Source organism: Melopsittacus undulatus, chromosome 3 (genome assembly GCF_012275295.1).
Source record: "Melopsittacus undulatus isolate bMelUnd1 chromosome 3, bMelUnd1.mat.Z, whole genome shotgun sequence".
NCBI lineage: Eukaryota > Metazoa > Chordata > Aves > Psittaciformes > Psittaculidae > Melopsittacus > Melopsittacus undulatus.
Genome location: NC_047529.1, coordinates 70,501,096 through 70,645,274, shown reverse-complemented (window position 1 = coordinate 70,645,274; position 144,179 = coordinate 70,501,096). Strand labels below are relative to the sequence as shown.

At 40.5% G+C, this 144,179-nt stretch overlaps 2 protein-coding genes across 3 annotated transcripts; one reads left to right on the top strand and one right to left on the bottom strand.

Moving 5' to 3' along the window:
* The first annotated feature begins 54,838 nt into the window (after window positions 1-54,838).
* On the top strand, window positions 54,839-57,020 carry CCN2 (cellular communication network factor 2). The gene is made up of 5 exons (XM_034061053.1): window positions 54,839-55,160; window positions 55,269-55,491; window positions 55,614-55,865; window positions 56,078-56,289; window positions 56,608-57,020. Exons 1-5 carry the CDS (start codon window positions 55,110-55,112, stop codon window positions 56,902-56,904), a joined length of 1,035 nt encoding a protein of 344 aa, XP_033916944.1. The 5' UTR covers window positions 54,839-55,109; the 3' UTR covers window positions 56,905-57,020.
* A 14,335-nt stretch (window positions 57,021-71,355) lies between these two features.
* On the bottom strand, window positions 71,356-127,238 carry ENPP1 (ectonucleotide pyrophosphatase/phosphodiesterase 1). 2 transcript variants are annotated; one of them, XM_005154818.3, is made up of 25 exons: window positions 127,050-127,238; window positions 110,491-110,563; window positions 108,917-109,033; window positions 106,451-106,576; window positions 106,228-106,288; window positions 101,293-101,390; window positions 97,990-98,069; window positions 96,489-96,608; window positions 95,370-95,479; window positions 94,509-94,574; window positions 94,137-94,209; window positions 92,388-92,496; window positions 92,014-92,145; window positions 90,336-90,367; window positions 89,080-89,207; window positions 88,191-88,260; window positions 85,054-85,141; window positions 81,841-82,016; window positions 81,270-81,321; window positions 78,120-78,274; window positions 77,210-77,345; window positions 76,102-76,182; window positions 74,921-75,053; window positions 74,051-74,207; window positions 71,356-73,219 (listed from the first exon to the last, which is right to left on the bottom strand). In XM_005154818.3, exons 1-25 carry the CDS (start codon window positions 127,236-127,238, stop codon window positions 73,052-73,054), a joined length of 2,730 nt encoding a protein of 909 aa, XP_005154875.2. In that variant the 3' UTR covers window positions 71,356-73,051. The 2 variants fall into 2 exon arrangements, with proteins under 2 accessions (XP_005154875.2, XP_033916683.1); XM_034060792.1 differs by lacking the exon at window positions 71,356-73,219 and having other exon boundaries at window positions 74,066-74,207; window positions 74,929-75,053; window positions 127,050-127,221.
* Between the last annotated feature and the right edge of the window lie 16,941 nt (window positions 127,239-144,179).

Sequence of the window (144,179 nt, the reverse complement as noted above, 5' to 3'; positions counted from 1 at the left end):
AAAATTTGGTAACAGGCAGATGTGCCTGAGTTCATAGTCCTTGAGGTTCATTTGATATTTTCCTATGGAAATGTTTTTCTGGCCCACAGCCAACAATAAAACAAAGAGTGTACCACATGCCATTCCCCTTGGCCAACTATACTGATAATAGGGTCTTCTTATGACCTTTTCACAGGACATGTTTGAACACCATACTACATTAATATTGTGCCTGCACTGCTTTCAGAACAAAACTGGACAGGCAGCTTGGAGGTCAGAAACAGTTATTCAAATCTAACCTGTACCCATTTAGAAAAAGATGCCCTTGTAAGGTTTTTCATGTCTTTCCTGGATGTTTTATTCAGGCAACACCTGAAGTAATGTAGATTCAACTATGTGGAAAGAAAAGGGAGTTTCACTTTAGAGCTCATACTCTCGACCGCTGGGAATCGGTCCTTCGTCTCTTGTTTCTTTAATTCTTTTTTGAAAATGTAGTTATTGTCTGGGAAATCTGACTCCAGTCAACCACCTGCCAAGTACTGACTCACTTCTGTGTACAAGATGTTCCCAGTTCTTTGCATGTATTTGTATCTTTTTGCAGAAGGTATCAGATCAGCTGCTTTCTGCATGCTGGATGTGAAAGGGGAAAGGACCCCCAGTACAACCAAAGGGTCCTGTTCTGGGGTTTCTTTCCTTCTCACTTGTTTCTACTTGTATTTTTCCACTCTCTATGCCTTTTGACAGAACTGCTTCGTGTAGCTTGGAAGCATTGTCAGGGACTCCTGGGTCTGCAACTATTTTCTTGAATTTTCATTCTACAGAAAAAAGGAATGGAAGGGGAATGGACAGGGAATGGGAATGGGAATGGGAAAGGGAGGGAAAGGAAGGGAAGGGAAGAGAAAAAGTAGTTACTATGTATATAAGACTGAAGAATCCAGCCTTTGTTCCTGAATATCCCTGAAGTGCAGCTTCATTGAAGTGATACATTCCAAGGGGATGAACACAAGTGCTGTTGCAAGTAAGAGTCCCTTCTGCTAAACTGTTAAGACAGGTAAGTCCTATAGCTTTTTAGATAGCAGACGTAGAAACTGGAGCTGGAGACCAATGTTTGTGCAAGCATTTTGCTAGCCCTTTGAGCATCAGCATAGTGTGGAAACTGAGGTGATTGTGGGGGGGCCCAAAGGAGGTTACTTCAGAGTAATGCAGTATGGTAGCAGAGAAGGGTCAGACTCTAGTAGGTGTCCATGCACCTATCTCCCTAGCATTTTCTTGACCTGTGGCCAACTATGCCTGGGGAAAAGTACATGGATGAGACAAGTATAGAGTGATGAACCTGTCTGGGAGAAATGGACACAGTTTCCCAGCTATAAGCATAGCCTGAGTTTCTCAGTATTTGGTTTATGAATTTTGACTTCTTAAATAATTGAAAGGATGAAACACTGAAAGCAGAACAGAAAAAAACAGAGAAAACAAAGTCTGATGTCTCTTCAAGAGCAACATGAGCATCTGGCTATTACTTCATCCACTGATGCCATTTGGCACAAGTCAACCATATAGAATCATAGAATAGTTAGGGTTGGAAAGGACCTTAAGATCATCTAGTTCCAACCCCCCTGCCATGGGCAGGGACACCTCACACTAAAACATATCACCCAAGGCTTCATCCAACCTGGCCTTGAACACTGCCAGGGATGGAGCATTCACAGCCTCCCTGGGCAACCCATTCCAGTACCTCACCACCCTCACAGTAAAGAATTTCTTCCTTATATCCAATCTAAATCTCCCCTGTTTAAGTTTTAACCCGTTACCCCTTGTCCTATCACTACAGTCCCTAATGAATAGTCCCTCATCAGCATCCCTGTAGGCCCCCTTCAGATACTGGAAGGCTGCTATGAGGTCACCACACAGCCTTCTCTTCTCCAGGCTGAACAGCCCTAACCTTCTCAGCCTGTCTTCATACGGGAGGTGCTCCAATGACTCCGCAGCACACATAACTGCTTCAGAGCACCTTAGGATTGCTTTCATGGTGTGCTTCTCCTGAGTGCAGAGTGTATTCCTTGTTTTGTTCTACCACGATCACCTTTAGCCCTAGCTATTTCTTTGGCAGAGGTACAGAAAAAAAAAAAAACCAAATCCTTCCTGCCGAGGAAGAAAATCTATTCCCACTGTGTTAAAAGTAGATGTATGGCTTCCAAAAATCAAATAACACTTTTCTTAAGCAGCTATACCTGAAAATGTTGTATGCTAGAAGCAAACAAGAAACAAGAGTAAAATGGAAATTCTACACAGTAAATAATGTCACAGGTACAAAGCTTTAGAGAGGGAGACTTGGAATCACCACAAGACTGAAAAAGATCGTTTCAAGACAAACCTTATAAAATGACATAATGATGCCTGCAACTGTGTATCATTATAATGACAGCTATAGTACTATTTGTTGTTTTTTTCCCTTGAATCCTGAATGTGACCAACATGACCTCAAGGAAGTACTCCTGGATGTCAGCGATAGTATCATTACCTTCTGGGACAGCTTGCATTTACCATACAAGTCTTGCAGTACCACTGATCAGCAATCCCACTCTTATCACATTGGCTGCCCAGCTTTCGGCAGCAGCTGCAGTGGCGACATAGCTGAAGCTGCTGCTGTGTGGCTTGGAGATAAAAAAAGAACACCCTATCTGACTCACTGAATTAATATCTGTCAGCTCTGCCAACACTGTGTTCAGTGTCTGGGAAGCTGATATAGTAAATTTCTGCCCATATTGGTAATGGCAATGATTCACCGAAACACTTGGAAAGATGTTAGGATCATGTAACAGGATTAGGACTTCTCTACCTGGCAAAAGAAATAGGGATTTAAACTACCATAAATTATTTCTGAATCTTTCTTTTGTGTTGGCTTTCTTTTCCATATTTAGCTGGATTTCTGTTTTCAACTGCCTTTCTTGGTTTTCTTCATTCCTTCCTCTCCCTTTTCCCCCTTCTCTCTTTGTCCCTTTTCTCCTCTTTTCTCTCTTTTCTTTCTCTTTTCTTTCTCTTTTGCCTTCCTTCCTTCCCTCCTTCCTTCCTTCCTTCCTCCCTTCCTTCCTTCCTTCCTCCCTTCCTTCCTTCCTTCTCTCTTTCCTTCTCACCTTCCTTCCCACTTTCCCTTCCTTCCCTCCTTCCTTCTTCCTTCCTCCCTTTTTCCCTTTCTTCCTTCCCTCCTTCCTTCCTTCCCTCCTTCCTTTCCTTCCTTCCCTCCTTCCTTCCCACCTTCCTTCCCACTTTCCCTTCCTTCCCTCCTTCCTTCTTCCTTCCTCCCTTTTTCCCTTTCTTCCTTCCCTCCTTCCTTCCTTCCCTCCTTCCTTTCCTTCCTTCCTTCCTTCCTTCCTTCCTTCCTTCCTTCCTTCCTTCCTTCCTTCCTTCCTTCCTTCCTTCCTTCCTTCCTTCCTTCCTTCCTTCCTTCCTTCCTTCCTTCCTTTCCTCCTTCCTTCCTTCCTTCCTTCCTTCCTTCCTTCCTTCCTTCCCTCCTTTCCCTCTTCCTTCCTTCCTTTCCCTTCTTCCTTTCTTCCTTCCTTCCTCCCGTCCTCCCTTCCTTCCTTCCTTCCTCCCGTCCTCCCTTCCTCCCTCCCTCCCTCCCTCCCTCCTTTCCTTCCATCCTTCCCTTCCTTCCTCCTGTCCTTCCCTCCTTCCCTTCCTTCCTTCCTTCCTTGGAAGAAGAACCTAGGAATAACTGTTATGACCCCCTGATAAAATTCATGTTTATCTTCATAGTATTTTATAGATCAATATTTTCCCTTGTCCCAAGTGAAAGGATGTGTTTCAAAAGTCAATTTTAGAAGAACAGACTGAGGTACAGAAAACTTGTTGATAACACGAGAGTATATGTCTTTGGGTTTTAACCTGTTGATACTAACTACAGCTGGGAGACTGTAGTTTCACCAACATGACTATGCAGAAATTTTGGACCCTGCAGTTGTCATGGGACATACCTAAACCTACTTCTCTTCCCAAGAATTCATGTTAGTTTGCTAATGTCTGATTTAAGACACTGGAAAAAATAACTGGTATGTAGAAATTTGGTATTAGATGTGAGGGAGCTAGAAACTCAAAAGGATTAATGGTGAAGGGCAGGGAAAAGGAAGTTGCGGGGTTCAGGCATAACAAACAAATATGATGCTTTTCTTTTGGGTGGACCTGCAGGAAGAGAGTCTGAAGGACAGGAGACAATGTGGACATGCAGTTGAACTGAAATTGAATTTAAGTGTGCTAGTCATGTGGAAACAGCCACTGAGCAACTACCACAAGATCACTAGAAACTGAACTCCAAAGACTTTCCCTGGAAAAGCTGAACTTTCAAAGAGGGGAAAACTGTCATTCTTTGGTCATTTCACTCACTATGCCCCAGCAATAACTTTAGATATCAAGTATGATACAATACTGAAGTATGTGGAGGTCCAGGAGTGAGTCATCAGTAGAGTCTATGTAGTATTCATTAAATACCACTATATTTGTTAGTTCTATCTTAAGCAATACATCTGGAAATGAGTACTATAGTTGTCTGTGCAAAAAGAAACTCTTCGCTTATTGTGGTGGAAATCAGCACAGAGAAGATTCTGCTGGCTGAGGTGAGACTGGAGATCCAGACCTCTTCAAGTGAAGCTCCAAAATGTATGTTTATAAGTATCTGCTAATGTTTTGGGGTTTTTTGTAAAAATTAAGCAGAAAGAACCAAAACAAAGTGTACAGCTAGGTTCACTCAACGTGGCATAACAGAAACAGACAAGACCAATGTCTCAAAACAGCATACCATCTTGGACTGTACTTGGTACATAGCATTCTTCAAATATTGAAACAGGACTGTGTTTAGATCCAAAGTTTGCTCAGAAACACTGGAATGAGGAAAATACTAGAAGAAAATAGTTGGCTACCACTTACGTGGCTTCTGTTTGTTTGGAGTTGGGAGGAAAAAAGTTACTAGAAGCAGTAATTGGTGAGACTTCTGAAATTATACTGAAAGGGACAAATTGAGGCCTGGGTTGGTTAGATGTAACCATTGACCACTAGCTGTAAAACAAAAAAAAAGGTGTACTTTTGTGATACTTTTTTTGCAAAAAGTACCCTGTGGCTTCAGTGAGGAACTGGAAAACTTCCTCACCTTGGCACATCCATGATATATGGTGCTCGATGCCTTTTTTCCCATGTGTGTTATTTTCACTTTTGGCTATGTAATCAAAACCTGTAAACCTAAAGAAAACCCTAGAGATCTATCTGCAAGGAACATGCAGTACCAAATAACATCTGAGGACGATGTGGTAGAAGAAAACGGATCAGCAATTTATGAATTATAGGTTGGACACAAATGGGGGAAAATGCTGTAACACACTTTGCACCCTCAAATATTCACTGTTTCCCTGGTTTTGCAGGGAGCCAAATTCTTGAGCTCTTGAACGCATCTAGTCATTACAGCCCAACAGCCTCAAATGCCAGTGCAGAATGACATTGACCAGCTCCTTTTTAAGTATCTTTACCAGGAAGTGTGAATGTTTGCAGATTAACTGAAGGCTAATCACTGAACTTCCTCACTGAAGGAGACATAGTTCGGTCACATTGGTCACATTTTTCCTTTTTTTTTTTTCCTTTTACTTTTTACTTTTTTTTTTTTTTTGGGGGGAGGGATTGTGTGGGGGGAGATTAAAAACATTTGATTTGGCCTGAAGTAAAGGTGCATACTTCACACATATTTCTCACCAACCCCCCAAAACAGTCTCTGGCTTTGAACATGTTGAACAGGAAGCCATTTAGTGTTGGAATGCTTGCCTTGCTGATCCAAGAAATACACGTTCTTATTACTCCTGGGCTATCTAAAAAGGTTCAGGGTGAAAAAGTTTAATTTATATGTAGAACCTTGTTTCCTGTTTTATTTTTTCCTCTTGTATGCCAAGTCTGTTTTTTAAACTCAGTGATAGGAAACACATTTCCCTTTTTCTCCCTTTCGTCTCACTTTGTTTACCCAGCTGTATATTTCACTTCAATTTATAGCTCATACTCTTACCTGGCTTAAAGTCCAAAGACACAGTGAGAGAGAGGGAAAGATGGATGTTGTGTTTTCATGGTTACTGGGGAAAGGGAAGAATCTGGGTGGAGGTGAAGCTGCCTTTATATCAATATCAAAGGAGTAGTGGATGAAGACTTTTCTTTCAAGATGTGCCATCCTATATGTTGAAGAAAGGTAAGGAAGAGGGCACAAGGAAAGCAGTGGCATTGAAGAGCATCCCCTAAACATTATGCATGCTTTACTTTCTCAAAACTAGATATCCATCTCAGCAATTTTGCTTAGTTTGGAAATACTTGCATGTAGAAGCATGAGCAGCTAAGAGTAAAATTAAAATAAAGCGAATCACAGAATCATAGAATTATGGAATAACAGAATCATAGAATGGTTTGGGTTGGAAGGGGCATTAAAGATCATCTAGTTCCAGCCCCCTTGCTGTAGGCAGAGACATCTTCCACTAGACCAGGTTGCTCAAAGTTCCATCCGACCTGACCTTGAACATTGGTGGGGCAGCCTCAGCTACTCTGGGCAACCTGTTCCAGTGCCTCACCACTCTCACAGTAAATAATTTCTTCCTAATATTTAATCTAAATCTCTCCTCTGTCAGCTTAAAGCCACTCCCCCTTGCCCTATTACTACATGCATGACCCTGTAAAAAGTCACTCTCTGATATCAAGCTGATAGAATTGGTATGGATTGATGTTCGCCTCCTCCAACAACTTTACTTTAAAGCCTTCTTCACCAGTTTGGCAAGCCTATGATAGAAGGCTTCCCCTAGCCCCCCACAGACCAGGTTTCTCAAAACGAGTCCCATGGTACAAGTAGCTGAACCCCTGGCTGTGGCACAACTCTCATAGCAATTTGACTAGCCTTTTTCAGCCCCTTTCTCTTGGCCTTTTAAGTAAAATAAAGCAAAACAAAACAAAAGAAAACAAACTAAATAAGGCCAGTCACAGATCTTTGATATGTCTAATACATACATGTATTTATGTATGCACTCTGCAAGGGAGTTAGCACCCCAGAGGAAGAAAGGCCTTCTTGAACAAGGACTGTAGCTTTTTAAAATAAAATTGTGCATATAAACTATGATTTCTGCAATTAAACCCAAATGAGGGAGTGGCTGTAGAACTGGGGTTTTTTATTATCATTATTTAGGGCCACTGTTTAGAATAGATTTTGAGTAAATGTATGATATTTATTTCTTTGGAGGTAAAGTCATGGCTAATGAAATCCATTGTGTGCATAACTATACATGTCTATCACAGCTAAAGCGAACTACTAGGCATGGTATTCATTTCAATTTAGTACTCCAATTTTTAAGACTACAACAGACTTTGGAATAGTTTGAGGCTTCTCTTCTTCTGCTGTGTCAGCATTTTGTTATTGCTCAATATAAAAAAATCGAAGCTATTAAATGGAAGGGAATATGCCAAGAAGAAGCTTGAGGCTGTGGCTTTTTTCATGTGCTGTCTTGGGGGTAAAGTGATATAAAATACTACCGCTCTGTTTTGAATTGCTCTTCCTCTAGAGGTCAAAGTGTTTATCTTCATAGCCTTAGATTTAAAATTTAGTATAAATCATAGAATAGTTAGGGTTGGAATACATATGATTCCTTATGTATGTGCAACAGGCCCTTCACTTCTTTGTATCTCTATTGCTAAGAACATCCAAGAGGTCAATAAAATAGTCAGTGCACCCACAAAATCTGTCCAAACCAATCTATTACTTCAAAACTGCGTGGCTGGAACACACAGGCTGACAAGGACTCATGCCTCCAGAATAAATCACTGCTGCTGTGAGCTCTCATGGACCACCATGCAGCATCACTTCTGCACCTGTTGCTAGAAGGCCAGAGGACTGAAGAGCTTTTGCCTGCATTTCTGCCACCTGAGTGCCAGGCATGCAACAGCCGGTGCTGAGGCAGGACTGTCAAAGCTCACCAGAAAGAAGTTCTTGGAAAAGGCTGTTTCGTTTGTAGCACATTTTCCATTTTCCAATAGGCCTGCAAGCACCTCCTTCCTATAGCTGCTGGCCACAGTGGGTCTAGAGTTCAAGATCTTTCATACCCCAGGTCCTTGCGTTTTCTGAAGAGAAGGCTCGAGAACAGCAAGAAAAAGTGTTCCTTGTTTCCTGCTAGAATGGCACAATTCTAGAGTGTTTCTAGAGCAAAGCCTCATGCTGGTTTAAGGAACTGTTCTGCCTTTTCTCTCTCCAGAGATTTCAGATACAGGGAAGGAAGGAGGGCTCAGCCTTCAGTGTATATCCTGCCCCTCCACTCTGCTCTTGTGTGACCCCACTTGGAGTATTGTGTGCAGTTCTGGTGTCCTCAACTTAAAAAGGACATGGAACTGTTGGAACAAGTCCAGAGGAGGGCCACGAGGATGATCAGGGGACTGGAGCACCTCCTGTATGAAGACAGGCTGAGAAAGTTGGGGCTGTTCAGCCTGGAGAAGAGAAGGCTGCATGGAGACCTCATAGCAGCCTTCCAGTATCTGAAGGGGGCCTATAGGGATGCTGATGAGGGACTATTCATTAGGGACTGTAGTGATAGGACAAGGGATAACTGGTTAAAACTTAAACAACAGAGGTTTAGACTGGATATAAGGAAGAAATTCTTTACTGTTAGGGTGGTGAGGTACTGGAATGGGTTGCCCAGGGAGGTAGTGAATGCTCCATCCCTGGCAGTGTTCAAGACCAGGTTGGATGAAGCCTTGGGTGCTATGGTTTAGTGTGAGGTGTCCCTGCCCATGGCAGGGGGGTTGGAACTAGATGATCTTAAGGTCCTTTCCAACCCTAACTATTCTATGATCCTATGATTCTATATCACCCTGCTCAAGGAGATAAGATGCTGCATTTAACTCTTGGGTTTTGTATGCCAAAAATTATGCAAGGAACTCACCTGACCTCTAGACAGCAAAATAAAAAGTCTTCCTCTGTCTGTCAGAATACTTTCAAAACAAAGTTTAGTTCTAACTTTTTCTGACTAAATAATATAAAACCAAGGCACTTATTGCACCATTTCAAAGGCTGGATGCTAACCACCAGCAATAAATATGTTTCACTGGCAATTGAATGCAGGAATTATGGTAGAGCAAATCACTATTTAGGGCCTGGCTGAGGCATATTACAATGAACTATTGGCAGAAGTAGAATGAGCTTCTTTTATCCAGCTAGTGTGCTTTTCATCCATCATCCCTTTTATTGTCTGAATAGATTGTAAATATTTTTCTCCTTAGGTTTTCCTCATTCTTCTGAGAATCCTTAAAAATACCTGCATTTCTTCCATGTTTTAGGAACTCTTATCTCTTCAGCACCAGCTACACGAACATTTGACCCCAGGGAGTGGTCCTACACCAGATAGCACGGGATGATTTGCATCTATACTGCTCAGGGCTATACTATGAGCATCTCACCTTCTGTCTCCTCTGGAACCCACTGGAAGCCCCTGTAGCCCTAAGATATCATTATTTTACATTGTGACCTTTCAGAATATTTAAGTCTACTGCAGCAATGTTTTTACAGCATGACGTCAAATTAATGCACACCATGGAGCATGGTGTGAGTCTGTGTGACGGTACTCAAGAGCATGAGTTTGCTAGCATAACACAGAAAAACTGCATTGACATGAACAAGCCACACTAATGTTTTCTGGGTATAAATTATCTCCAGAATTATTTGTGGATTTTGCATGTAGAAGCATGCATGTCTCAGGGAAGACTGAATTTATGCACAGCCTCTGGCACTTCTAACTAACCCCTTATCTCTCAACTCTTCTTCCTAATTAGACATAAGTGGTAGTGCAAATGACATCTGAGCACATCCTTATCTGCTGAGAAGCTCTGCATGATTTCTGGAAGTTTACAGAGGTTAGATGGTTCAGAAGACAGAGCAGTTGCCTGTGCTTCTTTCCTTCTTATCAATGCAAAAATGAAAAGTAATGGGCTTTGCTACTATTTTTTACCATATCCTAAACGAAAGAGTTGATTAGAACTTGGTGTGACAAAGCCCTTCTCCTATTAGTTTTATCTCAGTAGGGTTATTTGAATCTTGTTCACTACTGCGCAAGCAAGTCTAGCTATCTGCTCTGGTGAGAGGGGATTGAGAGCCTGGGAGAGATACTCTGACAGGCCTTCTGCTGTCTCAACCACATTAGTTTTGGCCTGACAATTCCAAAAACTTTAGAGGCCTGACTGAGTGCTCAGCAAAGTTTGTGATAACAGCCCTGTTCATTTTCCACATTTGCTTGATCTGGCCCAAAGCAGACACTTCATAACAAAGTCACTGGGGGTTGTGCAAAAAAAATATTTGGAGAAACAATGATCAGAGGGTTCTGGAGGATCCTTAACTCAGCCTTGTATAGGGCCCATCGAAATTGATGGTAAATCTCCACTGACAGCAATGTAAATTGGAGCAGGGTGTCACATGGGGCTCTTGGAAGTCACTTATCACTAGCTAAGGTGTAAAGCCTAAACACTTACTCAAGAGCAGGTGTTTGCTGATAAGGCCTAGAAAACTAAAATCCTTATTCAATGCATAAGAGTTTTCCTTGCTGATATTGGAAAACTTACTGATAGGGATTTAAAATACCTGGCAAGCTCTTTGTAAGCTTCCTAGGCCAAGCTAATTAGAGAGCTTGTCATCATCTTCTGTTCTTCTCTGTTGGTATTAGCCTAAGAAAAGGTGGTTTTATTCCAATTCTAATGAAAGTCTGCAAATGCAATTCGTTTCATTTAACACTAGTCCTCTGACATCTTCCCTAATACTAAGTATCTTTCCAACACACATTGCATAGCAGTGCAACAAAGTTCTTGTTAACAGTTCAATATGCTCATCTGATGCCAGACTAAGGGGTTCCTACCCACCTTTTTCCATTATATGACCCCTCAAGCATAATTGTATCCCCACAATTACTACGTCAAAACTACATTGGCCTCTCTGCATCTGGAAACACTGTTCTCTGCCAGCCTGGAGAGGAGATGCATGCAGACATGTGCCAAGAGTGTTGAGGCAACATGTCCTGGAGTTTGTCACAGCATGAGGTGCCAGAAGTGTTCCGAAAGGGAAAAGCACTCAGGAACACTGCAGGAGAATGAGCTGGGATACCTGGTTAAGCAGTTCTTTAAAGGGCTTCACTATTTCATAGAATCATAGAATAGTTATGGTTGGAAAGGACCTCAAGGTCATCTAGTTCCAACCCCCCTGCCATGGGCAGGGACACCTCACACTAAACCATATCACCCAAGGCTTCATCCAACCTGGTCTTGAACACTGCCAGGGATGGAGCATTCACTACCTCCCTGGGCAACCCATTCCAGTACCTCACCACCCTAACAGTAAAGAATTTCTTCCTTATATCCAGTCTAAACCTCTGTTGTTTAAGTTTTAACCAGTTATCCCTTGTCCTATCACTACAGTCCCTAATGAATAGTCCCTCATCAGCATCCCTGTAGTATTTCTAACTCATCCACATCGCAATCTATTACAAATGGTTGCAAGAAGACAACGGCAGAAAGTCAGCAGCCACGGTTCTTATCTAATGTCAAGGTGAACAAAACCATAGTTACCCTGATATCAGTGACTGTATTCTGTTTAAAACAGGGGGAAATTACTCAGTGCAACTTAGTGTTAGCTCAGCAGTTCCCTGTGGTGTAAAACTGGGGGAACGGGATTGTGTGTGTAACTTTTTAAATGTATTTTGATTCTTCTCTGCCAACATTGTGGGAAGTGTAGGTAACTTCTCAAGATTCTAGATCATTAACTTCAGCTTCCTCAAATCCCAGAGCAGACTTTTTAAATTGTACTAGAATTACCTTCATTTTTCAAACCTTGCTTTATCTGTGTGGCTGGTTATTCCCTCACCAGTGTATTTCACCAAAAATAAGATTATTTTGTTATATCCTTAGTATAAAGATATTAGTATGTCTACAAGAAAAATAGACTTCAGTTAATAGTGTGCAATGGAAATAAGGCTAATGAAGCTTATTGCATTGCCTGTCCATCAGCTGTAATTTACTTCAAAGTAATGGAAATGTTGACTTTTCATAGGTAGTAGATTCTGAGGAAGAGGAAGTGACTTTTGCTTTGAACCCAAAGGAAGAAAAAATATTTCAATAAACTTTGGATGAACTGTCAAAAAAATAATCCCAAAGAAGGTTAAGAACCACAATATATTATTCCCTCTACCCCCTCAAACTCTTGAGATTGCTATTTTTCCTCTCCAATTTATCAAGAGTTATCTTTCTATGTATGATAATGAGGTCACTTTTTTTTTTAGAGAATATTTTACATTTGGGGTGAGTGAGCAAGCATGCACAGGTAGCTGTGGACAATTTCAGGCACATAGTGTCAGGCTGTGTTTCTGTCTGCATTAGGTGTATTTAATGATTAATTTTAGCTCTAGAAAATGTTATCTGAATGTCCTTAGTGTCTTTCTAGGATCTAACTCTCTTAAAAAACACTAGTTACAAATCCAAGAAACCAGTTGCTTTCTGTTAAACATATGACTGCTTCCTGTAAGTAGTATTTTGGGAAATGGGCCTTGACAAACATTTTTATTTTCTCTGAAAAGTTTTGCATGTTTATACATATCTGCAGATAGGTGTATATCAATGAATTCATTGCTTATCAAGGCAAAAAATCAATCCGTGTATTAATGACTTTGTTGATTCCTGCTCTTTTTTGACTTGTGAACCTGGTGGCACTTGGGTTTCTTTACTGTTTTATTTACAGATTATGTAAACATTACATTTTTCATTGTATTTGCATCAACTCCTGCAGAAGTCCCATAAGTCTCAAAATAAATAGTTTTCTGTGTGTTGTCAAAGCACTGTTTAAAGTCAGGTTGGCATTTAAGGGTGATTGATGTTTACTGTCATTCAGTGACTTCCCATCACTTTTCCTCAGTTTAAAAGCGAAAGAATGTTAGTGGTTTTAGCTATGAGGCCAATGCGCTGTTTCTTGGTTTGAAAACAAGGTGGCATCTTCCCAGGTCATGTACAGAATCACAGAATCAATTAGGCTGGAAAAGACCTTTAAGATCATCAAGTCCAACCATCACCCTAGGACTCACAAGACCACCACTAATCCATGTCACTGAGGGCCTCATCTACACAGCTTTTGAACACTTCCAATGACGGTGATTCCACAATGAATGTATCGTATCTATACCAGTCCCAGTTGCAGTAAGACATTAATGTCAAAAATGAGACCTTGAGAAACCCACATGCTGGGAAAGCACCATAGCATTCAAATCATTTATAACAAGTCACGTTGTTTGTGGTGGGGTAAGTGGCAGTGCACAAGGATAGGATTGCTAGCTTCTACTTATCAACCATACACCTGACCCATGGGATTGAAAGAAATATGGCATTTTACCTGTAAATGCATTTAAATTTTTTAAGCCACAAGGAAACAAAACCCCATGACCTATACCAGCATTTTTAGAGAAATATTTCAGAAGTTAGACTTCTAGTCAGTCTAGCCATAAATATATTGCTATGAGAGAAGGATTTCTCTCTCTCTTCATGAATATCTACTGTTATCTAGTAAATGCAATTAATCCATTCTTGATGGAGTTAATTATTTTCTTTCTGCTAATACGTATATCATTAGGCATCACTACATTTGTCTGTGTTTATGTAAGAGGTCTGCATTTTAGTATCTTGAGGTTTCCTGAGGAATGGTCCTGTGAAGATGGAAAAAGCGGTTCAAGAAAAATAAAAGAATTTTGTCTATTCTTAGAGTCACTACTGCCCAAGGTTTGCCTTGCTTCCTGAAATGTTAGGTTGATCATTTTTACAAATGTTTTTACTTCTGTGCTTCCAGATCTGGGATAGACATGGAAATAAATGTCCACAAAAGAAAGGCTGAAACTGTGGTAGCGCCAAGGAGGACTCGAGATATTGAAAATCTGTTGAGAAATTCTTCTACACAAATCACTTTCTTTTCAATTTTGCAATATCAAAACATGTGACTTATTCAGATAATCTTTGGATAAGAGTCTGGGTTCTCCAATATCTGTCCAAACTGAAAACAAACTAAAGTGAAGTCCCCAACCTTTGGGGACAAAAATATTTGGGCACTGGGTAAGTTTAAAAGTTATGGGAAGCATATTCTAAAAGCTCCAGTATCCATCTGCTGTAGAAAACTCTAATTGTTTGAAATTCTATTATCATTCATATTTTTGTTAAATGATGGATTAACACCTGAATTTGAGAAAAAAAAACTCATTAATTCAGTCCTTATACCTTCTCTGGGAGCAGTGACTGAAATCTAGGGAATATTTTAAGAGAAAAATTCCTGGTCAGATCTCCAGGACAATAGACTGATTCTTAGCTAGGAGTCTTTCTAGAGGCCTTACAGAATCTTAAATCAAACCCTAAGATGTCAGTTTATGTGTAGATTGGAAGACAAATGCTATATGAAAGCATGTGTACACTGTGCTTTTGGACCTGCAAAAGTACAGATCAAAAAATACATATCGGAGAGAAAGACAAATGTGATGGTAATTAAATCAGATGAAACTAATACATTTTCCAGCTGCAGTTAAGATCCGTTAAGCAAATGGCAGTTCCATATTTTCATCTTTCTAACACAGGAATGTAAGTATTTCATAGCTGTTGAAAGACAGACTTTATAAACTACATTTTCAAAGTATGAGCAATCAGTTCAGTTTTTACTTTAATTTTCTCAAGCTTCTGCCTTTTCATAGTAACAACATAACAGTTCTTGGGGAGGAAAAATAAAAAAAGAAAAAAAAAGAAATTGAAAGAGTCTAGACTGTGCAGCTAATAATGATAGCTTAGGCTTCAAATAATACCTTTTAATTGTAGATACCGAGTAGAGATCCCATGACACTCTGCTTTATGGAGTCAACAAAAATATCAACACAAAGTTCAGGAAGTCAACTAAAGACAGCATTTTAAACAGCTGGTTTTTATAACTCATTCCCCAGTTCTTAAGTTTTCTATTTCATAGATGAATGCAATACTGCTTCCTACTACTAATGTTGTGTGAAATACCACATTTCAAGAATTTATTTTCAGTTAGTTAAGAGTGTATGAAATTGAACTTTGGTGTATTGTATATCTTCTTGAAGATAAATGTTTCTGAAATGTTTCAGCCAAATCTATATGGATGTTCCTGAGAATACACAAGAACTGAAGAGACCCAGTGCTTTTGTCTTCCTGACCAGACTCTTTCACAACTTGGTTATGTTTCAGATGGAAGTGGCTTGGTCTGCTAAACCCAGTGCTGTGGGCATGTGCTAGGTACACTAAGTTATTTCTTACAACATCCATTCCCATTGGACTTAGGCACAGGGCAGCTTACCTTACAAAACAGCAGAAAGAGGCCACCATCTTCAGAGAAGCCCAGAGCTGAGGCAGTATAGAGATGCTTTGTGTTGGCTGTTCAGGTGCATGCAGACTCTGCCCCTAATGACAGGTAATTTCTTCCAGATTGTTCTGACAGCTACATGTCTCCATCCTACCGAAGTGAAATGTAAGTCCATTTGCACATTTGGGATGTGAGTAAAGAGCAAGATGTGCGATGAACAAATAGTAAATTGCTTCTTATTTAGTAAACCCAAGCCAATTTGTGTCTACAATGGAGGAGAACTTTTCTTTCGTAACAGCATATGAATGTGTGCTGCATCAAAATGTGGACATGACAAGGTGTTGAAATTAAAATAGTGTCTGGATACTTCCTAGCTTGCCCTTGACTTTGTATCTTTTGAATAATAACAAATTGTCACATGGGGTGGATGACATAACTAATTCATTTCCTTGTTTAATCTTCTTATGCTTTGAACCGTTAGAAAGTCCATACTTATCCCATAATTACTTTAGTCTGTAGAAAGTAAACAGAGAAGTGAATTGTTAGTGATGTCCTTTCTTTGAATGCAATCAGGACAGTATCCTTCCTGTCAGACTGAAAGTAGGCAAATCATTATCCCCCCCTGCACTGATAGCTCAAGAATGTGAAGTTTATTCCCAAAGTCTTGCTGAAATATGAGGCCTGTTTTGCACACCTGCATGTATGGCTAGGTAATCATAATAGACTGCCCCTCTTCAGAGTAAAATGTACTAATGTCAGTATTAAGTCTGTTGAGTAAGCTGTAAAAGGGTTCCAGGAGGCATCTCCCCTCACATGAGGAGCCCTAACACCTTTGTACAACTCCAGGAACCTCACCAGATGTTAAAAGACAACCAGCAGGTCCTGTATTACTTGGTTACAGTCCATGAATTGGCTCTTTATAACTGTCAAGAAATCGCAATAACTTCAGCCATTTATTAAAAAAAAATACAGAAAAATGCTTCTTTTGCTTTTCCACACATCCAGCAAATTGTATTGGTGTTAGAGTCATAGAAATGTCCTGCAGATGATATAGACAAGTTGTTTTCTGTATGCAGTGGCTCCCTGACACTCCAACATTAGCAGAAAGGTGATCTGGCTGTTGCAATTTACTTCTTGTTAGAACTCAGTTTTAAAAACAGCCTTCTGCTGTTTGTTTCTTCTCCTAATTAAAATCTTGCACTGGGAAAATGTGATGACTCACCTACTTCTCCCTTTTGCTACAGTAAGATGAAAGAGGTCGTTGGCAAGTGGCTGGAGAGCAAGATGAAGTCAAGTAGAGAAGCCTATTCTGTTCCATCACAAGCAGCATCTGGCATCTGGCAAGCACTGCCTCTGCAGACCTTTTCTTCAGGTGACTCAATCTTCCACATTGACTGTAATCCTGGAAAAAGGGCTCATGCCAAATAACCATCCAGATAATACTGCAAATTCCAAGCTAATAAGGGAAATTGCCTATTCACTTGAACAACAGTCACAGGCCTGGGAGACGCCAGCCTCCAACTGCAGTCATGCCTTGGCTCATTAGTCCTATGTGCCCCTGAAACTAAACTGTCAAAGGGGTGTTGAGTGCACAAAGCACTGGGCAGCATCTGAATTAAATTCCTGTGCAGAACCAAAAATAGAACACTTTGAGCCCCTTTTCTGTCGGGAAGAAAAAATGCCTGGACAAAAAAAAATGCTTTTCTTGGTATTATTTAATGTGTTTTTCTGTCTAAAAAGCTAAAGATTTTTGGCCTCAAGGGGTGCTAGCCTGTTACCTTAGAGACTGTTTCTTTTAGAGGCAGTGGAGTGGCAGAGGGCATGCCTTTGCTGCTTACCTTGGCAACCATGAATTGCTCAGTGCTGTTCCCATGAATGCAAGCCTTTCACTGCCATTAGTGCTTGCCCACAGGTATAAACATTCCTTCATGAAAAGGTCCAGGGGAATGTACACTACCTCGATAAAAATCAAGACGACAAACACAAGCATATTATATAACAGAGCAGTTATATAAAATTAGATTTTAAAACAAGACGTGTCTTTAATGACATTGATCCTGGACGTGGTCAAATTTCCTGTTCCATTTATATCCCCTACAGCCATACCAAGCAGTGGCAGTAGGGATGGAAGGAAAGTGAGGAAGCTCGACAGGATATTCTTGTTTCTGTAATTGCAAAATGGAAGACCACTGTGCCTGTACTCAGAATAAACGTGCTGGAGAGCTTCACAGGAATAGTATGACTCCAGAGGTCTCCCTCCCTGGCACTGAGGCAGATGGATGCAGATGGAGGCAGGAGGAAAGCAGAACTTGCTGGGGCTGTGCAATGGCACTAGCTCCCCCAGCTCATAGGAATTCTTTATGGTCTAGCTGGGCAAACACTACAGGCAACATTCTCAACATGTTTATCTGTATAAACCCTTGTGCTGCAAAAACAAGAGATTTGTTGTATTCTTCCTGTAAATGAGGCTGTTGATCATGGAGGAATTAAGTTCTAAACTTAATTCTCCCCTCCCCACCCCACCCCCGTCTCCATTTTGTAAACTGATTCTTTAAAAAGACACAAGATTTTCATGTTACTATCAAGTCAGTTCACTTTCTCTGGTCTCATCTGATAGTCAGTACTTCTAATAAAATCTTAGCTCATTTGGGTTTTGGGACTGTAGTGAGGCATATTTTAGAAAAAGAATAGCCTCTTGGGAAAATGGCTCCACTACAAGACATGTCTCTAAATGTCTGTCAAAGGAGAGCCAGAAAGCATCATATGGCTCTGACCTCAGCAGAGCACAAGAAGATTATGGTCTTGAGCTACATATACATGAGCAACTTTGTTCAGTATTAGGATATTATCCTAAGCAGGTTCTTGGGGCCATGAGAAGGTTCTTCTTGCCTTGAGAAAATCCATGTAGCAATAGAGCTTGACATCTTCCATGTGAGCAGAGTGGGCTGGCATTGTATTCCCCATGTGCCATGACACCTGGTAGACAAATGAGCTCTTGAAAACTGAGCCTAATGCAAAGGCAGCATTGTAGAGCTTCGGGATTGCCACTGAGCCAATGCCCATATAGCTGCACTCAGCCACATGTGTATACAGATAGCCCACTTCTTCTGAAAGATTCATGCTCATGCAGGAGATGTCAGTGGAACAGCAGCTCTTAGGATACCATCCTAAATGATTCTGTGATTCTATGCCCTGGCCAAATCCTAGCAGAGCTCTACTGATGCCAGAGAATGGCCAAGCTATCAGTTTTGCATGCAGTGCCCTGATGCACTGGGTGTCCCTAATCTGTTCAAAAGAGTTTAACTGCATTAAGAATCAGATCTACTATTTGGTTTTGATGTTACGTATATGAAGAATCTCCTTTATAATGTAGTAGCAGAAAAATCATGCCTTATTTTATGGGCTTTTTTTTCTTATCCCGTTTTGGTGAAGCACAGAGGATTTTTTTTCCTTTCTGGTATTAGCCAAGCTCACCCCATGCATACCCTTTTTCCTCCCTCCCCTGCAGGTGATTAAATGGTAGACTCAGCAGTCTGGGAGGGAGAATAACAGGGCAAGGGAACATCTCAGTCAGCTGAAGACCCCTAATGTATTAAATAAAACTGGGGGTTTTTTCCACATTTTCAAGTGAATTTTTCCCTTCTTTGTACAAAGGGGAAAAGCCCATTGCTACCAAACAAATGTCAGCAGGGCCAGCAGGCTGATGAAGGTGATCCTCCCCCTCTACTCTGCTCAGGTGAGACCCCACCTGGAGTACTGTATCCAGCTCTGAGGCCCTCAGCACAGGAAAGACAAGGAACTGTTGGAGAGGGTGCAGAGGAGGGCCGCAGAATGATCAGAGAGATGGAACATCTCACCTATGAGGAAAGGCAGAGACAGCTGGGATTGTTCAGTCTGGAGAATTTTCTTCTCTCAAAAGTGGTAATGTTATACTGACAAGAAAAACATTCACAGTCGTCACTTCTTATGATAATTCTCTCTCTTTTTCTCTCTCCACTTCCCTAAGCTCCAACCAAGTGGTTCTCAATTCTTTGCTGGTAAAGCAGAAGCAGTATAGGCTCTTGTCATGCTTTAAGCCCAGTCGGCAACTGAGCCATGCAGCCGCTCACTCACTTCACCCCCCACCCCCTCCTTCTCCTCCCCCACTCCCAGAGGGATGGGGAGGAGAATCAAAAGAATGTAACTCCCATGGGTTGAGATAAGAGCAGTCCAGTAACTAAAGTATAACACAAATCACTACTGCTACCACCAATAATAATAATGAGAAGGGAAATAACAAGGGAAGAGAATACAACCCACCAACCAATACCCGTAGACAAAGCCCAAACCCAACTCTGCTTAACTCTTGACATCAGACAAAATGGTCGTGGGTATAACACACTCAGTATGTGTGCCAACATGCTGATCCCCAACACAATCAGCAGGCAGGTCTCAGGGGTGCCTAAAGGCCATTCAAAACCTTCAGAATGTCTCCTTCAGCAGTTTCTGCAACTTGTCATCAAGGACTCCATACAGCTGCCTTCTGTCTTCGATGTTTTCCCACAATACAGCAGGAGCCATTGTACTGTTAGATTTTCCCAGAGGCCAGTGCCTGGTAGGGGATGTGATATACCCACTCAATGCCATGCTCTTTGGCCCAAATGTCTATAAGGTTATCCTGGAAATGAGTCCCAGATAGTGTTCCAGGCAGTGGTGTGGGGCACAGTGTACGTTTCTAGCCAGCTGGTGGTTGCTTCCACCATGGCAAACACATGGCACTTGCCTGGGAGGCTGATGGGAGTGTGATATAATCAATCTGCCAGGCCTCACCATATTCGTCCTTCAGCCATCATCCTCCATACCAAAGAGGCTTTAACCATTTGGCTTGCTTAACTGCAGCACATGTTTCACAGCCATGAACAACCTGGGCAATAGTGTCAATTGTTAAGTCCATTTGGCCAAATGACTCATAACATTGTCCTTGTATGGAAACCTTTCTTTCATGGCTGCCAAGAGCAGCTTCCAAAGGCTGAGGGACTGTTTCTCTCTTGCAACTGCTTTGTCAATTCCCCCTTCCCTAGCAAGTGATCCCAGCTGCTTGGCTTCCATACCTTCTAGTTCATGACCACTGGCCCCATTGTACCAGCATTGGAGCAGCCCAGCGACGATGTGCTCCTGTGGTTGACAGGTAAAATCTTTTATCATATTCTGTAGCAAAGTTGAGGTCCGAGGTTGAGAAGTCACCTATTTTTCTTCTTCCTCTGATTCATGTGGTGATGACTCTTGATCAGACGCTGTCCTGGGTAGTATATACATTGCCATTGCTTCTCCATCTTGTTTCTTCATCTTTCCTGTCTTTTTTTTTCTTTTCCCCTTACAGTAGCAACCAATATTGGCATGAATTGGTCCTCTGGTTTAGCTGCAGTGATTATCACTGTGGTTGGAGTGTCTGCAGTATCTGTTGGCAGGGTTTGGGTAGCTGCTGTACTTGTTACTGGGTTTGGCGCAGCTGCTGTGCTTGGAGCTGGAGTAGCTGCACTGTCTGTTGCACTAGAAGTTTGAGTAGCTGCTGTACTTGTCTTTGGGGCTGGTGTAGCTGCTGTGCTTGGGGCTGGAGTTGTTGTCTGTTGCTTTGTTGTCAGGTCCAGGGACATTTTTTCCCTTTTGGAGGTACTGGATAGTGTTGAACAGGGCTCTGTAAGCATAGGCCAAGACCCAGCACATTGCCATGATTTGTCCCTCTCTGGTATGATCAGGATGATAAGACACCTCATTTAAGTGTTTTACTAATTTTTCTGGATTTTGCACTTATTCAGTGGTGAAGTTCCAAAGCACTGGAGGGGCCCACTGACCTAGATATTTTCCCATACTATCCCACACACCCTGCCACTCATAACTGTCCAGCCTTGGGGGAAAAAACTTTGGTCCTCCTATATCATTGTCTAACCCTTATGGGTAACTGCCCCCAGTTTATATACTGGGCATGATGTGCTGTGGTATGGAATACCTCTTTGGCTAGTTTGGGTCAGGTGTCCTGTCTCTGCTTCCTCCTGGCTTCCCCTCCTCCCTGGAAGAGCGTGAGACTCACAAAGTCCTTGGTCAGAGTAAACATTACTGAGCAGTAACTAAAAACATCGGTGTTATCAGAGCTGTTCTCAGGCTGAAAGTCAAAAACACAGCACTGCACCAGCTACTAAGAAAGAGAAAAATGACTGCTACTGCTGAACCCAGGACAGCTCTTCTGCTGGTGCAGCTGGCCATCTGCCTCCAGAGGCCCTGCCTCAGCATCTCACCTCACTCTCCAACCTCCTCACTTCCCCTCACAAGGCCTGGTGTCAAGCACTGACAGCCACAACAGAGACTGGGATATTCCCAGCACCCTTGTGAGTGCTGGCCAGCAACCCAGTATCATCTCCCACTGCAGTGGCATGGGGTTCATGCATACTGACCAGCTACTGGTCTGACTCTGGGCTTCTGTGATGTCACTGGGGAAACAACTTTGTGCTTCTTTCTGCTACTCACACCAGTGGTCACAACACCACTGTCATCCATCTGTATGTATATAAACATACCACCAAGCCAACACAGGCCAAACCTGCCAGGAAAAAAATGCCATTACAAAGAACAGAGCAGCACTTACACTTTTTGTCTCTCAAAAGGGAATGCTCTTCTCAGCAGCGTTAAATACAAAACCAACAACAAAACATGAGAGCTACTCCTTGGCTTCTTGATTGAAACAACCTTCTTTCATGGAACAAAATATGTCACTTTCCAGTTGTTTGTCAAGTGAGAGACAATGGTAGTTACAGGACATTTCTATAATCCACAACTGAGGAAAATTGAAGAGGCATTTGATTTATGAGATATGAAGTAATTGTGAAGCAATGCAGTTATGAAATCCATTAGTACAAGTATCTTTCAAGGAATACTAAAAAACTGGGAACATGTAGATGAAGCTAAGCATTTTTACAAACTTAGAATGTTTGCTGCGTAGAAGTATTGGTGCAACAGAAGAAAGCAAACAAGCAGTCTTTATAATATTTTACCTTCTTTTCCTGCATTATCTAAGTACATGAAATTATTCCAAGTAACAGAACATTTGTTCTGCTCAAACTAGCAGAATAGGTAGCATGTGTAAATTGAATAAATTAAGCAAAAAAGGATAAACATTTCTAAATCATGAACTTGAGAAAAATATTCTGTCTCTGTTCTGTATTCAAAACCTGTTGCTGAGGTTGGTTTCTGAAGCCCTCAGTATACTAAGACCAGTATGAGCCCTGGCATCTTCTTCAGGAAAAAAGGGAAAGAAGAGAGGAAAACAACCAGGAGGACTGAAATATCTGTAAGCATCTACCATCTGGCAGCTGAGCTGGTAGCAAGCAGACTTTAACATTTAGAGGCAATTAATTTTTTTAGTCAAAACCATAAAAAATCTTTTTCCTTTTAAAAACATGGATAGTTCATAGAATCATAGAATCATAGAATAATTAGGGTTGGAAAGGACCTTAAGAACATCAAGTTCCAAACCCCTTGCCATGAGCAGGGACACCTCACACTGAACCATCAGACTTGGAGTACTTTTCTTCCTCTAGCTCAAAGGCACCCTCACCTTCCTCCCCTGCCCAGCTCCATTATGGGAGCATGGGCCAATGGCTGCCCCTGTTTCTTTCCTGGCTTGGAGCACCAGTAGCAGTTTACCTCAGTGCAACATAAACCTAGACACATAGTGGCATGAGATATCAAACAAAAAAACCCAGCTATTAAACAAACCTGAAGACTGGTGAGAGAATAAAGATAGGATAAAAGGCTACAGTTCTCACTCCAATGTGAGCTTTTCCATTGCTTCCCAGTCATGCCATTACTGCTCAACCAAGTGACAACAGCCCACTGTCTTTCAAAGCTACCAAGGAAATTTCCACAACTATAAACATACACAATAAGGTCAGATACTTCATTATTTTTGTTTTATAGCATCTGTGTCAGGTAACATTTAGATTTGTTTAGCTGAATTTCCTGTGTCTAGGCTGTAAATTCTTGACATATTCAGCTATTTTTACACTACAGCCCCCAGAACAAAATGTTCTTGCTGTGCCTTGCCTTGCTTTCTTTCCTGCAGAAACTTCCCACAAACACTCTCCACCTTCTCCAAGACAGGAATTTGGTGTGATTCAGTCACCAAGTTATGACATCTCAGGTTTTGGAGGGTGGCTTTCATTAGGTCCATGCTGATCTCAGCCCCACTGCAGCTAGCCAGCAGGTGGTCCTGGATGGTGGAAGGCAGCACAGCCCTAGCCTTGACACAGAAGCACTTCCATGATCACTGGGTCTGGCATCCTTCCCTGTGACATACAGAGCTAATTTACAAGGTAATAACAGTCTGTGTGGGTGCAATCAAATAAACGGGTAAAATTTCAGGGGAAGCAGGTAGCAAGTGGCTTTGGTTCACTACACTGAATATCTTAAAGGCTGAGAGTTACCAAGAATAAGGACCAGTCAAATTAAGGGATATTTTTTCTGTTACATGGTGAAATTAAAGAGAAGTTAAAATCAGCATTCTAACAAGAGCTTCACAGGTCCCAGTTCTGCTACTATTGAATGAATGAGCTGAAACATGAAGGGGAAAAAACACTTGCTTCTGGTAGGGAGCTGTGAAATGCTGTGATTATCAGAGAGTAGCAGAAAAGTTCCCTGTAATTAGCTAGCAATCATGTACAGGGCTTTTGCAATTAACACCTGAACTTCTCATACCTACTGTGAACACACCAAGGGAACAGCCGTCATCTTCCCCGCTCCAGATTTTTGCTGTGGGCCAGGTGGTCCTGACCATTTTCTTTCTCTACTTACAGAAACACGCTCTAGTTCACCCACCAGCATAACTTGTCAGCTTCTATTGTAAAACAATGATCACAGTTTGAAGGTATCAGTACAGGTGGCCTACTGTGATTCTCTTATATTGCTGTACCAAAGTCACCATCAAATATTCCTCATTTGAAAGCAAGCATAGTTAATTGTGTTACTGATTTAGGTCACAAGTTATTGTATTACCTACTCATGATTAAAAACATGTCTTACTCTGAAAGTTTTGGACTAACAAGAATTTTTGATGGTTAATACCACAAGAATATGCTACAATTTTTTACTGGTACAGTGGCTTATTTTAATCACTACCTCTGTAGTGAGGTCACTGTTGGAATGGTGGACAATAAATATTTAACAGTACTCAAGAATGCTGCGCAAAAGTGTAGGGCACAAACTGAGGAAGAACACCATACCCAATTGAAGTGGCAGAGGAATGCAATAGGAAGAATGTAATTACTTGCATGACAATTTCCCTAGAAAACTGAATCCAACACCCCTGTTCCTTTGAAAAATGTATTTTATCATATTATATGATAAAAAAAAATTATCATATAATCATCTCAGTTTCCTTGCTAGGTGAACATTGCGTTGTTAGAGTGTTGGCAGGGAAGTTAGGAGAAAAACAACACATACAACAGAATGAATGTTTCTTGAATGTCTACTAATTTCAAGCTGATATAAGTAAGAAAATGTCACAGCTGCCTAAGGAAAGCAAAATGGAAATCAAGAAAAAAGGAAAATAAGATCTGTTTTGAGCTTCACACATTTCTGAACTTCTGGAAGCCACGGTCAGAAGCAGAAAGAAGCCAGGATACTTCTGACCCAGGAAATGCTAAACTCCACACAAATGCCTTTTTTCCCAAAGGATTTAAGACGTGGGGCTAGACCTACATTTGGAAACTGTTAAAAACAGTTTGGCCATTTGTTACAGTTTTGATGAGGGCACTCAAATGTTTAAAAAAATGGCCTGGGATCTTTTGGATGCCCTTAAGACCTGGAAAGAAGACCTTACACTTAATTCTACACTCATTAGTAAGAGCAGAAGCCTTCATCCAGAAAGTGATTCAGAGGCAGCACTGTGGGGATGCCTCGTGTTTAGAAAGCCGGCACCCAGCCCTGCAATGCTGGGCTCCTACTACCAGGCACTGTGCAGGGGGTGGCTACAGAGAATGGTATTCACCCTGTGTGCTGCTAGACTTAAGTAGAGAGTTCCTCCAGCTAGCAAGCAGGGAAACCCTGAAGGAGAGGTGCAGATTTAATTGTGTCCTCTGTGGCCCATGTGTTGTACTCAGTTATTGCAAGGAAACTTCCCCTCTTCAAATTCACAGCCTGTAGGAAAACAGCCTAAATTACAACACAGGGCAGAGGTTTGCTTTGCAAAACTGACCTCAGGACAGTCTATAGTGGCCTGGCTGACATTTACTGCTGGATGGGAAGTGGCTGACTTTTACTCACCTTGGTCCTTCCAAATTGGGCTCAAAATTCAAAACGGACTCTGCCCTTTCCTATTTCTTTGCAAACCTCCCAATCCAGCCAGTAACAGGCACATGCCCTCCTGCCTGCTCAAACACCCTGTGCAACAGAAGGATAGATGCTCCCGAACAAAGGAAAAGCAAGTGGTAATCTATAAATTATGTATGGAGGATGAAGAGGGGTAGCTCTCCATGTTAACTTTAATCACTTGGGCCCTGGAAGCAGCAGAGGTAAAAAAAAGCTTATTAGCTGAAGCATAGCACCATGAAGCAATATTAACCTTTCATGCAGAAGCTAACTTGTGTGTACATGGCCTACATATGTGCCAGAGCCAAAGGAGAGAGGGGATAGGGATACCTGGCCTCAATCACTGCTCTGGTCAGCTGTTTGGTGTCTGGTTTTCCACAGTTTTATCACCTGTGGGTGATAAATGGGGTGGTCTGGCATCTGTACAGGCTGAAGACAAACATTATGCATTGAAATACAATGGTATACAGTTGCAGCAAGAAAGAAAACAGAAGAGACTGGGGAGACAAACTTGAAATATAATTCACTTTAATGGCATATCATATTTTAGGCCAGCCTCCCTTCACAATGGTACACAGAAGGAGCATGACGAGCAGGTTGAAGTAGGTGATCCTGCCCCTCTACTCTGCTCTTGTGAGACCTCACTTGGAGTATTGTGTGCAGTTCTGGTGTCTTCAGCATAAAAAGGACATGGAACTGTTGGAACAAGTCCTGAGGAAGGCCGCAAGGATGATCAGGGGACTGGAGCACCTCCCATATGGCTGAGACAGGCTGAGAAAGTTGGGGCTGTTCAGCCTGGAGAAGAGAAGGCTGCGTGGAGACCTCATAGCAGCCTTCCAGTATCTGAAGGAGGCCTACAGGGATGCTGGTGAGGGACTATTCATTAGGGACTGTAGTGACAGGACAAGGGGTAATGGGTTGAAATTTAAACAGCAGAGGTTTAGATTGGATATAAGGAAGAAATTCTTTACTGTAAGGGTGGTGAGGTACTGGAATGGGTTGCCCAGGGAGGCTGTGAATGCTCCATCCCTGGCAGTGTTCAAGGCCAGGTTGGATGAAGCCTTGGGTGGCAGGATTTAGTGTGAGGTGTCCCTGCTCATGGCAGGGGGGTTGGAACTGGATGATCTTAAGGTCCTTTCCAACCCTGACTATTCTATTATTCTATGATTCTATAAAACTATTCTTAATAGAGACATTTACAAGCCCAGAGTATAGAGTTGGATGAAGCAAAGACCCCTTTTATTCCAGGAAATACAGAGAAACTTTCCACGCACATATATGCACCCATGCACTCACAAAATCTCCTCAAATGTAACTTTAAGAGAAGCAGCAGCATTGATCAGCTTGGATCAGCCAGAACCACTTCATTTTGATTGAGGAGAGGAAAAACAACAGTAAAACTCAAACCACACAGTTCAGCAATTTGGGTCAAGTCCTAAAAATAGAATTGCTTTCTTATGGAAAGAAAAAAAAACAAACCAACAATCCAAAACAAACAAAAAAAAATATAATAAAACAACTGCCAGAAGATCTGAACTGTTCTCAAAATTGTCTGAATTTGGTGCCAAGCACACAGGGCAGCCTAATACCTAAGAGGCTACCTGTGCCAGCTCTGAATCCCTTCTGCAGCTAGAGACTGTGTATCCAAGACTGGGAAGTGACTATGGAAAAAAATCCTGTTTTCCAGTGGGAAGGTGTTCAGCCATTTTAACCCTTGCTTCCACACTTGCCTTGAGGCCTCATGATGCACAGTCTTTCCCTGGCAGACTGCCTCCAACTGTCAGCACTTGCAGCCCAGCAGGTCACCATGATGGGACCAGCCTCTGGCACCCACCCTATAGCAGCTTGTGGGGTGAAACAGCAGCTTTAGAGCTTGCTAGGAGAGGGTTTGGCCCTGCTGGCAAGGCCAGCATCTCCAGCCTTCCCTGCTGCCTTGGCTGGGCATCTTTAGTAGCACCCATCTGCAAGAAGGAAGACCAAAGGCTCCAGCTGGGGGGTGCTTGTGTGCGCTCACCCCCACCATGCCCACTGGGCACAGAACAACCTGCCATCTTCCTCCCAGCAGAGAACAGGACATTACTGGTGGACAATGGGCTTGCCTTTGCACAACAAATCACTAATGTGAATTATGTGCCTGAAATTATAGTCGTGGAGCAAGGCCTTTCTGTGCCTGGTGCTATGCAGAAGGAGATATGCTGTCAGTGGCCTGTGAAATAATTTAAGAAGAAAGGCAGTTTTCTGTTTCCCTGCCTGCACTGTTCAGAATGTGTGAAACACAAAAAATAATGTTAAGAAAGAAAGTAACAAAGCGGCTTACATTTATCCCCTGTGAGACTCCCTGTTATCTTACTTAGACACAGGCAGAAATACAGCTTCTCATTATTTTGCTTTTATGCTTTGCCCAATTTCGAAATGTATGGTAATAAGAGAACATATTTATTTCAGGAACAGAATATGGGAACAAATGGTTTCTGCACATAATACTGGAAGGAAATATGGGTCATTATCCATGCAGGAAGGCAGTACTCTGGATTTTCACAAATCACGTTACAGTTTCATGCTAAAATACCTGAAGTGTCACTACCAACATCTGGCAAAGGAGTTCTCAAGTGTTACCAAAACTGTACCGCCTTTTTCTCGCTATACTGATGGCCTAACACAAGTTTGTCCAAAACACCTGAAGATGCTGCCTGCAAAGAATCCAGGACAGCAGCTTCACCATCACCCTCTGAAATCCTTCCTAGACCCTGGAAATGCCTGTGAGGCATTTCACTTGTAGTGTCTGTAATACAGCAGTGTCTGTATTACTGATTTTTACTTTTGCCTTCAGTATAAAAAGGTATTAAAATAAGTATATTTAAAAAATCCTTAGTAGTACATTGTCAGTTAACTTCATCAGTTTTATTGCTGCTAACCAGGCTCCACCACTTTCCATATAAACTCCAGACCCAGTCCTAACTTCACTTTCCTGAAAACCTTTGTTAGGCTGGCAGGATAAGCTACTTTCTTCCACTCACATGACTGAAATTTGTATAAGGAAGAAGAGAGGCAGGACATTTAAGGAGGAAAGGTCACTTTTCATGCTAAAAGGATTTTTAAGAAGCCAGGATCCCAGCTGAATTTTTGTATGCCAAATACAAGAAATATAATATGAGAGAAACAGCAGTGCTATTTTGGGTCACATAAGTATCGTGTTCTGAATTACCCTTTTATTAGCAGGCAGTCCTTTCCTGACTCTTCTTTCCAGCATTTACAGACTCAGGTTCATACAGTTCCATTGCTGCTCTGAGGAAAGCATCAACTTTCCTTCCCTTAAAGGATATAAGTAAATCAGAACATGAACTTAGCAAGACGCCCATCACAAAGCACAGAACAGCAGCTCTCATGGTTTTTTAAAATGTGTTTTCAAGGAGAAAGTTAACATTTTTTAATATTAGATTTATCTTCTTCCTAAATGCCTGACCCAAATAAGCAATCAAAGAGACTGAAAGCCTAAAGCAATCAGTTCAAATTTCATCATGTGATTCTGGACTGGTGTAAGAAAACACTCAATTTAATAAGCAAAGTGTGCACTGGAAATATTGTTCTAAGCATTTAATGGAGTTGCATAACACTTGTGTGTTTACTAGAGACAGTAAAAACAGCCAAGGGAAACATTCATTTTTTCAGTTAATTAATGCCCTTTTATTAAGAAACAAAGTTTCTCATGCTTTTTACACATATTTAGCATCAAAGTGCTTTTAAAAAACATTATCAAGGCTCTTCAGGTACCATGTTTAATAAAAATAGTCTCTTTTGAACATAATAAAATAAGAATTGAAGCTTTTTTGTTTTCAGTTTTGCTTTCCAGACAGCTATCACGAATACTTGCACTTCAGAGAACAGAGTAGTTAATTTTGTTTATTCAAAAGTCTGAGTAAATAGGGCATTTTCTCCTACTCGTCATTTTAAGTTTAATCCTATCTATAAATTTTAAAGCTTTCATATGATTTGGACCAATTGCAGAAGCCCCTTGGAACTGAAGGGGCTTCTGTCAGAGCTGTACTAGGCACAGCTCTGAAACTGCGGCCAACTGAGTGAGTGCAGGAACATTTTTAATTACTGCACCACTCTATGCATTTGTGATTACTTAAGTGCTGTTGACCCCACAAGTTGTCTAATCCTTCCTTTTAACTTCTCCACGGTCTATTAAACATCCCCTTTTACAAGACTCTCTGCTGGAATCACACCCTTGGTGGCTGTCTTTCCCACTTACAATGTTCTGACAGCCCTTAACATATTCCAGTCCAGATCTGACCTCTCAACAGTTTGTGTCTAAATTGAGTCAATCTCACTGACAAAGATCAAACTGGTACTTAAAGTGTCTCGTGGCTGGATTTCCTTCCCAGCAGACCCACAACTCCAAGCCGAAGTAAATATGAAAGGCTGCATGCAGCCGCAAGTGGTATCAGAATGGAGAACAGTGGAAGCCTCATATGATCTCAGCAGCAAGTACAGGAAGAAGGGAGGGGAAATTAGGCGACAGGCTCCAAGCCCTAGAGTAAATCCATGCCTAGAAAGCATGATGGTGATATTACCTGTGCATGATCGGTGATACCTGCCACACAACTCATGCACAACTATGATACAGTCAGCACCAGATAAATAAGTTCTCTGCATAGAAATGGAAGTTTTTATGCTATTTCTGTTGTCTGCAGTATTGCTTGATTCACTTTTACTTATGGCTCAGAAGTTTTCACAAATACCATCCAGAAAATCAGCTTCCCTACAAATCCAGGAGATCCAACAGTGCAACATGCAGCATAGGTCTTCTGCATGGAAAAGAAGATTTGCTGCTTTCAAGTACATAAAGTAATTAATGAATCCTGTCCTGAAGGTGATTGCCAGCTGACATCAAAATAGAATAGAGAATCTAATTCCTACTCTTTTCCACAGAAAATTCACAAACAATGTAGACAAAATGACAGGTTTTGTAAGGAGATGAAGAGCCTAAGCAAAGAGCTACAGCATCTATAGTTCTATCTGTGAATTAATTATTTACTTAGAATCAGGCATTTCATTTTTCTTTGAAGTTACATCCTCTTCTTTAGGACGAATATTCTAGCAGGTAGCGAGGAGAAAGCTCTTGATTTCACTTTCTTGAAAAGGCTATTTTAGCATTGTATATTGGAAAACAGCTGACAACTATCTTCCTACAGGACCTACAGAAACAGAGCTAGTACAGAAAAAAAGTCTTTGAACTAATTCTTGCAATACCAATGTAAAAGAAAATTATCTGCTTGCCAGACAAGTTCTTTAGGTCTAAGGCAGCCAGAATGTGTACTTTGAAAAAGAGAACCTATTTCCCAGCTAAAAATGTTCTTTGGAAACCATTCCATGCTCCTAGAAATTAATCCGTGAAGTTTATTTTCTGGCTACGTGGGTGGGGGAACGCAGATCCAGGAAATACACTCATCATTCTCAGTGGATTAGAAAAGTGAACGTCTGTCTCGCACAGCTCTTTTAACATTCCTTGCTCCTCTCCTTACTTTCCTAGCTATTGTTTTTCCACTCAGTCTTGCACTGACTCTGATCTCATTGAATGCAAACTTGTCAATCCTGGATTTCTTTATCTATATCCCATTCTTGAAGAAATGCTGTTATTCAAAGACTCCCAGTAAGTCCAACCACCAAGGAAAACAAACTCAGAGCCTTGGTAAGACCTCACTGGGTGATTGTGAGGGGTTGGGACATCTAAGTTTTTCTCAGGTTCAAGTGTTAGAAAAATTATATTTCTTACCATCCTGGTAATGGAAGGGAGAAATCAGTTAAATTGGGGGTTTTAGAAAGCATGCAAACCAATTACCTTAAATTTTGTTCATATAAACCAAAAACAAAACAAAGACCCAATCACCCCGAGATAAATAGGTGAATAATTCTTCTGTATTATACCCTAGCAGTGAGAAAACCACTATGTCATTTCAAGATATATGTATGTAGGTAAATATAGCAACCACTAACATGACATATCCGCTAAGAAATGTTCCCTTCTTCACATATTACAGAATGAACTGAAGAGTTCTCGTTATCCTCTCACAGCTTTGTACTAGCTCTCCTCCTTGCCAGGGTGAAAAACACTGTGGCATTTCAATTCCACTCTGCAGCTAAGCATCTTCAGTAGACACCGTATGTTTCTTGCCTAGAGGCACCAAAGGCAATTTGTTAATTTGGTTGTTAATGCAGGGAGAGGGGGGTGTCATTTCACGGCTTCTGTGTAATTCTCCATCCCTTAGCTATGTCTGGTTTTCTTCCAAATATACTGTGGGGTTTGGAATTTGTGGTAAAGATGAGAAATTATTCTGGAGTTTGCTTTTTCTCTCAAAAGGTACTTAAATAGAGGTATCTGGCTAGTACTTGGCAATTATTCCTTAGAGAATAAAGCTTCTTGCTAAATCCTGTGTTGCACCTGGTGTAACTCCTTCAGGCACTGTGCTGAAGGAAAGTGAGGGTATTTCTGGGGATTCCAATAGAGATGTGTGAAAACTTAAAATTTCAACACACACAATGTAACCAGCTCCTACTGTTTCTGAACTCCACATTTCAATAATACCATTGTTTTTCCTGCCTGCTATAAAATGTCACATGGGTATGATGACAATTAGCACTTCCCCTTCTCACATGATAAAAGGTGATGGCATCTGTCTGTAAGTACACACATAAATCTGCTGGAATTGCATACTATGAAACATTTTAGGCAAGATGTCCAGTTCTTCTAGTATAAGAATATTATGCTGTGGAACTAAAATGCAGAATAGGATCAACAGTATCTAAGACATTTAATAGCCCTGAAGCTAGGCAGGGACAAACTAGCATACAGATTTCTTTGCACCCAGTATGAGTAAGTCTTTGACTAATGTAAGCATTTTAAAAGCATTTAATGTGTATCTCATAATTCCAGGAACACAGCAAGCCTTTTGCTGCATTGCTTTTTGGATGTTTTAATGGTAAATACTGTATGCCATGTGAGCATCTGCTTCCATTACAGTTGTTCTAGCTTTCAAGAAACAAAATCCTCTGCTTCTAGAAGCTTCTTATAGTTTCTTTTCAATTTTCTTATAAAAACTACTGGGATATGTTTCATTTGCATAAAATTGCCACATACTTTCTGTGACTTCCTCCTGGGAACATTATTTTTGACTGTGCAAAAAGAAAATAATTGCATTTTACAGTATTAACATAATCTGTCAACACAGAATCATACAATCAAATAGGCTGGAAAAGACGTTTAAGATCATCAAGTCCAACCATTACCCCAGGACTGCCAAGACCACTACTGAACCATGTCACTGAGGGCCCCATCTACATGGTTTTTGGACACTTCCGGGGACAGTGATTCTACCAATTCTCTGGGCAGCCTGTTCTAATGCCCGACAACTCTCTCTTTTGGTGAAGAAATTTTTCCTGATATCCAATCCAATCCTCTCCTGTCACTGCCTGAGGCCATTATATCTTGTCCTATTGTTTGTTACCTGGGAGATGAGACCAATCCCAACTCACTACAACCTCATTTCAGGCAGTTGTAGAGAGTGATAAGGTCCCCTCTGAACCTTCTCTTCCCCAGACTAAACAACCCCATTTCCCTCAGTTGTTCCTCATTAGATTTGTGCTCCAGGCCCTTCACCAGTTTTTCTGCCCTCTTCTGGACCCGCTCCAGCATCTCAATGTCCTTCTTGTAGTGAGGGGCCCAGAACTGAACATGGTATTTGAGGTGCAGCATCACCAGTGCCAAGTACAGGGGGACAATCACTGCCCTAGTCCTGCTGGCTGTGCTATTTCTGATACAGGCCAGGATGCTGTTGGCCTTTTTGGCTGCCTGGGCACAAGCTGCTCATGTTCAGCTCCATCAATCAGGGTCCTTTTCCACTGAGCAACTTTTCAGATACCCTTCCCCAATCCTGTAGTGTTACAATGCTTTACTTAAGTCCAAACAGACAATGCCCACAGCTTTTCCCTCATCAGCCAGGAGGGTCCCTTTACCTTAGAAGGAGATCTGGTTGTTCAAGCAGGACCTGCCCTTCATAAGCCCAGGCTGACTGGCCCTCATCCACCTGTTTTCCTGTATGTGCTTTATGCTCTCACTTAGGATACCAGCCAATCTCTGATCTGACCTTCTTCTGTCAAAAATAAGATTACAATAATAACTACTGAGCTGATCATCAGAGATTTCATTTATTCTTTGCTGGATTCCTGGATAGGACAGAAATAATAATTAATACATATCACAAAGGCTGCTTTGATAATATTGACAGTTAAACCCATTGAGTTTTCTGACTTGAACTTACACATCTTATTTGAGGTAATTTTCTCCCATCTGAAGGCTAAAGAACCTTTATGAATCAGTGAGACAACACCTTCATTGGTACAAATTCTTGCAGTTCCTCCTTTTAGCTCTCACATCTTATAACAAAGAGTTCATCGAAAGCTCTATTCAAACCTTTTCTACTCTTCTCAGTAAGCAAGCATTCAAGTGTCAGTGCAAAACCATAACACTTTCTATTTAGTTAAATACTGTACATATCTATTCCTTGGAAAAAGTATACTGTAAAATGTCCAGGTTCTTTGGCCAGTTCAATTTGCTGTCATTGAACTCTCTAATCATATTATTTGCCTGTGTCTTTTCCTCCCTCCGGCCATTTTGCTCTTTTTACAGGGCCTGTGCTGCTTTGCTCAGTTAATGCTCCCTTATGAGGAACTCAGCTTTACCCCAGCTGCTGAAACACAAAACCAGACAAAAAAAATAAAATTGTCTTGGTTCCTTCATATTTTTCTGCCACTCTTCTCATTTTCAAGTCTTCTTCCATGCCAAGACAACAGAACTGTTCCCTTTTCCATGTCATGGACTCTAGGAAGCCCTTTTTCTTCCAATGCCTCTTCTCCCCATCCTTAAATCCTCAAGTCCTTCTTCCTTTTGTGACATGATCATATCACATATCTCAGATACCACCCTGGCTTTCTTATTTCTGGTTTCACAGGGTCACAATGTTTTTGTTAATCCTGAATATGTCTATAACTGGCTTCAGAAGTCAGCCTAGCTGGGACAGCACACAGGAGACCTTGGCAGGAAGAATGCCAGAGCAAACTCTCCAAAAAAAAGGTTTCTCATTGGATGTGGGATTGTTACATGAGACTTTCTTCTAGGACGGGATACAGATTTAAAGCAGTCTGGTTCTTAAAATCCAGGCTAAATTATCAAGAACAGTACAAACCATGGTATTTAAGTTAAGAAGAATAAACAGCAATTTTCAGTAATGTTGTTGCTCTATTCTAACATGCTGTATGCTGTGGCTGAACCTGCCAACATCTGGACTGTGACTATTCACTGCCAAAGCTGCACTCGGTGGTTGCCAAACTGCTGAGCCCACGTGTGGCTTCACAGCTTGATATCCAGAGAACTCAACTATGATTCAAATTCTGAAAAATCACTGGGTCTATGGTTGCAGTATGATTCAGCAGTTTGGAGGAGAGCCTTCCTAAGGGAAAAAAGAAAACAGCAGCAAAAAAAAATCCCACACTGGCCATATATGGCATACAACTCTTAATGAAGAAGTAGACTCTTTGAGCACCTTCACCTTACAACAGAGCTCCATATTGACTGGCTCATACAACATATAGCTTATCGCATGCATCAGGAGCTAAATTCCGCTCCTCATGCAGAACTATGCAAACTCAGATGAACTCCGCTAATTTCAGTGGTACACATCTTGTTTAAATATAAATACACAGAAGCTCCTCGACATGCTTCTTGCTGGTGCTATTTGAAGTAACCCTGAAATCATTACCCAGGTAGACAGCAGCTTTCTTACCAAAGAAAGCTCCCATGGTATTCCAGGAATGCAGTTAGAGAGGTGGATTCAGTCCCCACTACACAAAGATACTTGATTTGTAAATGAATTAAGGCTTGTGAACTGACAAGGAACAAAACCCCTGGTTCTGCACACCCATAGAATGCACTGGGAACCTCAATCCTACACTAATTGCTCTGTGTGCTGCAGGGATGTTTGCACACACATAAAAGTTGACCATAGCTTGCCAAAATGAGGTGCCTACTGGCCTGGTACATGGAAGAGTTCAGCTGCTAATTCACATTGCAAAGCCTATTCCTCAAACTTGGCTCCTTGCCTTCTTGAAGATAAAAATAGTTAAGCCGTGATTTTTGCTTCATTTATTGATCATTTGGGTGGGCCAGCACTCCACCAAACCATGAGAGTGCACAGCCCTCATGCTGTGCTGCTCAGCCCTGCCTCGTCAGACAGGCCAGACACCATCCAGCCATCTGTACTGCCCTCATTCTCCTGGTGACGAAGCCTGTGCTTCCTTTGCCAAGCAGAGTGGCATAAGGAATATTCTCTAGTCCTTACAAAATACATGCTCGGTCATTCGGGAAATAAATGAAAAGAAGTGGAATAAATGCTGCTCCAGTTCAAGCTGAACAATTTGTTCAGCACTACAGAATGTTGCTTTAGGAAAGCTTCCTTTTAATATAGTACATGAGACAAATGGACCCCTTTTTTCTCATTCCCTTCTCTTTAACCGTAATTGAATGAAGTGGAGATTGTGGGGTAAAATCAAGCACATCTGGGTCAATTAGCATGGAAAGTCAATTCTTTAAAACCTGATGGATGCCTCTGGGAATCGCGCACTTCACAGCACGAATCTCAGCGCAGTGCCGCACTCTCAGCAACTCAACTCAATTAAGCCATTACGTAGTTCTTTAAATCTGGGGATCCAGGGGAATTGGTTAATTGTCTGCTTGTCATGGTTCCTCCTCAGGGAGCATGTAAACGTCTTCTGTTTCTCCTATAGATGCACGGTGCACATAAGAACAATCCATTTTAGCTGACTTATTCAAAGCTTATTTCTCCCGTGGGAAAATTAATCTTCCTCCTCAAACAGTGCCCAAAAGAACAAAGCTCTCCAGTGGAAACAAACCATCCAATCAATATGGAATAGGTTTTCAATTACTACAGTCAAGTTTATATTTCTTTTTCCCTACAAGACTCAACTACTTCTCCCTGCTTTCACTTCTTTATAGCTTTCACAACCAAACTCCTCAGACCTTCAACAGGGTTTCACCATTCTCTGCAGCTATGAGCAACTCGGCCACACCCTTGGACTTACCTATTGTGCTGTAAGTCACCTGCTGCCTTTGCAGTCATCAAAGCCCAAGGAAGCCATTCAAGTGTTTATGAAGCACTTTACTCTGTGGACAAAGCTGAGCATTGCCAGAGGATAACTCAGCCCACATCCGGATAGATGGGCAGGATGACACACCCAGGCCTGATCATCTGTCCCCACTGAGGGCAGCTCCAGATACACTGAACCAAGAGGTCCACTAAAGAGATTTTGAATAACCAGCCTAAAGCAGACATTCCACTTTTAGAGAGTAAAATTAGTGAGATTAATCCATGCCACATCTCCACACCACTGTGACAACCACCCAGGAAAGAGAGACAGCTGTCCCTGTCTCACCACACCACATCAGTGAGCTTCTCTTCATGTTCACACAAAAGGCTGCTTTCATTCTCCTTCTGCTTCACGTTTCAGACAGCTGGACACCCAAAATCTCTAGCTGTCCTTGGTGGGAGACAGTTACTGGGTGCTCAGGGTTGTGGAAAACAAGTCACCCCATTTAGCCCCTAAATAGAGATTTAGAAGGCTAAAATTAGCTTCAGATTTTTTTAAAACTTGGCATGGTATTAAAATCTATCCACGGGGTGAGTTAATTTTTTACCATCAAAGAGAAGTAAAACAACTTCTTCAAGGTCATACAGCAGGATGACTAGGATTAGAATGCCACAAATTCCGTGTGCTATAACCAGAAAATTATTCTGTTTCCTAAATGTAACATAATTGAGACATAGTTTGATAAATGGAGACTGAGTAAGCCACACTAAATCTACTGATGTGTTCTGCAATGTCTGGATGAGTCCCCAACCCTAGCTATGAAAGGAAATGTAATTACAGTAATGGGAAAGTGCAGTCCACCCATCATTTGGGTTACCACACGTATACGTAGCTGACTCCAAATATAGAACATCAGCAATGTTTTTTAGACTCTTATCTCTCTTAGATGTCTTTTCCTTAAATTATAAGCTTGCCATCTTCTCCTCTGACAGGAGAAACAATCTATTTTAGTGTAACTCTACCAGCAAAGGGCTGTCACATCCTTCAGGACATAGAGAACAGCTGCTCAAAGTTTTCACCAGAGAGCTGCCATTGGAGGCAGACACCTTCATTTGGCCACGTAGGTGTAACCAGAGTGTTTGTTCAGGCGCAATGCTTGGGATGAGGGAGGGGAGCTAAGCCTGAGGAAGAAAGTTCAAGCAGGAGAGGAAGATCAGGAAGCCAGAAAATTTTAAAAAGCACCCTTGTGTTTTGGAACCTATGCCAATTTTAAAAACGAGGCATATGTCTCTCAGTGCAGTCTCAGCCATGAATGCAGGGCAGTGTAGAAATTCACAAGCCTCATTTAAACAGCCTACTTTAGCTCTAGAGAAACCAAACAGCATAGCACAGAGTCCAGGCTAACTTACACAGCTTCTGCGATGGCAGTTTAGACCAGTCAGCTCCTCAGCTGCAGGAAGGTAAATTTACATTGGGATCCTTAGCATGTATCACTCACTTGGTCTACATCATCTGGAGTACCTGTCTTCAGATGTGTGTGTAACTTAAAAACTTCAGCTGCAGTCCCACAGTATGTGCAAGGGATCCTGACAACAAACTTTTTGGCTCTCCTTCCTTTCTGCAATCCAGGGACACAATGCCAGATACTCTTCCTCCTGTGGTGGACCAGCATGCAATTATTTGTGTGCACCTCAGCTTGCCTTAGCTACAGAAAAGAGGGGAGATATTTTATTAGCTTTCATGTCCTGCACCAGAGTGTGGTAGATAGCTGCACTTCCAGGTTCACCAAGCTTTCATGGGCAAAGGAGAAATGGCTCATTGCCAGGTGTCTTTGAAGGCATTCAGTGGTATCTAAAGGTGAAAAATGAGTTCCGACTAACTTTAAAATGCTAGCATCTTTAGGTTGTCATACCTAGACTTTTACCATGAGTTACAGAAGTATAATCAGAGGCAGCAGTGAGAGTTAGAAAAATGGATTGCGACCTGCACATCCCACAAGCCTATCTTCTTGGAAGCACCTTGCTCTTGCAGTGAGCAACAGCATGTTGCAGCCAAGTTGTCTTTCCAGCCATGGCAGGGGCAGCCAGTCCCAACCAGTCCCAGCATGTTGGTGGCAGGTCCTTCAGAGTTCAGAGCTTCTGGACAGACACAAATCAGAACTTCACATCGAAGGGACTCTGTCCACTTTCCGCCTTCAATCAAAGCAACATGTTAGATCTGTTCTCAGTGAAAATAATACTGATGCTCATGTACATGCGTCTGGACAAATTGTCAAGCTATTGCAGATCCAAGATGTTTTAATTTCCTATTTAGAAAAAAAAGGGAGAAAACAAATCAAAACTATCTCTTCTGCCTTCTGCCCTTCTTCTTATCTGGAATTCACCAAGATGGTGCCTGATCAATCATGGCTGAAAGAAGAAAATAAGGAAGGACTAGAGTAATCACAGTAAATTCAACCCAAACAAGCCAACAGCAGTGTGAAGGCTTTGTAGATGTTTCATAATCCACATGCAAGGAGTTCCCCCAGTCCACTTTCTGCTAAAAATGCACCTGCATCCCAGAGTTAACACAGAGGCCAGTAGCAGCTGAATTGCCTTCCAAACATAAGGTACAGTAGCCCTTACAGTTGAATGTATGTTATACATATGTTGAGGAAGGTACAGACCATTGCATGGCAACTGCATGTAGCATAGCCAATTCCTGACTGCCTTGCATATTCTGTGATTAGTATCCCATTCTGGTTCAGAGATTCTGCAAAATGCTGCTACCATGTTTATGCTGGCTTCGCTTTGATGCAAGGACTATATGAAATATCACACACACAAAAGACAAGGCCTTCTTCTAGAGCTGCCAACAGCACCTTTGCAGCAGTGCATGCATCTTTTTTAAAAAATAAACAAATAAATAGAAAGGGAAGCATTTGCGATGAATAAGGACTTGCTTTTCCAACCCTCCAACACCCAAGGCAGCACAAAACCTGGTATGTTCACCTTGGCATTACAAATATATACACACAGAAACATACTTGCACATACCTACATAGACCCAAAACCCTTTCCCCAGGAACGTGGCCTTCCCTTTTCAGGTACATACCGGCAGCAATGCATACACTGAAGAAACAGAGGCAGAAACCAGTCACGTTTTTTCACACAGTAGTTTTTATTCTGCTTGCAGCAATTCCTTCTTTTTCCAGCCACATGCAAGGGTTGAATCCAGATGAGCCAAAGGCAGCCTAGGCGGGATGTAAATGAGACCACACCTTCCAAACACCCTCCAATCATAAGAGAAGAGCATGGATGTAAATAAAACCACACCTTTGCTCGACCAGCCTCCTCTTCTTACGTAAAACAGTTTCCATGTAAATCAGACCACTCCCTCAGATGGCCTGCCTATTTCCATTCCTGATGAGAGGCATGCAAGCAAGGCCAATCCTTTTTACAAACTCTAAAGCAAAACAGACAGGAGTGTAAGTAATGTTTACCCTTCTCTTGCTCAGAGAAAAGCTAGTTCCTTCTTTGGAAAGCACTTTCTTGCTGTGTGTGGGATACCATAAGCCAGCACAAATCTCTCCTCAGTTTTCCTGTCAGCCATTTTATGAACATATTACCTGCCTACAAGACATGGATACACATTTTAAGATGTAACTTCTACCTTGCACTGACAAGCCTTCTCAGTCTTTATATTGACATTAGATGGGTGCTTTCCTTCCAACTAGGCAGAGTTCAGAAAAATGCAATGCAAACAGTGAGATCGTCCTCTGTTTTCTCTTATATCCTTCTTTCCACACGCACATCCAGAACTGATTTAGAGATTTCCAACCCAGATCAAAGCAAGAGGCTTGTCCCAAAAGGTAAAGAACTAAACTGCAGCCAGGCTACAGTTTAACTTTTTCCAGATGTCAGAGCTCACTACAGTCTTCTCTAAAATTTATTCTGGTTTGGGCCAACAAGTAACTTAAATATCAATAAAACATTACTATCAATGAGAATCATTTAACTACTTAGATATAGTTAAGATGTCTAGGTTAGGCAAACAACTTGAAGGAATTCTGAGAGGAAAAACACTGTTCTCATCTACACTCTTCACAGTAAGAAAGTCCTGGAGGAATGAAACAGGCAGACTCCAACTGCCTAGAACAAGATACATGAGGCAGAATGAAAGTGCTTCCAACACCACACACTTTAGCCAAAAAGGTGTTATTTAATAAAGTTGAGGGTGTACTCCATTCCCATAGAAATGGTGGAAACACAGATGTTATCCAAGCTTAGGAAAACAAAATCGTCCACATTTTTGATGTTTGCACCAAAGGCAAAGCTACTGCTTTGAACATTTGATGGAAGACTGTTAAAGGAAATCATTATTATTATCGTGGCTCCCACCAGTGTTACAAAAGACCAGGATCTGACAACATTTTCCTTATAAATCCATCTTTCAGTAGAGCCTGAGTTGGCCTGAAATAGCTAGTTGGGACCAAAATCTGGATTGTGATATCTCTGGAAACAAAACTGCATCTGTCTGTTTTCAAAATTCTGGTCTATAGAGACCGTGAGAGCAGAAGAAGGAGCATTTTTAGTGGTTAAAGCTGTCTATCTTGTTTGTGCTGCTTTACAGCGCTGATCAGCAATCAGCAACCGAAAAGGAAGTCTGGAATTAGTGCTGATGAGCATCCAGAAGTCTGCATGCACATTCAACCATCTCCTCCAGTGTTTTCTTCTGAAACATGCAGCTGGCACAAAACAGAGGTTGTCTCATGATATATCTGGAGCTCACATTTCCAAAGACATCCTGGACAAAACCCAGCAAGGACCACAGAAAGAGAAGAAAGATTCCCAAACATTCTTGATTTTCAGCAAAGAATTATTTCATGCCTGGCTTTAAAACTAGGCTATGTCTAAAGCATGATTATTATACTAACTTAATGAACCAGTTCATTAGGCTTGAAGGGTAGCACTCAAACCAAAAGACAGATGCAGTTTTCCTTTTTGAGCCAGCACCCCCAAAACTGCCTACCCTAAAGATGAACACTTTAATGGAAGCCAGAGAGGAAGTAAAATGAGAACAGCAGTCATAGGGCATCTGATTTGACAGATACCCCATTTTATGGAGTAACAATACTGGTTCCCATCCATAGCTCCTGCATCATTGCACTGTTCAGTGACCCAGGCAACTCTCTTGTATGTGTAGCACATCCCAGATCACTATTTGCTTCTACAGCTTCCTTTCACACTTCAACTTCCATAGTTGTAAAAATGAAAAGAGACAATTGTGAAGTCCATTATTATTTCCTTGTATGAAGCTAATTAGGCATTGGGCAGAACAGCAATGGGCCCTGGTACAAAATCTACCACAGGCTACTCTTTCAGTCATATGTCCATATGTTTTTCTGCTTTGCAGTTTATCTTCCTTTCAGTGTTTTCTTACCTTTTCTGCTCCAGTTTATGCCACACACCTCTGCTTCCTCACTCTTCCTTCTTCAGCCCTTTTCCAGTCTCCACGCTCTGGCTACTGTGATCTTGCACTTAACCTCCACTATCCTTTCAACTGCAACACCCCTAAACTCAAACCTAACCTTCACTCTCAGGAAACACCCATTCTGGGTTATTGGTTCTCCCCTATTTTACCAGATTTTACAAGCTCTTTTACACAAAGATGCCCTTAATATGTGCAGCATAATTGGCAAAAACCAGAAGATGAGTGTGGTCTCTTCAACACAGTGACTGTTTTATTGTGCATTCCTGCAACACTCTGCGCAACTGATACCCTCTGCACACTAGTTTGCTATTAAAAATGCATTACCCCATCAATTATGTCTTAATTTTGCTAGTTCAATAGGTTAGATAAATCCCTTACATTTCAATTATTTAATTAGTTAGATCCTTCAGGGACACAGTCACTTAAACTTAGAACTATTTTAACAAAATCTATATAATGGTATCTGAGATAAATTTTGAAACAAGTATTACAAGAAAGGGACTACTTTTGGTGAGAGACCAATAAACACACTGTAAATTCTGAGCGTTTGCACAAGAAACACTGAGTCGTGAATGACTATTCCAGAAATGGAAAAACAGAGAGCCTCTTGACATCCAAATAGGGTGAGCAGGCAGTGCTCCAACAAACAAATCAGAAGTGGAAAGAGAAAAAAAAAATGTCTTCTCGTATCCAAATAGTTTTGAAAATGAAAACAGGGACTAAAAAAGAATTAAAACATGGGAAGCTGAAGCCTATTCCCATATTTTATTGCGCCACTTCAAAGGAAGCTAAATGCAGGCTTAATCTTGGTGAGAAACAACATACTCTGTTTTTTTCCAGTGTTAGATAAGACTCACTGATGAAGATGGGGTTTAAAATAAGATGGGATATAATCAGTGCACAGAAAGAGAGGTCATGCTGCTTCCTCTTCTTTTTTTTAAATGCAAAGATGACTTTTCTAACCTGTGTACTTGGGAGGTGATAGATCAGGTAGATAAGGCCACCACATCAGCTCCTTCCCATGCCATTCTGGAAAGCAGTGAGTCTGAAAGAGCAACTGTTGGTAACACTGACAAGTGCTTAATGCTACTGCCTTTTGCTATGAAAGGCAGGAAAACCTCTGAAGGAATAACCTGCACCAGCAAATGCAGCCCACACTTGTGTGCTCTGAAAGCATCCCTGGCACATCACCCTTCTGGGAGATGCTTGAGGGGTTATGTCAGAAACCTAACTACAACTACCCTGGAAAGCCATTCAGTGTTAGATCCTTTCTGCTGGGGCACTTAGATGAAACTTGATAAACACAAAATGGTCATGAAGCAGCTGTGAGGAGAAGTAAGGCCCTCCTGTGTGAGTGCCATTGGAAAATGGTTTAGTACCCTCAGGTTTCCAAAGAAGTTCTCACTAGACTCAAACCCTCCTGCTCTGTGTCTCAGGAATCTCCCCTGCAAACCCAGCTTTGAAAAAGTACAACATGCAACTGCTGATTCTCTACAAGTAGCAAAGCTTTAGCCAACACTCCCAATCATAATGTGTACTCAAGTGCAGGACTCAAGTAAAATCACAGAAGATGCAGAATGATGGCTGTAGGTCTCCAAAGAAGTCATCCCTCACCTGATGGGCTCACTGGCCTGTTATCCAACACTGACCCTTTTAACTACCCAGTCCAAGGCTCTGTATTGCAGACATTCACAGCGAGATTTGTTTTAGAAACAAATACAGCAATAGAAAACAGTAAAAATGCATTATTAAATTTGCTTTTACACAATAAGATTTAATGACTGTAAATGAATCATAGAATACTTTTCGAGCATTCTTTGATGTGGGCCAGAAAATGGATTTTCTGCTCCTTGAAGAACACTGGGTTTCTGAATGTCTCTCCAGCCCCACTTACTGTGGCAGACATTAAAAAATGTCACTCAAATCATATTTCAGGCCAAGCAAAACCAGTAGGTCATTGACACAAAACAAATTTAAAATTAAACTCCCCCAATGTTTCTCCCTTCCAAAATCAAGCCAGAACATTGACAAGTTTAAAAACAAAATAATTCCAAGGTTTTTCTAAGCTTTATTTTTTGCTGAAAATTCATGCACAGTCTATTTCATCAGGATGCCTCTTTCTAATGAAAACAAACTCCAATTAAAGCTTCCCAGTTGACAGAGAAATTTAAGGAGAAGACTACAAATGTTCCTGGTGACTTTTTCTCTCACTCAAGAAAATGATAAGCTATATAAACTGCATTACGCAGATGAGCAGGCAGAGGCCCCAACTAAACACACAACCAAAAATAAAAGTCCTGGAGATCTGAAGGGGATTTTCGCATCCTGTCTGTAGTTTTGCCTGGTTCCCTAAGGGGAAAACAAATATCTGACTGCCTTATATACTCTCGGGGAAAAAAAAAATAATCCTGTCATAATTTTTAAGTGTGTTGATCATAGTTTATTTTTAGATCTGACAAACCACAGAAACATCTCCAGAAATATTCTAAAGAAACACAGTGACCTTTCCAGCTTGGAAAGCAGAAATGCTTTAACAACAACATCCGGTCTTTGGTACAGGCTGGATGAATCTAGAAGACCCCTCAATGGCCTACCAAAAAGCCTCCCATATTCACCTATACCCTGTCCCATAAAAACTTCTCACCTAGGTTGCCAAAGGTAGTCTTAACTATCAGCTCATACTCAGAAGCAGATCAAGGAGTCACCTACCAAAGAGGGAGCACTGCTCTGAAGACAGAGAAGGATGTTCATGGGAACCCAAGCTGTGAGAAACAATGGCTAGCTTTACCTTTGTGTTTGAGGAGGCAATTCACCTAAGTCTCAAGCAGAAACAAGGAAAGGTGGTGAAAAGGCACTGAGACTTAGACTGCTTTAGGAATGAGAAAATAATGGTCAGGAAAAGGAGAAAGCTTCCAAAATTAGCTGGGATTTGATACACAAGTGATGCAAAAGTGAATGCTTTCCAAAGGGCAAAGGTGGGCAGGGAAGAAAGTTTTACCCCCATTCTCTGCTGATGACATGCTACAGCTGGTCAGGCAGAATGCCACCACTGTCCTATGGTCCATCTGCTGAAGCTATCTATAGCTGGATATTGTATTATGTCTAACAATTATCTCAGCTCCTACACTTACTTGTCAATTCAAGACTTCCTTCCAAGCAAGAAAAGTCATTAGCCAAGAGGATCACAGACCTTGGGTCTTACTTCACCAGAAGTCTCCCGGCATCAATACTGTGGCTCCATGCCACATAAATTGTAGGTACTCTACTGTATTAACCTTTGGAGGTTTTTTCTTTCCACCTTCCCTGTTATTCGCATCTTAGTTCTCCCCAAACCCCTAATGCATTGGTTCACTTAGTCTAGGACTACCAAATGTGCTTTAAGTCCTGCAACTATGTTCCTGCTAGGCTTTCTTGGTAAATATCTGTGGGACACAACTTCTTGTTACCTTGGCGCGCTTTTTTTGTGTGTATTAATAGGGGTTTTTTACTAATTAAGTGATGATAATGTACTGCTCTGTGTTGGTCTGCAGGAAAAGCGGGAGAAATGAAGGAATTTTGAGTAAAAACATAACTTTGGCAAAATTTGCTCTGATGGTCTTCGAGACACCTCATCCATTCAGCAACAAATTTGGCTTGAAATACAGTGTATGTGGTTTTCTTGCTGGAATTATATCATAATAAAATAACCTTTTTCAAATGTCAAAAGAGTATTACAAATCTTCTGTGGACACAATGTAAAATGAAGTCTCTGCAGGAACAAATCTGTGACCTCTAGCACCAGAAACACACATTTATACCTTTTCAGCTAAAAGAATGATTCAGCAGTAACCATGCTGCCCATTCATCCTAAACCATGATGAAGAGTAGAAATAGAAAAACACATCTAGTCAAAGTGTTGGATGCTTTAAGCCCTCAAACGTCAAAATCTTTTTTTGGCTTTTTTCCCTGAAAAGATACAGTGATGAAACCAGAAAAACCATAGAAAAGGGTTTGGAATTATAAACCACTTAATGCTGGTTTGGCTCTTGGTTTTGTCTTTGTAAACATATTGATTCTTCAAATATTACGAAACATACACCATATCCAAAATCAGTATCTTGACATCATACTTTGCAAAAGCACTCTAATCACACTCTGGGTTTTTATATTGTTAGCTGCCTACCTTTTTATTCTCTTCTTTCAGAGAATCAATCATACTTTGTTGCCAATTTCCTCAGCAAACTTTATAGGAAGAAGCACCGACAAACCAAGCTGAAAGTGCTTTAAGAAGAGTGGAACAGAAGTGTAGGTATCTTTAAAAGTGATTTATGAGACAGTTACATTGACCCAGTTCAGTGTTCTCCAGTTTTTTATTCCTACAAGAGTCCAGGTGAGTGCAATGAACTGTGTTATAAGCTTCAGTATGTTTCTGACTTTAATACCTCCTATAACTCCTACATCACTGAACTAAGGGATATTTTGATGCTGCTCTGAATTTATTTAATTTTCTGTATTTCAGTTTATTTTTTCTCTGGTTAACTCCATTAATTTGTAAAAAACAGCCCTAAGAATAAACAAGAAACATGAGGTTCAGGCATAAGTTTGCCAAATGTATAAATATTCTTGTTATCTTAGATGTTTCTTGTTGAAAAAAACAGTCTTGCATTCCTTGAGACTTCTAATATACTTAACATAGTTCCATTCAAACCTCAATGCATTACCTCCTGAAAGCAAAACCAAATTCCTTATGTCTTATTTGGAAACTGGACCATTAATTTTCTTCTTTTGTGTATGTTAGGCAAAAGTTGTGGAACAGCCACTGAATTTATCAATATAATATACACAAAGAATGTGGATTTCTCCCAGATTACTTTTGATGACTGTTCAACAGCCCAGGAATCACAGGTGTACAAAAAGACCACCAAAATTTCACCCAAAAAATTGTTTTCCTTCCCATCCTGTGTTTGCCATTAAAATCAAAAGCAAGGACCTGCTTGCCATATTTTCCCCTGTCTTCTAAAATAACACATTTAGTAATACACTACATTGTTATTTCTCATGATAGGTTACAGGAACATAAATATGATTTTTGCATTTCTCTTTTATTTCTTCCTTTTTCTTTGCTTTACTGTCTCATTACAGACCTGTACACTCAGATCTGGAGGATTTTATAAATGAAAATGTGCCTGATTCACTCCTTTTGGATCATTTTGGATCATTTGCTTTCCTGATCATTAAGTAGTTCCTGAAAATTACTTCATTCTTTCCCAAAAATTGTTGACCAGGTTGTCCAATGATAAAAATCTGCAACACAGACCCCAAAAGCAGCCTGAGTACAGCAGGGCAAGGAAAAATGGAGACTGGCATCTGAAGGTGCTCCCAACAGGAGCTCCCAGACTTCAGTGCAGACACGTGTCTTTTCTTCTTCTGGCAAATGAGTTTGCCCGAGGTTGAACAGATGGACACTGTTTTGTTGGTGGTAAAATGCTGTGAAGGTGGTGGGAAGGATGCTGCCAAGCCCACCTCATCCTTGGCTGGTTCATTTTCACCACTCTCCTCACACACCATTTCCTCCATTTCCTTCTGTATTCTCTCCTAAGCCCTTCTCACACAAACACATACGTGAGCTGCTCTCTTCAGCCCTGTTTACTCTTTCTCACTAAGCACCATGGCTGGTTGACACAGGGCACAGGCTCAAATACAGCACATGGGTGGGAAGCTGACAGAAGGGATAAGCCTCCTTCCACTCTCTTGTACTGCACTACCCCAAAATCCTAGCCCACTCCTTCCGCTCTCACACCCACATTCCCATTTCTGTCCACATCTTTCCTCCTTAAATGAGGAGGAAAATGGGCACCAGGCCCACTGGCAGGACAGGACAGTTGCTGACAGCTGCGCTGCTACCGCAGACCATGTGCTGCAAAAGCAACTGTGGGCAGACACAAGAGGAGAGAGTAATCTCACAGCTAGGGTTAAGGCATGAGGAATGCATCCCCTTCCAAATCCTTGCTGCACAAGACCCACAGGGTCCAGCTATTAATGCATCAAGCAGGTAGAGCAGATTCTCCATCACTAACAGTCCCACAGGAACAACCCTTTTCTATCAAGTTGTTAAAACTTTCCTCGATGTGTCCTCTGCCTTGCAAAGCCGTCTTGCCTCTGCCTAGCATTTTTTCTTCCTTAGCAATAGACCTAACGTGGGAAAAGCCTTTCGTCAGAGCAAGAGGGATTTTGCAAGTCCTGTACAGCTCCCACATGTCATCGTCCCTCCTGAGGCAGGAAAACAATTCAGTCACATTCCCCTTACATTTGGACAGTAATGCTGTTTGGAATGAATAAGAAAAACAGCGTGGTTTTGCGTGCTGTGAACCATACAGCTTGCCCCAGATGCAGAAACCCTCCAGCTCCTTCCCCCAACCAACACGTTCATTCCTAGCACATCCACTCTTCTTTTGCGTCCACTCTTCTCCCCATAAAGGACAGGCCAGGGTACGCACATGGAATACAACACTTGCCTCGGTGGCTTCTTGGGCAGCACAGTCCTTTCCAAACTTCTACTCCCCCCTGTGGCAGCTTGATGGCAAAAAAGAAATGCAAAGCATGCTTCCCAAGACACTCTACTGTCACTCTTTGCAAGCCATTTATGAAAGGGAAAAAAAAAGATATATGAAGAGCTTAGCAAGATCTCCTTCAATTTAAGATGGTAAAACAAGAAAGCCCAGGGAATTATCTGTATTATCTATATCTTGGGAATGACACGAGGCAAAAGAAGAAGATGTTGCCATTTTATATATGCTTTTAACACTCACCTGAATATTATAAAGTTCCTAATTCACAGAGTGAACACTGGTTAGGACAGTTTTAGTGTTTTCAAATACCTTGCAAATCTTAGGTAATGAAAAAAGGCAATTGATGGACTGTCTTTTCATCCCATGTCATAATTGAATCTTAAATAATCATACATATCTACCATGCTATTAAGGTTAGACTTTTCCACAGGATCCATCATGGGTAGCTTCCTCACAAGAAATGCACCACAAATAACTTCACAGACTCAATCTTCATAAAGACCCCATTTTCCAAAATGGTCAAAACAAACACAGTGAAAACCTAACCTTGATTTCTATTTAAACCCCTATAATAAAAGGGTTATAAATGGAGTAATATGCTCAGAAATGCTTGTTGTTAATATGAGTCCGACCACTTTTACAACTTCATGCTTTTTACTTTAAAGCCAGACATCACTAATACATTTGTACCAACATGGTTGTACACTCTAGGCCTGGGACTACTGCTCTTTAAAAACACTACATTTCCTTGACTAGTTCCTGCAGGAAATCAAAGTATCTTAGAAATATTCTCACTTCTCTACCAATGCACATTTCTTGGAACATCTGTTTTTCTCAGCTTCATGTGAAGAGTAGTCTGACAGAGAATTTCCCATGCACACCAGATTAGCATTGTAAGATGGCTTTCAGATCTGATCTTGTAGTTGCTAAATTTCACACACATCCACAGGTCAATAAGGAAGCCACCTTGGCTGTTGTAGGTTACAACCTAGTTTCCCTGTCTGCGTCACTTGTACAGATGTATTTACACAGGTCACATACCATGCATCACTTGCTGAAAAAAAAAGCCAGCCAAGCTGGCAGCTGAACCATGGGGAACCATTTTCCTGAAAATCAAGCAAACTCTAAATCTGATATCACATTCCTTTGTAGGTCAGGTCATGAAGAGTGCTTATCAAGTCCTCCAGAGGTGTTATAGAGCTATACAATAACACAACTCCTCCACTTTTTCAGGAAAGCCTATGTAAAAGAAAAGCCCATGCTACACTATCCCAAGATCAGTGAACTCAAGTTGCATCAGAAAGGGGGAAAATTTAACAAACAGTGATGTCTGTCTTCCCAGAGAAAACACACTATTCATCATCCCCAAATGTACAAATATCCATCCTACCCTACCGGACAACATAGACATATGTATCCCACAGGATTCTCCACAGGCCTCTACTTCTCCCAGAGCAGCTACAACATAGAGATCCTATAGTTTAAGACAGAGCAAACTGCATTTGTTATGTGAAGGCTTAATTAAACATCAATGTCTCTCAGCTTGGGGTAAAAAAAACCCACAAACCCTCAGAATTAACACTGACAGCTCTGAGAGCAGCAGGTTGAAAAACTGAAAATAAAATCACATGCATTTCAGAACAAGCAGATCTAATTATTCCTGCCCACAAATGCCCTGACAGAGTGGGAGGAAGTGCTCCTCCAGCTGTTTTCCACGTGATTCCTCCAGAGACAGACCTCAGAGCATTTCTGGTGGATGTTTTGAATCAAGTCCCTGGTCATGTTTCCTCTCCAGCCAGTGACACTTTTTATGAATTGTTAACCATTTACAGAACAATTGTCAAAGAAGCAGTTAGTGACTTACTGCAGTCCTGCAGTAGTTCATTTACTACTGCAAGAGGTTACGAACCTCAGTCAAATCTGAGGAAATAACTGAAAGTCTCTTCCATCCTTAGTCACCTTTGCAAGCTGTGGAGGGGCTCTGTGCTTTCCCACAAAAACCTAGGACACAGCCAACCTCTGCACCCATGTAGTGAATGCTGCTCCCTCTACAGTGCTGAGAAGACCCATGTCAAATTCTTCAGAATAAAAGAACCTGAGGCTCGATAGGTAAAGGATTCCTGGCTTCATGCTATTTATAATCTCTCGTACCAATAGTTATATATGTGCTTTGAATACTCATTTAGATTATTCTACTTCCAGTAATCACTTTGCTGCTTTAAGACCACACACATTCATAAAAACTCCAGTTACTTTTTAAGGATGAAGCCAAGAGCTTCAATCAGCATTCTCAATGACTAGAAATAACAAAACATTACATATCAGAACATAAAGAACATAAGTTCTTAAATAATGACTATCATGGAAAACAACAAGATCTGCTAACGGGAATCATATCTGATGGCTTTGCCAAAGCATGCACTAAGTAGCTTTAGCTCAATGGGCTTGGACTTCTCAAGTCCAAGTATCCTGATGGCCAACAGTGCATTCAGTGAATCTGCCCAAATGACACTAGCGGAGAATCTGATCCAATATCACAAGGAACTTGGACTAGATCCACCAGTTCAGCAGCAAACATTTCCATAGGCCCTCTGCCATCCTCTGCATGGCCCAGCCTTCATATCCTGGTTCCTTTTGGAGAAAAGCTAATGCTTCTCATTGGTAAGATTAGCTGACGTAAACTGTCACGGCTCCAAAGCGGAAGGTTTGCACCACGTGCCTCACTCTAACAAAGCAACACAAATGGCACAACTTGGATAACTTGCTTGACAGCTTCTGGAAAAAGTAGTTTTCACTTTGCCTTTGTTGATTCATGAGCTCACACATCCCTCCAGAAAGGGATGAGTAAAAGTCTAGCGAGTAGTCTACTTCACAGCACTTTCTGTGCCTACAGATATATAGAATAAGTTACCAGATGACTTCTAAGGAAGACAAATACCAGGCAACCACATTCACGATGGAATAAATCTCTCTATTCCATGTTTATTTCTGAGCTAGCAGAGTAAGACTTGCTTGGAATCTGAATTTTAAGCAAACATTTGCTAACATAACTTTAACTGGACCTCTCAGGATTTTGAGATATATTTATTATAATTTTTAAGAAATAACCTGGTGAGGATTTTGGGAAAGGAACTAATTGGCATGCCAAACCTGAGGCAAGCCAGAAATGTCTGAAGCCAGCTACCAGCCTATCGTGATGATAAACAGCTCAGGGTCCAGCTGTCCATATATGGCAAGACTTCCTATAAGACTGACAGTACTGTATGTGCATTGCGTATGGTTGTTGGATCAGATTCACATTCCTGGGGAATGTTTCTCTGGGAGTTTTTGATTTCCGCTTTGAGGGCTGGCTCAGACCTCCAATTGCTGTTATAAAAAAATATCTGACTGAAAGTTGAAAATGTGCAAGATTCTTTCTTTAAGTACACAAACACTCCAAGTCTAGCCACTTTCCTGTAGTCTTGCCAGATTTTCAGTATGTCTGATACCTGATCAAGTGGCTTTTTGGGGGGAAGGAGGAAAAAAAAACCAAGAAGGAAAAACACAAGAGAGGAATGCAGTCTATCCACACCTGTACGTTTTACAAGACTTCACCAAAGGAGCTATACCAACTGAAGCCGATGTAGACACACGCATACCGTATATAGCTGTGTAAACAAGTCTGCAAGGCCGATGTAGTGAATTCCTAGTTTCAGCAGAAAAAATATACTATCGTAAAAGCATGTGCTGTATAAACACCTGCATGGGAGTCAAAAATAGTGCTTTTTAACCATTCATTTGTCAATGCCAAGACATACTTCTCCAACCCAGGACATTGTCATCAGAAAGGATAAGCTGAAGACCAATGGGACTCTGAAAGAACCACCTTTGCTTCCAGGTGCCCTTTGCCCCTGTGCATACACACACATGCACATGAAGTAGTCAATGAGTCACATCCAACAGCACAGAAGCCAGAACAACAAAATGTAAACCTGACAGACTCTGATTCTTACCCACTGTCACGGGTTGGTACACCTTGCAATTCAGTGGGCTAATGCCCAATATACAGCGCTGCAAGACCAGAATCAGTTTGGAAGTCCAAATGCCTATTTAAGTCTTTTTTCTCAAGGCAGCAAGTGTATGGGTCTTGCTGTGCTTGGCCTGCAGTGGGAGGACTTAGGCCAGACTCATCCTTTAATTTTGTATTTCCTTGCTTTCTGGTGATTTGTTACTTTTAAACATACTTTTTCTGTCAGTAAGATTCTTAGGTTTTGTTTAATAAAATTGTTTCCCTGAAAAAATACTCTTACATGGAAAGTTCTAAAACATGTCTAGAGCTTCTCCCTCTCTGATGTTCTCCTACCATATTTAGGCATTTAAAAAAGGCATTCTGTTTACCTGGTAACATTTGCATTTTGGTATGCATGTCATACATAGCTTGGTACACATATTGTTTACCCAGCACTGAAGCCATTAGAATCTTTTTAAGTACAGATTTTGGGAGGCCTCAAGGGTTTGGGAACATATATTATTTACCATAACTGCTCCCCTGAGGTTTATTTTTTAATTTCAGAGCCAGTCTCATTTCTGTTAATGGAGAATTTCAACAATAAATTACATTCAAATGACTTTACCAGACAAAGTACAGTGCTGGCAGAAAATAAAAAGCAGTTTTACAGTACAAGATAACCTACCAGGGCTTTACATGAAATTGTTTCTTTTTCCCTCATACGTATTGCTACATCATAGTATGGCAGTGTGCCTTCATATGCAGAGATGGAAAGAAGCAGGGTACAGCAGTGGGAGAAAGCCTGCATGAAAAGATACATCTTTTGATATATCCATCAGATTTCAGTCTGCCTGATAAAATGGATTAGGCTGATCTCTCTCTGATAAACACTAACATACTTCTACAGGTCAAAAGCCAAAATTCTGGCATTCCTTGCATTAAAGCTGAGGTCAAACAACATGACATCATCGAATATCCAAATGATACATTGGGAGGTGGGGGAAGAACAATCCTCCTGGTATAAATAAATAAATAAGTAAATAAACGGAAAGCCATAACAGTTCTCTGCAGTGATATAATACAAGACACAATACTTAGGCCCTGTGCTCAAATACCACCTACAACGCTAAGGTTTTGGCTGAGTGCAGTAACATGCCAGTCCCCTCTTCTTGTAATCCTGGGTAGGACCATCAACGAGGTTGGGAAGCAGGGATGTGAGAGGAACGTGTTGCTCAGAAATGACAGCTGCACACAGGCAGTGGGAAAATAATAGCCACTTCTTCCATGCTTCAGACTCCATCCGCTGTGCCAAATATTTCAGAGTAAATAGGCACTCTCTCTATTCATAGAGAGCATCTATTAGGGAAGGAACACATTACAAATATCCAGTATGATTCAGTGGTACACAGAGTCAATTTATACCCGGTAGCGTAATTATACCTTTTTTTGGTGGTACCAAAGCACCGGGACCATTCACTGCTGGGTACCAGGCACCCCGAGGCAACGGCCCTGACGGGACCACCTCCAAAACACCGGCCTCCTGTCCCCTCTGCCGGGGGAGGGACGAGAGGCGAGCGGGGAGAACCGAGGAAGGGAAATAACGGATTCCCCTGGACGCCCCTGGCAACCGCCCCGCCACCCCCCTCGCCCTTTCCCGCTGCCCGCCTAGGAATAACGCTCTGCCGTGGGGAGAACGGGACGAGGGGACGCAGAGCCGCTGGTTCCGGAGAGGACTCACACTTACAAACATCAGGATGAAAAATAAAGACGTGAAGGGGGTGTGCGTTGGAGGGGGGAACAGACGGAGGAATGCGGGAGTCAGGGGTCAGGGCCGCTCCGGGGCGGTGGCGGCGGCGTGGGGCGGGGCGGGCGGCGCGGCGCGGCGCGCAGGAATGCGCGGAATGTCGCTGTTTGTCCGCGGCCCCATTCAGCCCATTGGCGAGGCTGTGCCGACGACGTGTATAAAGGGGCGTCCTTGCCGGCACTGTGCAGCACTCACACAGCAGCTCTCCCACCGGACTCACAAGGAGCGGAGCAGAGCACCGCAGCACCGAGTAGCAGTCTGCACAGTGCCCATCGCGACAGGCCCGTCCGCCCACCGCTGCTGAGAAGAGCCGTCCGACGGAAAGCGCTCGCCTCACCTCGTCTCACCTCGATTCGGCTCATCTCCCCTCACCACCCCTCTCTGCCGGGCAACCCGACGCCGCTGCCTGCTCGCCGCCGCCGCTCACAGGCCGCTGACCGCCGCGGGATGGCCCCCACCAGCTTCGCCGTAGCCCTTCTCCTCTCCCTCCTCAGCCCGGTAAGTGCCGCGGCCCGCGCCGCCGCCACTCCAGTTGCGTCCTGCGCGGTCCCGACATCTGTCCTAATGCCCCGCTTCCTTGTTTCTCTCTCTCCCCGCCGCTGTCAGGAGGCGCAGAGCCAGGAGTGCAGCGGGCAGTGCCAGTGCGGCACGGAGCCCGGCCCCACCTGCCCCGCCGGCGTCTCCCTGGTGCTCGACGGCTGTGGCTGCTGCCGCGTCTGCGCCAAGCAGCTGGGCGAGCTCTGCACCGAGCGCGACCCCTGCGACCACCACAAGGGGCTCTTCTGCGACTTCGGCTCACCCGCCAACCGCAGGATCGGCGTCTGCACCGGTGAGTGAGCGGGGACGGGGCCAGCCGCGGGGCAGAAACAGCGTCCCGCCGGGCTGGGGTCCAGCAAAGGGGGAAGCCGGGGAGATTTCTTCGCCTCACCCTCCGCCTTCTGTTCATCGCAGCTCGGGACGGTGCCCCGTGCGTCTTCGGCGGTATGGTGTACCGGAGCGGGGAGTCCTTCCAGAGCAGCTGCAAGTACCAGTGCACCTGCTTGGACGGGGCGGTGGGCTGCGTGCCCCTCTGCAGCATGGACGTCCGCCTGCCTAGCCCCGACTGCCCCTACCCGCGCCGGGTGAAGCTTCCTGGAAAGTGCTGCGAGGAGTGGGTCTGCGACGAGACCAAAGAGCAGACTGCTGTGGGACCTGCACTTGCTGGTGAGTGGGGGTCCTTCAGTGGGTGACAGCTTGGGAGGAAGAGGTACCCTGCATGGAGGTTGAAGGCAGTGGGATGGGTTGACACAGGGCACTCTGACAGCTGGAGTGCTGCAGTAAGTGTGGATGCTCAAATTTCTCAGGAAGGGGAAGAGAGCCTTTAGCAGGGCATGAGGTCAGATGATGGTCTCATCTTGGCTGTCTGTCTCCTGCAGCTTACAGACTGGAAGACACTTATGGTCCAGACCCGACAATGATGCGTGCCAACTGTCTGGTGCAGACCACAGAGTGGAGTGCTTGCTCCAAGACCTGTGGTATGGGCATCTCAACCAGGGTCACCAATGATAATGCCTTCTGCAGACTGGAGAAACAGAGTAGACTCTGCATGGTCAGACCTTGTGAAGCAGACTTGGAGGAGAACATCAAGGTAAATAATCTAATCTTTATGTATAACCTACAGGGATGCTTCCGTCCACTACCTAAAAAACAGTGCCTTACTAAAAACTGTGTAGTTTTGATGGGTAGTTAGTTTCGAGTAGTTTACCTTGAAATTTGAGTTGTATCCCAGTGGTGAATAGTTTACAATTAAATGTCCTGAATTTTCCTTTCGTGCTGTGTTATGGTACTAAGACACTTGCCTAGTGAAGATATAAGGATTAGTGTGCCTGCTGCCCTTAGATTGCAAGCTTAGTGCTGTTTGAAAGCCTACCTTCTAAACACTTTGTATTCACTTATACCCTAACAGAAAGGCAAAAAGTGCATTCGCACCCCCAAAATCTCCAAGCCTGTCAAGTTTGAGCTGTCCGGCTGCACCAGCGTGAAGACCTACAGAGCTAAGTTCTGTGGTGTCTGCACTGACGGGCGCTGCTGCACACCCCACAGAACCACCACCCTCCCCGTGGAGTTCAAGTGCCCTGATGGGGAGATCATGAAAAGGAAAATGATGTTCATCAAGACCTGCGCGTGCCACTACAACTGCCCCGGAGACAATGACATCTTTGAGTCTCTGTACTACAGGAAGATGTATGGAGACATGGCATAAAGCCAGAAGGAGACGCTAACTAAATTCCCGACTTGAACTGATCTGCATCTCAATTTGTAAACATGATTCAATAGCACAAGGTATTTAAATCAGTTCTTTTTTTTTTTTAATTTCAACAAACTGCTCCATGTGACTTAAGACAATTTTTCTACTGACCCCAAATGGCAGTTTGAAGAAGAAGGTAAAACAGATGGACAGTGAGACCACAGCAAGACACAGCTTCAGAACACATTGTTCATGAGGTGGTGTGAAAGGGTGTAAGGGAAATAGGCAGGAAAAGCAGATTCAAGCAAATGTTCCCTTAATGTGGTATAACATGCTTCAAGTAGTAGTGCAATTCAGAAGGAGACTGTTAGCTTGTTTGCTGGTGTTGGCTTAGTAACAGCAACAGCTGGAAGGCAAACTTTCACCCAGCAAAGTGCTAAGTAGAAGGTGTTCTGTTAGTCAGGACAGTAATGTTTCAGCTCTGACACTGATTCATATGGCTTGGTCAACAAGAATCAGAATCATGTCTATTAGACTGGACAGCTTGTGGCAGTTAATTGACCTGTAACAAGCTAGTTTTTATTAATATTGTAAATACTGTGTGTATATATATTTGTACAGTTATCTAAATTAATTTAAAGTTTTGTGCCTTTGTTTAATGCTTTGAAATTTCAATGATAGCCTTCTTTTTTGGAACAAGATAGGTAGGATTTAAAGCTTGTTTGACAATGCATTCAAAGCATGAAATACATACTCTAGTGGAAATTGTTCAGATAGGGCCAAATGGTGAGTTGAGAACAAGATGGAGATTGTTAGAGTTGAGGTGCCTGCATCCTTACAAAGCAGTCATCTGGCAAAATACATTTAATTCTACTTTATTGGACAAGTGGCTTTAAGAAAAAAGGCTCTTCTGTAGCTCATCGATCTTTCCACTTGAGCATTTGTTTCTTTCTTTGACAATGGCTCTTTTTGGACAGTTTATTTGTTGAGAAGTGTGACCAAAAGTTACATGTTTGCACCTTTTTAGTTGAAAATAAAGTATTTATATTTTTTATATAAATGGCTTGGTATTTCATTTACCTTTAGTCTTCACATATTTTACATATTCCTAAAACGGTTTGGCTTTGCACTAGATGAAAATCATGTAATGCATTGTGGTGTTTTTTGTCAAGAAGCACATACACTTGCCACTAAGCTAATGATTTATGGTTACTTACTGTGTTACTAGTGAACCAACTGTAGTTTGCTACTCTTCTGAATGGAGGGCAGGGCCAGGCTTGCTTTGGCAAGCCCAGTGTTGCATTAGTGCAACAGGTTCCAAATGTATCACTTTCGGTGGCTTTAAAATGAGTCAGCTGGTCACCATAGCATTCAGCTCCTGCTGTAACACACCATGCAGTGTGCTTAATTTCATTGACATGTTCCACTGGTTAAAATTTGTTTCCAACTAAGGTGAGAAAAACATTCTTAAAGTATCTGCAATGAAGTGGCTCCTGACTCTAAAGTCAAATCCAGAAGCCCAAAATCTGATAACATTCTCAATGAAGAGCTAATGACTTGTATCATAAAAATCACAGAATGATACAGGTTGGAAATGGCCTCTTAAGATCTCGTGATTTAACATTCATGGAGAGTAGGGCTAACTTTGATATGGTTTTACTTGAATCAAAACCTTAGTATAGTCTGGTGGACAGAGCACTGAACTCAGATGGCAAATACCTGGATTACCTTCCTACTTGGTCACTAGGAACAAATCATTTTACATGAGAGTTCTGTGTAAAGCATCCATTGATTCAAACTCTTCCAGGCCCACAGATGAGAAGTACTGTAAGAGCTACACATTTTGATAACAGTCCAAACCTTCTTCTCAGATAACCAAAAAACAGTATAAGAACAGCTGTGATTCACTTTCCTCATCCCCCTAAAGCTAAAAGAAAAGCTTCAGTCCTGTGCTAGGTCCTACGTTAATAACACACTTTTTTTTCTTTCAGTCCCTTTATCAAGACAAGGGAATTCTTTGAATTTAAAATTAACCTTTGCACTAGAAGCATTAGTTCTTGTTTTCAGAAAAAAAACAAAACAAGCACTCTCCAACAAGAATCCTTTTCAGCCAAACAAGTTCAATCTGGAATTTCCTGGTGGTGAAAGAGTGTTAGCTTACAAAAATGTCCATCCTTCCTGAGCACCTTCCAATCCCATTGATTTCAGCTAGCATTAGCAGCAAATCAGCGTAACACCAGCTTTGACTAATGATGGACAACAGAGCCCTAAACTAATGGGAAGTCAATGGGAGCCTTGCCAGTGGCCTCACCAGGCTTTGCACAAGGCCATAGAAGAATTTCCCCTTCCTCTAAATAACATGAAGAATTTTCCTGGCATGAGGAAGTGGCTTTCTGTGTTCCATATTAAATAATAGTTTTGGGCAGCCTTTGGGTCTTACACTCCCTGAGCCTCTCCATCATTTTTCTCTATTTTTTTTGTTTGGGCTTTCTTTCAGGTTATGAGTATGATGCGGCCATGCAGTTCACACTGGAAACACTTCAAGCACTCCTACAACCCCAAGGACTGGTTTTCCAACCACTGCTGTGGCTCCACCCCCAAATAACAAGAACACTGTCATTTCTAGTTCCAGCAAGGACAGGATGTACATGGACTCCATTCATAGCCATCACTGTAGAAGCTATCAGGATCAGAAGAACAGAAGGTAGCATAATGTACCTGGCAGGTTGGGATTAATGCCTTTAAGAGACACAGTGTTTATGATGCTGCTCAAGCACATTTATTAACAGATCTGCTCTGCATTCTTTTACAAATTTATATCAGACATTATAATGAACGGCCATTCCTTATCTTTATAACGTCAACATCTTGAGCCTCATGACTGGCTCACAAGATTCACCCAGGTTCTGCACCCAGTCCCTGTGGCATGGGCTGCATCTCAGACACCTAAGCTGCACAGGGCTGTGGCCTCCCTTGGCACTGTCCACCAGCTATGCCTATTGTACAAGGCTGCAGGGCCAGAAAGCAGCAGCAGTGGTCTGGTTTAGGAAGGGCCATCTGCATTTAGACACCCACAACGGAGCTCCCCCACTACAGCTCAGGACCGATGTACCCTCTGCCTGGTAATGCAGTGATGCAGCTGCTTTGCCTGCCATCTGACAAATCATCACACTGCTTCACAGGCTAAGGCAGAGGGACAGAAGAGGCCTCCTGTCACAATGTTACAATGGTGGTTTGCTTTTACCACTGTGAATTATAATAAGGAAGTATGTTGCATATGCAGATCAGTTTAGCAAGTTGTTGCTCTCCCCTCATCACTTCAAGGATCATAAACCTCAGCATTATAATGATTTGCACTCATTGTTTTTTCTCCCAGGAACACGTGTATTCTTCCAACAGAAGCATGCATTTTACACCACTCCTCAGGTGTTAGACCTCTGAAGGTAAAGAAATTTAAATACTTTTTTGTTAAGTTCTCCTAGAAGTGTAAATAGACATCATACTGTTCATAGGACTTTCTTTCAAAGGCATCCTGGGAAGAAGGAGCCCTTGTGTGGAATTCATGGCATCTTAAATGAGGGTTAAAATGTGAGCCTTTCAACTGTAAAGGTATTTCCTGATTTCACTCTTTGTGCCTAAGATACATAGATGCAAGAATCAAAACTTGGGTTTGACAGTCCAAAGTCACCTACATGGGAGACAACATTGGTTCACATTGCTTCTAAAATACATTCTTTTGGAAGCTGCTTTCAGATATTTGCATTCTCAGAAGATCCTATTATGCAGTTTGCTACTATACTTTTAAAGCACTTTCTTAATATGTGAAAGCATATTAATTCAAATTATTAGCTCCTTAAAATGGATCTTCAGCAATACTAATGATACAGTTGGTAAGGGAACACTGTAAAGTCAGTAATCATTTAATACATGATACTCAATTAATCATTAAGCAAGAATTCAAGGTGGCTGGAGACCAGAGTATGAAATAATTTGTGAAATAACGCTAAGCCATCGTATTTCAGATTTTTGTACCATAACACTTTTGCATGGATTTGCAGCTTAGCTTTCTAACACAATACAGATGTGAACAACAGACACGGATTATAGCCCTTTCATATGAAATAAGCTCTGCTCTCCAGATGGAAATTTGTCAGATTCCTCAGAGCTAAGAAACATCCAAAAGACACTAGTTAAGAAACTCTTCAAGAATGAGCCACTTTTAATGATCCATAACCACAGGGGAACAAATAAGTCTTTGAACAGTATCCAGTTGTTTGTCTCTTGAAGACGGGGACTCAGCTGAGAAAACTGACTTTTGGACATCACTAGAAACAGCATGCTCTTAACTAGATCGTTTGTATTTTTTTTCATGTAGCATGGCTTTTTCAGACATCGTGCTTGCAGAAAGTACTCATACCATTGCACTGAGAAGGACATTAAATGCAAGAAGGCACGGTAATATTCTTACCTAAACATACAATAATTCAAACATTCTGACTTTGCATCCTACCACCAAAAACCTAAGTTCCTTAAAAACAGGGCTTAAATGTGGCTTTAACTGATGTTATACTATGCCTACATATGGAAGCAGTTAGCAAGAAATTGGGATGAAATACCAGTGAAAGGCTTTGCCCAAAACCCAAGAAGAATCCGAGAGAGGAAGTAGCTCAGTTAACTTATTTTTCCTCTCATTTTCCACTTTTTTTCCTCCCTGCAGTTCCTTTGATTCATGCCCATAAATGGACATACCAAAAGCCACCACATTCTCACAGTGTTTTTCAGCCTGCCTGGAACCAGGAAATACCAGGAATTTCTTCAAGGAACCTGTTCCCAAACTGTACTAAAGCCTTCAACACATTTAGCATTTGAATGCAGTCTAGAAGCATGACTAAGGTCCCATCTCCACTGCATCATCCAGCTCTGCTCCTACAGAGAATGACTGCTTGCAGTCATTAACCCTAGCTCAGGCCATTTCAGCTCCTCTCAGTACTAGTCTGAGCCCAGACCCCCAGAGCAGTGAATTTGAGATGATTCAGAAAAGTCCCCCCAGAAACCTCTGGCTGCATGTTGTGGCAGTACTCCTCTGCTCCTGTCTGTTATTGGGGCAGTGCCAAATGCAGGAGTATTTACATTTGCTTAATGGTAAGTAAATCCAACCCTAATAGTAGTATAATAGTGTTTATGCTGTGAGGAACAAAGAATTTTACAGCCTCCTGAGCAGGACCAAAAGGTTGCTAACACAGTACCGCAGTGTAAAAGCAATCCAGTGGTGCCTCCATTCATTACTGAGCCCCATTAATTGGGCTACTGAAAGAAATGCACAATCCAAAGAAATGTTTGGGGTTTTTTAATTAGTCCTATTAAAAGCGGGTATTTAGCAGCTTTCAGCAGCTATGAAATATGTTTTCCTGCTTCTGCTCTAAATGCTAAGAACCAGCCAGATTTTAGGACTTGGGTCAGCCTAGCTAATTGACATAACTGCAGTCACACTGGTTTAGACCACCTGTGGCCCCAAGTCCTGAGGCTGTACAACATTAGGGGAACTGCATAGGGCTGTGTGCCTGGGAGGGCTCCCAAGAGGACACAGCCTGGCTCCTGTGGCATTTGCTGGGCAATAAGCAGTTGTAGGAGTACAAACTGCACAATAAAGTATTCTGTAAACAGCTAAAAGTACAACCTACTAAGGAAGTGAAAAGCCAGTGTAAATGGTAAATGAATGCAATAGACTAGGATGCAAAACAGACCTGAAATACTGTTCGGGCTTTAGCGAATGTAACATCTGGGAAGATATTAGATGTAATCTTATACACTGTGATACAGTATGGTGTTAATTATGCTTTCTTAATGACATATTTCTGAAATCGTATGACTAAAAAGTCTATTCTTAACCAAAGAAGAAATTTGATGTCTTCTGATGAGAGTTCATCTCATTGTGGACTTTGTAATTTGGCACAACACCATGCTCTAAAGGGACTCACGTTGTTCTAACTCTCAGGTGCATCACATGTGCAGAGACATTTGCTGATCCAAGAATGGATATGGTCCAGCTGACATCTCTAACAGCACTCCAGTATCACACAACTCCAGCCCCAGGTGGAGACGGTGGCAGAAGGAGAGTGTTGTGGTTTATGATGGAATTTTTCTGGGAAGAAGAAGAACTCTGTTCCAGCTGAAACCAAGACAAAGGATTGGTAAAACAACACAAAATAGATCAGCTGAACAGATGAACCCCTCTGGGGTTCAGCACCATAGCCAACATGAGCAAGACAGAAAGATAATTCTGTGCAAAGTTTACACCTTCTTAACCGTGAATCCAGAGCAAGAGAAAAATGAGTATTTGAAAAAAAAAGCAGATTAGTTGAGTACAACTGCATCCTGTAATGCAAAAGTAAAAAGCACAAGGTAATAAAAGCACATGCTCTTGCTGAGGAAATACATAATTTTCACAAATTTCCAATTTCTGACACCCTAATTTAGCCTTTTCCATTTATACATATTGTTACAATTGTATAAGTATTCTTCATATACAAGTACTAATTGCAGGTTTGTTTGAAGGTCAAAAAGTCTCAGTAAGCTGACCAAGCTTCTGAAATCTAACATTGTTGGAGTTAATGAAGAAGGCCATTTCATCTTGTCTCAGGAACTGCCCTGAGTGCCTCTCAATCGGTTTTCCCATCAGCATTATAGCTGTAGTTGCCCACCTGAGGGAATCTGCTCAACTGAGGTTTTTCTTCTGCCTGTGACTCCAAAGGTTTTTATAAGATGGCATAGAAATGAAATGTTTCTTTTCTTCTGGCTACAGCTCCATAGCCGATAAGTAGTCACTTTAGAAAGCACTACATAGATCAGAACATGCTCCTGCCAGTGATCCCAAATGGATCTCAGCATGGCTTATGCCTACAAGAGACCACCAGGAACCAGCATTGCAAGGAAAGGCAACATTTGGCTTTGCTTGCTGCATTATAGACCTAGTGCTGATGCTCATCCTCATGCTCTGCAGCACTAACAGGTAGCACTGTGGAAGTGCCATTTTGTTTTACAGTTATTTAATTAGATACCCAATGAAATGCTGTTAGAGAAGCATTGGCAATGTTACCTGCCTTTCCTTAACAGCCACAGTACCTGACTTTCAGAGCTTGTCAACATGGAATTTTCAGTTCTGGCTTTTCTGACTTTTGCAAGTATATAATGAGCATGGCAAAGCTTGGAAGTACAGCCAGACTGTAGAGTGCAAGGACTCTCTGGATAAAAAACTTGCTTTCTGAATGAAGAACTAATAGACTTTTTACATGCAGAAATCAAATAAGACTCTTCTGCCCTTAACAGTGCTTTAATTTCATACAGCAGATTAGAGGCTATTTATATAATGTTTTCTTTGGCTCCTGAATGGCGTTCTCCACAGCCCTTATCACAAAACAATTTAGAAACTGTGTATATTTGCTAGCAACCACAGAGACATATACAATGCCCCTCTCAACTAAAATCAGAGCCAAACAAGCAAACATAATGCTGGCTGATAAAATCTCATTCTGCTGTACAGTGACTGCTGATTGTGAGAGGCAGCATGTTCTTGTTCCAAATAGTTAACAGTTTTGACTAGGATGTCTCAAAGATTGTTTATTAGACTTCACTAAACCAGTCTTTTTTTTTGTGTGTGTGTACTCTGCATATTCACACCAGGGCAGCTTGTGTGGTGGTAGGAAACAGCCTGTCCTTTAGTCAGGAAGTAAAGAACTGTCCACTGGCACCTGTATTTTCTCTGTCTGCTTCTCCAAAACAAGGAGGAAGGAAAAGTCAATCTGTCATTTTATTTCATGAGTACATTTAGGTAAAAACTGCCTTTTGACAAGGCAATTTTGTAGCGTATAATTTAAGTTACATGATGCTCTTGATAGATGGTGTAGAGGAAGTATGGCAATGTAGTCTAGTAATAAACCTAGATAGCACTTAATACACCACCTGAACAAGTATCAGGCTATCAACTCCTGAAACAGCAAATACATCCTGTGCTGGGTACTACGTAGGCCGTGTCGGGTCCCAGCTGGCACCTGGCTCTGCTGCAGAGGCCTGCCAGACCGAGCGTCGGGTCCCGGGGATGATGATGACGCTCTTTCTCTGCATCACACTGACACCGTGTGGCTCCTCTGCAGCAACAGCAACAGCCTTGTGCTGCAGGTACAAAAACTTCCCCCTGTGTAAATAAAGGTCATTATGCTCGTTTTGGCGGTAGGTATTTAGTTTCTCACTTGACAGAATTCATGATATTTTGTGAAGAAGGATGGTGTGAGCTAAGCATATTGTCTGGAATATAGGGAATATTTCTTATTTTCTCAGAAATTATTAATAGGTACACAGGTCTGTCTGAGCACCATGCATTAGACATATGCTTATACATTTTGCGCATCATTGATACCTATATTAAAAATACAGAAAACAAAACACCCATGCATGCAGCTGAGACTCCTCTGGAACCAGCTACAAGTCACAGAATGAGGTTTCACTGATCCCCTTCGTCTCCTGCTTTGGGCTGTTGCCATTCTTTGAATGGGCAGCAAGCAGCAGAACAGGAGCCCATTGCAGACCCTCCCTCAGCAGCCTCTGACTTCCCAATGGCATCCATCCTGAAGGAACAGATCACAATAATACATCACAATGTACCACAACAATTGCCACCAACAGGTACTTGGAAAAATCATCCAAAAGAGATGTCTGTTTATTAGATGCAATAGTAAAAAAGAGTGTATTTTAAATGTCTTGGTTTTCTTGTGTGCTTCTTGAAAAATAATCTGCCCTCCAAGCTTTAAGTTTTAGGATGATCAGAGCTTTCTTCTCCTCCTTAGGTGGGTACATGTAGGTGTCAGGGATCTGTTAGAAATCCATGAAATTATCTTATGTAATTACATCTCTTTTTCCAGTTGACTAATTATGGTACCATAAGCCTTTGAGTTAAAGTGTTGAAAAAGAAACTCATTCCCCTCCTGACTTCCTCAACATGCACAGACAGTGAGTCGCATCCATCTTGTGTAGGTTTGGTCTGATAAATAGGACTTTGAGTCTGATGCTCTGAATCTAACCCAAGCCTATTGTGAGAACCAGCTCCTCACTTGAGACCCATTTCTGTGTAATTAGTGTGGTCATACAAATGAGCAAGAGGGCTGCTGTGCCTCATCCTCCAGATCCTCTCTACTGCAGCTGGCCCCCCAGCTGAATGGCAGAGCAAGGTCTGGTATGTGGACAGCTACATTTAGGCTCAAAAAAGTGGTATGAAATGCGGAATGGTTGTTAGGTGCATACACTTCTTTCATAAATAAGCAAGGTTTTTACAACTTTTTGAACAACACCTTTATTCAGTAGTAGTAATGATCTAGGTCTAACTTATACTCAAGTAAACTTCTCCCAATCACTATGTTCCCCATATTTTGTGTTGTGATTCAGCTTTAGCACTGCTGTTCTGGCTATTTTCAGAATGGCTTTTAGATTCTTATTGTCCATGATTGTTATCATCTTACCATCCAAACTATAAAGTGTCACCTCTTATACTATTACAGTATGCTAAATATTACTTCCTTAAGAAAACCATCTTCTAAAAAGAGGCCTAAAATCAATGTATGTTTCAGTTTTAAACATGTGGCTTTAGGAAGATGTTTGGCATCTACCAACTCCTCAGAATTTACTTTTTTATTAACAGGGGAAATACTTCCTTTTTTATGTATTTATCCAAGCCTTTTCAGCCAAACCAGGCTAATTTCTTTTTCTGTTCCAAAAAGCCATATGATTGTTCTTAACTAATGGATCTGTTCCCTCCAGTTCCCAAAGCACTGTCCCTCTTCTGATGCCCTTTCAATAATGGAATATCCACACTCTTGCTGAAATTTCTACAGCTCTGTGCTTGTGTGGACTCTGACATTAAGCTCCACATGGCTTTTTCTTGTATGTAGATTTTTTCTTGTAATACTTTGGGTTTGCCATTATGTCTTTGATGCCAAAAAATGTCCATCTTCCATAAGTTTTAGTTTGGCATGGATGATGCTTGGCAAATTGTCAGTGCACAGGATTCATTCCAGATGATGCAGGAATCTCCACACTTTCTGTATTCAAGGAGCTACATGTCAAGGAGTTCCATGAATGCAAATTTCATCAGCTGCTGAACCTGAACTGCTGTCACCAACTGTTTTCCCAGAGCTACAGCTACCTATGCCCTCAGATAACAAACGGAGTGTGTAAGTTGCTCTACATGCTGATAAGGACTTAAAGCCAGCTACTGGGTATGTCTAACAATTTTCTTTCTCAGGGCGTTTTCTGATTTCCCCAAGTTTGTTTGTTTTGCCCTAGACACAGACTGAGAGGTGTTCTATCAAATGAAAACTCTTCTCCGTATGAACAGCATGTCAGTCCTAGTTCTGTTCTCTGGAATATGAGGTCTGCAGCCAAACTTCTTGTCTTAATCAAAATATATTCTTTACCATCCAATCCATTAGTCGACTTTCCTCTGAAGTTATCATGAGTGCTCATTGTCATAACACCACCCCACCTCCCCCATGTGAATCAGGCTGTTTTGGCTGCAATGTGTTCTGATCTTGTAGTATATGGGGAAAAGGAGTCTGGGGTCATGCCTTTGCTGTTCTTGTGTTTCCCTATTTTTTTGCAGAAAGCTGTGGACAACTTAGTTTGTATTATGTAAGCTCCAAGATGACATCAATTTCTGTGAGGTATCCTAAGAACAATTATTCCCTGCAGTGATTAAGAGGTTAATACAGAGTCACACTGCGTTTCTACTTTGTTGAAGCCAGCAGTGGAAGTTAGCATAACTCCCATAATCATAGCATAACCTTCTGCAAAATTTTTTCAGTAATTCAGCAATTTAGTCTTCCCAGTACTCTTGTCCCCAAAAATTGTATCAGGAATGTTTGCTAATTACAAGAATGTGAAATACTTCATAAAAAAACTAGGAAAGCTGTTTCATCTCCAAGTGACTTGCCTGGATTTCTACTGCCAGAGGCCCATATTTCCGCAGAAAATGTACACTGAGCAAAACAGACCTTTTCCCAGTTATATCACATCAGACCAGAAGAGGGCCAGATATCACCAGCAAGTACAGCTACATCGACAATTTGTTCAAAGTTAAATGCGTTCATAAGTGATTATCAAGCATTTCACCTCCCTAAATAATTTATTTTGAGCAGCAGAACCCAGTGTACACATTCTCCAGTGTAAAGTGGCTAGGTAAAGTTTTAAACCTAGTTACAGCACTATAACAGAGAGTACAACTGAAATTTTGTGGTGGACTGTGCCATCTTATGCAGCCAGCAGGCACAAGTTTTTAAAGTGAATCCATTGTCCTAAAGCAGCTCCTTTGTACCACCCAGAAATTCAAAGCTCTGGTAAAGATGCAGATGGCAAAGGTAAGGCCTCCAGCACAGACAGATACAAAGAGACAGAAACAAATCCTTTTTCAAGCCCCAGGTACTGGTGCTGAAGAACAGCTTTGCAAGTGCCATGAACACTGTCTCATGCCATCTAGACCAGCTTTTAGCCACGAACGTGTGCATTATGGACATGACCAAAGGGTGCTTCCACTGTCTTCTCATTGGGTGAAATTGGTCATGAGCTTTGGGGCAACTCCAGATTTTTCCATCCCACTGTATTTGCTTTATTTCAGCAGAGAAACTAAAAATAGAAAGGAACAAACCTGCAATAAAGGGAAATACTCATTTAACACATACTGTGGCTGAGTAGGAATTTGGTAATTTGCAATGGTATCTTCTAAAATCTGTTGCCAGGCTTCCGTAATTATTGCAAGTTTGTCCGTGGTCTCCATAGCAGCCTTTCCTGAGTCTCAAGGCCTGTGTGGTGACTCACAGAGGTTCAGTGAGGCATTGGATGCCTTTCCAAGGGAGTCTGAATCACAGGATGCCAAACCTGGACTGGTTTCCTGTAATGCAGAGGTTTCCAAATTACAGTAGACATCCTGCTCATGGTACACAAGTCACCTCAGTTTGGTGCTCCAGCACCTCCCAGACGTTGCTGCCAGGTGTATGAGGGTAAGCAGATGCTGCTGCTGCTGCCACTAGCGATGGTGGTACCCAAACAAAAATATTTGGAAACTTCTGCTTTAGCAAGTTGCTGGGCTCACACAGATGCTGTCCCTGAATTCCTCAGAGGGGCAGAAACAGTTTGCACAGCAGTAAAAGAGCTGAGCAAGGCCTTCACCCTGAGCCCTGGGATAGTTTCTCAATTTCAATAATGGTGCTGCTGTGGACACAAACTGTCAGAGCAGCTGTCCTGTGACCATGCAGCAGGAGATGTCCCTTACAGTGCTGTCACCCCCAAGCATCCACTGCCGAGCGGTATGACTGGCAACTCATCCTGGCACAGGTGCCACCTCAGCAACAGAAATGAGATCTTTCCTCCCAGCTGACTGCCCTAACCACAGAGTCACAGATTTAGGCTTTCTCTTACATTCCTTTTTGTCTTCTGATCCCCATGAATCTCATTTTCCTGGAAAAGTGGGTGCCCTCCCATGCAACAGAGGGGTAGCTCCTCCCAGCTTGCCAAGGCCAATTTATAACCTTGTATTTAAGGGGATAATTTTGTACTTTGAGCCTCCTCAGACTAAGGAAAGGAAGAAGCCCAGGCCACCCACTCACCGGATGAGACAGGGCAGCCTCTGGGAGGTGCCGTTAGCTGACAGCTATTGTGCACTGAGCTGGACACAGTGGTTTAGTGGATGCTGGATGCATTGAAAAGAGAATTTACCAGAACAGGACCATCTCAAATACAGGCAGCTAGGTATTGCTTCATTTTCTTAAGACAGTGAATCCTGAGGTAAATAAGAGAAATAAGCCTGTAACACATTAGTCAAATGAATTAATTACCTTGCTGCTACTGATGGGAGCAGCCAGCAATATGAATCTATACCACCTGAATACCTCTGAAGGCACAACTCCACATGCATGTTTTTCAGCAGCAAAGCCAGTAATTAAAGGGTGGCTACAGAAAAGAGTGCAACTCCCTTTTTGTAAGGAAACACATGAAAAAAAACAAGGGGTGATGGGCACACACTCCTAGGAAGATTCCAACCAGACACAAGAGGAATATTTTTCACAATCAGAAGAGCCAGCCATTGGAATAATCTCCCCAGGGAAGTGGTGGATTCCCCAACACTAGACATTTCTAAGATTGAGCTGGACAGGGTGCTGGGACATCTAGTTTAGGTCATGCTTTGCCTAGAAAGGTTGGAGCAGATGATCCTTGAAGTCCCTCCCAACCTGGTGTTCCATGATTCACTGTTGACCCTGAAACAACCTTTAATGTCTATGAAGGCTCCTACCACTCTCTTCCTCAGTTATCCTTTCCTTGTCCTAAGCAAATATTATTGCTTAGAACATGGAAACTGGTCAGCACCTTCACTGTAATAGTTGTGCACCAAACTACAGCTTACAGTGTCTCCTAGTACTTTCCCTGGGAAGGCCTGTTGACACATGATACTGGTAGGCACATCCAGACTGATGACCTTTAGTCTGCTCCTCCACTTTTTTTACCTGAAAGAAGGCCAGACTATGCAGCAGCTGAAAGTAAGCAGCAGTTACACTGAATAATGCTGACAGTCACATCATGACAGAGTTGCTCTGACACCTTTCAGCTTCATCTACCAAGAACACTCACTGCAGCGCTGATACCTCAGCTGAAAAAAAATATTTTACATTCAGATAGACAAAGCTGTATATTTTTTGCAGAATTATGAGTTTGATGGTGGTGACAGCATGCTCCTTGGGGCCCACTGGGCTTCAAAACCACAATTTAGCATCTGCCATCCTGGGGTGTCACCAGCCACTCAACCCCATGACTAGCACCAGCAATTATTCAGAGTGCTTTGCCACCACTACTACAGATGTTTGCAAAAAAGCAAAGATGAAGAAATAAGTGAAGCAAAACTATTTGCACTAAGTTTAAATCAGGATAGCTCTCTTCCTTGTCAAGTTGACTTGTCAATTTCTGGCAAAGCCATATGCCAAAACCTTCTCAGCCAGTACCCTCTCTTGATGACCATAGTAGGCTTCACAGCTACTCTCCCCCTTCCAAAATCCTCTGCTTGAAGCCTATCCTGTTCCATCTTTACCCAAGAGCTAAGCTAGCCTGCCTCTTAACTGGCATTGCTTCACTTTCTGAAGACGTTAACATCTGTCATTTGCATCCAGGAGACACTGCCAGTTCTAAAAAGAATTTAAGAACATCTTCACCATCTTTCTTCCTACATTCCACTTCCAATAATGAAGGCTTCCAATAATAACCTCAATATTCCAGTCGGAGAAGTCATTTTCAACTCAAAGAGCAAGCATTGAAGCAACTCCCTCCCCTCACCTCCAAAATAATGCAAAATAGTGCTGTATACCTGCACCACTGTTTCAGCCAGCCAGTAATATTTGGTACAGAAAGAGTCATGAACAACCTACTACTTCTGATGGTTTTATTGGTCACAGGCAATGTTACAAAGCAGTTACACTGAATGATGCTGTCACAGTCATATCATAATGTGAGGTTGCTACAAACACATTTGAATTTCACACAGTGAAACTACTTGAGGAAAAAAAAAGATATCAAGCTTGTAACAGAAGATGAAGAAAATACATTTTGCTAGAAGAAAATATGGTCCCAGGATTTCAGCCCACTCAAACTGAAGTTAATGGAAAAGCTTCTATTGACTTCCAACAGGCTTCGAATCCAGCCTTCTACATCCCCTGACAAAGCTGTAATGCAAAGTCTCTGCTCAGTCACAGGCTCTTCATTCTTCTAATACACTTGTGCGTGATGTATTTTCTTCTCTTAAAGTAAGAGCATAAATACGTAACTGACTATGCCAAACTTTATATATAACAGAGCCAATTTTGGCTCATCAGCTTTAGAGAGAGTGGGAGAATTATGAAGGTGATTGCATGTGTACTGGAAAAGGAGGGAGTTCCTACACTCCTGAGTGCCTGTAGCAGCTGATTGTGTAGCCTGACAACTTCCAAGAAAGCTCATTACATGCTTCTTCAGAATTTACATCTGGCCATGTCTGCATTCAAGATGGGTAACTTATGTGAGTTATAATTTGGATGACAGTGCACTAAAGACAGCTACAAATGCAGCTCTGATCTGGTAATTTGTCACCAACGGACAAGTGAATGGCCTGTGGGTATTTACTGCAGTGATGAGATGTGCCATTACAGACGACAATCTTAGCAGTCTAAATAAGGAAACAATCTCAGGGCAAAAATTACCTTTTCTTGACAAAAATGGGTTTACAGAACTGCAGCTGACAAAATAATTCACCAAATTGAGTAAGACATCTTTTCTTCAAGAAAGAAAAATCTTTGCATCAAATTAAAGTTTAATTTGAAGTAAGATCACAGAATCGTTATAAGAGTTTCTGGGAGCTCAGAGATATTCCTGAATTAATTTCTTGTGACTTGCAGGTGACTTGGTGCATCCAATTCCTGCTTATTCTGAGGATGCACTTACAACATGCAAACTGTGCATCAAATTCTCCTTAGGTGTCGGAGACACCAGGGGGCAGCAATATACCAAGGCTTCCCAGCTAACACAAGTTTAGCCAGGCATCTTTGCTGGGGAAGTTTCAGTTACCAGTTCTACTAACGTAGCATAGTTATCGAACCATTATTTTATAAGAACCAAAGCTCGGATATAATTCATGCTTCAAGGAAAATTGGAGTGAGAGGTGCTCACTCCTTATATTTCAATGGTCACCAAGAATGTAGTTATTTCCCAGAACTGTATTTGTTAATTATTTATATTTGAAAGTAGAATACTGATCATAACCCATGCTTTATAAACTTTTTCCTCTCCAGTGCATACAAAAGATAACATTTTTGTTCGTGTCTCAAGACTATGATGATGAAAGGCTGTTATAATGGACATGGTTCTACCACATTCAAGTGGGAATGACAGGAGCTGCCATCCGGTGTTTCACACATAGTCCATCAGGAGTCCCTGAGATAGAAATACGGCACCCACTCTCCTCCCTACTGGCATTTTGGTCAAAAGTTCAATAAACTTCCAGCTTATTAAAAAAAAAAAGTTTTCATCAATTAAAACCAGTCTATTTACAAATCAGTTGTGAAATGGATAACAATATTCCATAGGAAAAAAAAATTAAAAAAAGTCAGACCCTTTCAAAAGCTGGTAAATATGTTTTTAACTGTAAAATCTCAGCTACTGGCTGTTTTCTGTCTTGATAGAAGCTGAGTCCAGTAAGTAATTCTATATCTCTGACTCGAGCTGTATGAAACTTCATTCTCTCTTCAACCCACATGGACTCAGATTTGCCATCCTATTGGGACAGAGGAGGAAAAAAGAGTTGTAAACCATCTTTTTTGTTACATATATTTAGTGAGTTAGCAAAAGACATTTTGATATTTCATAGAGACAGAAGGCAGACACTGTTGGCAAGCATCTAACAAATAGAGAACACTGACTTATAAACAGCTATAAGCTTGCCTGAATTTAATACTTGTTGTTACTTCCTCAATTATACAGACCGTGTTGCTGCACCAGAAGTTGGCAATAATGTGGAATAGGAGGTGATGTCCAGCATCTATCCAGCACCTATGATAAAACTATTTCTGAGCCTGACTTTGGCAGTGAGTTGTGTCATACTTTGCTGTAGGATAAGTTGACACACTTCCCATGCTCTGTTCTGGCTTATGTGGAGCATAGCTATGTGCATTCCAATCACAAAGTCCCTCAACTAGAAGCAACGATGTTCTTCAGGAACATCTGTCTTCTCCCTTTGAGTACACATTTGGCCTAGCACTGACCTTCCTTTGTGGATGACTCATCTCCCAGAAACTCTTCATCCTTCTCAGCTGTTGACTGGATATTTGTGCTGCAGAAGTCTGTGTATGTATCACACTAATGGTCTCAAAATACTCTGATTCTACCCTGGTAGTACAAGGTTTTGCTCTTTAAACAGGGAAAACCTATTTTCACATTTGAATATATATACAGGCTTTAACATAGCTCTGTTTACAGAACTATTGTTTTCTCTCTCAAGATGATCAGGATAGACTGCCACATTTTTACAGTCTTGCTAGTTAATTTCCAAGCAAAAGAAGTTCAAGTCTGACTTCAGATGTATGTGGGGACTGAACAGACTACTTACTGCACAGCTTTCACTGTTGTCTTCTCTGTGAGGTACAATGAAAGACAAGACATCTAGAGACCCTCCACAGTCCAGAGGAGTTTCAGAAGTATTTTTACAACTAGTCAGCACAATGAAGAAGTGAGTTGGAACTGGAACTTCTGAATTACTGGGATGTCTGAAACACAAAAGACTGCTCTGTAAAATCCATTAAACCATACTTGCACCAAGAACTATGACAGCAAATCAGCTATATTTTGCCATATCAGTTTTAGCAATCTGCTTTTTTAGCCTGAAGAAAGCTTAGACCTTAGGAGGTAAAATTCCAGATTACTATTTTGCAAATTCAGTTTGGCTTGTAGGCTGATCTGAGTAACAGGTTTGATGAGGTATAACAAACTGATAAAATGCCTTAAGAGTCCACAGTACACAGACAATTCAGTTGGAGTCCAGAAAACCACCTGCCTGCTGGCTTGAACCGATTCTGCTAACTGGTTTATTTGCATTCACAGCTTTGTAGTGGAATGCTGCCAGGTCAGGAAGTGCCAACCATGCCACCAGAGATAAGCCCCTGCCTTGTCTGCTCCTACAGTCAATATAAGTTTTCAGGCTAGCAGACATTCTTCCACATGCAACAGCTGCTCTTACACTTCACTTTCAGAGTTTAGGATGACACATTTTGAGGATGCCTTTTCTCTATGTGCTTGAAGCTTATTTCTTAGCTTTACACTTCTGTATCTGCTTAGGGCTATTTGACTGTCCCTCTGAAATGATATAACCTGCCAAGGGCCCATCTCCACAAGATGCTTTCCTTGATAACAAATATCATAATTGCTTTTGACCACTAATAGGAGAAAGAAACAAAGCATTAGAATGTGGAAAGGTTCCCACCTTTTCACCTTTTCTGGAGTATCATAGAGCCCATCAGAGTCATAATCAAACACAGGACCACTGACTACATTGATACCATTCCTGGCTGCAGCATATTCAGGTAGCAGGTATTGATGAAAGTAGTTCCATAACACTGAAACATAGTAATGGAAGTGGGAAACACATGTCCAAGTTAGAATCTGTTAACACAACTGTGCAGATATTTCAGGAATATAAACAGACACGATAAGCTAGGAAAATAATTAATTATACAGCTGTTTATAGCTTTTAAAGGTTGCATCTAACTGAGCAGCAGCATGCACTGCAGTATCTCCTGGCATTGTGGTTTCACAGTCACCCTAACCACAAACCTAAGCGGAGGCACAGTGATGCTGCTCCCTTGTGTCCTTGGGTTTCTGTCGCTGGAAAACAAATTGCAGAGAAGCTAGAGGAGGGAAGGCAACCTGTGTCTTACCACACTACCAAATTGGACTGAATAGCTTTGTCACCCACACCTAAGAGCTGTGAAGTACCAATACGATATTTTTAATTACAGTTAAGAGTCAACCTCTACTCCTTTACAAAACAGGATATCTCTTTGTCCAGCAGAAATACTACCCTTCTTTTCACTAGGAATACGCTTAAGCCCCCTCACCCAAGAAAGCCAAGTCTTCATATTTTTTCTGAGACATTATTATTTTCCTGTTTCCTTATTAACTGAGGCCCTAGATTCTTGCCTGGAAGCTCATCCAAGTTTAGAAGACATCCCTGAATTGAAAATTAATTTAACTCACCTAATTATATACGGTATTGGGGTTCTCTAGAACATATTCATTATAAAATCCAATTTAGGTAGGCAAGAAAATTCAAAGTAAGATGTAAGACATGAAATGTCTTGCACTATGCTCCCATTTAATGAGCCAGTCGATTAGGAATCATAAGCTCACAACAGTGAGCCTCTTTCACAAGACTGATCATCCTGCTTCTGGGAACTTTTCATTTAGGTAAGAAGCCCGTAGTTGAGGGAGATCTTATTTTAGAGGCAGCTGAAGCAGGAATCATTTGCATGGTTTGGACGCAAGCAAAAAAAACCAAAACCAAAACCAAAAAAAACCCACCAACCCCCCCCCCCCCCAAAAAAAAAAAAAAGTAGTCTTTCTAATATTCAACTGTGCATACAAAATACGCATACAAATAAATACCTTTAAATGCGGGATACATTGGCACAATGTTGCTAGTAAGCAAGGCATCATATTGATGTTTCTTTCCATCTATCACAAAATCTAAAATAAAAAAAGGCAATTAATTACTTGGATTTGTTACTTTAAGCTTGTATTTTCATGCTTCAAAAGACTGCTGTAAAAAGTTAAAGTGTAAACATTAATGGTGTAAATGTTAAATGGAGCTGACCTAGCTTCACTTTCCAAAGGTGATGTTGGTCTAAGTGATAACTGCAGTACAAGCTGGAGCCCGTACAAAATAAATAATCTTAGCAGCAGCAGCAACTGGTCTTTTCAGATGTACAATGGACAAGTTTTTGTGAGATTTCAAAATATCAGAACAGACTTTTCAATTGTGGAGAAGGGAGTAAAATTCACTTTATGACTGCCAGACCAATTTGCTCTGACTGCTAAATCTAGGCATACAAATAGGAGCTCTATCAGAACTTCGCAAATTACACTTGATGTGGATGTTTAAATAACCTGCTACTCAATACTTTATACAGTAAGTCAGTGTAAAATGCTTCCAAATCAGCTCAGCAACAACAAACAATATAACCACTTACAAACAGAAAAATATTTTGTAACATGTTTGAGAATCAGAGCTGTGTTCTTCAGATCAATGCTGAATTGATATACTAAAGACACAACAGTATATTTCAAATAGAAAATAAACTTATTGGGGCAGGTTCTTTACTAAGTGAAACATCCCTAAATCTTACTTTGGATGTTTCCATCCAAACTTGTTTTGGGTGTTTCCAAGTTCCCCTCACACAAAGTAAATTTGCAATATACTAGCTTGCCAGACTCGACTCAAGGTTTAGATGCTCCTTCTAGTTTCTTCTATAAGATGCCACTTTAGAAACCTGATAAATTCCAAAGCTTTTTTTGGAAAGTACTAAGTGACCTTGGACAATCCACCAACTGCTGAAGTGCCTAAAATGTTTTTCTTTCACATTGAACAGCAACAATTCAGCAACTACTGTTTTATACTCTGATTAGTTATCAGGAACATCTATAATGGATTATACCTACTAGATTACAAATCCTTTAAATCAGATATGCAGTACAATGAAAGCAACATACTTACTTGGAGGAGAAAGGAATCCATAAGTTAGGCGAGGATGATTGTTGTAAAACAAACATGTCTGGTTATGATTAAAAGAAATACGAACATCCTTGTGTAAACAGCCGGAGGTATTTTCTGTATCAGAAACCCATTTGTCCTGTTGACAAGAAGAAAGTATCATCAGTAAAACAGATAGTTGACATACAATAATTCTCTTCAGTGTGGCGGACTGCATAACTCTCAATATTTAGCTGCAACTGCCTTTAATGATGTGAAGGCTCTTAACTAAAATGCAAGACTTGTTCCTCTTTTGTCAGTGGAAAATGAGCCCTCCCATCTATTTTGTATATTTTGGAAATAAAGTGAACTGCAACATTTTACTCAAGTTGAGAACATCATCTTCCAAATGAGAATCTAGAGGTGCCCATTAAAGATAACCTGATACACTGTAAATGTACTTGTCCATTCAGGCTAGCAGAGGCACCAAGATGTGTTACCATCTCTCTCCATTAGCCCACTTGTTCAGATTAACTGGTTGCTTCATGCCACTAACCTCAATATATTTAGCATCAAGCAAAGGGTCCTGCCACATTACAAACACTTAAGACCATGAAACTGGTGTTGAGACCAGACTTTAAGAACAGCAGTGGCAGACTGCTATGGCAGACCTACACTGCCAACCAGTAAGCCAGTGCAGACTGATAGGGCTTCTCTATCAGTGGCAATGGGCTCCTCACTTACTGGTGGATCTGCTTCCTCTGAAGGTAAAACTGCATCTAATTCCAAGAAGCACTAGTCAAGGCCAGTCCTTACTAACAAAGGACAGTAAAGAAAAGTTCACACACAATTCCTCTTTTTATCACATATGGCTCTATTTAATTCCCTGGGAGACAGTATTGTGAGATCTAAGAAGCATTCAGGAATAACTTACATCTTTGTTAACAGAGTACGCACTCCACAGAGACATCCTGTAGTCCTTGCTGTATCCACTCACATAGCGGTAATGGTAAAGAAGACAGTAATTATGGCTCTTTTGAAGAACCCTGGGCCGTCCATAGGGCAGAGTAAGCTCCTCTATCTTCTTAACTGTGGCAGAAATAGTGCTTGTTACACTTCAATCAATAATGGTTATTAAGCTTCTTCCTCTTTTATACACCCTCAATACAGTTGCTTCAATTTCCAATTCTCAAACAGAGAAGTCACAGTAACTAAAGAAAAAGATTGTTATTCTTATATCAAAGGAAGAGTTTCTATGCTAAGAAAATAAATGACAAAGCAAGTATAAAGCAATCATTTAAACTTATGCCATACAAATTAAGCTTATATTTTAAACCAAACAGTTTGCCATTTAAAACAGGAGATGGATCTAAGTTGCAAAGTTAGAATCTTTGTTGACTTCGTGTTTCGGTTTAAATATAATGTGGGAACTGCCTTTAAGTAACATTCAGATATAACAGAAACCAACTGTGGTGTTTTGAAATTTGCTGAGGGGAGGGACTATTTTAGTAGAAACCACAAAGTCATATGCAAAAGTGACATTTAAAGGACTAAGAAATAGAGATCTAAATAAACAATACAGTAAAGGACTGGTTGAATTTTCTGATGTGCAAGGACTTGCTTTATAATTAATGTGATAGTCAAAACCTTCCTTCTCCATCTTTCTCATGGAACACCTCTCTTGATAAAGTTTGTATATAGAAATCTCCAAATATTTGCTGCACAATACTGCACAGGGGTTTTTGCAGACCCTTGTCTAAGGCATTTCCTATTTGTTGGCAAACTACTGCATGCAATGAAGAGTAAAGACTTTCTTTTGAAACTATACAGGAAAGAAGCTATGTAGCATCAACAGAGGGTACGTCATTAGAAGCTGAAAAGTAAAGCAGAGTTAGCAACATAACTACTTTAGAGTCAATACCATTTATCTTAAAGACAAAAGCAAAGAAGTAACAAAACAGAGCCATGAGAAACACATGCTCTTGCAATTATTTGCTGCAGTCAAATGTCAGTAGAATGTTTTGGGTTTTAACCCACAAGGTACATTTCAATTTCATCAAAACATTGAATATTTACATTTTTGCCAACTGGAAACAAAGAAAAAGAAGGTTTTCAAGTTTTAAATTTTCTGATGTAAAATACAAACTTGAGGAAAACCAGCTAATCGTAGAAATATGTTAAAATAAAAATACTACTTTGCCTTTGAAAATGCATGTATTTCCAATCATTACACAACTGGAATTATAACGAAGGTGTAAAAACATGTAGTCCACTAAGCAGGTCACTACCATACACAAGTTATGCAGAACTACAATTCCAAGATAACTGTTTTAAATGGGAAAATAAATTGAGCAATGAATGCTGCATGTTTTTTCCACAGCAATTCCACAACATAAGAAAATGTCAAGATTATTACATTTATTTCTCTCCCATCAGGGAGAAATTAAACATTTTTTCATAAGACTAAAAATGCAGTTGATATTATGGTGCTCTTACAGGTCATCAGGTTATGACATTCAATGAGGAAATATGCAAACTGAGGTAACTAATAAGCTCTAAATAGTCTAAGAACCATCTAAGCTGGTTACTATAATTCTTTTATCTGTGCTTAAATTCATCAACTTCAAGAAATTATTAAGACTAGTGCTAAGCCACTTCTCACTGATAACCTAAGCTAAATTCTTACTGTTTCATAATTGTAGGTTTAGAGACATAGGTTCCTATTTGTACAAAACAGAACCGAAGTTGGTTATGTGCCTGGCCTTGCCATATTTCTTCAAAGCCAGGTTCAGCAGGCACACAAACATCCATCTACACATCAGCAGTCTGATCCTGTGAATACATCTTACATGCTTCAGGGAAAGCACGCTATATAGTACTAACTGATTTCACCTTGCTGCTCACATGAGTGGTAACTGTAAAAGAGTTATTTTAAAGGCTTCTGGGACACATTTTAAAGAGATGTGCTGCTGTTAGTGAAAAAGATTCAAGAAAGCTCTATCTGCTCTTTGTACCAGGACAAATTACACAAACCAACAGAAGCCTTAAATCAGCCCTGAATAAGCAGCAAGCACTAGATCTTGTCCATTACTGGCATTCAAGACCAGAGATCTACAGTGAGGTGTTTCCAAATACAGTGTTTATCTGCATAAAACCCAAGGTTTTATGAACACTCACAAAGCAAGGTCTCAGCCTGTTTCTCTTTCTGACAGCCTAACCATCTTGCTTTTCTTTTAAGATATTAGCACTAAGGGCTACATTCTATTTCGACATACAATTGTCATGATTTATTTATTGTCTTACCTCCTCCATGCTTGAAATAGTTTATTTTATTTTACAAATCAGGAGCACATCTACAGCCTTGCAAACGGCAGCTCAAACATGGTATGTTCAATAAATGGAAATAGCACATACATAAAACAAGCAAAAGCTTGAAACCAACCATATAAAATATCCCTTTTGCTTCATTAAAAGTATGCTGTCATTGTGATGTCAGTATTTACATGGATTTCTTCTCAGGTGCATACATGCACATTCCCCATACACCATTTTTGCTTCCCATCCTGAAATGCTCATTACTTCAGCACTAGAAAAGTTGAGAGTATCAGACAATATGTATGCCATAAAGACACATGCAGTAGGATACACATTTATTTGTAGAACAAAGGGTTTAGTAGGATGATATTTGAAAGCCTCAGAACTATAGCAAGTCAAGTCCTAGCAAGTCAAGTCCTAGCAAGTCAAGTCCTAGCAAGTCAAGTCCTAGCAAGTCAAGTCCTAGCAAGTCAAGTCCTAGCAAGTCAAGTCCTAGCAAGTCAAGTCCTAGCAAGCCAAGTCCTAGCAAGCCAAGTCCTAGCAAGCCAAGTCCTAGCAAGTCAAGTCCTAGCAAGCCAAGTCCTAGCAAGCCAAGTCCTAGCAAGCCAAGTCCTAGCAAGCCAAGTCCTAGCAAGCCAAGTCCTACCAAGGCCTATCAAGTGCTAGCAAATATTTAAAAGTACTTGAGAGTTGCTCAGAAGTTTAACAAACACCTCATATTTTATTCTTACCTTTTTTAATGTTTTATACTAATAGCTAAAGTTCTTACCTTCTGTTTCAGTGAGATTTAAACGCTGGTGAAAATCCCTTACTGGCAAGCCCTATAATTATAAAGCAAAAACAGTGAGATTCTACTAAGTGTCCTACAAAGCATATTATGAGCCATTACTACACTTAAAGTACTGAGTGTAACATCTGCCTTGCACTGTAGAGAACTGTGACATCTACTGGTGAGGGGCTATGGAGACTTTGCAGAAACAAACTGGTTTTGACAAAGGCAAATCTACAGTCTTGAAAACCACAGCCCAAACACAACATTCACAGAAGGGAAATTTCAGCACAATTCAGTAAAGCAAGCAAGAACTGAATGCTTTCCCCATCAAAGCTTGCTTCTTTGGCATCTTCCAGGCTCTGGAGTACTGAATATGACTTCACATAAGCAGACTACAAAAATGCATATATAAATAAAGGCTGGCCCCCACTAACCGTAGGAAAGATTTGATTTTGAAACCAACAGTAGGGAACTGCTCAACTGGTGGATAAACACAGGAGAATCCAGAGTTTCATTCTTTGAACACAACACAGTTGTCTGCCTCCACTTTAAAAACTTCAGTACTTACCCCTGTCCTGCAAGAGCACCCAAGGCTCACTGAGAAGGCTCTTTGTCCCACCAAAGGACATTCAGAAGGATGGCTTATTTCTGTGGGATGTTGGGGTGTGTAAACAATATTCCTTAAAAGATGGTTTAGGCGTCCATGAGTTCCATTGTTTGGAGCTGGTTTCAAATCAAGCAAATCTATGAAAGAATTCAAGTGATATTAGCAGGACTAGAAAGACTGTGGTACACTGCTTATTCTATTGTGATTACAAGGATGGGGGAGTCAATAAAGCTGCCCTGCTTGCTGATCACAATGCCCAAAAGGGAAAGCACACATGTTCTTAGCTAGAGCTCACAATAGTATTAGTCTGCTTGTAAAGAAGGACAGAACAAGTGCAAAAAGTGGCAGAGGTTGACATATGAGGGGAAGTGAACTTCCAGCATCCAAAGTTGCAGTGGGGGACAGAACAGCAGTCTCAAACACATGAAATTGATGACTACATAACACTGGAGCTTTGGGGGGTAAGTCTGGGGGATTTTTGGTTTATTAGTTTTGGATTTTTTTTTTTTACTTATATGAATATTAAATACATAAGCACCACTGAAGAGTAAAGCCATAAAAGAGCCTAGGCAGAACATAGGTTTCTGCTTTCGTCTAAAACATCACCTGCATCTAAAATTATAAGATTCAAAATTGTCACCAAAGTAGCCTAATCAGAAAAGTATCTCTACCCTAAATACCTAAATCTGCCATTAAAGTAACTCAAACAACTGGAAGCTGCCTACCACCAATTCTTGGAGATACTTCAGACACCTTCAAATTACTGAAGAGATCAAGCTCTGTTTCGTGCTTAATCCACACTAACATTCATAGATTTGTTGTTTCTCCACTTAACTCATATGGAATCTATGAAATAAGATATTTTCAAAACACAGAAGGCACACTTGTATCCAAAAGGTTGGTGTCTAGATCACTTAACTACAGCACAAGTTAGACCTGAATTTCCCTTCCTGCATGGGGAACTGAACACATGCAGGAAGGGAAGTCCAGCGCCACTCTTGTAACAGACAAAAGAGCTTCAGCTGGAGGAAATGACATTCCTCCAGATGAAGCTGCTTTTCTTTGGAAGAATAAAACAGCCTGTCCCTGCTCTGATGAATATATTGCACAAAGCAGCAAAAAAACAAATCAAAACCAGTCCTGGAACTCAGGTCACCACTTCGACAGCTAAATTACATGGTTGCGTTACTATTATTTTAAGTGGAACATCCAGGAATTCACAACGCCCCAGAAATCCCCAAGTCTGGCAACATGGAAAACCTGAGTTGAAATTCCCCTATTTAGACAAGACAGTTGCACGTATCCGGTGCTTGCACTTTAAGTGATGAGAGATGTCGGACAAATGGGAAACTATCTCTTCTCAGGCTACATTTTGCAAGAAGATGCAATCAGCCACCTCCAAGAGAAACACTAGAGCCCCAAACAATATATGAAAGAAGATGCCTTTCTGCAGTCCAGAAGGCATTTAAGCCCTGTGCAAGGAAATAGTTGAGTAAGTCACCTTGCCTCATGCTCTATCTGGAAGTTAATGTGCTGGTTTTTGCACATCCTATTATTCTTTCTATACAGGATAAAAAATCTAGACCTCAATGACTGCACTTAAAAAACACCTGATCTGTCACTGAACCTGCTTTACCAGGATGCCAGTAAGGACTTTACCCCTCCTATGTAGAATACACAGATCGGGGTCACAAGAAGGTTCAAGATCAATTGTGATTTAAGAAGACAGCAAAGTAAGCAAGACTGCAAAAGGCAGGCTTCCTGACAATGGCCTGTTTCCTATTCCAGCAAAGAATTTAAACACATGGTTTAAACATGGTATACCTGAATATCGCCACTGATCTCAAGCATGTGCAGTGCTCCCGTTAAGTGCTTTCTGGATCAAACGCTTTGGTAATACTTTGTCTCTCACAGAGGTAGATGTTAGAGCAAGTATAGGTCCTGGCAAGAGAGAGAAGTAGGCAGGAAATAACGCAAAACAGGTGAAGATCCCAAGGGCAATAAATGAACAGGAAATAGTAGAATTAGTGATAAGACTTTTGGCGAAATCATGAAATACAGAACAAAGAAGGGGCAAAGGAACAAGGAGTCACAGTAGCATTGTGTTTGAGGGGGGTAAAAAGGGCTACAAGGCATCTAGATGTTATTTTCAGAAAGAAACACCATTTCTCTGGTGCAGTGTACTGTACAGTGTCAGAAAATAGAGCAAAGCAATCTGTTTATGGAGTGGACTGACTGCAATCCTCATATACAGAAGCAGACTTCATGGAACAGAAATCAATCATGAATAGGGACCACATAGGGCCAAGAAATGGGAAATCTGACTGCTGCAGAAACAGCTAGCTCTAGAGCAAGACTCCGAGGCAATGGGAATAAAGACTAACAAGACTGTTGCAGTCCATCAGAAGATCAAAAAAGCATATTTGAAGCTCCTGTTAGACAATGAGAACAGACAGGGAAACAAACAAATCTAGTATTAAAAGATACAATACATAAATTGAACACATGACACATACAATGACAAGTCTGGGAGGAGGTTTATTAACCAAAACTTAAAAAAAAATAATGATTTTATCTGAACTAAAAACTTATAACTAAAGTAACTAAAATTAAAAATATTGTTAAGGAAAACAACAAATAAGAAAACACATGAAAAAATATAAGGAATTGTTCAAGTGCATAACAAGCACTTAACTGACTCAGGTTTTCCAGAAATGAGTTGCCTGGCAGCTGTGCCCATATCCATTACTAGGCTTGATACTTATTGTTCTGTCTGAATAAGGTCATCTGAGTGATTCATCTGCTAAAGGCTCTACCTAGATGTGAGAGAGATATATCCCTTCTTCTTGATGGCAGAGAGAGATTGTGAAGTAGTCAGTCTTAGTAGTGGTGAGTCAAAGTATCAGGTCTGGAGCAGCCAGAGGAGTACACAGGGTGACCAGCAGAAAGGAGAGATGCAAGGTGGCCTGACCAGTAGATCCTAAACAGCCATTAGTCATCTAGAAGGCTGGACCTTTGTCAGAAGAACAAGCAGCTTTTTATTTGTGAAAATGAGCAGTGAGTTTTAAGGACAAATTTCTAAGCACACTTAAAAACCTGCCATTAGAAGATTTACAATGCCCAAAAGACATTATGTTTTGCTGAACAAAGATGACCCCCATCAATTGTACTTACCACACATTAAATTATATACTTCAATGTTTTCAAATGGATCAACTTTAGTATGAAACTTGAATCCTGGTCCAAACCCAATAAAGATAGCCTAGGATTTACAGAGAAAAATAAAGTGGAACTCTGTTTAGGACAAGTTAAAATGGAAAATATCTTTATATACAGAGGGCATTTTCTGCTAAGAACTTAGCTGTTACCAGTATAGTGCGGATCAACTCAAAAACAAATTTTTCTTTAAAAAAGTAAGAATATTTTTTATAGTAGTATCAGGAAACCTGATTTTGTCTCACTGTTGCCTTTAAAAAATTGCCTTCAGCCATTTCTGAAGTACCTTGCTCTTCTCTGCTTTTAAAGAAGTTAATTTTCTTAAATGCTTTAAGGAATTTAATAAACAGAAAATGTTGAGCCAAAATAACCATCACATTTCATGCCCTATAAACAAGGTGGAGGCTTTTGACTTAAGGCTATAAAAAAATCTGTTGGTAGTAATGCTTTAAATGGCTTAAGCAGTGGCAAGATCCTAGGCTTCTATGCTTGGTTTGCAGCTGTTCTGTCTTCTTGCAACCACTTCCTCAGCTCTATTGGCACAAGCTATTGTGTAGCCATACAGCAAACCTGATCCTGGAACACAGCTAGCTCAAAAAACTACTTTCCTGCTGTCTCTTTTATTTCTGGTTCAGTTCCCCAACCTACTTACCACTGCAGCCACACAAAGCTTACACCCTCATAGAGCAGGGTTTGCTGCAGGAGTAAGGACACAGGGGCAAGGGAAGCAAATGCTTAACTGCTGCCAAAAAAAAAAAACAAACTATTTTTAATCTTATCCTGAGATATTCATTTTATTTGTGGTATCAAGATACTGAATGAGTGATGGATGTTTTGCACTCCATAGCATCTTCCTGTGTAGGATCTCAAAGCTCTTTGCAACACAATTGTCTCAGACTTCATAGCTGTATGGCAAAAATTAGAGCTTCAACTCTAACTTCTTTTTTTGACATTAAAACATAATTCAGGGCTGACATTCTGCAACTGTTGATACTGTAGGCTAATAATTTACTTGACAAGCCTAATTTGAACCAGATGAGGCAGGAACATGCTACCTCCTTTCTGTTGAACTAGGTAATTACAGAGCATAAAATACACGCCGCTATAATGTTAGCCACAAAAGGATAAAGTATGTTTGGTTTAAGACCAGTTGGGGCTTTTATGAACTGACAGTCCCAAGCTTGGCAAAAGTCTGAATGGAGCCAACCTACCAGAACAAAAAAAAAAACTACACAAGTCAAACTGTAGCAGAGAGAATATGCTAAAACTGGCATTTGGTATCACATGGCCTTGCAGGTTGTAAGCCAATATCAACAGGTTTTTCATTGTCAAATCAGGGAAAAAGAGTAGGCCTGGAAGGGTAAACCAGTACAAAATTAACACTGCTTTTGGCTAGCAGTTTGATGACAACACTACATCATTCTACAAGACATGAAAAATTAGGCTTTTAAGTTAAATTCATGCTTCACATAGACTATGTAGGTTTCTTCATAAAAGTTGCTTTCAGTAATTTTTTCAAATAGAGGGTTCTCTCTCTATAGATGTGTTTACATTTTAACTGTAATAGTGCCAAGTACCTCAGAGCTGTTAGTGGACTTCATCTTGAAAAACAGCTTTTTCAAATGAAAAGTATTGCTTTTCATTGTTTTGATAGCAGAAACTAAAGCAGAGGATAGGTTAAGTGACTTTCCCAAATTAGATGGAGCTGCCTAAGAATCTCATTTCATGTTTCCCCATGATCTCTCCCCATTTCTCATTAAAGAGAAGAATTTCAGGACTCTTCTTATTTTAAACAACTGACATGCCTTATCTCCTGTACCTCAGAACACTGATACATAATCTATCATGACACAGCAGAATTAGGGAGTTGGGAGATAATTTAGTGAACTTTCACAAAAGACAGGATCAAAAGTAATTATGGATTTTGCAAAGGATGCACATCTGACCAGTTGTCAAGTAATTCCTTTGGTGGAAGCTCTGCAGACTTCCAGGGCAAACTGTTGTACTCGCTAATGGTTTAAAAATGAAGTTTCCTAATAAACAAATCAACTCTTCTTTATTGCAGCTTAAGCTTGTTCTTAGGCAACCCAGAAAACAATGAATGGACTAGCCCTACAGACCACAGAGCCTGTTGGACTAGGGAACAACTTTGCTTGCAAAGGCCTGGACAGAAAGCTGAACATGAGCCAGCAGCACACCTTGGCAGCAAAGGTCAGCAGCATCGCATGCTGTATAAGCAGAAGCTGAGCCAGCAGGTTGAGGTAAGGGATTATCCCTCTCTACTCAGCATTTTTTAATGCCATATGAGGATTCTGCACCTCCAACATAAAGGAATGACATCAATAAAGAATCATCACAAATTCAGTAGAGGACACCCAGGGAGATTGGGGGCTGAAGCTGCCCTGGGAAGATTAACAGGGCTTGTTCAGCATGGAAAAGAGATTGTCTCAGGTGGACATAACAGCAGTCCCCCATCATCAGAGACTGCCACTTCTTCAGTGCTACACAGAGACATAATAGGCATAAATTGAAACAAAAAAGGTTCTGGCTGACCATAATTAAACACATTTACACCAGGAGAACAGTCAGGCAGTGAAATGAGCTGCTTAGAAGTTGTGAAGCCTCTATCCTTAGCAGTTTTGAAGCCAACTGTGTGAAGCCCTGAGTAACCTGGTCTGATCTCACAGCTGATTGTGTTTTGAGTAGAGGTGGGACTAGGGACCTCCTGAGGTCTACCAATCTGAATTCTCGTAAGACCTACAATTACTGTGTTTGACGATTTGATAAGTTCTCTCTTTTCCTGCTTTTAAGGATACAGCCAACCAACCTGGTGCAACTTTGTACTCTTAAAGGTATAGTGAAATCTCTGGGGTAAGTCCTGTTGGGTTTCTACCCTACTCTTATGACTGTGGAATCCCACCCTGTGTGGGTTACCCAGCACATCATAATAGGAATCCTACAAATGCTTGATTTCTTTATTTGCAGATGGAATAGTGTTACAGATCTTTAAAAACTTAAATCTCAACACCCAACAAACACAACATTCAGAAATAAAATGAGCTAAAAATAAGAGCTAGTATAAGTTTAAGTCTCACCTGCATACTGGGGAAGCGATTGTCTGAACCATGGAATCCACCTGTACACCTTTTAATCTCAAGCGGTTTCCTATTAAAAATTCACAGTTTCTGTAACTCACACTTTACAAACAATATCAGTATAAACTGCATTCAGTGATGCACTGTTCATGTGTCTATTTAAAGATTGTTAGAGGCTTGTCCATAGGGAATAGAAAGTCTTTAAAAAGAATAGAAAGCTCTGGAAAAGAATGCCTTGAAAATAACTTTCCTCAGCAAATGTTATCCCTTTGGAATTTGCAAATGTTCAGAGTAATTTAAAGGCAAATATCAGATTACATATAAACAAAATGTTTGTTCTTAGGGTAACAGAACTTCACAGTAGTTCATACAAGTAGGTTCTTAATATTTCTTTGTTTTTTTAATAAAAACTTGTTCACAATTAGACAACAGGACTTACTGAATACATGGACTGAAACCTTTTTGGTTTTTGAACAGAGGTGTTCAAAATTATAATATCATAGCAGATGCTGTTGTTCTGGGACTTGTAAATTCATTGGTCAGAACATGTAACTAACAATAGCAGGCTCAGTAAGTTCAATATATGCCAGTGGATCACTCAAAAAACAGATTCAACTAAGTAGTTACTCACATGCTTAGCTTTCAACACTCACTTTGAAAATTCTTAAAGTATGGCAAGGCAGGCTCAAGTATCTGACAAAGTTTCTAACATTTGAAGTATGCATTGTTTCTTTGCAATGTCCTTTTGCTATGACAAGGATACCATGCTTTAATAACTATCACGGATAGGTATTAGAAGATAATAGCATTTGGAAGAGAAATGCTATGAGAAAACAAAAAATTATTAACTTATTTACTGTATAATCAAGTACTGAAAACTGTAACTTACCTAGCAAGCTGCCATTGGGAGTCTAAATAGAAGTGCAATGGTTCAATCCGGTCATTATAGGAATAATGGAAACGCTTGGGTAGCATCTGCTTCATATAAGCTTTGAAAGGCTGATTTGGTTCTACGCACTGAAAAGTTAAAAATATAAAATGTACTTCATTCAACCAACCTTTTGCTTATGTCATGCACAGTTCTTACAATGCACTTCAATTGCAAAGGTCCTGCAATAACTTCTACTAAGGACAATAGGACTCTGTCAGGTTTAGATTCATATGGTCTGAGAACACAACTAATAACCATTTAAATAACAAATACTATCTGGGTTTGCATTCAGTAGTTATTGGAATAATATTTACATTGGATTATGGACATAACTTTTTTTTTTTACAGAAAATTATATGGAACCAAACAGTACGGATTAGAATTAATGAAGATTCACACCAAGATATGAACATCATGATACATCCACAAGTTGTAGACTATCCACTGCAATAATTCTACATCTCTGCAATACAGAAAGTAACAGACATTCAAAGGGTTTTCAGACTGATCCCTCAAGGACAAATAGATTTTTCCACCAATTAAGATTCATTAACGATTAAAAAAACACTCCCAAAACCAAAAAAAAAAGAACATACCCACAAGCACACACGCACACAAAAACATCAAACAAAAACCTCCACTGTAATATTGGAATTTTTGGAAAGTGAAGTATCTATGCAAACAGTACTGCTCTCACCACCAGCAGTGTCCGCACAACTGAGTGACAAACTGATTGTGGTGCAGGCATAAGAACAGGTACAGAGCAGAAAAGCAAGTTTCTTAAGATGGAGGGGAAAAAAAAAGAAAGGAAAATAAAATCAATAACCTCTCTCAAAGCTGTTTATCTAAAAGGTGTGGGAAAGAAAATCTCATGCTTGTCCAGGAAATGGAGCTGAGCTTTACACAGACTTGGCCCTCAGCCAGTATGGTCCAGATACACAAGTTCTCAGTTTGAAGAGCAACATGATACAGTTAGTGAAAAGAGTCGAACACAAAACCCTAGTTAACGCACAACCAGATAGCCATATGACACTTTACCCAACTTTGACCTTCCACTGAGTAGAACTACTTTTGTTGTTAACTGCATTGCATATGGAAGGTCACCAATTCAAAGTCCAGATGCTATATAAGTAGCCCAGCAAACAGCTGATGCTATAAAATACTGCAAACGTCAATAGACATTAAGCTAGAACAACAGACACAACAACACTTACTGTGAGGTTTCTGACAATGCCTTCATAATTAACTGGAAGAATCATATGTAAGAATTAGTCACCTAAGTTAAAAAAAAAAATCAGATGTAAAATGAAAGCATTCCCATCACATCATATAATTAGCTGAGTTTCAAAAAAAAAATCTGGACATAAGAAGCTATTTTTCCAGAATGGAAACCACATAGAACAAAACAATCACTAAACTGTCACGCTACTGCTTTTATGGAATTTTAGTTCACAGTTCTCCTCCCCTCACTTACTTATTAAAAGATTTAAAATTTTAAACTATGTTAGCCACAGTTAGAAAAATAATCCAAGAAGTACATTTTCACAAAAGAGACAACTAAATGCTGCACTAATCAAGCTGGATTTTTCCTGCTTGCTAATAAACTTCTAAGGAAAAAGAAACAAATACAACAACCACGGCAGCAGTTTTATCTGGCAAGCATCCTTGGAAAGATAGCCCAAGTGCAAGCTGGCTAAGATCCAGATACTTAGACTCAAGCCAAAAGGGACCATTACATCATTTAGTTTGACATTTTGTATAACACAGGCCCATTACATTTCACACAGTTACTCTGTCCTGAGTCTGATACCCAAAGCACATAAAGGATCACACAGGCAAGGAAACGATTCATAATTCCTGCATAGATATATGCAGTTTTACAAAGACAGCTCATGCTCCTTCGTGAAAACAGTGCACATTTCAAAAGCAGGAGATGCTCTGCTTTTCTTCTTCCTGAACTTTCTCCTCCAGGGAGAACCAGGAACTGCATTTGAGAACTCCCATGCTCTCCAAGGAAACATTTAAAACAATCTGGAACAGCATCAAGCAATAAAGTAAACAGGACGTAAAGTCACAGGGGTTGAGGTCTACAAGTTTTAAAGGGCATGGAGAAGAATAATCTAGATAGACAAAAAAACACTATCAGGTGTGAAGGGAACACCTGTATCCAATATTAAAAAGTATTAAAACCTGCAGGCATTAAGTGTTCATCTAAAATGAGACTGCATAGGTTGGATGAGGCTTTGAGCAACCTGGTCTAGTGGAAGGTGTTGCTGCCCATGGCAAGGGGGTTAGAACTAGATGATCTTTGAGTTCCCTCCCAACCCAAACCATTCTGTGATTCTAGGATTCTATGAATCAAAGTTTAAAATGTTTAAAGCATTCATTGATTTTTATTCAGGTTTATTTTCCTATTTATGTTTATGTGTAGTTTACTCAGCTACTGTCAGGCCATTTGGCCATTTTTTTATATTAGGAAATAATACTCATGTAAAAGTAACAGTCTAACATTCCTTTAAGACAGAAATACAGCAAATTCATACATAAACCGGTAAATCAGGAAATGAGGTGAAATACGAGGGGGGCATTTTTGGGCTGTCTTGAGAACCAAAGGTCTGGTTTGAAGGAATGCCATTCACAAGGCAAAAGCGTTTGCAGTTGGTCACTCAAAGGCAGCCAGCAAAAGCAATCTGTAGGATTCAAACAAACTTTCAGCCCAGCCTTTAAAAAACACAGGTGCACTACTTCTCCTTTCCTCTTCACCATTACCCAGGTTGTACCTAGTTGACCTTCACTCAAGTTTACCAATGGAATATATGGATCCTACAACTGTATTCATATAGTACAAAAGTGTGTAACCAAGTAACAAAAATTAGTTTAGCAATTACATACAAGAGAAATACTCATCTGGAACATTATTAGGTCTTAGGCGAGCTGCAGGACCAGGTACTACTATGAAATCTTGAACATTGTCCAGATAGCTGTTCAGATATGCTGTTTTTCTGCAGCTCCCTGCTTCCATCCCTGCAAAGGGAAATAAAATTCATTTTAAAATGGGAATAGCAGTGTAGAAAAACCTTGTTGAGGCCAAAATAGTCTGATTCTCACCTACACTGATTATCTCTTGCATGATCTTGATAGTACAAAGCATAATTTCTACAGGTATAGGGTGCATCATTAAACTTGCCAGAAACATATAAGTATAAACTCCGATTATTATAAAAGCAAGTATTAAATTCTGATATATTGTATAAAATTTAATTTACCATGATCTGATATGAAAATAATGTTCAGGCATTTATGCAAGTTCATTTGCTTGAGACCATCCATCAGCATCCCTACTATGCTGTCCACTCTCTGTAACGCCATAATGACCTGTAGGGCAAAAATTGGAATGTAAAGTAAGTGTTAACACTTCAATTAAGAATTTATTTCTAGAGAGAGTGAATAAATTTTAACCATAACAGTATGTGCTAATAAAGAACAAGGAGCTCTTCTTACAGACTATTCAAAGCTAGATGCAATCCAAATATGTATGAAGGACACAGGGGACCTAAAACTGCAGCAACTCCCACATTATAGCCAGTGAGGGTGGTTTGGGTGGTTTCAAAAGTATGAAACAGAGGATGTTTATTGCATTATGAGGGGTACAGCCAAGGGCAACATGGAATGTCTTGCCTAAGAGTGCAGATGCTGATGGGAGAACACCAGAGGGCTGAAGAGGAAGCCAAGCCTGCAGTACTCTTCCTCAGAATCCCTGTTGAGAGAGACCCTGGAGTAAACTGTTCTTGAAACTGTGACTGGATATCAGTCTTAAATTATTTTAAAGGGACTGAAAAAGCCTAGAACAAACTACCAGCCTAGCCTTGTTCATGATCACGGGTCTGGTGTTCAAGCTCATTTGCACAGGTACAGCCACTGGAGATACTTTTGAATACGTGCCAAGTAAACAGTGCCCAAAAAAAGTATTTTTAAATTAAGTTATTTTGTAATCTCATTATGCTACTTGTATAAACTGTCTGGTTTTATGCAAACAAAGATGAGATGCTCCTGGGGAGACTATGTTCAAACCCTCAGGATCTATTTCTCCAAAGCATTTCTGACATACAGAACTTCAGCTCTACTTATTACTCAAAGAAAACTAAAATCAATTTCAACACTTCCCCTATACTGCAGTTCTAATTAGTTGTCTGATACTTTGCTGAGCACTTAACATTCATCTTTCAGTTCCTTACAGAAACAGTAACCTTAGAAATTGGCAAGAGGTTTTTACTGCTGTCACCACTGAGTTTAAATACCTGATTAAGATGCCCAAACTTCTTGACCATTCAAGACAAGAGAATTTTACAAAGTTCCTGAATTTCCAGGAGCTTTTTCCTTTGCATTTTTCACTGTGGTTTATTAAAAAGGTAGTGCTATTTAGTGTTCTGAAAATAGTAGCTGTCCCAAAAAATATTCTTATTTATAAAGTAGGTACAGCACAGACTGTGATGGGGTGAATATCCCTTTTACCACGCTCTTTCCAAGAACATATAAAATCTAACCGCAGGGAGATAAGACCAATATTCACCTAACCTTTGCACAGAGACTGTGGGAAAGCAAATGACAACTATAATATGAATGCTTAACCACCAAAATTTGGACTATTGCTATAAAAATCTCTATTCTTGCTAAACTGAATTATACAAACTTTCTGTGGTTCCCCCACCCCAAATCAACATAAAGAATTAGTAACAACAGATAAAAATACATAAAAGACATATCCAAAATTGCTTTTGCAATTTAAAAGTTATTGAAATAAATAAAATAGAAATTAGACTTACTAAATAGGCTGTTTATTGTATGCTTTGATATCAGTGTTAATTATGGATGGACTGTCTATTCACAATTCTTTTTCCTCATAAACATACTGAACACGGTTTTGGTTAAACTTTCATGATTCGTGTTAGGTTATTATAAAGTCAGAGCAAAGATTCACATTTAAAAAAATAATTAAGAAACTACAAAATACTTACCCCGCTGCTTACTGGTCCAAACTTATGGCCTGCGGAATCTGGTTCTTCTAAATACAGAGTGTAAAAGTGTGGTCTATATCAAACAGTACCAAAAATGTAATATTTTACATACATGTTGAAACAGTTTGAAGAGATTATATTTCAACAATGGATATCAAATATTGGAAACAACACTGTCAGAGGAAGGACATGTTCAAGGGAAATAGAGAAATGAACTTAATTATAAAATATTTCAGTCATAGAAACAGGCTTGCATTAAATACTTTAACTCTGTTAGAATACTGTATAAGATACTATTTAAAACAGAAATCATATTCACAAAGTGATTAACTGCAACACCACCCTAATGGGAATTTGCAATTGCATATGTACCTTTCATCTTCAGGTAACTGCAACCAGTGAAGAACAGTTATCACCCTTTCTTCAAAAGGGATTGAGCTGTATCAGAACAACAGAAGATCAACCAACCTTGTACTTCCAAAAGCTAAAAAGGTTTAGTCACAAATTACAAAGTCAATGTATTTTAGCAAAGAAATTTTAATTCAACTAGACACCATTGTTATTTAGCAGGATGCAAGTTTATTCTAATTGCCTGTGAGTCTACAGAAGTTAATGGCCTGATCTAAAGCTCCCTTGAATATTATCCCCATTGATTATAATGTGATGAGAATAAAGCTACCAGTATTGTGTTTATTATACAAACAAAAAATTGACTTCAAGATGCAAAATCATATGTAAGTTTTCACTCCTGTACTATATTTTGAAAAAGTTTCAGATTGGGGATGGTTTGTTGTTGGGTTTGGCTGGTTGGGTTTTGGTGTGAGTTTTGTTGTTGTTTTGTTAAATGTTTAAACAGTTGGAATACAAGTTCTCAACTGTCACAAAGTAGATGCTCTATATCAAGGACATTAGGGCTGAACGACTCTAAACACACTCACAAAAGATGTTCACAAGTAGAAACAGAAAAGCACTAAAGCTTCAAAGCTGTCTGCTCTTAAAACTGATTTTCTACATATTTCCTTAAAACATTTACTGAGCAATGATAAAATGATTAGACAAAGAATCTATGTTATACTGGAAAAAAAAAGTTAATTGGATCTTATCTTTTTACATGCTGTATACAGCTAATTAGAAAAGTAGGGTGGGGGAGGAGCAAATTATGATTTCTCTGGTATACATCCCATTGCAACAGTTTAAGTAAAATATTAATCCAAGACACAAGAATTTACATACCTATTGTATTTTTCATACAGGTTTGGAAAGGTTCCATTAACTGCTACGTCTGACCCAGGCCAAAAGAATGTAGCAGCTTTTAGACCTTGGTACATAGCCGTTAGCCAAATCTGCAGGACAACAATCACCATCAGTAGTGCATGTCACGAAGCTAACCAAGTAACTGCAAGTTCACTACCAGCTCTGTACCTTTTAGCAAGACCAAATTCTAAGAATGTAAGTGGAGCACACCATACAGTCAATCTTGCATGTCATCTGCAGTCCAGATATACCCTGCAGCCTAATTCATTATGGTAAATACTCGCGTCCCTTCTGCTGGGTAGGGACCTAGGTAGGGGAAATGTCTCAAGAACAGTGAAGTAAGAAGGGGTAAGAATGTTCTGAGGACTATGTCCCACATACTCTGAAATATAGAAGTAGGACTTTGGTCAGCTCTTCTGATTTTACTGCTGATCTCATGATCTGCAGATTTCTGTCTGCCTTCTGCATGTTTTCCTGTCTCACTTGTGCAAACCACTTCTCAGTGGCTTGCAAAGTCTACCCTTGTGTGCTCTTCCCCACCAAAAAATAAATTTGTCCTCCCACAATACTAAAACCAGTTACAACATTTGCTTCCTGCTATTCTTCAGGATAACGCTCACCCAAACTGTTCCATGCCACTTCTTCTTGATGGCATCAGTAGGTTTGCCACTGCTGTATAATTGAACTGAGACATTTTCTTTTAAAACCACATCTTTAGACTTAGTAGCAATCTGAGCACAGAGTAAACTTTTACTACTGCTGATTACTAAAACTAACTAGTTTGTCAATTTCCTCAGAAAAGTTAACTGCAAGCCCACTTCCTATTAAAACCAGAATAAATTCTGGTACCTTTATTAGTTATTTAAAGCAAGTTTTCTCCTTAAAGAAAAAGACATTTAAGTTCAACAAAGTCTGTTGCACTTTGTTTCATTTGTCATTTTGCTGCTCTAGTATAGCAGTTCCTAATCATGCTGAGTAATGCTTCTTGGCTGACTTAAAGTACCCTCTGTACTCTTTCAACATCACTATGCATCCAAGTGATATTAAGTAACATAACAACAGGCCAATGTACATTCTCAGCAGTGTATTAGTACTTACAGGCTGCCCTTGGTACCACTGTGGATTAAACTTCTCTTCACTTTTAAGGGTGAAGGATGCATTTCTTTTGGGGTCATACATCTTGTTATCAATTATACCATGAGATTCAGGATACAGACCCTGTAATTGAGAGTATACCTTATTACACTGTTATAAAGAAAAAGAACCTTTTACCTATATAAACAGATGTCTGTTAGACAAATATGTACAGTAAATAATCTATATGTGACTTCCACTCTACCAGTACCTCAAATTAACAAATTTAACAGCATTACCCACCATTGCCACTGAGCCCTACCTTCCAATTCTTAATTGCTTATCAGTGAGATTTAAAAACAAACAAAAATAGGCAAGAAACTTGCTCTGGGATCAAACTGAAAAACAACCTCTTACATTTGTTAAACAAATGTAAAACATTTGTTTTATCTTTAGTATCAATGACAAAGCAACTACTTCTGCTGAGCCTCCATCATATGGCCAAAAACAAGATTCCAAGGGAGACTTGCATATCAGCAGATGAAAGCCATTACATAAGCAGTGAAAGTGCTCAGAGGCACCAGATATTAGGTAGTTTTAAACAGACTTTGTGTTCTGCCTTCAAGGAGACTGGCTCCTTTTAACTTTAAAGGATATAACACCACCACCATTAGGACCCTGATAAACACCACTCCTGGAGAGCTGAGACAAAGCTCTGTAACTGTATTTAGGGGCACTCTCACATGGCTGCGGGGCATGATTAATGCCTCTTAGTTGCATATTCAACAACAGATATTTGTGAGGATTACATACTTAAACATCTCTGAATTTACATGCATATTTAAACATTCCTGAATCTGTGCTCCTCATTTATCGTAAGCCCTGACAAACTAAGAAAGTCAAAGAGAAGGTGTAGATCATCATATTTGACTGAATTTAGTCTGACATATGAAACTAAGAAGAACGTGCTGGATTCCAACCCTGCATTCAGTGTTGAAAACCTCATTGTTTCTTTTTCTTCCTACATGTAGAAGGTGATAAATTTACAAAATCAGCCTTGTGACATTCCTATCCAGGTTTGGATACACTCTATCAGAGTCAGTATCAATATGATGTTTAAATCTTGCCTTTCACTTCATACTCTTCTTTGTGTCGTGCCAAGCTACCTTAAAGAAGTGGAACAAAAGTGGTTGTACAAAAGAGTCGGGCTGCTCTGAGAGAGAGACTGAGATTCAGTTTAGTGGAAATATTTATGCAAGTGGGGAGTTGCAAAGTGATGTGACCTTCCATCTATATAGAAATTCTTGCTGCTAGTCTTGGCAGCATTGAATTACTTAATCACATTAGATCTGACCACTGATTTGTAGCCTTATATAATGACTGTCCTTATCAGTTATAATCTGCTTCATATTCTGAAGGGAAAACCTATTATTTTAATACTAAAAAATACACTATGCCCTTGAAGACAACTTGATAATGAACAGTCTCTTCAATAGTGCAAAACATAATACACAGGTATACTTACTGTGACAATGGAGTAATGATTGGGAAAGGTTTTTGAAGGATACACTGGTCTCATGCTAGAAGTATATGTTCCACATTTCTCTACAAAAAGGAAGAAACAAAACCAGCAAAATTACAGAAATAAAAGCCTCTAGGAACCCTTGCAAGTTTCTCTTATGAAGATATACATCCATTAAGAGAAATTAAAAAAAAAAAGAAAAAGATATTTCCAGAACATTTTTATTCTTCTAAGTTTAGGATTTTAATACTGCATTTTTCTTCCTATATTCATTTACAAGCTAACTAAAAGGATAGGATACAAATTTTACATACTTGTAATGACAACTTTAATGGTCATGAGCAAAACCTACAGTCCTTATGAAAAACATGAATAGATAAGAGCAAATAATCAAAGAAATCACACCCTGCAAAAGTGCCCTGGTATGCACTAAGTCAAGTCTGCATCCTGAGACCAAATAGCTACTTCACCCTGGGTGCTCTTTGAGATGAAGTGGACATGAGCACAGTGATGCCCTGGCTTTCTCAGTCACCTATCAAATTACTGTTTACTTAGCAGTCTGGAATTTTTTTTTTTTTTTATAAAAATGAGCTCTTAGTCTAGGGTGGATCTCAAATTTTTCTTTATTTTCATATACAAATCATAGGGCCACTACATAAAACACAAAGAAAATAAAAATGCAAGGTTTGATAACAAAAAGTGTTGTATCAGGGCAATTTGAGCTCATGGCATTAGGGCTTTTGGATTAGATCTCAGCTGAAATCATCAGTTTGAGCTGACCAACATATAAAGAAGCCAAACTGGAAAAGTAAATCCTCTCAAGTTACACAGACATTCCCTCCCACATCTGCATTCAAATTGCCCTTTGTACCCTTTTTGCTACTGCAATACACTTGACACATTTCAACCACTTCTAAATCTGTTGTTACAGCTTTTTTCTGAAACTTTTTTTGGTTTTCGTTGGGGGTAAGTGGGGAAGCTGGGATTTGGGTTTGTTTTTTGGTTGTTTTTTTTTTACTGTTTTTAAAGCAGGATAAAAGTGTGCTTAAAAACTTGGCTTGGCCAACATCCTAGGGGGTTTTGCTGGGAATTTCCTGAAGAATTATCTTTCTTCTTGTTGCCTTGGTTAAAGACAACTTAAGACAAAACAAGGATTTATTTTAAACTTACACTACTACAGCCAAAAAGCACATGAAAACATCTTCTCTCAATCCCATATGCACACATTATTTCTATGTCTCATCTCCATGCTGAATTACCACCTTTCAGCAGGTAGCAGAGAGTGACTGACTGCATAATAAAGCTTGCTAAACAGTTATGAAGACTTATCCAAGGAGACATCAGAATTTCATTGTAGGCACGTCTGAATTAACAGGACTAGATAATGGGAATATTTCTAACTAATAGAATGCTGGACTTGTCATCAAGTGTTTTAAAGAGAAGCTACAGATTTAGCATGTCTCTAATTTAATAAAGAGCAGTATGAGAAGTTAATGCAAGTAACTGTTCACTGCTTTGTAAACAGACATTCATAGATGGTCTCTTTTTGAACATCTACATGTAAAATGGATAAGTATGAACTCCATAAAGACTCAATTTTATTTTTTTTCTTTGCTTTAGTCAAGCACTTTATGGTTACTTGTGTGCCAGAGATTCATTACCCTTTCCTGCACAGTAAAATACTGTAGCAATGTTGTCTTTACAATATGACTCCTTCCACCATTTTCAGTGCTTAGACACATAGAACATGAAGCGCCTTGAGATTGGAAGCCACATGCCCAGGTGTCATGTGATATACACACTACTGACACCAATTTTCATTCATGAGACTTTCTCTTGCTGAAGAAAGCTTGCGTTATCTGGGCTTTTCACACGGCATTTTACTGGGGGCAGGGGGGAGGGGGGGAGGGGACCTGAAGATCTTGTAGTATATCCCATCATAAATGTCTTTTAGCAGATTACATAACATGCTCCAGTATAATGTAGAACAGTAGACATAACGCAGAAACATTTTGCCCCAGACAAGACTTCATTTTGTCATGTCCAAAGCCTGTATTAGCCATTCTGATTTTAGAATCTTTTAAAAAATTTAAGTTTTGACCATCAAAAACTCCATGGTTCTGGAGAAGTGGAGCAACATTGAAAAGAACGCTAAGATATTTGTATTTGTTAGTGGTCAGAATTTATCATGGTTTCAGTGGAAAAAGAAATACAAGTTTATTATAGAAAACAAAGACAGAAGTTGCACTGTAGTGCATCCAGTCCAAAGAATGCAGAAACTTCACATGTATAAATGGATATAATGTATAAATGTCACAGCCTGGAACTCCTACAGATGCTTTGTGGCACTGTTAGCTTGTACTGCAGCCAGAGTTATAACCATTTGCAAAGGCCAGCCTCTTCTTGCAGTGCTCGCAAAGTCTTCTTCAACAGAACTGTTCTGTAACTATATTTAATGAAATTGTTTCAAATGCCTTGTTTTATTCTAACATGGATCAAAATGAAAAAAAGCTAAAACCTCAAATACATCTGTGAGCTGTTATCCTCTGGAACAGGTCAAGTTGTAACAACCACTGTACAAAAAGCAAGTATTTTTACTGATTTATTTTTAAGCCAAAATGAAGCCAGTCACCCCAGGTAGTAATTTATGAATGTCAAGAAGATTGGTGTATTCTTCAGACAAGAAATACCATCAATTCTTTACAGACCACAGCCAAAATACAGACACAAAATGCAGTTAGTTATACTCTAGGAAAGTTAAGTAAGATGCTATAAAAGCTAGGAAAAAAACATGTGCTTATGAGGCTTTCATCTCTTCTGCAAATGGTTGCTAAATAAAGGTTTTCTCAGATTCAGCACATTTCTACCAGCCCTTCTGTATCACCTATTCCTAATCTCTTCCTTCTCTTTTACAAAAATAATCAAATGCTTTCTACCTTGCTTTGCATTTTCCAAAGCTATTCCATCTGAATATGAGACAACATACAGAATAAAAAGTGGGTCTACTTCTATTTTGAAGAAATAATGTAAACTCACAGTAAAAAGCATCCACCTCTTAAGTATAGAAGGGCTTCTCAGTAATTTTTAATGTTTCAGTGAAAATCCAAAGGGCCCTTTCCTCATGCCCTCTCCTACCTTTTGCCCTTCCACCCTCCCACACCTCAAATTCTCTGTGCATTGCTGTTGTTTAGAGCACCAACTTCCATTTACACGGAGGAAGAGTAAGGAATTTAAAGAGCAAGCAGAGCTCTTATTGATTTTTCAGATAAGACGTCATGATACTGCTTAGACAAATAAGTTACTTACGTAATTTGCTAATAACAGGTAGAAGTCCACCCCAAGTCCGCAGGTATTCTGCTCTGAAGCCATCCAATGAAAACAGTAACACTGGAGGTTTGGTAAATCTGAACAAGCAGAAATTGAAGTATTACAAGACTGACTCCAAGAAGTAATTTCCAACCACTTATTTCAAGAAAGTTTCCCTCACAGAGTGGGGATGTTCATTATGGGACTATATATCAGACCAAGCAAGTAAATCTTCCTAAGCAGGCAGGCTTGCAGGCTGTGAGCAGACCAGCCACCTAGTCACTCACCTCACAAGCTGGTGTAGCAACCCTACCCAAAAAGGCTGAGGATTACATGCACAGGGCCTGATTTCACAAGCACTCAAAAGGAATGAGAGAAGATGCTCATGCGATCTGCCTGGTGGGTTTGGAATTCCTGATCTTTAAATCAGTCCCACTGGAGCAATACTTAACCACTCCAACCCCTCCTCCCACCCCAAGGTAAAAGCATGGAAAGATTAAAAATGTGAAACCATGGCTTTCCCTTATTCTCTTTGCTCCTGAAAAATTCATTATCTACCTGGCATAGGGGGAGAAGTTATCCTTTTACATGTACATATATAGTGCATAAAAAAAAATGTAACAAAGTCTCATGTACAGGATTCATTAAACCAGCAACTATAACACAGATTTTTCCCCTTTATTGTCTAAAGATCATTTAACCAAAAAGAACATGATTACTGTACCAGAAGTACTACCAACCTCCACCCTGAAAAATGTGGCCTTATGACTGAAATACTGTAACAGTAGCATTTCTGCCTGAAACTTGACAGAACTTTAGAAGCGATTCCACCGGAACTAGCAAAAATAAATTCTCCCCTCCCAAGATCTACAGGACCTATGTTTGCCAGCTTCGACTTGCTTCCAGCTTCAGCCCCATTCAACGATTTCTCTCCAACTGTAAATACTTTAAAAAATCCCATTGCAAACAGGAATAATCACCAGTAATTTCTTCCTCACAGAAACACCACTCTATGTTTGACCCATAGATATGAAAACATGAGAGACTGCAAAAAAAAAAAAAAAATCACAGCAGTGCATCAACAACCAATGAAAATACAGATTCATATCAAAGGATTGAATATATTTTACATGCCAATTGCAAGCTCAGTTTTCCTTATGTTTACAAAGTGTAAAATGAAAATGTTTAAAGCTTTGTTGCACTTCAGTTTCCCAAAATAAAACAGTGAGAAGACCAGTATTTATAAAATGTTGACAATTTTTTTTGTGAGCTACCCCACAAAAAAGAAAACCTAGTCATTTACAAGTGAAATATTTATGTCTTAGTTCAGTCAAATATGACTACATTAAACTGAAAATAAGTCAGGCAACCAAAACATGTCTATCTTAAGAAAATTTCAATCAACAATGTGGACAACAGGTCAGCCAAGAGGCTTTAACTAGTCATAACCATTACATAGCCTACCCTACAGCCCAGACAGAATGAAACAAGATAGTGTGTTTGCAGCCTGCTTTTTATTTCTATGGTATATGTAACACTGTGTTTTGAAAAAACTTAGTAAAGTCAGTTAGTTGGGAAGAAGAAATGAATGATCTTCAGACCAAGATCATTCAGATCAAAGTCCTCTGGCAGAAAACAGTAGGGAAAACGTCACGTACTGCCTTCACCCATATTACAAGTATTGTTTGCACCATAGATTCTGATCTCCACAACTTCTGCAAATACCTTCTCTGCCACCCCTCCCCCCATAAAATTGATTCCCTCCACAGCAAGAATCTTAAAATCTTCTCTGAGAAGCTTCCTGCAATAAACTATGAACTTTTCAATATTACATTCTGACAAGTCTAACTTCAAAACAAAACAAAAACCAAAACCAAATTTAAAACAACTCCTTAGAAAGGCACTTTACGCAACCATTTCTGGTTTGGCATTTACATGGAAACCAACTGTTAAGTACATGCTTTGGTTGTCTGCAAATCCAGCTACTGACTCCCTCACACACGTAATATTAAACCTGGCAAAACAGACCATTGCCACAACCAGGAAGACTGGCCATTTCACTTCTATACTCTACACATGCTGGGACTCATATAGTTAAACAATCTATCCGGTGCTCAGGGAAGCAAAGCACGACAGACAATGCAGAACTGCACTCTTTGGAACAGCTTCAAGTAAAAACCCCTGGCAAACTGACCTGAGCCCAGTTCTGAGATATATCAGCAATTTCCATGATGTTTTCTTGTCAGTAGTCAAGGTTACACTTGCTGCTTCAAAAACGTGCCACCATGAACAAGCAAGCCTGGGAGGCTCAAGTTTTGTTTCTACCTGTGATTCATGCTGACTGTGTCCAAACAGTATGACAAGGGTGTTTCACAGCTCTTGGATAAATATGTATGCCACAGTCACATCCTGACTCCAAACTGAAGGAAATGCAGCAGTAATTACCCACTCCTATGAACTGGCTTCTATGGAAACTAAATGCAGGAAACACAGGCTTGCTGTGGTCTAGCAGGTTCACCAGCTTGGATGATCAAGAGCCCAGAACTGTGGACCACACTGCCAAGCTGACCTGCATTACCACAGGCAAGTTAAGCCACAATTAAAGGAAAAAAATAGAAGAAAGGAACTGAAGAAAGAAGAAATTCCCCTTGAAAAGCTAGCCATACTGCACAAAACTACCTATCCCAAGCACTACTGCCTATCTAAAACCACAAAGCTTTCTTTTCCGGTAAATGTACATAAAGCCTCAACACGAGGTGTAATAGCAATCTTCAAATATACAAGCAAGATCTGCAAAGAGGAAAGGCATCAGCTGCTCCTCCAGCTTACTGAACACAGAACAAATAATAAGAGCCTTAAGGTACAGAAAACATAATCAAACCTGAGGAAAACCATCTAGTTAAGCACTAGGATAAACTGTCAAAGTAGGTTTGAATTCTCATAGTATTATTTCACTCTTAGAATAGTGGAAAAAACTACATCACTCCTGAAATCTTTTAGCCCATTAACTGTATAATCCCATTTAACAACACAGAGCCCAGCCTTGGAAAGACTTCGGTGTGTATTTCATTTTAAGCATTCAATCAGTCTCATTGAAATCATTGGGCTTTCCCAGATTAAGCATCTCAACAAATACTGCATTGTCTTTTGTCTATTCTGCACTACAAGAGTAAATGCAACTAAACCCAAAATGGAATAAAACTAGCAATTTTAACCCACAAAACATGCTGTATTAATATGTACAGAGTCAGAATTGCCATCCTGAGGCCTGAAAATGAGCACTGTGTTAGTCACCTGCACTCCTGCCCACCCCACCATAGGAAGAAGTGGATTGTTTACAGAGTTGTTAGTTTTGGGAGAAGCTTGTGCGCTAAGAGCCTGAGATGAGGCTTTGACCAACACTGTTCAATTCAACTTTGACCACACATCGCCCCTCCCTGGGCTGGGTTTTATTGCAACACTTCTGGTTTTGCCAGGATTAAAACAATTTTAGTATTCCTTTCATGGGCTGAACAGAAATAACAACAATAAGCCCTAAAAAACAAGTTAACCAACAGGAGTTGCTCGATCTGCACAAGGCTCTTGCTTGCTTATCCACCCCTTGGGAGTAACACTTCTGATCTTGTGTTAGGCATATCAGCATCCTAGAGCCAGCTCCCAGCAAACAGTCCAGAATGTTCCCTGACCCCAGAACAGGAGCTAATGACAAAAGCTTCCAGAACCACCTGGCTACCTCCCTCCTACATGGGGACTTATTGGGGACTTGGACTCCAAGCTCCACAGAAGCTCCAATTTCTGTCCTGGTGAAGGTTCTGGAGTGTCAGCATTTTTGCTCTAAATCAGAATGAAGAGTGCTCATTTGGTATAAAAATATTCCAAAAGGAAGTGTGTTTTGTTTGACAGTATTGTAACTCCAATGAATAAGTATAGCACAATTTAAATATCTTCAGTAAAAAAAAAATGAAGTAGTGTTATAAGAACAGACTGAAATATTTTACTTTACTAGAAATATCCACAGCACACCACAATTTCAAAATCATCAAAATGAAAACAGTGTTGATTTTTTTTACACTTCCCAGACATTAATATAACTGAATTCAACTCATGCCCACAACATATCTACAAGCTATTTTCCAGTGGAACATTTCAATGAAGAGTCACTTCTATTAATAGAACTTATACATAAAAATTATAGCTTGCAGTCAACTTCAGCTTTAAAGTTAAAGATCTCACAGCAAAAACAGTACAAGAAATGCAGACTTTTTTCCTGGCTGGGAGCATTGCTGTTCTATTTGAGCCTGAGAGCTGATGAGCCTACATGAGTCATTCCTCACACAGTGCATACATAACTTGCAGGAGCGGGCCCAGTTCAGAGCCAAGTCAGAGGATACAAGGATCCCATAGCATTTTATACCTTTTAAAGAAACTACTTTAAAGAAAGTAGTTCAGATGGCTTGCAAATATTGCTGGTGAAACTGAGAGTGATCTGCCCACAGTTTGCAGCTCTGGGGCTAGAACAGGCAAGGAAATGTCTTCAGAAGCAATTGTGAGGGAAGCAGTCTTAGGAGCCTGAGATCGCTGGTCAAGTCTCAAAATATTGGAGTATATATAAGGTATTGGAGCACATGTAGGACAATAACGAGGCTGGCACAAGACAGAGCTGCCCAAAGTACACGCAACTGTGAGAGAGCAGGGTTCAGTAACAGGCATGTCTTGCAAGTCAAGCGAGTGCTGGGATACAGGAGTGCTGCTGAGATGGAGCAACCTGATCTGTTAGCAAGTGCTATCAAATGCTGGCTGAGCAGGTGTCCTCTGTCTGGCAGCTTACCATGATAAGAAAGGCAAGCAGGTCCCAGAAAGACACATTAGGGGAAATAATCTAAAAAATGAAACATAAGCAAAGAGCAGAGCTATGCAAATATACAATATCCTCACCCTTTTGGACATTGAGGTTCAGTAATCTCCTCACACTCTTCTTCAACCCAGCTTGCCTCTCCTTAAAACAAATGAGTGTGATTTAAGACAGTACATTCTCATCGATAAATGCACGGTTTTTTTCATTTTACTGGATGCTTTGAAGTTGTATATGTTCTTGCTCCTTTCATACAAATATGGGTATATATATGAGAGACTGTAGGAACTTGTTGAGAATATTTACCTTTACAAACAGCACGATAATTGACACAGCAATCTTTATTTTCCACACAATCATCTGAACAGGAACAATGATATTCCGGTCGCCTTTTCTCTCCACACCTGAATTTATTGCAGGTCCATATGCGGGCTAAAAATCAGATGAGAGAGAAGGATGGCACAATGATTAATACAAGTCTAAGTGCAGAATTCATTAACTGAATGTGAAGTTCCATCTCAAATGCATGCTTACTGAAAACCAACTCTAGGTTACCTCATGCACAGATAATACTGCAAGTTTTGGCACTTTAGAAAACAGAATCACAGAATAGTTTGGGTTGGAAGGGACCTTCAAATGTCTAGTTGACCACCCTGGCTAAATAATCCAACTGCATAGCCATCTGAATACAATTATGCAGCACATGGTTATCAATACTACAGATCAGAAAGAATCCTTTTAAATATGGTCATTTATGTGGGTTTAATTTTGGTAAATGTGCACTATAAAGACACTCCCAAAAACAACTCCTCCAGATAAAAACCAAACTTGAATCTAGATTTGGAATATCCAGAAAATACTGAGAAGCAGTATTCTGACTTGCACTGACATTGCATTTGCAATTTTTTTTTACCAGTCACCATCTGGCACTCCAACTTTTCTCAGCACCTCTTAGGCATAAGCATCACTCTGCCACTATTTGAGACTATATACATAAGCTCACAGGAAGACCTACTGACTTCAGCTTCATTGCTGTTTTTAGTTGAGACTTTTCTTCCTAATACATATTGATTTTTCTGAACAGAATATTCCAATACATGGTATAATTTGAAGATAATTTTGTTATCAGTTGTGAAGAAACGTAGAGCCTTTGCAGTCAAGGAGGATAAACATGAATGAATTTACCAGCTCAGTGAATGTTTAAGTGAAGGCCTTAGAGAAATGGAATCCAAACACAGATATTTGAGCAGAATCAATGATTTTCATACATGACTAGCAACTAGAAATCCCTACAAGCATTCCCAAGGGGTTAATCTCACTTTCAGCAATATTGAACTTCAATAACTACCAGTGTCAGTAAATCTTTACTTCTGAGAAAGAGACAGAGAGAAAGAGAAGAAACTGTTATGGTTCTAGTTACATGATACTATTGGTAAATCAGAATGTTAAGACTAATTAAAGAAAAAAACCAAACAAAAACCACAAATAAATTAAAAAAACCCTACACCACCAAACCACCACACAAGAAAAACAAACCACCACCACCACACAATAAATCTCCATTCTTGGTGCTGAGACAGACTCTCCAGTTTGGTTTTAAAGAATTCTTTAAGTTGAGGGAGAGTGGTGTAATAAAATACAGTGGAGAGCAAATCCTATTCAGCTACGCTCAAAGCTTTACAGAATTTAGCAGATCTTTCAATAACAGTCAGTTGAATTGGGGATCTAAGCCTAGTTTCATCATTTGGTTTTAAAAGTCAACAGTGGAATTTCTGATTTTAGGGTGAGAATACATTGATAAATTTTACAAATACATGTAAAGAGGAGTGAGAAGAAAAATAATTAGCTGAAACAAATGCTGCATATGAAGCACTAAGGCAAAACTAAAATAGAAAAAACAGGTTCTGCTCTTAGTGTTCCTACCCACACTAACACTTTTCCCTGTCAAATTTCTCCATGGTACTTTTCACACCTTTGTCTATCTGACCTTTACTTTCTGGCAAACGATGAGAACTGCTTCTCACTTCACAATCATTCTCCACCAGTGGAATCTATTTTGTCACCCTGCCTTGTCCCAGAGGCCAGCACATGACCTTTGCTTCATACTCAAGCTGGGGAGTAACAATGCAGAAGGACTGAGTAGCTGGATAAGGAGAGATGGCAGCTTTCACAGAGCTGCTCTGTCCTTCCCTTTTTCATGCAGGCAATGACAGAAAGATACAATATGCAGAATGCATTTCTATTCCTGACTTGCCCAAGAATGTAGGAGTTGTCCCCAGTGCCAGGGACAATGCAGGTCACTGTTCTCTCACCCCCAGAGAGAGAATAAAAAACTGGCTGAGACCTAAAGTTATAGTTGCTCCTCTTCTTTCCAACCGAGAGAGCAGCAGCACAGTCCCTCGCAGACTCTCCCCCCATAGGAGCTATAAGCAAGCCAGTCAGCTGGCTGGCTATGTCAGCTTCTATGTAGTCCAGCTGGATGAAGTACAAATTTTGTTTGTGTACAACAGCTGCATCAGAGCCCTGATGTTTCCATAGGAGTCCCCAGTACCACCATCACAACTGCAACTTCATCTGTGGTGCAATGGAGGGAGCACAAAGAAGGGCAGACCACCGATATCAGAAACACGCCACTGATGAGCAGCTCCCCTTTGCACTCACTATCTGAAAGTGGTCAGGGATTATGGCCACCAGACCACAATACTCATACACAGAACTGTCCCACATCACAAAACAGGGGAGTTCACCCCCACAACTTTTCTCCATTCTTACCTGGTTGTATACATGCTTCTTGGTAATCTAAGCAGCAGTTTCCAAGCTTGACACAATCTCTATCACAGCGGCAGCTTCCAAAGGTCCTTTCAAAGCAACGACCTTTGCAGGTTTTCACTGTAATATTGGATAGTGTTAGATATCAGTGGCTGAGCCCACATCAGTCAACATGCAAAAAAGAAATTAATAGTCAGCATGTGGGATGACACAGATAGTCATTCCACACAACTTACAGAATGGCTGCAAAAGACAGTAAGGAAAGTTTAGCATTTAGTTTCTCTTCTAACTGAACAAAAATATTTTTTCCATCATGTTGAGCAAATGGTCTGCTCTGCTTTAGCAGGAACATGGCATTTCATTATTGGAAGAAGTGAAACAAAACACTAGAATCCTATTTGCAACTGTCCCTGCCCTTCTGTATCACCAGAAAAATACAAGTACAATCATTCAGAATATGGAAGACCTGTCAGAGGAAATTTAAACCTAGATTTTCATTAAGGGTGCCTTAAAGAGTAAAATGCTTTTACAGAGAACACTGATTTTCATTATCATGTCTGATAAATGTTCCACTTTCTATAAATAAACATTAATTAGAATCTAGACTGCATTAGCTATGCTTGGAATTCCCACATGCTCATGCTCTGTTTGAATGTCTGTCCTCATACAAATCAGAGGAACTGAAGGAGACCCAGTTCTGCATCCCACTGTACAATAATTAAGGCATTATCTCAAGACACAGGAAGAAACATTCCAAACCAGATATAGGAGATACAAACTTGAGGTGTGTGATATTAGAAAAATGAGATAATGAGCCAGTATTGCAAAGTTGTAACAAAATCAGGAAAAACACCTCAAACAAGTTGTAGTAGGAAATTAATAACCTGTTTTTTAGTTAAAAAACAAACAAAAAAAAATCAGTATAGGGCTATTGTTAAACCACTTTAAAATTATTCTACATAGCTGTTCCCAAAGAGAAGCTTGATTTTTTAAAATCTCTTTCGTAACCTTCCACCTGAAGAAACTTCATAATTGAAAAAACCACATATTTTTCAGGACAGAAAACAGCCAGAGGAATTCCACAAGGAACATTTTCAGACTACAATTCTAACCAGTTTAAAAAAACAAACAAAAAAACAAAAACAAACAACTTTTTCACCATAATTGACTGGGAAAGATTAAAAACAAATGTTCCAGGACAACATGAAATAGAAGTTGTTGGTTGGGGGTTTTGGGTTTTTTACGATGAACTGAGAAAAGATAGCCATGTGACATCACCACAGTGACAGCTGGGACATGTGGAAGCTGCCAGACCAGACACAGAGTGCCAGTTTACCTCTCAAGTGAGTACACACAAGTATTGAGTACACCTGAGCTTTATTTCCTGGTATTTTCATTTCCCTCTAACTGAAACTGCTTCCAGCATTGCATCCCATCCTCTTCCTGCAGCAAGAAAGGGTGGCATTCTGATAATATCAAGACTAATTTACAAAAAAAAAAACCAAAAAACACACAAAAAAAACCCACCACACAAAACCCAACAAACAAAAAGGAAACCAAAAAGGCATATTAGTTACCATCTTTTGAACAGCTAGGCTTCAGGCCAAATATACATCCTAGGATTGTCGTTAACATGCAAACACAGAGTACCTGTGGGACAGAAAAAAAAGACAGTAATCTTAAGTGACCACTGAATGCTTTTGAAAGCCCGCACTTTCTCTAGAATGCTACATAAATGTGCTCAAATTGATAAATATGTAGATCAGGAGGTGGATTTCATTAATTTTACACACATTTTTCACTAACACAAGTCGCTACATTGTTTGCAATTAATTACTGCTGCACAAATACGGACATTCCCAGGACTGGGCCTGTGTATTTGGTTTTTTATAAAGTTACTTACTGTAGACACAGTGGTGCTTGCTTCCCATGAACAATAAATTAAGATGTTTATTATTACACATCAATTTCATAGAAACTTCTTTGCTCTGCTTCTTCCCTCCTCCTAGGTTGTTCTAAGAAGGTGAAGCTCTGCCATTGACCACAGGCTACAGAAAGCATAGCCCTTAAGTGATACCTATAATTTTCTTAGCCAGGAAAACCTTTTCCCACTTCCTAGTAAGCAGTTCATACTAGATGTTGGTCCATACCATGGTAAGCAACTGTGGGATGTCACATTAGACTGACCACAGTGTCTGACACTGACCAGAAAGTATGGCCATGTTTATTTTGGATTTTGAATGCATTAGTGTTATCAAACAAGCACCATACTGTCCTTAACACAGCATTTTAGGGCAAGATCTAGTGCCTGCTCATACACAAGGAAAGATTCCTTTTAACCTCTTAAGTACTGGAACTGGTTCATAAACTCTTCAGGAAAAATGTGCATACTATTAACACATACAGAATAATTAAAGAGTCTAGGAAAGCCAACACTGCAGTTATAATGCCTATTCTATTCAAGTGTAGAAGAGAATAGGTACTTTGCCAAAATACCTGAAAGAAAAGGCACTGTAATAATGAAGACTTTCTTATTCAGAAGTATTTGGGGAGATACTTGTAGGAGAGAACGTACATACTGCCTTCCCAGCAATCATTCTCTGAGGAAAACTTACTTTCAAGCAATACTTCAATGATATTTTGTACATGCCTACACAAAGTCTCTCCCTTTATTCCTCCTCCCCATCAGAAAAAAAATGCTGAGTCATTATTACAATGCCTGAATCATGCTGGGATGAATTTTTGCCACATCACATTTTAAAATGCGCCCAATTATTTCTCAAGCTTAAAGACTGTGACAACTTCAGTATATAAGAACTATTTGTCTTGGCTGTAACAAGCATACAGTTCACTAGACAGTTTTGTTCACTAAGCAGCTAATAAAGACAGCAAGAAAGCAATTTCTGGAATGTGCAGCATTGAAATTTAGATATTCTGGATTTGTGAAGTGCAAATTATAGAATCATACAAACAAATAGGCTGGAAAAGACATTTAAGATAATTAAGTCCAACCATTACCCCAGGACTGCCAAGACCATCACTAACCCATGTCACTGAGAGCGTCATCTGCATGAGTTTTTGAACACTTCCAGGGACAATGATTCTACCAGTTCTCTGGGCAGCCTGTTCTAATGCACGACAACCCTTTTGGTGAAGAAATTTTTCCTAATATCCAATCCAAGCCTCCCCTGTCACTGCCTGAGGCCATTACCTCTTGTCCTATTGCTTGTTACTTAGGAGATGAGAGCAACCCCAACCCACTACAACCTCATTTCAGGTAGTGGTAAAGAGCAATAAAATCCCCCTGAGCCTTCTCTTCCCCACTAAACAACCCCAGTTCCCTCAGTCATTCCTCATAAGACTTGTTCTCCAGACCATTCACCAGCTTCGTTGCACTTCTCTGGACCTGCTCCAGCACCTCAATGTCCTTCTTGTAGGGAGGGGCCCAGAACTGAACACAGGATTCAAGGTGCAGCCTCACCAGTGCCAAGTACAGGGGGACAATGACTTTCCTAGTCCTGCTGGCCACATTAGTTCCGATACAGGCCAGGATTGCTGTTGGCCTTCTTGGCTCATGTTCATCAGCCACCAATCAGCATTCCCAAGTCCTTTTCCACCGAGCAGCTTTTCAGCCACTCTTCGCCAACGCTGTAGCATTATACGAGGTTATTGTGGCTCAGACTCAGTACCCAGCACTTTGCCTTGTTGAAGCTCATGCCACTGGCCACAGTCCATCAATCCAGCCTGTCCAGATCCCCCTGCAGAGCCATCCTGCCTTCCAGTAGATCAACACCACTCAGCATGGTACCGTCCACAAATTTACCGAGGGTGCACTCGCTCTCCTCATTCAGATCATCAATGAAGATGTTAAACAACACTGGCCCTAACACTGAGCCAGGAGGGACACCATTGACCAATGGTGACCCATTCACCAATTGGGTCATTCACCAATTAGATGTGATGCCATATACCACCACTCTGGGTTCAGCCATCTAGCCAGTTTCCAACCCAGCAAAGAATACACCTATCCAGGTTGTAAGCAGCCAATTTGTTTAGGAGAACACTGTGGGAGACACGAGTCAAATGCTTTATTTAAGTCCAAATACACAATGTCCCCAGCCTTTGCCTCATCAACCAGGTGGGTACCTTATCATAGGATATCAGGTTATTCAAGTTAGACCTGCTCTTCATGAACCCATGCTGACTGGGCCTGATCCCTCAGTTTTTCCACAGGTGCTTTATGATCTCACTTCGGATCATCTGCTTCATGACCTTCCCCGGCACTGAGGTCAGGCTGACAGGCCTGCAGTTCCCAGGGTCATCCTTCCTGTCCTTTTTGTAGAGAGGTGCCACATTAGCCAACTTCCAGTCCCCTGGGACCTGCTCACTAGACTAGGACCACTGATAAGTGACAGAGAGTGGCTTAGCAAGCTACTCTGCAAGCTCCTTTAGCATTCTTGGATGTAACCCATCCATACCTATAGACTTATATAGGTCTAAGTGGAACAGAAGGACACTAACCATTTCTTCCTGAATTACAGGGATTTCAATCAGCTCCCCATCTCTGCCATCCAGCTCAGGGAACTGAGTACCCTGAGGATGGCTGGTGTGACTATTAAAATATGAAACATTATCAGAACTATTAAGCAATAACAAAAATATTACATATATAACATTCACAAGAAAATGGAATTATAGACTCAATCTGATTAAACTATGGCCTAGAATTCTGAACCACACTAGCTCAATCTTAGATTATTGAATACAATGTCTAGCAGAGAAATAAGTACTTTTTGAATTCAGAACTATCTTTGAATTGATAGGGAAAGAAGGAAAACAAAAACCAAAACCCTGGCATTATCAATGCACCAAGATACAATACAACTAATAGAAAGGTGCAAGTCTCCATTAACCCGGCCATGAAGAATGAACACAGCTAGGTAGGTAGCACATCAAATGAAAGATATTAAGGCCCTGCAAAAATCAATGGAGAGAGCAAAACCTCTGTGCAGATTCGGTTTAAACCATGACACCTCTTATTGTCCTTTTCGTAATAATTCATTATTATTTGGAAATTACAAACAGATTCATTTGTTTTTTAAAAAAGGCAACTTGAGAATGTTCTATTCCAGGGTGACAACATATTGCTTCTCAACTCCCACCAGGCTCTGCTACTAAGACCAAGGAGTAGAACATCCTCTGACACGCAACCATAAGTGTGCTTTTAAACAAAAGCCAAACCTCTGCCTGCAAGAGCTTTATCCCATACCTTTGGACAGCTACATGACTTGTGACCCTTACACCACCTAAGGCATCCTCATGACAAAAACACATTACAGTGCCGCTAAATAAACTATTACTATTCCTTTATGGAGATTCAGTGTAGGTAATGCACTTTTAAAATAGGAATTTAATTGTGACATTAAATTAATTTTTAAAAAAATAAAAAGCAAAAATAAACTAAACAAAGGCCACCCCAAAGTAGTAGCGTTCTAATACTTCCCAATTAAAATTAGTACATCCTCACTGAAGTTCCCAAATAACTCATGATATTTTGGCATCAAATGTTATAAAATCAAGGTTGTGTATTCTATTCCAAATTTTCAGTTTTACACTTCCATGAACATAATTTATTCCAACAAGCAAAAACATGAAAGGATTATGTTCACTGAGCCATATTTCTTTTGGCTAAGAAACACTATAAAAGGGTCATACTACTTGATGCATTAGTGCAACTTGTTTTCCCAAGTAATACTCTGGAAACCTCATACAGTAACAGACAACACCGCACTACAAGCATACTACAAAAATGCTGTGTCTCATAGAACAAACCAGTTCTGCTCTCAAATTTCTTACATATACATACAAGAGAAAACATGGTCCAGGACCCTACCTGCCATCTATAGTAATGAAGATCTGGGAACTTCATTGACTCATCACATTCAAGCCTTTGCTTTCTTAACATTGGTCTTACTAGCTTAAATTTCAGTCTTAAAATATTTTACTGCAAAATACTAAAGATTCTCCACCCCATTTTGGTTGGGTTTTTTTTTCCTTTCTTTCTTCAATGCTTAATAAAGAAGCTTCACAAAAATTGCAAGCTTAAAGGTAAAGCTTTTAATAATGTTCTGGCACAACCAACTCCAACCTAGTGGAAAAAACATTAAGCTGCAATTGCATAGTATAAGGTTTTGAATCAAAGCTTTATCTTGAGCCTGAATGACTTCAGTCACGTGGATATTATAGATGCAAAAGGCACAAAACATCCAGCTGGAACAATGTGGAGCAATTAGTACTGGCCAACAGCAGCAGTCATCCTGACTGGGCACAGCAAGAGGTTGCTACACTAGTAGCTGACTTATTGTCGGTGGAAAGGCTCCAAGATGATCAGTTCTGCAGAAGGAATATTTTGCTAGCTTTAAAGATTGCCCAGGTACAAGAATTCATCTCACTGCTGCAGTCCAAATGTGCACTCATTCACTTCACTTCATGCGAGGTGGAACTTCGCTGCAGAAAGCAGATCACCAATATTACCTAAACTACTTTACACACACCTAGCTCAGTTTGGGGATGTGGCAGTCTGAGGTGTAAAGGTTAAATTATTTTTAATCTATATAGAAACAAGTAACTGCACATGTAGTTTAAGATTTACTATCAAGAAACTCATGAGAACCCTGCAGCATCCTGCTGCAAGCACCAGACTGATCTCTAGTTACTATCACTGTCTGCCTTCAACCTTTAGTCTCTCTTTAAACAAAAGGAGAAGTTCTCACCCCCTCTCCCCCCTCCCCCAAATTCTTCCCCTAAAAAGAGAAAGCAAGAACTGAGAAAAGGCACAATTTAGAAAGAACATGTGAATCCAATACTTACTAGGAAGGCAAATAAAAGAAACTGGCCTTGTTATATACAAAAGTAACACATGAACTTTTTGTCCTGTAACTTGAGACATTTTGAGGACAAAATGTCAGATTTGGTTTTAATATAGTATCTGAGAAAAGCTTTTAAATCAACACAGTAAAAACTGACGAGAAGAAAGTGTCTTTTTTTGTTTTAAAATATTTTTTAGAAAGTTTGTTTTGGAATTAAAAAAAACCATTGTCATCTAGGGATGAATCTTTGTCCCATCACTGCTTCCTTTATGTGGGAGGAAGCAATAAAAGCTTTGCTTTGTAAACATTATAGTGGTTGGGAATAGGTGGTTGAATGTCTGAAGAACTGTAATCCTGAAAACATTTCAAAAGTCTTTTATTTTGAGCTGGGCAGATGGAAAGATGATAACATGATTAGAGAGCAGAATTATTTCCATCATTCATCTCTAGAACTGCAGAGAAGAGAATTTCCCAGCAGTGATTTCGGGGGCTAGTGGAAGGGCCACAGAGGCAGTAAGAAACCAGAGCCCAGAGACTAGTCAACTATACAGGTCTTGGTGACATACAAAGAAAGCTCTCACCAACCTCAGCTACTGTTGTCTATCCTTTGCTGCTGTATGTTACTCTTCCTTCCATTACATAGTCAATGCTACTGTCCCTTTCTCTTTATTCCTCCCCAGCTATGTCCATCTCCCCTACTTCCCCTCTATTCTGCATTTTTCTTTGCAGAATTCCTGAAGAATGCACCAATACTCCTTTCAAGGAATAATAATTCTGAACTAAGTTTCTTCCTGTGTTGATTTTACTCAATCTTCGCCTACCATGTACTTCATTGCTTCCTGTAGTCATTTCTTCATCCCTGGTGCTCCATGGCCAATAAACCTTGTCACTCCAAGGCTTAAGGTACTTTTGTTAACTACTAGGCAATTAACAAGGCAAAATATGCAAAGTAGTGGTTTTCCATTCCAAACTCCATGACTGACTCCCACAGCTGTGTCATGTCTCTTCATGAAGGGAGAATGTCTAGACTGGATCTGTAACGCCAGCATTACAAAAAAAAAACCATGGAATTTTCCAAAACCACTGGGATCTGTGAAGAGCATACTGTTTTCACTGTTCTGTGCGCCTAGAATAGATGACTAACGATCTGGACCTTCACATTGAAATATCTTTGAGAAAGACATTCACCTGCAAAAGTGTAAAGAACACAGTAATAAATAATGAATTTCCAGTAACAGGCAAGTTACCTTCAGTCTTTAAAAAGGCATTGTTAAAAATGCAGAAAGCATAGTGTACAGAGGAAAAAGAAAATATCTACACTTGCCAGGAGCAGTGGAACACTTACTTACGCTTGTAAAAGTTATTTTTAAACGGGTATAAATGCCCAACAGCTCAGTTTTATTCAAAAGCAGGGGATTCTTAATAATGTTTACTAAACTGAAAAGAGATGGGTACTTTCACTCGCACCAACACAGCCACATACCTAAATAGATCACCTAAAATAACAAGTTATCGCAACTGTAACAAGTGTACCACCTCCTTCTTGCACCACCCATCTCTTCTTTCCACATTTGTAAATATTTTTATGCTCTTCAAAGACTTACTTATGTTGACCCACATTCCACACCTAGAGCTCAGCCGGAGGAGAGCTGCTGGGTCTCAGGTCCTGGCTGTCCTGAAACACTGAAGGTGACTGAATGATCCTGAAATCAGTGGATAGAAAAGCTGGAGCCTACACCCCAAACCTTTTCAGAGCTGAAAAGATAAGCTATAAAAATGCATAGGGATTATTGCTTTTTCTTCCCAAAGCAGCACACAGCAGGTCTACTCTCATTGTTTTTATTGAATGTTCTCAAGACTGTTATTATATACTATTGCAACCAAAGGTCATTCAAAAGACAAAAACAGTTTAAAGGTAGCTTGAGCGACCGTAAGATATTATAAAAATCCTTTATAGACAGCTTGCTAAAGAATGATAATTGTTCATTCAGCAGGGAATTATCATACTATAGCTCTCTAAATACCTTTCAGAACTATTTGAGCGCTTGGTTTTAACAAGAGACAGAAAGATAGGAAAGACGTAGCACTTGTCAGCTAGGATCTAAAAAAATTGTCTTATTTGTTGCTTGTCCAACTGTACAGGTACATATTCTCCCGGAAGGTATCAATACATCAGTTGTTCTCAAAGCACATCTAGTTGTTCTGGTTTTCAATGCATTTTACATCATGGGAGTATTTAAGAGACAAACTAATGTTTAACTATATGCTAGACAAAAATAAAAGGAAATAACTTCTGGGTAAATTCCCAGAAAACAGATAGCAGCTGACTCTACTATATCATCAGAGTAGGGTTTGGGTTTTTTTTTTTTCAGGACTGAAAGCTGATCTTGGTTTATGAGAAAAAGTGTCAATATTGTACTTGCAAACACTATTTCATGCAACAGATCAGACTATTTAATCAGCAAGTAGGGTTTTTTCAGGACTGAGAACTGATCTTGATTTACAAGAAAAAGTGTAAATATTGTACTTGCAAATACAATTCTTTCATTCAGCACAACAGATCATATACAGGACTTCCTACTCCAAAAGTCACTTCTCAAGAATAACACTAAAGCTGTTCTGATTTATAGTACCGCCATAAGAGTTACAAAACAAGAACAGTGTAAGAGGAGGTTGCATCTAGTGGGTACCAATAATGCCACTAAGTATACCAAAGAAGCCTACATTTGCCTCTATCTTTCCCTTGCAGATGCTGTTGGTTCTGCCACCATGACAGCAACATTTAGGCTGAGCAGGAAGACAGAGCAACCTTAAAAAGCAAGTGAAGAAATCCTGCAAAACAAATGTAAAAAGAATGTAAGGAGTATCAAAAATGGTAGAACCACAAAGCAGTAAGGGAAGAAGATGGGACAAATAAGGTTTCAAAGCTATTCACCATGGGTCTTCACTAAGCACACTGACACCAATCACAAGCACACCTTTAGACCTGAATTCTTTGGCCATTTTCCAAAAAAGGATGCCAGGGCTAACAGAGAGACCATTATTTCCCACTGCACCCTTTTAATACAGCCCCTTAAGATACAAAAGGCAGACTATCAAATTTTAATGCCTCACAGCATGGAAACTTATTGCAGTCAGAAGAGGACTGAAGAACTGGGCCACTTGATGATGCCAGAGATAAACACAATGGAAGAGAAAAGGCTGAGTTTGATTATTGACTTTAGTGCAAGCAGCTATAACAACACTATACATTCTTTGTTATTCATAGAAGAGGAACTTAACACAAACTTGTACCCAAACACAAACTTGTACCTAAATACTACCACATATTAGAAGGCATTTACATAGCTTAATTTATTTATATGCCATTACACAGCTGAACGGGAACAAGGTTCATACACACCTGAGTTTCTTTGGAAATGCAACATTTTATCTTTTCTCACTACTTCCCTTTTCTCCTTAGCTAACTTAGTCAGTGTTGAACAGTTAAACAACAACCTATTTGCCAGAATTCCTTACTTACCCTGCTTTCCTTCACCCTTCACCACATCCCATTTATAATAAAATCTACTGCTGTCTTATAAGTACCCTTAAAGAAAACTTTTTATACATCTGACCTGTGCAACAGGTGTGCAGGAAAGTATTTTTGCTTTTCAGTGCAGACAGTACATTTTATGTGGTTTTATTTCCCGTCCTATTGTCAAAATACCATTCCAATACTGATCATTATAAAATAGCTTCTATGAAAATCATACATACTCCTGTTCCATCAAATAGGACAGTACTGCGATTGTCAAATTCTGTCAGAGAGAATATTCTTTAAAACAATGTATTTATCCACTGCCCAGACCATATTGCCACAGTGATGTTACCCAATATATTAATTTCTAATACCATATTCAAAGTGAGAAACTTTTCATACCTTTCATGTTTTCAAAGCCTTAAATTCACTCCACTCCTTCTTCCAGTCAAAAGTAACAGAAATGCAGCTTCCATAGTAAATTAAACCAGAACAGTTCACTCCTTGTGTAATTCTACTGATATTAAAATGCTAAAGAAAAAACTCTGAAAAGCAGGAATTAGAAGGAAACCTTGCATAATTTTTGCATCTTTGACTTTGCCTGAAATTAAGTTTTAGCACAGTAACTAAGCTGCTCCAAATTCAACTTAATTATTGTCTCTACAAAGGCCTATCCATTTAAACTATTAATGTGTTCCCTCTTATTTTTAGACCAAGAGCACACTACCACATCCCAGGAGTTTGGCTGCCACTTCTCCAATATTTTAGCTCCTGAGAGCTGCTTTTTGTGAAAGCTCAACCAGCCTTGAAGGCAGCTCTTCAGCAAAAAGCTGGAATAAGCCTCAGCAGTCACTCCTCACCTTGTTTTAGCCAGCTCTTGCCTCTGTCCTCTGCCACACTGCAGTTGTGTCCATCCCGGCCAAGGACTGTATTGACCCTGACCCCAACTTAAGACACTATATCCTTCCTTGACCTTGGACCTGCCTCATCACTATATACACCTCTGGCAATTTAGACTACTGTCCAGTGTCATGGGTTGAGCAGTAGCAGTCATTTTTTCCTCCTTCTTGTAGCTGGTGCAGTGCTGTGTTTTGACTTCTGGGCTGGGAACAGTTGCTTGGTGGCGAGCATGTTTTGGGGGTGTTTTTGTTAAGGGCCTTTTTCTGAGCACGTGATCTGCCGGGGAGGAGGGGAGGCCAGGAGGAAGGAGAGACAGGACACCTGACCCAGGTTAGCCAATGAGGTATTCCATACCATAGCACGTGATGCCCAGGATGCAACTGGGGGAGAGAGCTGGAGGGGTGGAGCTCTGGAGGAAAATGGAGGAAGGAGCATACGGTGCTTGGTTGGGCAGGGTGGAGTGAGTTATGGGTTGGCGGCTGGTGGGGTGTTGTATTCTTTTCGCTTGTTATTGGCTGTATCATTATTATTTGTAGTAGTAATGGCAGTAGTGATTTGTGTTATGCCTTAGCAATTAAACTGTTCTTATCTCAATCCGTGGGGGCTACATTCTTTGGATTCTCCTTCCTAACTCTCCAGGACTTGGGGGAGCGGGGGGGGGGGGGGGGGGGGGGGGGAGTGAGCGAACTGTGCGGATTTTGGTTTAAACCACGACATCCAGACATAGCTGATGTCCCCAGACCTGCTTTGCTCACTTTGGTCATGCGAGGCATGGTGAGAATGCCCCTTTTCAATGAGGTCACTGCCTGCATCTGCCTTGTTATCATACTGTACGGCTTTACTGTCTCTTTCAGTAGGACCTTCCTTTACCTAGTTACCTGACAGGTACACAGAAGCTATTACTGCAAAACAGAGAAACCCTGAAGCATAGATTGAGACAGATCTCTGAATGCTCCAAGCAGGAAGTCTGAGCACACATTGATACTAATCATAGCCCCTATTGCTCATTTGTTTTGCCTGAATTGACCAAACAGCTGATCCTAGCACACTACAGCCTAACCCACCAGCAGGTAGTCTACACTCAAATTCCTAGACACAATGTGGGTGTTTTCAGGCAGCCAACCAGACATCAGTGTTAACAGAAGCACACAAGTCACACAACTGGGTGTACTTCAGCCTGTTCCAAGCTTTGCACTCCAGCAGGACTCCAGGAAGCCAGGAATATTCACAAACTGCACTCAGAGAGGTTACCATAACCCTCCAAGATGGCCCCAGCTCAGCTACATAGGAGTATCTTGCAGTCTGTCCTAAACTCCACACTGTTTAGTCTGAAAGCAATACTAAACTACCCATTTTAAACTGAGCTAAAGTATGCTCAGCAAAACCTCAATCTCACCTTTGACTGTAGCACAGCTGCACCCAAAGTCAACATAGCTCAGCAATAAAAATGAGTTCCCAATACAGTTATAAACAAAAGTGGTCCCTATTCTCCCTCTGTGAAGATTTTTACTTAAGTAGATTTTTTGTTGTGTTTGCCTTGTTTGTTTTGGGGTTTTTTTCTTAAGTATTGATAAAGCTTCAATTTCTGCAAGTGTTTATTTGTATATTTTTTTTACCTCATATCAGCTTCTGTCATCTAAAATAGAATATGCTGACAAGCTCTGTGAAGTAAAGTGCAAGTAAAGCAAGAACACAAGTTAACCCTGGCATCCCTTCAGAGTTAAAATCGCTAAGTATTCCTCAGCTTTTTACAGTACAAGAACAAGACCATGAAATTTGGCTTCAGTTCCCAGCATGAAGGTACCCACTTGAAGAGTAAAGAAATTGTGGGTTCTCTCTGTGTAACAAGAATTATTTACAAGGTCTTTCTTGAAAAATGAGTTGACTGAAGAGAAACAGTAAAAAATTCATCAAAACACAAATCTTCTTTTCATGGATTAAATTGGATAGCAACATGTTTAATGTATGCATTTATGGTTATAACTGTATTATTATTGACATGCATCTAATTACATCAACAGCAAGTATAATAAAAGACTATTTTGTTAAACACCACTTTTTACCAGGTCTTAAGAATTCAAAACAAGCCACCACTGGAGCGGGAGAGCTGTAATGTTGAAGGATGACAGGCAAGACACTTGCTTTAAAAAAACCTTGTTTCCAAATACTGGAAAAGAGTTTCCTACAAAACATTAAAATATTGGAGATTGGCAAAGAACTGCTTTAATATTTCTGAGCCAAAAAGCACTTCAAATTCTACTTAAACTATGGCCATCCTGTCACTGTCATTTTCTACTTCATATTTCACCAAAGGCTGTTCAATGCTAAAAAGTTCAAATCCCTTAACGGTCAGACACTTTAACATTACTGTTAGTCTGTGTGGAGTTTCTTGGAACACAAAAAGTTCTACCTAAACCCAATCCAGCACTCTCACAGGAAAAGTCATTTCAGCAAGGACTTATTGAAAGGGGAAAAGGCAAGGCACATAAAGCAAAACAGTAAAAAAAAAAACCAACAAAAAAGGCTGAAATGGGACAAAAAAGTTTAGAGGAAAGACTGATCATGGTGCTCACATCTCCCAAACTCAAGCACAAAATATTGAGTCCTTGATTCCAGTGCTTTAGAGCTGACCAATACTCATAAAAACAGTTATGCCGAAGTTGGCTGTAGTGAATAACTATGATACAAATCACAAGATTTGGCCACAAACACTTTCTTTTCATTGTCTTTCCTCTCCTCACATGAGTTACATTAAAGTCTGGTTCCATTTGCTTGATGACAACCTCAGAGTTGTGGGAACGTTGCAGTTAGGTGCTCCTCATTGAAGCCACCTCTTCCCGACGCTGAAGAAGCCCAGGGCCTTCTACCTCAACCTCACACAAAAAGAGAGCATCAGCCCACCTTGGTGGCACCTTGCTGAACTTGCTCCAGTTGAACTGATCTAGAGGGCCCCAGCCTGGACACAGTATTCCATGTGGGATAAAACAAGCAATGAGTACAGGGAAAGCAAAACTTTTTCTTGGCTTACCAGCAACTGGATACAGCCCAGCACACTTAACTTTAATTGCTAGATAAAAAGGCAACCCAGACTAGCGCAGTGGCTTCCAAAGATGTCATCTTTATCATAATATCCTTCACTGACTTCAGATCACAGCTCATTACAAGTCCATGCCATGTACTACCTTAGTATGATCGTCAGGCTAATGAAGAGCTCACTAACCATTCAAAGAAAAAAGCCACTCACCCTGGATTGCTTCTCACTGCACCTGCAGCCAGCTGTAAAACACAGAGCAGCTTTCTGAGACCACATGCCAAAGAGCTACACTGTCTTAATTTGTTACATGACACTGGTTTAATTCACAGTTATTATACAAGTTCTATCTACCCTCTCAGCAAGCTGCAGAAGGTAACTGAACAAGACAATATTTCAGAAGACTTTAGCATTTGGCACATGCATCAAATGCTCGTCTTAAAAAAAAAGATTGGACTGCTTTAGTGAAAAAAGTACAAGGAAAAAATATCCAAGACTAAAAAATATTTTAAGTGTATTCCCACAGCAATTTTTAAAACTTAACAATTCATTCCCTTTATGCACACCAAAATGCTAGCGTTATTCTTTATAGGAGGCTAACACTGTCCTGGGTTCAGGACTTTATCTGGAATTTTTTGATTTTTTTATTTTTCTAATGAAGAATTATGAAGCTGCAAAAGTGCTAAGAAATTTTCTAAACAAAGTGTTACCTTAAATGAGTTTTCCAGTTCTGACAAAGGAAACTGTTGAAAAGAAACCTTGTCCATTTTATTACTTTTTTCCCTTCAGCTGTTATAAATGCATGGAAAAGTTTATTTTAATGGAATGAGTGAATCAGACCAAAATGCAGTGCCTGAGAGTCACTAGCAAACTGGAACAGAAAGCCTCAAACCCAAGCAAGAGTTATCCTGCTCCTGGGCAGCAACAGGCTGCTTTGTCACACAACAGCAGCTGGTGAGCCTGGAGGGACTGGAAGCCTGTAGACAGCTCACTGGGCTTTGAGGGACAAAGGTACAATCTCAGAAACTGGCAAGACACTAAATGAAAAGGTGTGCACAAACTGCATAAACAGAAGGATTACCACCTCTCACAATTGCTTAAAGCTGGATGTTTTAATTTCTTTGCCTCAGTGGTTAGTAAATACTGGGGGCTGGTCCCATCATTTATGGAATTCTCTCTGTGCAACAACAGATCAACCTGCATGGTATGAAAACCTACAGCTGAACTTCAAATTACACCTGGCACAACAAGCACTGCTACAAGTGGAAGTGACTCCATACTACTTCCTCATCTACTTACATCTGCCCGTAACCAATGCACCGAGTACCTCCAGCCAACACAGAGGCTTCTAGCACAATCAATAAAACCCATGGGTAAAGTCCGCATGGTACAAACTTTTGCACCAGGGAACTTTGCAGTAAGGTTGGCTCAGGGACAGAAGCTGAGAGCATCAAGGTTCTCTTCACAAATTGCACAGGCATCTACAGGGGACAGGCACCTGTATAGGAAGAGTGGAATGCAAGCAAGTCTGAGCTTCCCAGGAAAACAAAAAAGTCGTAATTCAAGTATTCACTAATCACTAGAAATGCACTCATATGCTTTTATAAAAAAATAAAATAAATAAAATAAATAAAAATTTTAAATTTACCTGAAGTCAGGTTTTGGGCTGATTTTGGTAGTTTGGGGGTTTTTCTGTTGTTTTTTTTTTGTTTGTTTTTGGTTTTTGTTGAGTTGTTTGTGTTTTTTTGGGGGGTGATGTTTGGTTTTTTTTTGGAGGGGCGAATGTTTGTTTTGGGGGGGGAGTTTGTGGTTTGTTTATTTTTTAATCTACCTAAATAAAGGAAGCAACAGTGCATGCAGCTATGGTGCATACAGGCAAAGGGAGTTTACCCATGTCTAGTCACATTGCCCAATCCAAACCACCAAGCAGGTAAGTCTACTCACTTCTTTCTTACATGGGGATGTCATTATCAACGCATTGGCTTGCGAGAAAGAACAAAATTCCATTTCCAACGCCAGTTTTCCATTTTCTAACATGAAGCTTGGAACCACATACTCATAGATTAGTTAGGTTGGAAAGCACCTTAAGATCATCGAGTTCCAACCCCCTGGGCATGGGAAGGGACACCACGTACTAGACCATGTCACCCAAGACTTTGTCCAACCTGGCCTTGAAAACAGCCAGGGATGGAGCATTCACAACTTCCTTGGGCAACCTGAGATGAAATACAATCTTGTTTTACTCAATCCAGCAACACCTGTAGTATTTAGAAAGCTTTTCAAGTTCTCTCTGAATATTCTAAATTATCTCACCGCCTGCAATTGCCAAAAACAATACAGCAGTCATCTATGTGTAGAAGTTTTAAATTACTTCTGCATAGATGACGTATATTTTACCCTGGCACTTCAGTCAGCACAGGACGAATGTTTTGTCAATTCACAGTGAACAGCTATGGTTTGAAAAATAAGGACTTATTTCAGAAGAATAAGTGCCTGCAAACATTTTAACTTGTGTTCAATTACAGTCTTTAAGAGCCTAGGTATCTCTAATCATTTTGCTGCACTAGTGCCTAAAAAGGTAAGAGCAACATTAGTTTCTTAATAGCATATGATTATTTTCCACTATTCCCACTATAATCACCTATTTCTAAGCCTGAAAAAAGCTGGGCTTTGGATGGCAAAAAAAGCTCATCCAACTGTAGCGGCTTTTATAGCACAACCTATCCTTTCCAGAACAAAGTAATGAAACAAGCTGCAAGCTTTTATTTAAGAGTACTTTCTATAAGAAAGGTTGCCAAAAAAAACCTTCTACATGGAAACTACTATGGAACACAACATGAATTTTGGTATCTTCCTTAAGTTCTGACAAACTTGGAAGTGCAACTTATCATTGAAAGTACAACCAGCACAGTTGTTATGATGTGAACAATTAATTTGAAATAATTATCAGATTATAAAGCTATGGGTAAATTTGGAAAGGCATCTTGATCTTTAAGCTTTAATGCAGTGAAATCTACCTATGGAGATATATATGTAATAAAAGTCTAGTGCAGCTCCACTGAAGCTTTCTTCCAAGAATGCTGCAGTTCTTTCACCTCTGTAATGACTTTAGCATCATAATGATAACTCCAGGCAGTCCAGAAAGCTTTATTTTCACATCGCTACAGGGAGGATAATTACGATACACCAACAGGGCTAAAACTGGAAAGTGACCTACCTGCTAACAATGGCTCTGGCCATCAAGGGCTGAAAGTGTCTCCACTTATACTTTCTCTGGCCTTTTGTCTCTTGAACTCTTAGCATTTCCAACCGTATTTTCCTGGTTTAGCCTTCCCTGGGGCATCCTCTACACCAACCATTTAAAACCACACGGTGGGAGACGGGACAACCGCTAACATTACAAAAGAATCGAGAAGGCTCAGCCCTGAGCACCATGAAAACCGCAAAATAAATCAACTGGAAAAGCACGAATCCCGCTTCCCAGCAGGTTGTCAGCGGTAACAAGCACAAGCACTGCGCTTCCACCCAGAGCGCGCTCCCGCGGAGGGAAGGAGGGTCCGTCCGGCAGCACCGCGCCCGGCCATCCTGGGGAACCGCTGCTGTCCAGGCCGCCCCATACCGGCGGGACAGCTCCCCGGGAGACTCTGACGGCTCCACCACGGACCCCTCTCCCATCCCCGACAGGCCGGGCAGAGACTTGTCCGTTCCCAGCACCGCGGGCAGGAACACCTGCCCGCAGCCGCACCGCTTCACACGCACCGCCGGCGAGGTGAGCCCCGGGGAAAGCCGCCGGCCCCACGGCGCCCCGGCCCTTACCAGGGAGAGCACTTTGTAGGTGTTGGGGTCCTTACTCTTGCCACCTGGAGGCTTCTCCGGCTCCTCGGCCACCTCCATGGCCGGCAGCATGGGCACGGCCGCAGCCTGCAGCCCATCGGCCGCCCCTATCCCGCCGAGATGGTCTTCATGGCCCTTCCCCGCCACCGCCTGCTGCCCGTTGCCCTGCATGATCCCCACAGCTCTACCCTTCACCCGCCGCGGCCACGGCTATTAATAACGTGGCGAGGCAGCCCTGCCCTACCCGGCCCCGCCCCGCCCGGCAGCCCGGCCGGCGGCCCCCGCTCCCCCGCCGGCATCCCTCGCCGGCCGCCGGGAGGAGGGGAGCTGCTCTCTCCCGCCCCGCTCGGCCTCCCTTGCGTTCTGCCCCGTCCCTGCAGGTGAGGGCGGGCTGCGGCCAGGGCGGCGGCGGAGGTGCCGCTGCCGTGACATCACGGCGGTCCGAAATAGCGGCCGGGGGAGGGCGCCGGGCAGTGTTTACGAGGGAGCGCGGGGAAAGTTTCCGCTGCCTGATCCCGGCGGCGGTGACGCGGCCTTCCCCGAAGCCGCCGGGCGGCCCCGCAGGTGTGCGCGGGGGCGGGGGTCCCGTTCCCGGTGTCGCCAGAGGCACGCAGTCAGCACCCGGTGCGCGTCCCCTGCCGCTGGTCTGCCTTCTCTCCCGTCCACCGAAGGGAAGGGACATTAAAGCTCATCCAGTTCCAAACCCCTGCCATGAGCAGGGACACCTTCGACTAGACCAGGTTCCTCAAAGCCCCACCCAGCCTAGCCTTGAACCTTGTCAGGGATGGGGCAGCCACAACCCAAAGCAACCAAGACTCACAAAGTAAGCTTAAGTTTAAAATTTCTTGAAGTAATACATTTTCCATTACTTATTAAGTTATTATCATATGTATAGTTATATAAATATTAGACTTTGTCTTTCAGTTCTGATGTGATTATGGCTTTGATCTCTTGGGGCTTGAGGCGTCTGTGGTGGATTTATTTTTACTGTCAATGTATGCTGAAAAGAGTGGCATTTCCATACTTTCTGACAACATCTGTATTTTCTGAAATGAAAATTTCCTTTGGAAGTGTTTTTGATCCCTGTCAAAATGTTGTTGCTCTGTTTTCTATTCGAGCTGAGTTGCACAGTCAGGCTGCCACTACAAATTTCCTTTAAAAATAATTGCTGGTTTGTAGTGCTGCTGCAGCTCACAGCATACTGAAGTTAGTGCAGAGCTGCCTGCATGTCTGCTGTCATCTCATGAGGTTCCATAGGTGCAGACATGAGGATTTCTACACATATATTTCACTTGATTACAGAAATAAAGGGAAACAGGAACTGTGAGAATTAAGCTCCTGAGTCTACAGTAAGCATCTCCTTCATTCAATGCTGCACCTCTCAAACAGCTGCTGACTTACTGTACGTTCAAAGATTTGACATTTGAACTGTTAAAAAAAGTAATCTGAATACTGATTGTCTGATAATTTTAAAACACTCATGAAAACAGACATAGCCAAATTGTTTTGTTTGGGTTTGTTGGGGATTTGGGGGGGGTTGGGGTTTTCCTTTCCAGTGAATGTGGTTTTAATAACTTGCACAACAGGCAGCAACATCCTCACTTTTTTCTTTCTATGAGTGAAAAGACCCTACAACCACATGGTTTTAAGTTCAAATCTTCTTTTTCTTTCTGTTTCCAGTTACACTGGCAGGAAAAAAAGAAATGTCTTCCTCCCGCCTCACCTCCCCCTTCAGAAAAAGGAAAACCACAAAAAAATTAGAAAAAAAAAATAAAAGCTTTCAGGTTGTTTGTTGGTTTGGGCTTAGGGTTTTTTTTTTACAAATAATAAAACTTCATCTTTCATTTTCATGTGTTTGTAGAAAGATATTTTCTGATTAAGAATATAGCAAAGAATATAAATCTCCTTTCTTGTCCTAAGTCTTCCACTCAAAAGTTTGAATAGCACATGCTTTGTACTGATGATTCAATGGAAATTATGTATAACTGCATCACAGACAAAAAATGTATCATTTTTTTTTCCATAGAAACGGAGGCACTGGAATGGGTTGGCCGAGGAAGCTATGAATGCAGTGTTCAAGGACAGGTTGGACAGAGTCTTGGGTGATATGGTTTAGTGTGAGGTGTCCCTGCTCATAGCAGGGGGGTTGGAACGAGATGATCTTAAGGTCCTTTCTGACCCTAACTATTCTATGATTCTATGAAATAAAGGATACTCTGCAGCTGTAGCTAACAGGAAGTTGGCCATTCATTAGCTATTCATTATGGTTACATTTCTGTGTACAAATATTTATGGAACATCCTCAATTTTATCATTTCTTTCTATGTCAATACAAACAGTTAAGGTGCTTCAGGCTAAACATGGAAAATAATTAACCAGCATGGAAACACGGAAAATAATTAACCAGCATGGAAACATGGGAAATAATTAACTTACCAATGAGAAGTACTCTCATTTCAGCTGTCAGGGTGTCAAGGCACTCAAGAGGAGAATGGAAGGCCAAAAAGAACTAAGTTTTGACACTGAATAAATTAGGTGAAAAGTCATTTCTGTTGAATACCAGGGGAAGAGCGGAAACATTTCCAGTGTTAAACCTACAGAAATCTACAGCTGCTTGATCTTTTTGGGGACATTGTTAAATAGCAGTCAATACCATTTTAAGAATTACGGGACAGAAAACATCACTGTGCAATGAATGAGGTTGCAAATCAAAATTCCAAAGAATTGGCTATGCAATTTCAAAAGAAATTGATGAAGCCTTTAAGGAAACCAGAGCCGCTGCCAGCTCCAGCTGTAACTGGATCAAACTGCCTCATCAAGTGTCAAGGGAGAACAGCAGCAGCACCAACTTCACATTTCCAGGCCTTCCTGTAAAGGGAGTCACCAGAGACCTTCAGTTTTAGTTTGTTGTTCAGCCATTAGCAGCTGCAGGGAAGAAAAACAAGCATAAATGATGCGGTAGGAGGGTATGGTGAACATCATCTCGGAACTTGTGACACTTGTCACTTGCATTTCTTTAAATTTAATTACTTTGAATTTGTAGTTTTAAGAATCTCCACCAAATGTCTGTTTGTTAGAAAGACTGGAGCAAACACCAACTACCCTTATCTGACCCCAGTTTGTAAGGTAGTTATGGCACAAATAGGAATTGTGGGCTAGCAACAGAAGGTGTCAATTGCACCTCATTGCATGAGTGGACTATCTGCTCACTTCAGCCAGAGCAGGGGAACAAACTGAGCTTGCAGGGAGAGGAGTACCATCCTGCAAGGTGTCCTGCCTGTGACAGTCAGCTCCAGGTTGCCTGGGTCTTGACCCTTAGACTGCATCATAAACCTCCCAGTATTTGTGGAAACTATTTCTTGCACCTATGTTTGTCTCTAATCATCTGCAAAATTTCTGTGGCCATGGAAAAAGCCAGGAGCTCCACACTAAAAGCCTGGAGCTGCTCCTTAAGAGACCATTGCTTCTTAGTGTAACACCAGACTCCCCACCTTAGAGGAGGTAATGGAGCTCTGTTTCTCAGCTCCTGCTGTGAGGATTTCTCTGGAATTGTTGCATGCAAGCTGTGTTGTATTCTAAAATTCAATAAAAAATTAACAGTTATCCTAGTTTCTGAGTTATCCTCATGGGGAATTCTGTTTAGCACCAAATGTTAAAAACTTTACAAAAATTGAATAAATCCTTAATAAAATGCACAATTGAAACTGAAGTTATATCTGAAACCATTTAATTGTGTCTTGCATTAATGCCTAAGATGAAGTCAGGAATCCCATGGTATTTACAGGCACATCAAACCAGGTGGACTGAACTGTCTTTTTTCAGATTTATATCTGTAAAACCAGCATCAAGAGAAGGCATATAGCTGAGCAAAGATACAAGACACAGGGTAAAGTTTCAGGACACACATTGAAAGATTCAAGTTCTGAACTTCCTATCACATCTCTGTCAGGAAAAAAATACTCAGTCCTTTATAACTATTTGTTTAAGCATGTGTTAATTTTACTCTCCAACATGCCCCCTTTTTGGTAAGTGTACAGAGAAAATTGCAAAGAATTGCCCATTTTTTGGCTGTTTACTGGTCTTTAAGAAAAAAACATGTATTTCCTGTATCATTAAAAAATGGCATTATCCTGCCTGCTGTCAGTCTTCGTTTGGCATATATTACTGTAAATTTTATAACTTAATCTAACAGTTGTTAGATTCTTGGCAACAATACAAGGAAAATATGAAAAGCCTATTTTAGCAATAGGAAACACTTGCTTCACAGTGATTACCTATCTCTCTAAGCTATATAAATATACCTTTATTTGATTTTAGAAAAAATGCCTAAACACCTTAACCGATAAAATCCTGACATGATGACAAGATATTGGCAGTATTTGGTGGGAAGCACATTATAAGATGTTTGAATACCTTAATGCTGCCCAAGCAGATGTTCATTATGCTGTTACCAGTGTAATCTCTCTAGTAAGCACAGTTTTAATATCTAATCTGCAACCATATCTGAATGGTAAACACAAGAAAGCCTATTGCCAGGAAGAATATTTTTGTACCTGTGGTGGAAAAGTAATAAGATGTTCAACAATGAGAAGAAAAAAAAATGGAAAAGTACTGTAGTAAAGTAAATAGTACAATGGTTTCTTGAAGTCCTGAAGGGTTAATTCAGTGCTGTTTCTAGTGAGATTAAAAGCAGGGTGTCTCAAACTGAGAGGAGTCCAGAACAAAGCAATAATGTAGGTATTGTAACATCACTGCAGGTAACTGGTGTTTAAAGGAACATTCTTTCACAACTTAAATGTTGCATTCCAATGTAAACTAGTTAAATAAGCAGAAGGCATACTTGTGCTCTTGTCCATGTTGGCGTCTGCGTAATATCGACATGCTACAACCATCTCCTCTTTCAGTTCCTGCCTCAAAGCACATTTTTTCTGAGACATCTATAACAACTTGGTGGTCCAGAAGGTAACCTATAGAAAGGCCACTGTAAAATTATATTGACTAACTCCCCTCTGAATCTCGTAGGTGCATAAGGCCAAGCCTCGCCAACCTCAATCACATTGAGAAATCCCCTTACATCCCACTGATTTTTGACAACTTAAAGTGAACAAGATTTAATACAGAGATGAGATTAAACAAAAGAAAAAAAAGGGCTTTTTGAAATAGATGGTCAGCTGGGGACAGAGATCTGGGAAAAAAAAATGCAAGGAATTTAGGAATGCACATCCCACATCTCCAGAGAGATTTCTATTCCTGAATCATATAAACAGTTTTGAAATCCACCTTTATTTCATGCCTAAGAGTACAACTGCTGTATTAGATCCAGTTAAACAGCAGTCAAAGATCTGCAGCTGAGATTTGAGCCAGAGGGAATGTTTCCTGCTAAATGCTGTTCATGATAATTTTTCATCATGTCTAACAACGTTTTGAACACATGCACACTTTTAGCATGCATCCCATTCTGCAGTAGGGTTTAATTTCTTACTGCCTAAGTCTACAGTTTAATTCTTGGTGCCTGAAGAAATACCTCTTTAAATTTTAGTATTTATTGTCACAATGTAAAATACGTAGGTCAGTGTAATGTGAGAAAGTCCTATGCCCTGCAGAGTAGCATTACCATTCAGATGTTGCATATCTCCTTTTCAACAGCTACAGGCATTGGCTTTCACTACGTTTTTACTGGAAGCAAGTGCATGAAATGCCAAGTTTGTATTTCACTGCTGGAACAACATCTATTTCATATGAACATATTAAAATATCACAAAAAATATTCTGGAAAAATATATTTACTTTTGAAAAGTACCCAGAATAATGCTTTAAGACTTTACTGCACTGAATTATCATTAAAAAAAAAAAGTTATTTCCACGAAGCAATTTGATCCAGGAACTTCTTGCACATTTAAGAAAACAACTGTTATCGTAAAACAGGCTATTACTCAATAATACTAGCACAAAATTAAAATACCACGTGCAGGGATAATGAGAAAAGTACCATTTTTTATTCCTTTCAGAGAAAAACTAATGAAAGCATAAGTCAGGAGTTCAAACATTATTAATATTAACATGATTAACATTAGCATTATACCGGACAAGTAGAATGTTAAGGCCAATTAGAAAACTTGAGAGATAAAGATCTCCAGAAGGGAGGGAGAGGAGAGGAGCACCTGGGAGGAAAGAGAGGGTAAATTGTATCTTTGGGTTTTAATCCTGCAGATGCTGTTTCTCACTCATCTGAATTTCATTGCTGTATATGCAAGCATTGTCAAGTTAGAAGATAATTAGATACAATAGGAGATAATTAGATTCAATAGAACAAAGCACCTTTGGAAAACATTTTGTTGTATCAAATTTCCCCTCTGTAAAAGGGCACCCATAAATCCTTCAAGTAATTTGAATAGCTGTGGTGTTTCTGTGCTTCAGAGTTACAACAACAAATGCTCCGTGTTTCTGGAGTCCTGACCATCACAGCCTTCACTGGACATCTGGTTTTGTAATACTGACAGGTCTGTTTACAAATACTTTTGAAAGCTTAAACACTGCTTAAGAACAACATCTGTATATAAATTTTAATGAACCATGAATTTTAGATCTCTCTAGTAATCTCTAATTAAGAAGACTGGAATCATATTTTCTCAGGAAGAAAGTCTTTTCCAATGGAAAAAGCTATCTAACATTAGAGGCTTGTATGTTGTTACTGTCAAGGATAAATGCATTCTTGCATGCCACATCAGCCTATGCCTGAGTTCTTTGGTGGTGCTTCTGTGCTGTTTCTGACTTGATGCAAGCATGCATATAAAGAAAAACTCATCAAGTAGGGAAACAGTGTCTCCTGGTAGGAGATACTCACACTGTTGTCCCCAAACAGCATGAGTAGATGTGACGAGCACCTGAGTTCACCCCAGTCCTCCTTCAACTCTAGTCTTCAACTCTGCCTTGTCACCCGTTTAACCTGTGCTGCTTCCACTTAGGTTCCCACAACGAAAAGCTACCCAGGGAAATTCCAGAGAACATTTTAATGTTGTTCTTTTGGGCTCTATAGTTTGCCTCCTCTGTATTTATTAAAACAGATTTTTAGAAATATTTATAAACTACAAGAGGATGCACAACACTGTTTCTGGTAAAGCTGCTTCAGTGTGATAAAATTAAACCATTTTCCAGGACACGGCCTGGGCGCGAAGCCCACCAGGAAAGGGAAACAGTGCACGTTTAAATAATAGTTAAAAAAAAAAACCAAACCAAAACTAAAAATCCTTCAGGATGATATTTCGAGAATGCATTAGCTGCTCTAGGGCAGGACACTGCACCTACCCCTTTTTGTGAGAACCAGCATGAAGTCTCTAGCTGGGTGCCTGCTGTTGAATCCTGCTACTTTATGCCTGACCCAGGAATTATCAAAAGACTGTTCATGGATTTGCCAGAACTAGGTGTCAGGAAGAACAGCTAATTCAGATTGCAGGGAATGCCAGGAAGCACATTCTTCCAAGTCTGATTCAAGGTCTATACAGGTGCCCTAGGCATGATCTTCAGGAACTCAGAAGATTCCAAGGAATATTCTGTCATCCAAACTTAACCTACTGCCCTAGTTTCAGAGCAGAATTTGAGTTTGTTGTTATGAGTCATAATATTTTGGTGGATAAAGTGATGGTGGACAAAGAGAACTGAAGTCTGGAGGTGAGGATGACAGACTCCATCTAGCAAATATGTGTTAAACCAGTTCTAAATGGAAGCGTTGCAAGTTAGTAAGTAGCGGCTCCACAATAAGTATAAAAGAATATTAAGAACATAAGTCTTCTAATTTCTACTGTTCTGTTTTCACACCTTCTGTAGCTTATAACAGAAGCGGAAGGCAACACTCCTGGGTCTATTCAGGAAGTAGAATAACAGAAAGCAGGTCTTTCACAGTAAGAGCAGCCACTCCTCTGCTGACCAAGCCTGCACTGGGTATTTCAGGCAGCAGACTCTCAGCCTGCCCACAACTAGATCCAATCTTTGTTCTAGCTTAATTTGCAAATTAATCTTACTGAGGAGTAGAGTTAAAGATCCTTTATAAACTCCCAAGTCGTTTATGTCAAATTCATTAACAAACTTTACTTTGAAGATGTCGACATGCAACTAAATCAGCAATTCTCTTATATGGACATGCCACAACCAGATGACCTTCAGCTGTCAGAGGCAGACTGGCTCATTCCATATTTGCTTCCCTTGCCTAAACTTGTTTGTCCCCAGTTTCTCAGTAGTCCATCACTTACGAGAAAGTCTATATTACTCAGCAAATCTTGGCTAAGCATCACTCACTGCAGGGTATGTAATGCAGGCTGTGCAAGTGTTGCCTTCTCGTATGAGCCTTCCCTGCTAGGACCAAGAAGCTGGAAAAAAAAGGAAAATATCTCAGGCCAGCGTATGAAATCTACCTGACAAGGAACTACTCCACATAAAAGCTTAAAAGCTTTTTTTTTTCCCCATTAATCTTTCTATTCATTTGTCTTTTTGTAAGAAGATGTGAAGAAAAAAAAAAAACCAAAACCAAGTTGTCAGCTCTTCTAGGGATGTTTCTTTAGACTGTCACCATTTAAAAAGGAAAATGTTCAACCAAACCCAACTATGTATTTTAAGGGAGGTTTAATTGACTCAGCTAGGATGTTGGTGGTGTCTAAAAGTCATTTTACCCTCACACCAGAAAGACACATCATGTATTTTTAGTGAATGTTTATTTTTGTCTGGGGTTCCTTTTTCATGGAAAGTTCCAATAGCTCTATGTACCAGATATCTTGGCCAAATAGTTTACAAGTTATTGGAAAAGCAGCTTGTCTCACACTAGCCACACTGAAGCTTCTGAAGAACTGCTTGTCTGTGCAAAGTATCTTCCTGTAACACATTCAAGGTGTTAGCACAGGGTTGTTGTACTTAGTCACCCTGGTACTTATTCACTTCTTCTGAACTGCAGCATAATTCACAGAGAAAGCATCTGAACAGTAGTGGTAGCTGACATTTTGAAATAGGCAACTAAGTGCTAAGGCACTTCATTATTAGTTACCCCTTTAGACTTGTTTAGTATTGGTAATCATGATAGCATTTACTGACAGCAAGTTGACTGATGCTGTGAAACATGGTTAGAACTGCTAATCAAACAGGTAGACAAGAGCTCCTTATAACCTGAATTTCAAATCATGTTTTTAATCTAGCCTATTTGGAAAAAGGTTTAGCATTTACTACTTCTAATTGCTTTCCATGGAGGAGAGGAGTAGCACAAGCAATTCCTTGAGATGAAGTAATGAAGTGCTCTAATTGACAGTCAGAAGTCATTGCCCATATTCTTCTGACTTAGCAATTCACCGTGTGCATGGGCTTTCAGAGCACTTACAAACAATTATGAAACAAGTAAAACTTTGGGCATAGCTCCATGTTCTTGTTAGAATTCTTAGAGAGGAACGGGTTTGTCTAAGAGGATTCTATAAATGCACCTTAGCTTTTCCACAGAAACAACATAAACTGTCTCCACCTGTACACAAGCCATGTTTTCTTCATCTGATGCCTCTCAGAGACATCTCCTCTGGCTTTTGTCATAGCCCTTTTTACTAGAACAATTTATATAGCCCCAAGCCTGTCTTTTTCCATGATTCCTATCTCTCTAATGTGAGGAAATCCAACTCAGCAGCTCTGAGAATGATCAAGAAGACTGACCTGGTAAGGAGGCCTACTTATATGAATTCAACACCTGAGGCACCCACCAGGACTTGGTCCCTCACCACAACAACCAGTCCCAGCACTGCCGCTGACCCTGTGCTCAATCATTCAGTCTGTGTTTTGTTTACAAATAAAAAAAAGCCTACATAGCCTATATTAGCAAATATTATTGTTTAGGTTCCCTACTAATTATTGGAAGATAGATATTAACAGAATAGGGTTTGAGGATGCAAGGGAAATTTTCCTATAGTCCCTTCTCTGTGTGAGCTTAAAGTTTCAAAGTACATGCCAGACATCTATCTTTTCAGAAGTTTTATGTGAAGAGCAGAGATAAGCATTAATTTTACTCTATGAACTATGCAAATACAGAATCCTTACAAGGCTTATATGAAAAGTATTTGGAATAACCTTTTAATAAAAGCTAGAAGGCAGTAAATACGCTCATTCTTCCCTTTTATGGTATAAAAATCCAAAGCTCCAGCATATCAGTTTTAGTTCATGCATCGGCTCAAGCACATAAGACAATTTCCCTTTGATCTTTTTTCTGAGGTTGTTTCTCAGCCATTGGTGTTTATCTTGCACATTGTGTGTCTCCTAAATAATTGAAAGATGAACAGAAAAGTAGAATTATTTTTTTTCCAACTACTCTGAGAGTCTGCAAATGATAAAACAGGCAGGCTTTTCCACTGCTCAGCATCCTAGGATAACAACTGAGTCGTCTTCTGTCACTAATGAAGTAATGATACTGATGAACAGTGATCAACAGCTGCATCCTGTATCTAAAGTAATAGAGGTGGGGACCCAGCTATTATGGCAGTCATTCGGTCAATCAGCTCTCATATTTAGATAATTTAATACATTTAATTTCATTTGTCCTGCATTTCTCCTCCATCTTCTGACTGACTGCTCTCAGTGGATATACATGGGAATGACTTGCGAGCCAGCTTCTCTGCAATGAAAACTTCTGAGCAGATCCAGTAACTACCACATACTCTGCCATGTGTCTGGGCTCTTTTTAGCCAGGCTGCCTTGACCTCTGTACAGATTCCAACTAAAATTCACATATCTTTTTCTTATGAGAAGTTGGAATCGGATTTTGCCAAGGAAAGCAAGGATAGCAGCATTAGTTTTAGATATGCTGAAGAGGACAGTCATGACAGAAGTGCTGTGCTGGAAAAAATTTCCTGCCTTCAGGTTTTAGCACTTCAGAAACTCACACATTCTGCACCAGTTCAGAGACATCTTTTGGGTGAGGAAAGCAGTCAGACAGAAAGGCAACAAAACAAGCAGCATGTTGGTTGTTAAAACACTCACTCAAGTTGGACAAAATGCAGCATCAAGCTTGTGCCTGTGAATTGCGCCAAGTAAGGATTTTGTCAGCTCAGCCGGGCATGGAGAAATATAGCTGTTGGCTAGGGCTCAGTGAGTTCAGGTTGTTTGTCGGCTCAGGAGAAGCCTGAAAAAAAAAACAAAGACATGGGGATGTGTGTTGGCACCTAACCTTTGGCTGACAAAGTTGTGTTGGGACACCACTGAAAGCACATTCAGAGTCTGCAATATTATTTAATTTCAATGAGCTGACTAATTCATACAAGAAAACACCTCAAAACCCAACTAAATTTTATTAAGCTTTTTCTGACCAACTCTATGCATGCCCTTTTTTCCCTAACTAGTCAAAGGCACTTTGTACAGACTTTTCTGGCTCAGCATGGCATCTCCTGTCGCTATATTTCAGAGAGAGTCTCTCACACATTCTCACAGATGCTATGCAAAGCGGTCAATAAAGGAAGGAGGAAGGAGATATTGATGAGTTGCAGTACAACTGCACCTTTGGAATAAAGGGCTCTTCTATCACTCTCACTGCCTTTTCCTCCAGTCATGCATACACAGACTTCCAAACCTCACTAACACAGCTGGAAGCAAAGCAAGTAGGGAACAATTTTCCTCTCCCAGTGTTCAGGAAGATGATTCAGATGCAGTGAAAGCAGAGAGGGAGCTGGGACTGCTGAAATGGCAGCACAAGCAATGCTCATACAAAACCTGGCATTTAGATTGCAATAACCCCAGGTAAGTTTCTCAAGTTCCCAGCCATAAGGACTTCCTGTGTTAATCTCTGTTAAATATCCTTGAGCACTGTCTCAATCAAGCATATCTTGCATTACCTTTCTGCAGTAAAAATGCCTGTTTTGTCTTTCATTTAATTGTTATTCATTGAGGCAAAGAACATAGATCCAATAGAGTCATTGAGGCAATTCCCTGTTATGGGTAACTCTAATTCCCGCTGATTCATAGGTTCTTTCTTAAAAGTATTTTTGTTTATCCCTTGCAGTTTCCATTCAGCAGCTGTTCCAGAAACTTACTGGTGAGTATCTGTCTTCTGACTTCCAGCTGGAATCTACTGCTAGCAAGTTTATATGTCATTGTAATTATCTGGTGTCAACATTGTTCTATGCCATAGATACCTCTTTTTTTTTCCTTTCTCTGTTCATCACTACTATCACTCCTAGCAGTACAGCTAGAAAGATTGGTTTATATATCCTCACAGGTTCTGGGTTTGCTCTGCTAGATAAGACAAGCTTTAAAAAAATTTTGTTGTTTCGGAAGAGATTAAAGTAGGAAAGAATACAGGGACTTAGATTTCTATGTCATAGCAAGAGTCTTCCTTTGCTCCTGCTCCAAAATCAAATCCCCTTTCAGTAACTGGGATTACAGTGTTCGCTTACAGTTTAAAGTCCCTTTCACATACCAAAAACAAGAAATGAAGCAATTCTTTGATTTCTCCCCTCTACTTAGCCATTAGGACATCACTGCAGTTGTTACTCAGTCCAGCCAAGCCCATGTGGATAAATAAACAACAGTACATATGAAACACCTAACTTGTATTCAAAGTGATATGTAGAGGTTTGAGAACAGTTTGCAAATGACACAGAGTAGTTAAAAAGCAGATGGATTATCAGAGACCAGGAGGTAATAACTGTTTTTTTCAGCTTAACCTCAAACCTCAGTAAACAATCCAAGATGTCACACAGGAAAATCCCTGAGGATAAACAGCACACTGGTATGTCATATCCCATATATCATTATCCTGTGTTATAGCTGTCCAGAATCCTGTGCAGCCTTGCTGGATGAGAATTCGACTGTGGATTCAGTCATTCATAAAGCAGGAGCTTCAGTCAGAATGTACAAAGTTTGTCAGTGCTATTTTTCTCTGCAGTTATTCTGAATTAATCACAGTATAGAAACACATCATAGACAATAGAAAACTCATTCCTACGAAGAAATATAATCTTTCTTACAGCTGGTTTCATAAAGTTCCTGGGATATTCCAGAAATCAGTTAGACAACTTCCCTTTTGACTTTATGTCATTCATCAGCTGTGTTTCACCAGGATCTAGTTTTTACAACAATCAGCAAATTTGTCAAGCAATTTGTCAAGAAAACTGTTCATGGTTGTATTAAGTTGTTCATGACTGGAAAAGAGGGAGCTTTCCATAACTGCACTAACTGCGGGTGTCAATTTCTGCTTGATACTTTGAAATATACACTTCTTGTCTTTGTGCGAGAAACAGAAATCTTGTATTCTATTTTTAATACTCTTTCTAGAAAGCTTTCGTGTTGATTTTGTGCACATTTTAACATTTGGTAGCTTTTAATAACTAGAACATTTGGTAGTACCACTGACAACATTTCCACTGGAGTATTTGTCTTAAACATTTTTCATGTGAGGAAGATATTGAAGCAAACACTATATATACTTATGTACAGTTTTATAATATTTTTCGTACAAGAATGTTTACTTCTAAGTTCTCACTCACAAGCCATTCAGACTAATAGAAATGTTCTATCTGAGGGTCTTTACACTAGTACATTAAATGAAATCAGTACCTCGGACAATTGTTATAATGATATACGTGTTATCATAAAATGTTAGTCCTTTGTTAATGGAAATGCTGATTTCTGGACTTCTCATAGCTCATCCTATTCCTTTGGTGGAAGCCATATGATTTTAATGACTAAATTCATCACTTATACACTTCACTTTCTCAAAGTCCTGAATTGCAGAAGCAGCATGATTTCTGAGAAAGCATGAGTGGCAGTGATCACAGTCCCGAAGACGGAGCAGGAAGCTAGTTCACATACTGATTTTATTCCAAAATAATTGCAGTAGCCAAAGGTCACACTGAGCCACAGGTGCTGGGAAGAAACATGACTGAGACTGGGAAGAGAAAAAAACATATGTTGAAGTAAAAGAAATGGTAAGCAGGGACCATGGGAAAAGGAAGATGCTGCACAGCAGATACACACTGCACAAAAACCAGAAACCAATGTGGTTGCTTCTTACACCCAATGTCAACTACAAAGAGGGGTCACTGGCCAGGCCTTGTGCTCTCCAGAGCCCACACTCTCCTAGTGAAACATTACCGGACCTTTTAAAACATGCCTCACTGCCATTTTTTTCTCTTTTCTCATTCCTCTGCTTTCTCATCAGACAGAGTCCTGTTTTCTGTCACTCCATCAGGCTGTGCCTTTAGGAACAAGAATTATAGGGGATAATTTGCTGCCAAGCCACCAGAAGCATGTTTGATGCACTAAACAGAGCCTGAAAATTGTTTTCAAAGTTCATGAATACAAATTTACTAAATCATAGACAAGATCGTACCATGTGTGTTTTCTAAGCCTATGTAACTATTTCCAAAACTATATACTACTCATAAGATTAAGTCGCATACCACATAACATGCGATCTAACTCATAACCGAGGAAAGGAAATGAGGCAAGATTTCTCATTCTGTGGAAAGAATTAGATTAAGCATCAGTTTGAACTCACCTTCCCCATGAGTTTGTAGTTAAGATTTAAAAAATGCCAAGGAAGAAAAACTTGAATATTCTATCTTTTCCTGTATTCAGACTGCGCTTTTTTCTGACGTTCCTCCTCCTTGTAACTGAAGACTGATTGGAAATGCTTAACAGTGCTAAGGAGATATCCAGCATCTGTAATCTGAACAAAAAAAAACATTTAGAATATAAACTGGTGAGATGAAAAGATGTGGGCAATGCCCCTTAGGGAAGATTGGAAAGGAAGGCTGCAAACTAGTCTTTTGAATCTGCTGCTGCATGAAAATGTGCTCCCAGATCTAAAAAAAAGGGTGTCCTTTTATCTAAAATGGAGGAGAAATTCATAAGGAGAAATTGAAAACATCTGTCATTTCTGAAACACATTTTGCATTCTTGGCTGATAGGAATATCCTTCAAATGTTCTAGAGATGATAGAAATGGTATTCACAGCTGTAGTTTTGGTAGTTAGACACAAATCTATCAGCTTTTCTCCTGAAAACAAATAGCAGTGGGGGGAAAAAAAATCCAAACAAGAACAGCTGAATAGATGGAAATTGCATTTACTGCCTTGCCTGAAGAGAAAAAAGAGCATTCCTTTCTAAAGAGCTTTTTCTCTTCCATTCCCAGTCAGTCATCTTTCTTCTTCTGGAAAGCAGGTTACTCCTGACAATCAAGAGAGAATTTTGTGCCATGTCTTGAATACAATAATACGACGAGGACATAAAGATTTAGTTCCCATAGTTAGTATGAAAATTTTGGTTGAACAAACTGAGTGTTTTACATATACAACTGACGGATACAGTTTCCATGTGTGCTAAGCTGCTCATACATTGTCTGGAATATTTGAAATGCAGGACATTAAGAAAACTCTTTAATTCTCCTTACAGAATAGCAAGGTTTTATTCTGCCGCTAAGAATATTTCATAAGGATAAATAAAACCACTGCCTTCAAAAAGCACTTCTGAAAAAGCACAATGATTAGCCTTGCAACCTTTGAGGCATTCCCATTGCTTAGTAGTCACTAGTGATCTGTACTGGGTCCAGTAGTGTTCAGTGTCTTTATTAATCCTAGATTACTGTGAATATCCTGCCTGGAGCCAGTCTAGAAGAACACAGGTTGCTAACAGGCAGATTTAGGGGAAAAAAAAGAACAAAAAAAACCCAAAACTTTTTGATTCTAAGGAAATATAAAAAAAACCTTACCTTTGGCTTATTTTGCCCTGTCAAGTGTGTGTGGAGCCTAACGAATAACTCATTTCTCTTTCAGGGACAACATCACCATAGACAATCATGCAAATGATAAAAAAGCCCTCCATTGCCTTTCTCTTTTTTGCATGCCTTGCAAGCATGGCTGGAGTCGGTATGGTTGGCATATCTGTGAACTGTTGATCTCACTGAAGTTACAATGTGGTAAAAATTTACTTGTCCAGCCATGGCTCTCCTAAGAAGGTGGTTTCTAAATCATCTCCTGCTGTCATTGTAACTGTGAACAACATCCGTTGGTGAGGTACAACCAGACGCAGAAATTGCTTCCTTACTGCCAAATACCAGATTAGTTCAGTCTCTTCTTTGGCAGAAAGGAAAGACTGTGCCTTTGTCTGCCCAGATGAGACCACTGTGCCTCATAGCTTGGAACACCACTCTCTCCAATCCCTAATCTTGTGTAAAACCACACATGCCTTTGGTGACTTGTTCCATCCGTTAGGCGGCAAACTGACTCAGTGATAAGAAGCAGGCTGGACAGCAAACAATTCTGCAAGTTTGCCTATTATTGGAGTGCCTCTGGAAAACTGGAGCCCTCTTCTCCCTAGACATGTTTCTCTCACATGGAGTAAGACCTGGAAATCTCCCTTTTGCAGTCAGTCTTGGGAAGCAACTTCTGTCCTTCCAACTTCCAATGCTTACAGGCAAAGCAGCCTGTGGCTGAGCTTCCTGGACAGTGGGCAGTTTGGTTTATCATAGAATCATAGAATTGCTTGGGTTGGAAGGGACTTTAAAGATAATCTGGTTCCAAACTCCCTGCCATGGGCCTGGAGACCTTCCACTGCATCAGGCTGCTCAAAGTTCCATTCAACCTGGCCTTGAGCACTGCCAGGGATGGGTAGCCACAGCTTCTCTGGGCAACCTGTGCCAGTGCCTCATCATCCCATAATCCTGTGTACAAACATTGCAGGACCAGTGTGGGAGGTAATTTGAAAAAAACAGCCCTTTCTATATCCATTAATACTGTTTTCCTTAAGGAAGAATGTCCAAGGTATGAGTCAAGGGTATTCTGTGCCATTTATATGTCTGCACTCAACTTTGAAGGTAGACTTTAGTGAAGTACTAACAAAAAGCCTGCAGTCTCTATAACAAATACTGAGAAAAAAATAGAGGTTTATTTTATATGGTGTCAGACTCACAGAGCCAGGGCGTGGTGTTTGGGAAACTGTAGCACTTGCTAAAAAAGAACCACAGACAGTTGAGCTTTTCCTTGCTCTGGCTATAGGATTTTCTGGAGCAGAGTAGGCTGTGTTTTCCTCACCTGCTCTCCTTCATTATTACTCATCCTCGCTACAGAGACAAGATTAGCTATAAGTAGTGCCAAATTCCATA

Bases quoted from the DNA above. Each gene is read 5' to 3' on its own strand.
- CCN2 (XM_034061053.1), top strand. From the start codon at position 55,110: ATGGCCCCCACCAGCTTCGCCGTAGCCCTTCTCCTCTCCCTCCTCAGC. The intron at 55,161-55,268 runs GTAAGTGCCGCG...CGCCGCTGTCAG, and splicing joins TCCTCTCCCTCCTCAGCCCG to GAGGCGCAGAGCCAGGAGTG. The intron at 55,492-55,613 runs GTGAGTGAGCGG...TGTTCATCGCAG, and splicing joins CAGGATCGGCGTCTGCACCG to CTCGGGACGGTGCCCCGTGC.
- ENPP1 (XM_005154818.3), bottom strand. From the start codon at position 127,238: ATGCAGGGCAACGGGCAGCAGGCGGTGGCGGGGAAGGGCCATGAAGAC. The intron at 92,146-92,387 runs GTAAATTAAATT...TTCCCTTTGCAG, and splicing joins TATTTTCATATCAGATCATG to GGATGGAAGCAGGGAGCTGC. The intron at 76,183-77,209 runs GTAAGTATGTTG...TTTTTATTTTAG, and splicing joins TGGATTCCTTTCTCCTCCAA to ATTTTGTGATAGATGGAAAG.